At 39.3% G+C, this 144179-nt stretch overlaps 4 protein-coding genes and 1 long non-coding RNA gene across 6 annotated transcripts; 4 read left to right on the top strand and 1 right to left on the bottom strand.

The window, feature by feature from the left end:
- Positions 1 to 7260: 7260 nt before the first annotated feature.
- Positions 7261 to 14955, top strand: tescb (tescalcin b). Of its 2 annotated transcripts, none has more exons than XM_067406918.1 (8): positions 7261 to 7419; positions 8242 to 8311; positions 11245 to 11325; positions 11667 to 11806; positions 11901 to 11962; positions 12080 to 12175; positions 13571 to 13618; positions 13810 to 14955. In XM_067406918.1, exons 1-8 carry the CDS (start codon positions 7356 to 7358, stop codon positions 13885 to 13887), a joined length of 639 nt encoding a protein of 212 aa, XP_067263019.1. In that variant the 5' UTR covers positions 7261 to 7355; the 3' UTR covers positions 13888 to 14955. The 2 variants fall into 2 exon arrangements, with proteins under 2 accessions (XP_067263019.1, XP_067263017.1); XM_067406916.1 differs by having other exon boundaries at positions 7264 to 7419; positions 12080 to 12187.
- Positions 14956 to 16855: 1900 nt separating this feature from the next.
- On the bottom strand, positions 16856 to 19259 carry m17 (IL-6 subfamily cytokine M17). Its single transcript, XM_067406915.1, has 3 exons — positions 19144 to 19259; positions 18736 to 18887; positions 16856 to 18123 (listed from the first exon to the last, which is right to left on the bottom strand). The coding sequence occupies exons 1-3, from the start codon at positions 19199 to 19201 to the stop codon at positions 17662 to 17664; spliced, it is 672 nt and encodes a 223-aa protein (XP_067263016.1). The 5' UTR covers positions 19202 to 19259; the 3' UTR covers positions 16856 to 17661.
- Positions 19260 to 22354: 3095 nt separating this feature from the next.
- On the top strand, positions 22355 to 46022 carry taok3b (TAO kinase 3b). Its single transcript, XM_067406911.1, has 8 exons — positions 22355 to 22526; positions 23732 to 23968; positions 24756 to 24884; positions 27559 to 27762; positions 28526 to 28765; positions 29012 to 29224; positions 45407 to 45589; positions 45730 to 46022. The coding sequence occupies exons 2-8, from the start codon at positions 23783 to 23785 to the stop codon at positions 45889 to 45891; spliced, it is 1317 nt and encodes a 438-aa protein (XP_067263012.1). The 5' UTR covers positions 22355 to 22526; positions 23732 to 23782; the 3' UTR covers positions 45892 to 46022.
- A 6446-nt stretch (positions 46023 to 52468) lies between these two features.
- On the top strand, positions 52469 to 79504 carry LOC137034830 (uncharacterized). Its single transcript, XR_010896993.1, has 3 exons — positions 52469 to 52592; positions 61237 to 61697; positions 79268 to 79504. It is a non-coding gene; the product is annotated as an uncharacterized lncRNA (long non-coding RNA).
- A 12209-nt stretch (positions 79505 to 91713) lies between these two features.
- On the top strand, positions 91714 to 107310 carry LOC137035084 (myosin heavy chain, fast skeletal muscle-like). Its single transcript, XM_067408352.1, has 41 exons — positions 91714 to 91832; positions 91975 to 92010; positions 94132 to 94350; positions 94444 to 94587; positions 94672 to 94828; positions 94935 to 94962; positions 95140 to 95245; positions 95421 to 95513; positions 95633 to 95696; positions 95786 to 95884; positions 95965 to 96068; positions 96149 to 96287; positions 96551 to 96669; positions 96758 to 96907; positions 96993 to 97163; positions 97253 to 97553; positions 97640 to 97704; positions 97796 to 97883; positions 98360 to 98477; positions 98562 to 98685; positions 98789 to 98925; positions 99019 to 99274; positions 99365 to 99607; positions 99709 to 99885; positions 101687 to 101832; positions 101945 to 102035; positions 102118 to 102507; positions 103505 to 103631; positions 103885 to 104003; positions 104090 to 104286; positions 104370 to 104553; positions 104654 to 104819; positions 104949 to 105073; positions 105179 to 105487; positions 105608 to 105811; positions 105894 to 106019; positions 106109 to 106279; positions 106378 to 106482; positions 106609 to 106704; positions 106846 to 106977; positions 107184 to 107310. Exons 3-41 carry the CDS (start codon positions 94144 to 94146, stop codon positions 107196 to 107198), a joined length of 5793 nt encoding a protein of 1930 aa, XP_067264453.1. The 5' UTR covers positions 91714 to 91832; positions 91975 to 92010; positions 94132 to 94143; the 3' UTR covers positions 107199 to 107310.
- The last annotated feature ends 36869 nt before the right edge of the window (positions 107311 to 144179 follow it).

Raw genomic sequence — 144179 nt, 5'->3', positions numbered from 1 at the left:
ATTAGATGGCGATAAAACACTATAGAGTGAACAAGTAATACGCATGTGCAAGACAGATTCACGTTTTTGTTGTTTACACAGAGACCGTTTTCAAAACCTTCCACTTTGAAACCCCTTTTTAAAAGTTTGCATTTTCAGGCACGCAAAACACCATTGTCATGAAAATGAACAGCCAAAATGCATAAAAAGTTTTCCGTTTTTAGTTAAAAATGGTGTCGTGTAAACAGCCCCTCAGACAATATTGGACAAAAGAACAGAATGAAACTCAGGGGCTGTTTACACGACACCATTGTGTGTTGAATTAGTGTCATATACCAAAGTTTGCATTATGAGATGTCCTGCTCGCTCTAATGCAGGGCTGTCCAGTCCCGCTCCTGGAGGGCCACTGTCCTGCAAAGTTTAGCTCCAACCCCAATTAAACACATCTGAACCAACTAATTAAGGTCTTACTTGTCATACTAGAAAGTTCCAGGCAAAGTGTGTTGAGGCAAGCTAGAGCTAAATCCCTCTAGGATTGAGTTTGGACACCCCTCTTATGCATATACACAGAGGCTTATGCGACTGCTTAAAGTTTCTGGACAGGGCCAGCACTGTAAATAGTCTTACAAGAGAAGTGAACACATAATGTATCCAGTATCAGTATTTTCCACCTATAGCCAGAGAATCTTGTTTATTTTTAAATTGTTTTTTTTTTTTTTCTACACTTGTGCTTATGAAATGAGAAAAAAAGGTGTTTTAATCCCCTTTGAATGCATTATCTTTGTAGAAGGCCAAGACTCAAATATGATGGAATACGTAGGCCGATCAGTAAGACCCTCTCATGAGCTTTGAAACATTATGCTGTTAACCGAAGGAGTAGGCTGTCTGCTCGGAGGTGTAATGAATTTCTTTTCTTTGGACTGCAGCTTTGCTATAAAGCTCAAGGACATGATGTCCACTCCTATCCGGTAAAAGTTGACATAACTGACAATGAAAGAAGGCAGCTCTCTGCTTCCCGAATGATAACAAAGCTTCGAATGAAAACAATTCCAATTTTTAGATGTCGCATTCCTAATATGGGCTGACAGATCAAACAGCGGGTGGCATCGCACAATTCCATGCCTTCAGTGCACTTTTATGATGATTTAATTGAAGATATTTGCTTTTAATGAAACCACTATCTTGAGAACGTGAGGACACACTGGCTGTTTGGCATGCAGAGGAGGGGCTCTAAGAGGAGAGTCTGACAGAGTGTCAGAGAGCTGCCTCTAGCTCTCAGACAACAGCTGCTCTGAATGAGAGGGCGTCCTGGGGGTACTGAGACACAGACAGTGACTCTCTCGGCTGGTGGGGGCGGCCGAAGCGTGAGGAGCATCAGAAGTTGGCCGAGAGCCAGAGCCAGGATTTGCACTGGAATTATTCCCTTTGTTTTCTAAACTAATATTAATGTTTGTCCTTTAAAGCTGTGCTACTTGTTTGGAACGTACAGTGTATGACCGCATGTGAATTCTGTTATTGGTAGTGAGTTTGTTAGTTAATATAATAATATTATGCAAAATATTATGCAGGTAAACATTTATGGTTTAATTGTGAAAAGTTTTTCATGGTACACACTCAAAACCTTCCTATTTTGGTATACAGTTTCATATCAAGGTTTTCAGGAGTCTTCTGTAGAGCTGTATGGAAGTAAATTAATGCCAAATGTTTTTGAAATAAAAAGCTTGTTGAATTGCTCTAACTGAAAAAAAAAATGCATTACATTAGCTGTACTTGCATTTAGATGCACTGTATTTTTAAGGCTTGCATTTTTATGGGATGAAATTCAACACAGTCGTATATTTAAGCTGTGAATATTTCAATTAAAAATATTTCACACACATTTTCATTATCAAAAATTAAATAATTCATATTCACATTTCAAATTTCACTTCCAAGATATTTATTCTGTTTAAAAATACAACCTATAAAATTCGACTAGCAATTTTCAGTCCATTTTATTTCACTTTACAAATTCGCTTCCACAAATTCAGTGGCTCAAATTCGGCAGAAAATTCAACATTTCACATCCGGGAACTGCAGGAAGAGCAGTAGAGTGCCGATGCATCATCTCTATCTGCTGTTAGTCTTCTTCACCAGCAGGTGTCGCTAGCGGCTGTTTAGGAAGACCAAAGCAACGCTAGTAAATCATTCATTCATAAAAACGGATTTACAGAATTAGAGCAAGCGGTAAGTGAATGTGTGATGATTATCAGTGCCAGTATAAATGCAGAAAAGCTGATAAAGACACAAAAGCTGCATTTATGTTTAATTCAGTGTCTTTACGCTTACTTTCCCTGTGTAGCTACAGTTTTCTCTACAGTGAACAAGATAACGTTATTGCCCGATGCTGGTGTATAGATCAAACGTTAAATCTGAGATAGACATATATTTCTCTCTGTTGTTTAGTTTCCTTAACTTTGTATCGCAGCGCTGTGTTGTAATACTAGGGCTTCCCTCATCCGTCATAGCTGCCATCAGGACATATAAACTCTTAACACAGCTTAATGGACTCGTACAGTGATATAAAAGACCAAACTCGCACCTCATTTGTGATGTAGGTTAGACTATATAGGCTCCAAGAAAGCAGATACTGGCATTAAGTTGATTTGACGCTGAACGTTTGATTATGATATTCGCAAATTTAGGGACCGTCTCTAAAGTTACGACATTCTGTATTCACGTTTCTACCTTCTACCAAACTCTTGTAGACACTCATGCACATATACATATTCAAACACACCCCACTCAAAGTACATGCATATATTCTATTTCTTTTTTTTTTTTACACGTTCATCACACAATTGTTTTTTTACTTTGTTCATTTTTTATTTTACCTGATCATAGATTATCCTGCTTATACAAATTTTAAATTAAATTTAGAAATAAAATTAACTAAGTAGAACTAATTGTGTGATGAATGTGTAAAAAAAAGAAAAAGTATATGTGCATGTACTTTGAGTTGAGTGTGTTTGAATATGTGTGTGTGTGTGTGTGTGTGTGTGTGTGTGTGAGAGAGAGAGAGAGAGAGAAGGGTGCATCACTCTTCGACCTGGCACCTATAGATGAACACTTCACAGGTAGTTTTGGTGATTGTAAATCATTCTCATCAAATGCTATTGAGCTTTAAATTATGGCATTTTTTTGTATGATCCAATACAGTAGTGAAATACATAGCAATCTTTACATATTACTTGACAGTTTATTTGGAAACACTTTACAGTAAGGTTCATAATGTATTAACTAATGTGAACTATCCATGAGCAACACATTTGTTGTTGTATTTGTTAATCTTTGTTAACGTTAATAAAAATACAGCAGTTCATTGTTCATGTTACTTCACTGTGCATTAACTAAAGTTGACAAATACAACTCTTGATTTTAATAATGTATTAGTAAATGCTGGAATTAACTTTAACAAAGATTAGTAAGTGCTGTAGAAGTGCAGTTCATTGTTCGTTCATATCAACTATTTAATATAAAGTGTTACCTTTTATTTTAATAAACATCAAAAATCTAAAAGGTTTGCATTATACCTGACACCTAGATGAACAATTTACAGTTGGTTTTGTGACTAAGTCATTCTCTTTAAATGCTATTGAAGGTAGAAACGTGAATACATAATGTTGTAACTTTAGAGACAGTCCCTAAATTTGCGAATATCATAATCAAACGTTCAGCGTCAAATCAACTTAATGCCAGTATCTGCTTTCTTGGAGCCTATATAGTCTAACCTACATCACAAATGAGGTGCGAGTTTGGTCTTTTATATCACTGTACGAGTCCATTAAGCTGTGTTAAGAGTTTATATGTCCTGATGGCAGCTATGACGGATGAGGGAAGCCCTAGTATTACAACACAGCGCTGCGATACAAAGTTAAGGAAACTAAACAACAGAGAGAAATATATGTCTATCTCAGATTTAACGTTTGATCTGTACACCAGCATCGGGCAATAACGTTATCTTGTTCACTGGAGAGAAAGCTGTAGCTACACTGGGAAAGTAAGCGTAAATACACTGAATTAAACATAAATGCAGCTTTTGTGTCTTTATCAGCTTTTCTGCATTTATACTGGCCCTGATAATCATCACACATTCACTTACCGCTTGCTCTAATTCTGTAAATCTGTTTTTATGAATGAATGATGACTTACTAGCCGTGATCTCGTCCTAAACAGCCACTAGCGACACCTGCTGGTGAAGAAGACCAACAGCAGATAGAGATGATGCATCGGCACTCTACTGCTCTTCCTGCAGTTCCCGGATGTGAAATGTTGAATTTTCTGCCGAATTTGAGCCACTGAATTTGTGGAAGCGAATTTGTAAAGCGAAAAGACTGAAAATTGCTAGTTGAATTTTATAGGTTGTATTTTTAAACATGAATGAATATTTTGGAAGTGAAATCTAAAAGGTGAATATGAATTATTGAATTTTTAATAATGAAAATGTGTGTGAAATATTTTTAATTGAAATATTCACAGCCTAAATATACGACCATGTTGAATTTCAGCCCATAAAAATGCAAGCCTTAAAAATACAGTGCATCTAAATGCAAGTACAGCTAATGTAATGCATATTTTTTTCAAATAGTGCAATTCAACAAGCTTTTTATTTCAAAAACATTTGGCATTATTTTACTTCCATAGAGCTGCTTTACAGCAGAAGTTGAATTTTATCTCCAATTTGATGAAGTTTGAATCATTGTTATTTTCTTGTTTGTTACTCTGAAGATGCTTTGAAACAACCCGTATTGTATATGAATAAAGGTGACTTGACTTGACTTGACCTAATGCATGACTAAATAGTTTCTTGTGATTTTAAAGCAATGAGATTCAAATCTACCAAGGTGTTCACATTATTTTTAATGTAAGAGCAGGTGCAGCCATTTGTAACTTGAATCAGAATATGATTCTCTTTATTATTTTGCATCACCATTTATACTGAAATAAATTGCCTTGACTAATCTTTCAAATAAAATTGAATTAATGTTTCCTTGTTGCATTTAGATTAATACTTTATGAATTATTATGCTGGAAATGTTTAGCACACTAATGTACTAGTGTGCACACAATTGTATTTATACTTTCCTCTTAATGGCGTTTGAGGTGTTTCAATGTAGCTAAATGAAATGTATAGTACAAATGTAATGGGTTGTTCAAGCAAGGTGTTTTTCTTCATGAACATGCCTGAAAGCAAAATAACTGAACTCATATGAACTTGTTCATATCAGTTAATCTATCAAGATTTGCATTTTTAAATGCAGCACTGAAGTATAAAGAGAAGTATTTCTCTGTCGGATGTCACTGTGGGAAAGTCACAGAAATTTCTACCAGCACTAATCGACAAAAAAAGATGATAAATTCTAGACTTGCCAGGTCATGTAGGTGTTATGTGAAAAAATTTAGTTTTTCTGCAGAAATATTAAGCATTTCAGTGACAAGGTTTCTGCAGGGAATGCGACTCTGGTGGAGACCTTTGGTCAGCTGCATTCAAAATGCAAAATTCCTTGGGTTTATCGAGAAATTGAAAACTGGAAAAATCTATTTAAGGCCCAATAATTTTTTATTTTTTGGCTGTTTGTGTGTTCTCTCTCAAGTGAACATAATTGTACAGCTGTTCTAAACTAGGTCAAGGCAAGTGGTCCTCTGCTGAATTGAAGTTTTGTCAAAGTTTTTAAAATTAATTAATTTATTTATTTTTAACCAGCACATCGGATCTGAATTAGGTCAGGCTGTAAGCGTTATTTTAAAGTGTTTTCTTAAAGTCTTCATTGTGTAAGATCAAGGCTCAGTTGGATACAAATCAGGTTGCATGTATTTATCAGCAAATTTATTGGATAATTTATCAGCCACTTATAGTTACTAAAAACCTGTGTCACTTATTTTATAAACAATTATGAAAAAATAATGACTTTACTTGCATAAAATTGACATTCATTTTTTGGGTATATTCCTGGGAGACTTGTGCAACAATGAAAATAAATTACCTACAATATCTAAAAATAGATAATTTAATAGAAAAAGTGTCTTTACAATTAGTTGATCCAAGAAAACTTAAATGCATGCAGTATGCCTACATTAAATTATTCTTGTAATATTGTTTGTCTACACTTAAAAGTAACAGAAAAAAAAACAAAAAAAAAAAAAACATTTGAATAATCACAAATCTTTTTCTTTTCTATAGCCTAGGTTTGACAAAGCAAAATCCGTCTTTCCAAGTAGCTTTTGACAGTAAGTAGTCTACGCCATTTTTGAAATCGCGTATTATTGGTTTATTCAAAGTCATATCTTCATTATTACCAATTGTATTGTTATTTTATTATAAATCCTGTGCTTGCAAAATGAGGAAGGTGGTCTAGCTACCGAGCAACATGGGTTATTTGTCATCTGATTGATTTTTACTGCCATCGTGTGGTGGATTAATACATTACAAAATGAAATAGATTGAGCACTGCACCTGTGTACTGCTTTTCAGCTATGCATGAAAGTCAGTGTCAGTGATATGGCTTGAAGAAGATAAAAAGATAAGTATTGTAGTCACAGCTTAAAAAAAAATAAAAGAACTATTCAAGCTATGTTATGTAGCTAGTTTCCACCCAGTAGGGTTAGAAAGCAGACTTCCTTACCTCAGTTTAGCCTGGGAATAAATTAGGAAATGACCTCTAAATAATGCTTCTCCTTTTTTAAAAAACTTTTTTTTTTTTTTTTTTTTTTTGTAGTCTAGTCTAGTTTTATGGGTTAGTTTTGTGCTCTTCCATAAATAAAAATAAATAGTAATTGGTTTGCACGATTTTGTATTTGTTTTCCATGAAAGGCTGCCGCTGATATAAACCGCTTTTAGGGAAATAATTTATAATGGTTGCAGCGACAAAATAAATGGATCTCTCTTTCTGTTATCTTGCCAATTTGTTGAAAGTTGCTTTTCTTTGGCCTTCTCAGAAAGTGTTTCATTTCTCTTTTCCAGAAATGTGCAGCACGGCTGCTGCTGCTGTCACGGTTACATGCATTATGAATGAATGTGGCAGAGATGGCTTCGTTCAATTCAGTCTTCATTGTGTATATATTTGACTAGCCTATATTTTAATGTCTGTTTGGGTGTGATACACGTTTACAAACTGGATTAGCAAAGTAGGCTTGAATTCTTAGAACAGCATTTCCTGCAGATGATGTTTATGCGGCTTTAGGACCCTGGGGACATGTTCTCATTCTCACAAGGCACAATGCAATTTGCATGCGTTTGTTCTGCAAGGCAAACACGGCTGTATGAGTGAAACCCAAACCACCGGAAGATCGAGGAACAGACTCGCGTACACGCTTATTGGTGAAGGATCTCTATCGTGATGGGAAGCTTTCAGTCTTTTCCGGATGACCATCAATATCGAACCCTGTCAGAGAAGACAGGCTGTGAGTATAACTATTACGAAGGGTTTAATGTCATTAATATCCAATTAGTTATAATGTAATGTTTGACAAACGCAGCACCATTGACTCAGGAAACGTAAAGTAATAATTTAGTGACATATCGGAAATGTCCTTTTTCACAGCTTACACAATGATGTGGTGTAATTAACTGCTTAACTGCTACTGTACTGCGTAGCCTATGTACGTCTTGAAATATTTATTTCATTTATTTATTTTTTGGAAACTATGAAGTAGCCTACCTAGTATGGATTTTTGTGAATTAGCATTCTCAATTACACTAAAGGATGACAAAATTGTATAGCAAATTGTGCTGAGATCTGGTTAAACAAGTGGTTATGAATGCTTGGCTTGATACCTCTGTCCTACATACCCACAATAGGGAAAGAAAAATAAAGAATACAGTGTTTATCCTAAAAATGTGATGATTCACCCCCATCATTGTTTACACATTCATGTTGTTCCAAACCCATATGACAGATGTTTGTCAGAATGAAAGCCTCAATCACCACTCATTTTGTTTCAAGTAAGTGAGACTAATCAGTCTCTAACATCACCTTCACCAGAAATTAAGTCATATGAGTTTGGAGCCACATGATGGTGAGTAAATTATGACAGAATTTTGTATATTTGGTTGACCGATCCCTTTTAAGGTTTCTGTATGACTCATGATCATTCATAATTCAGTTAGAAGAGGCATTTTAGATTTAGTTTTAGCAATTATGTTTCACTTCACACATTGTGCATTGTGCCAGTCACTGAGTCATTTGTTTGTTGAACACCTTCATTCTTTGCATTCTCTTTCAGTTTCACTGAAGCAGATTGGAATCCTCCACAATCGTTTTAAGCAGCTCAGCCAAAATGAGGAAACATTACGGTAATCTGCAAGTGTTCTGTTTTGGAGAGGGTTCTGCAGAACTGTTCCAGCATGAGTGTTGCAACAGAATGAATTTCAAGAAACTAAAAGACTTTCAAATCACATGAGCCAATATTTTATTCACAATAGAACATAGATAACATAACAAATGTTTAAACTGAGAAATTTTACAATTCTATGCACAAAATGAGCTCATTTTAAATTTGATGCCTGCTACAGGTCTCAAAACAGTTGGGACGGGGGAATGTTTACCATGGTGTAGCATCTCCTCTTCTTTTCAAAACAGACGTCTGGGCATCGAGGTTATGATTTTTTGGAATTTGGTCTCATTCTTGTCTGATATAGGTTTCCAGCTACTGAAGAGTTTGTGGTCGTCTTTGACGTATTTTTCGTTTAATGATGTGCCAAATGTTGTAGGTGAGAGATCTGGACTGCACGTAGGCCAATTCAGCACCCGGACTCTTCTACGATGAAACCTTACTGTTGTAATAGCTGCAGTATGTGGTTTTGCATTGTCCTGCTGAAATACACAAGGCCTTCCCTGAAATAGACGTCTGGAGGGGAGCATATGTTGCTCTAAAACCTTTCAGCATTCATAGTGCTTTCTAAAACATGCAAGCTGCCCATACCGTATGCACTTATGCACCCCCATACCATCAGAGATGCTGGCTTTTGAACTGAACGCGGATAACACGCTAGAAGGTCTCTCTCCTCTTTAGCCCGAAGGACACGGCGTCCGTGATTTCCAACAAGAATGTCAAATTTGGACTCGTCTGACCATAGAACACTTTTCCACTTTAAAACAGTCGATATTAAATGAGCCTTGACCCACAGGACACGATGGTGCTTCTAGACCATGTTCACATATGGCTTCCTTTTTGCATAGAGCTTTAGTTGGCATCTGCAGATGGCACGGCGGATTGTGTTTACCGACAGTGGTTTCTGGAAGTATTCCTGGGACCATTTAGTAATGTCATTGACACAGTCATGCAGATGAGTGACGCAGTGTCGAGGGCCCGAAGACCATGGGCATCCAATAAAAGTCTTCGGCCTTGTCCCTTAAGCGCAGAGATTTCTCCAGTTTCTCTGAATCTTTTGATGAAATTATGCACTGTACATGATGAAAAATGTCAAAGCCTTTGCAATTTGACATTGAGGAACATTGTTTTTAAAGTATTCCACAATCTTTTTACACACTCTTTCACAGATTGCCCATCTTTACTTCTGAGAGACTCTGCCTCTCTAAGACATCCCTCTTATAGCTAATCATGTTACAGACCTGATATCAATTAACTTAATTAGTTAAGATGTTCTCCCAGCTGAATCTTTTTTTTTTTTTAATTTCTTGCTTTTTCAGCCATTTGTTGCCCCTGTTCCAACTTTTTTGAGACCTGTAGCAGGCATCAAATTTGAAATGAGCTCATTTAGTGGATAAAAGTGTAAAATGTCTCCCTTTAAACATTTGTTATGTTATCTATGTTCTATTGTGAATAAAATATTGGCTCATATGATTTGAAAGTCTTTTAGTTTTCATTTTATTCAAATTTAAAAAACGTCCCAACATTTCCGGAATTCGGGTTGTATATCAAATGTAAATTTATGTCCCTTTTACACAATTTTCCTGGTTAAATAAACATTACATATAAAGAGAGATCTAATTTGTATTTTTACACGATGTAATGCATTTTTACATTTATTCTCAAATAATAGGCTAACTAAAGGCAGTAACAATTTAAACAATATTTGTGAAATAATGTTCATCTTTTCTTTTTAATAGTCAATTTATTTTCAGCAGTCATCAAGCTTGTACACACTGGTCACAGACATGAAGATGTACCTTTAATTTCCCCAAGCTGATTGCTCACTAAAAACCCAGCAGTCATCATGTTTTCTGCCATTTCAAGTTTGATGTGACATGATGCAGTAAGGGGGTGAATTGTTTAAATACTTTTTAATTAGTCTTCTCATTAACGGTATCGTTGTCTTCATTCTGGCCAATTCGACGAGAACGCACACCAAAACAAAAGGCGGGATTTATCGCACGAACCAATCATATCCAATCATAACGATCATATCCAATCATAGCACGATGGAGGCACTGCCTCCTCTCACGTTACTTTCCCCCTTTCATTCTCAATTACCCCCTACTAAACCCACCGCACGCTTTAGGGGTTCTGCTTTACCTCTATGAAGCTCAAGGGAGGCACAAGAGACTCGGGCTCCCTGCTGTAACTTCACCTGCGGGTGTCACTGTTGGACAGTGTTTCTCTTAAACAGTGTCACTTTTAAACTTTTTAATATCAAATTTTGTAATATTTGCATTGTTTTATTTTTGTAATATCGATTATTTTCTCATCCAGTTTTTTTGAGGAGGAAACGCCACTGGCTGGTACTTACTATTAGAAAAAATACAAAGTTATGTCATAAAAGACTAGATGGTGCAGACTAATAGGTCCTTAACTCAGTTTGCTTGCAGTCACATCATTCTGTAAAGAGCACACAGCTGATTGTTTCCTGCTGTATCAGTAGCCAATGAGCTCACTGCTCAACCTTCAAATACTTGGTTAGCATTTCCTGAAGCAGTTTCGTTAGCTTTCAGAAACCCTCCTCCTTCCCCAGCTCCACCTGTATAGATCTGCTACGGGTAATTCATGTATGCTATATTGCTCACAGCAGCGTGTTGTGTATGTATAGGCTCTGCAGCAGCAGCAGCAGCAATAACAGCAGACGCAGCACCATAACAGATCTATTCTGCCAAGAGCAAACATATCTACATTGTCATATACATTACCATGCCAAACACTGTTGTCATGACAGAATTACTATTATGCTTCAGTAATGGGTCTGCTTGGGTGGTTTAATTTGGTTATACAGCAAACCATAATGCCTGCCTTTAAATGTCAAACTTAATTGTTTTGTGTTCTCATTTAAAGGAGAGATGACTTTAAAACAATCCAAGATTTGGAAAGCAACCCAATTCGGTCCCAGATTATTGAGGCTTTTTTTGATAGAAGGTTTGTAATTGTTTATATACTACTGTATATGTTTGATATTAATAGTGACAATAGTTATGTGAGGCTTGAAATGATCCCCTACAGCATCACAAATTTGATAATGCATTTGAATACTAGTTCACATTTTTAAAGCTTAAATTTTTTTTTCAACATCACACATGGTAAAAAAGTCTTTTTTCATAAGGGATGTGAAACTACACCTTTATAGTAAAGGGAAGTCTTCTTGCACTGTGTGGTTGTTTCTTCCCTATATATGGCTAGCATCACTTGGGAATGTGGCTTTTGTGGCTTAAGAATTTTTTTTCCAATTCATGCCTACTATTCTTGCTTGTCCTTAACAGAAATTTTAAGAAAGATGGTGTGGGATCTGTGGAAGAAATTGGTTTTGAGGAGTTCCTTACCGTAATGTCGTACTTCAGAGCACCGACCCATCATATCACAGAGGAGCAGAGAGAAGAAATGAGGAGAGCTAAACTGCGCTGTAAGAACATTGAACATTCTTGGAGATAAATACCAGTGAACTAAGCCATGAATTCACAATACTAGTGATACAATATACTTTCTTCCTACTGTAGTTCTGTTCAACATGCATGACACAGACAATGATGGAACAATAACACTGGATGAATACAGACATGTAAGAAATTGCTTAGTGTAATTCAATCCATCTGAGTAAAGCATTTATGAAATATATGTTGTGTGTAGTTCATGATCATCTTTAAAGATTATCAGCAGTGTTGTGGTCTTTCTATAGGTAGTCGAGGAGTTGTTGTCCCGTAGTGGAGCTGTTGGAAGGGAGACAGCTAAGGGCATTGCAGATGCTGCAATGCTGGAGGTTGCCAATATCTCAGTAGGTCCCATGGTATGTTATCTAGAGTATACCAGACAATATCAGTATTATATTAATGCAAGTTGTAACCTTAATTTGTAAGAATTTGTTCCTGCTTGTACTGTGGTGGTGCACTCTAGGATTCATTCATTCATTTATTCATTATTTTTATGTTCTTGGATTTTTATGTTCTTGGATGGAACATTTAGCTCACTTCTGGGCACAAAATATTTCACTATTTTAGTGAGAACATCTCATAGACTTCTGATTAATGATGTTTTTATATGTCCCAACTTGACCCCTACCCCTAAACATAACCCTCACAGAAACATGTGCAAAGCACTAGATTTAAACACAGACATGATTTGGGTTCATTTATAAGCCTTTTTACGTAGTAAAATGTCCTCACTTGTTGGTTATGACATTTCATTATGTGAAGTGAGGGCATTTTTCACTCACGGGTATAGTTAAACAAGTACAAGTGTTTCATAGACATACATTTTTATGCTGTACAAACTATATATTATATCCCCCAACCCTACTCTTAAATCTACCCATCACAGAAATCTTTCTGCTATTTTAGATTTTCAAAAAAATCATCATTCTGTATGATTTATAAGCTTGTTTCCTCATGGGGACCCCAAAAAATTTACTGGTATTAATAATCATTTGGGAGACATTTGATCCTCATAATGTAGGGAATACCAGAACCACACATGCATAATGGTTTTTATACTGTACAATCTGTACATTATATCCCCCTACACTACCCCTACCCCTAAATTTACCCATCACAGAAAACATTCTGTATTTTTTACATTTTTAATAAAAATTTTGTTTAGTATGTTTTTAAAGCTATTTTAAATATGAGGACTCATATTTCATGTTTACGTCATAATACCAGTGTAATACCCATGTCATTATATAAATTTGTGTCCTCATAAATCACAAAAACGCACATACACACACACACACACACACACACACACACACGTTTGTTTTTGTGAATTGTGGGGACTTTCCATAGGCCGTAATGCATTTTATACTGTACAAACCGTACTTTCTATCCCCCTACCCTACCCCTAAACCTAACCATCACAGGAAACACCTTTATTTTCTCACAAAAACATAATTTAGTATTTTTATTAATTAATTTACATTGTGGGGACCGGTGGCTGGTCAAATGTCCCCACGATGTAATATAAACCTGAGTTCACCTACATCGTGGGGACATTTGGTCCCTACAATGTAATATAAACAAAAGCACACACACACACACACACACACACACACACACACACACACACACACACACACACACACACACACACACACACACACACACACACACACACACACACACACACACACACACACACAATCTCTTGCTAATTTGCTTGTTTGTTTTTCTTCCAGGCACCTGATGAGTTCTATGAAGGAATAACATTTGAGCAATTTTTGAAGGTTTGTAAATATATATTTTTATGCACAACCCAGATGGTCTAATTTAGCATTAGGCTATTTTCTTTTAGGCAAATTCACTACTTTGTATTTGCATTAAACATCATCACATACAATATGCGTAAACATAAGACAGCATGGTCTGAACTTTTATAACCCGCCTTCACTCTTTCTTTTGTTTTCCTGCTCAACAGATTCTTAAAGGAGTTGAAATCGAGACGAGTATGCACATTCGCTTCTTAAACATGGACACAACTGCATTGTGCAAGTAACATCTTGTCTAAATACTGCAGGTTAAATGTATACTTTTCAGTAAAATAAGCACTTTATTACATGAGCCCGTTTTAGAATAGTTTGGATTGATCTGTAGTTCTATGAACTAATGGTAGGAAGCCTAGAGTGTGCATTTTACAAATGTTAAAAAGCAATAAGAAAAAAGTCTCATGATATCTAAAACTCCTGGCTTTGCATGCCGATATTACTTAATTATGGTACAATATAATTAATACTATGCAGACATTATTTTTTTATTTTACTTGTTTTATGTAATTAGTTCCTCTTTATTCTAAAATTATATATGTGTAATATTTATATACATACACACAGTGTATGTTTATATCCAAATGAAATCATAATATTTTCACTTGAATGTATTAATACTGAATGGAACAAGCATTATTAACATTGTGATATAGAAATAGCAATATTTTGTGTGCTCTTTTTATGTGTGATCTGAACATAATACTAAAAAAAAAAAACAATTTAAATAAATGGTCAGAAATAAAGAACTGCAGTTACTCTTATCAACCAGCAGATATTGCTAATGTCACAGCTTTGTTTGTGTCAGTGAATATAGAAAAACTCAGGTACTTGTACAACTGATTAGCATGTTTCAGCCTGTTCATGCAAGGGCAACTAGAAGTGTATCAACAAAAAATACATTATAAACAATACAACATATTCTAAAACAATGAATGACACCATGACAATGATGATCTGTAAGTGCTAGTGGACACCAAAGACTTTTAATCAATATTAGCAGCCACGTATATTTCAATAATAACAGACTTTGAGACATAGAGCTCAAGTTGTGCTGTGTTAGCAGTTGTGCATGGATCATACAGATGTAGTTTTAAAGGTAGGAATGTTTTGCATAAAGCATTTTTGCAAAAATGAAACTAGAATTTACTCTGTGAAAGGGCAAAAAATGTGTCAGAATCAAGAAATGAATTAATGTTTCTCCTGTTAACCTTAAAAAGGAAAAAAAAGACTGTACATGCACTCACTCTGAATTGAATCTGCAACTTGCATTTACCACAATAAAACGACATCTTGCAACACTTTTTGTAATGCACTGTTTTTTCCCCCTGAAAAAATTCAAAGCATTTCTCAGATCTCTTCAGTATTTGACGGTAAAAAGGCGATGATCACTTTCATATTTCATGTGAAAGTGTCAAGTGAGGTTGCCAACACAAGACAGGAAAGAAGTTTTCACATGAGCACCTGTTTTGATTGTATGTTATTTGATTAGGGGGTCTTCCCCACCACAAACTACCTGTGAAAGACTCACTTTCAGAAACAATGGTACAAAAGCTGTCACCCTTTAAAAAGGTTCTAATATGTACCATTTAGGTACTAATATGTACACTTTTGGTACCAGTATGTCACCCTTTAAAAAGGTTCTAATATGTACCATTTAGGTACTAATATGCACTCTTTAGGAACAAAGGTGTACATTTTAAAAAGGTACTGCCCCAGTGACAGCTTTTGTACCTTTTTTTTTTCTGAGAGTGTATGACCCACTATACCCTCTTTTTTTTCCTGTTTCATGAAAAGATGTGCCACTCCCTTTGCTAGTAAGCATTGCACCGTTACAAAACCCCCATCTGTGTTTCTACAGAAATCAGCTTTTTAGACATCAGGAAGTTTGAGGCAAAGTCTCATAACAAATATCACTGGGACTGTTTTAACTGTTTTGTATTAACAAAATGCAGCTCTTGTTTTGCACAACTTCAGGACTGAAGTTTCCAGGACTGTTCAGCTTCTAGAGATCATTATGCACAATGTCAAGTGTTCATTAGAAAGTTTTAAAACCTCCTGCCAATTTGAACTAGGGGAAGATGCTTTCTAGATTATCTTGCAGTACGCTGGTAGAGTTTGGTGGATCCCCGGATAATTTTACCTGCATAAACATGTATTTCATTTAAAAGAGATGGGGAATTTTTTTTGATTGGAAGACTTGCATTTCTCATTTATAAAAGTTATTTAGCAGCAATTACAGGATCTAAAGCATTAGAAATTTACTTTTTTAGGCATTCTTCATCATAAATGTACCCTGCCAAATTAGATGAGAGCAAGGATGAACAGCAATTTTTGGCCATTTTACCATCTGGCAGTTTCATGAATATCCATAATTACTGCATGAATATCATGACCCTGCAGCACTTTTTGCATTGTTAACCTTCTGACATGTAGTATTGTGTTGGGAAGGGCCTCGCCTGATTCAGCACGATTATGCCTCTAAGGCCCGGTTTCACAGACAGGGCTTAGATTAAGCCAGGATTAGGCCTTAGTTCAATTAGGGCATTTAAGTAGCTTTTATAAACTTGCCTTAAAAACATTACTGGTGTGCATCTTGAGACAAAACAATGGCACTGACATATTTTAAGATATGTTAGTGCAAGTTGCTTTCAGTTAAAACAGCTCAAACATGCATTTTAGTCTGGGACTAGGCTTAAGCCTTGTCTGTGAATCCAGGGCTATATGTTTCACTGAGATGAGTGTAAAAATACATTTTTCATATAATAAAACATGTTTAACAAAATGGAGGGAAAATGCTGATAAAGCTCCCCCCTGTTTTTCCTTAAAAACATTGCCATGCAGAACTTGACCTATAATAAATCTTCCTACTTCCATTTCCACAGAAGCATGTGACTAGGGCAAAGTGCCTGAAAGGCTTTTTTTTTTTTTTTTTTTTTACTGCCATCACTTACATCATATAATAAATCAGATGAAACATTTAACATATTAATTACTGGTACTGTGTATCCTTAGTGGTAATGTTCTTTTGCATGTTGTTTGGTATGATATGGCACTATGATGAAACTATTATGATATTAATATTAGTGTTCATGCTTTGATTATGCTGTCATTCAAAGTGTCAGCAATATACTAAATGAAGAAGTAGTTCTGAATGTCCATGTGTGCAATTTTTACACAGTGCAAGTACAAGAACAGAAGTTTCTTTTTGACGAGTTTATTTTGAAAATATGAATGCATAAGTTATTTACACCGTGACATACTGTAAATTTTTCATATAAATAAGTATCAAAATTACATTCATAATTTATTAACAATGAAAATTATAAAAAGTGTTCATAGCTGTGCTGAGTGAAACATACTAACCAAAGTATGTTAACAAGAAAATGGCTTGAGATTCACTCACATGGACACAAACACACACTTATACCTTGTGACAGGGGAGACGGCTAGTCAGTTTTTTCCCCTTTCTGATGTGGTGAAATGAATGCGTCATTATGGGCTGATATCAGTCTCTTGCACTTCCTGACTTCTAAAATGGTCTCAACTCAAGGCTATGTCTCAAAAAGTACATATACATTTACTAGGTTATTCAGGTCATGCTACGTTAGCACAAACCACAAAAGCCAATATGGCTAACATGTGACATCACAGTTTAACACTGCAAATTTATGTGTAATCAAAACAATTGCCTCCAATGACATACATAACCTCATAGAGCGTATGGAGCTGTCATGGACCCATGGCAGTCCATGGCAGCCAAATAAGATTATCCATTCTGGTCCAAATGGAAGTAAAAAAAGAAAAAAAAAAAGGAGATCAATTTGATGAACATTTTTGTTTACATATATGGATAAAGCATTTAGAACGTTGATAAATAAATTATATCAATAAATATAACAAAACAAATACTCTACTGTACATCTCTTCAGCAGTTATAGATTTACAAAAATAAATATTAATAATATAACATCAACATCATTTTATGACACAGAACACATTTAAGTTCAAAAAGAACCATTTTTTGTCCTTTTTCTGCACATTTTCCCTTTAATAGACTTCTGTTCTTGAATGGCTTTTCTAAGAAGCTCCTGAAGCCGAGACAGGACAATACATCCATAGGCCTTCTGCTGGAAAATATTTTGTGCAGGGGGAATTCCTGTTGGCCTTTCAGCTGGCTCAGGAATGGGTATATTTGGCTGCAGGATTTGTAAGAGACAGTTCACCCTCATAGCAGTGCGGTGAACTTGTGTAATCATCTTGCTAAGCCCCTCTGCCACAGGGTTGGTTGGAGGATTGAGGTCTTTCTGCTGCTCCATAACTGTCTTCATGTGCGGCAGGAACTCTTTCAGGCGGGTGTAAATACTCAAGATGCGCTCTGATATGGTCTGGCCAGAGATTGTTGATTCTGGAACATTGTCCATTTGCATATCACAGATCAGGTCTGCATAGTCTCCTTGACTGGCTTTCTGAATGAGAGAAGAGATGAGTCGATAATAACTATGTTTTGAATCAAGAAGTTATATTGTCCCTTATATTATATTCCAATATTGTCTTATATAATAGCTTTTGGGTAAATGAGTGAACACAGTTACCGCTATAGAAGAAAGCTTCCTATTGTGACAACCTATTGTGACAAAATTCCAAGGCCCCCCACTGTCAATGTCATACAGGATTAAGGACAAGAATTACAAAAATTTTTTTTTTCACTCATAATTTCTCTGGCAACTAGCCCCATTCAGTGTCTTGCAATTTTGAATATATAATATGACCATAAATAAATGTAGATATTCTGTTGAAAGACTAATTTCCACATTATATACTGTTAAATAGCTATATTTATACTTCCCACATACCCGCAGACTCCCACCCACTCTCAAAACAAGCCAATTTTATCAATGGAAGGAATCACCTCATTGGATGTGGAATCCACTCAAGCAAATTTTGACCATATTAGGCATGTATTGTCAGAGCATCTCTTCTTTCTTGTACCAATCACAACTGAACTAGGATTACTGACGTAAACGTCATTTGCAAGGTTAATTATTGTAAGAAAGTAACTATAGAAAGTGAGTACTTACATATGTTTCTAAGAGCTCTGCCGTCTTTTTGTTCGTAATCTTAGTGAGCCTCAGAGTATGGCGAAGATGCTGGCTGCAGTTTTGATTCTTGCATGACATTGTTGGTTGCACTAACGCAACAGCAATCAAGATGAGGAGAGGGAGGATTATTCCTGAATAAAATAAAATGTAATTAAAGTCACATTCAACAAACCAACTAAACTCAAGTCAAAACAAATTTATATTTTATGGTGCACCCTTTCACAGATAGATGTCTTTAGTTTCACATGAATTGGGGTCAGAATGACCAGATGATGATCTTATTAGTGCACATATTGAATCACAGCATTAATAATATTCCATGTTTGACCATTGTTAAGCATGACTGTAAGTATATTGTTATGTATGCAGTGTGGCAGTAATACTTACTGAATTTGGCTTGTGATCTCTGAGATAGGCAGACCATGTTCCTAACATGACAATTCATTCTCCGTTCACAGACAAAGTTTCAAACTGGTCATGATCATAACTCTGAAAAAGTTTTTAAAGACTGAAACCACACATGTCATTGGAAGGAAATGACGCAGCCGGCTTTCTGAGGCAACAAGAGTTCCCAGAATTTTTCTTTTTTTCTTTTTGCGTCTTCATTATCACATGTACTATGTGTAATGCTCCCTCCTTCTTTAGCTCCCACCCAGTTTTTGTATAGATGCATCTCCTTATGTGATGCAGAGTCTGCATAGGTTGAGCAATCATGTCTGTTTACGCAACTGTAATTACGTCAAATGAGCTTATAAGTAAAAATGTCATTTTACTGTTTCCTCTATCTGAAATCTTGAAGAGATTTTTATGTTGCGCAAAGCCACACGACAACAACGTCTCTATGTTAATTACATCATCTACATTAAGATTTGTTTTTTATGCAAATATTTATATGCAAGTATACCCTCGCATTATGAGAACACACTTTTTGAACATTTTTACATTGTTTATCATCATGTTCAGTTGATAACATTGCTTTAAGTTTGACAATGCCATGCTAAAAGCAACAAAAATTAGAAAAGTAACCACAGTCCAGCACAGCACTCTTCCACCCGTGCTCTGAACTCTGTGCCTGTTGGTTCAACAGGAAGTGGTCTTGTAATAGGACGGTTGTTTCTCAACTCTAGATTTTCACTGATACCTTTCGATCTTTTGACGCAAAAGCACAAAGTTAGGAATTTCAGCCACCTATCAGCTTCAGACAGAGAAGGAAGATGACAGAGACTTTGCTGTGCTTTGATTTGCTGTACTTTTATTCAACTTGTGTGATGCAATTGCACATTTATTGCATGCAGAATGCCTGAAGTGGACAGAAAAACACATCTGATGTTAACTGAGCTAAGCTTTATATTTACCCCTTATGACTCAGGCTTACAGTGGAAATCCCAGAGCCACCCAGTTAAAGTCTGATCTCACAGCCACATATGCAAAAATAAATTTATATGCTTAGACAAATACATGTCATTTCTTTGGTTAGAAGTCTGTCTGTTCAAGCATAAGTGTGGCACTGATGTGGTAAGTTGTGTCACAGGGGAAATCAGTGTCTTCTCAGCAAAACACAGGTAGTCCTAATAGTAGTTCAGTACCTGGTACTTTCCACAATTCTTACCAAAGAGCATGCACAAATAGAGTGTGGAGGGAACGAGGATACGCTGGAAGTGTTGTATGCTGCCTGTGGTCACTTTTATCTTGTTGTTTTAACATTCTGGGTTTTGCATGTGCATCGGTATGGCAGCAAAGTCTCAGTGTAACTCCTCTACCCAGGTCCTACTCGCCCCACTCAGCGCGGGCCTTGAACCTGGGTCTCCGGTGTGGGAGTTGGATGCTCTAACAAGGAGGCTAAAGACTGCAACTCTTGAGATCAGAGAAGTGAGGTTTACTCGCACAGCAACTACTAGCTGGCCTCTGCTACACTCACTCCCCTAAACCTCACTCACATCTGGGTCACGGCACCAATGTAACCGCTCACCCAGGTCCTACTCGCCCCGCTCTACGTGGGCCTCGAACCTGTGGCCAGTTGCATAAACTGCAGACTAGTCTTAAAACTAAAGTCATCTAATTTTTTCTTCAAAACTGGTACTAACTTTGTAAAGTCAGTTACATAAAAAGGTAGATCAGCCTAATTTGAATCAGAAAAGTAAGACTGATTAGCCCTACCTAAGTGCTAGATCTTAAATCACAGTCTTAACATAGAGGCTAAGTTTATGCAACCGGCCACTGGTCTCCGGCGTGGGAGTCTAACAAGGAGGCTAAAGGCTGCAACCTCTAGTGTCAGTTGCTAGAGCATCTCTTTGAGATCAGGGGAGTGAGGTTTACACGCACAGCTCTTACTAGCCTACGTCTGTTACATCAGCATGGGGGCACCTTCTGCCCCCTTCAAATGTTTATTAACTTCAGCCAACTCTTTGGAATGTTGACTGTGTTAATTCAGCAGTATTCATGCTTTTGAGTGTTAGTCTGCTTTTAAATGTGGGGCAAAAAGATCAAAGATAATTTCTCTTAACCTCTAAACCACACAGGAAATGCTTTACTTGAGAGTCTGAGGAAATCCCCCATTCTCCTTTATGTATTTCTCATAATTACCTATTATACACTCACCTCAATTTTTTTTTTTTTACGTAGAATCCAACTCTGTTGCACCAGAGATAAGAATCGTAATTGCATCAGAAGCATAGCTCTATCATAATTGACGATGGAATCTTGATATTGTGTAAGAACACATAAACATATATGACAAACAGTTGACGTTATTGAATTGTGTGTTTAAAAGTGCACGCAAAAGATTTTCACTATGTTTAATTAAGCTATAGTTCTTATTGTGTGTTGGAGGCATTTTGCTATGACGCCATGATGCACCTTTGTTCGCGGCATTTTCCCTCAGATGTTGCAAGTCATTGTTTTTGGTTTAATTTCTTTAGGCATATATAATTATTACATTTTATATTATTATGATTAGTAACTCCGTCGATTACATGAAACAGCCTCAACATGTAGGGACATGTAGCCCTATAGTAGAATACTGAAATTACACTCTTTGTAAGTGTAGGCTATTTAATTTTAATCACATTTCTCAAAAGTGCTATTGCTTTCTTTACGTGTACAACGTTTTTAATTAGCAAAAAAAATAAATAAATAAATTTAAAAAAATAAAATAAAATAATAATAATAAAAAAATCACTGAGTGCACCTTTAAGTGTAGAGTTGGAAACGATAAAAGTTTAAGACGCGTGCACGCGCGCACACTCTTTCCGCTGATTGCCCGTGGTAGGCATTGCGTAATTCACTCTATCCCACCGGATCTGTATGCTTCCTCCTCCTCCTCCTCCTCTTTCTTCTCAGGAAGTGCAGCCGCTAGTCTGAAGAGAGGCTCCGGACTCCCGCTCTCGCCGTACAGAGCGACTCGCGCGTCATCCATCGCGATGCTGTGCCTTTTGCAGGCACCTGTGAGCGACATACACCAGTAACAGATGAAGGGTGAAGAGGATGCGCTGGAAGCAGCAGGCTGTTTGCGGGCAGCAAGGAGACGCAGCGGCATCATCCTCATCCTCAGCATCAGCAGCAGGGCGCTCGGTTAGCGCCCACCCCCACTCACTTCGTCTTTTCCTCCCCCCCTGCAGAAGCATGCTTGCGTGAGGGATGAGGCTGGAGACAGGGACATCAGGCCAGAGCTGCGGCCTTCTTCTTTTCACAAGAGCCGGGCTCGCCATCATCGCAGCAGCAGCAGCAGCAGCATCCGCCAACGCTTTGCCATCATCACACCAGCATATTTGGTAGGCAGCCTATCTCTCCTCTTCTGCTCGCCGTTTTTGCATAAGAAATGCAGGCCTGCCATGGTCATCCACTCAACCCCACATCAGTAGCCATGGCAACCACATCCTGTTAATAAGCGCTTTTCACCCCCCCCCCCCCCCATGTCTTTCTGTCTCCGGAGCGCAGGCTTATTTTCCGCTTCATTTTTTTTTTTTTTTTTTCGTAAAGATATTAATTTTGTTGTGATTTAGAGCTCTTTTCTGAAGCTGTACATAATGTACTGTGCTCCCCCCCCCCAACATATATAGATTCTTTTCCAGAATGAACACTTAGACAAACGTTTTATATATATACATATATACATATGTATATATGGAGAAATAAGAGAGTGTGATTATTAAAAAAACATATATTTTTATTATATTTTACTTAGACAAAGTGTGTTGAACCCATCAAGATAAATCTGATTAGCTCTGAAATCATATTTTTCTTCAGTGTAACATGAAATTAACCTAAAATACTAATAGCTTGGCGTGCTGAAATGTAACATGCATTTAAAATTATTTTATTTTATTTTATGCAGGCAGCACATTTGCATGCATACAGTTTTTATGATTAAATGACAAACTCCATGGCATATTTGTACTTTTAAAAATGTATTTGTCACACCACAAGACCATTTACAATGAACTAATTAATAATGTGATAAAAACAGTGAAACACCAAACAGTGAAATCCTACTTACTTTTCCTTATGCATGTATATTAATTTTAACCCAAAATTCTGATACTGATAAAACTATACTATATATGCATCAACTTTTCATGTATTCAGTAGCTTCTGCTGTCAGAAATGTATATACTGCATGGAGTTTTATAAGGGATTCACTCTATAACCATGCTAGTGGTGAACAAAAAGAAGAAAATTTAAAGGCTTAATAAATCAAACAATTAACTACACAGTTGCTCTGGTAGATCAAATAAACAGCATTAAACAAGATGATATAATCAGTTTTAATGGTTATACAATAATTTACATACATACTGTATGGTATATAAGGTTACATATTTTTTTCAATTTTTTCATTTTTTAATGAAGATAAAAGTAATTGCAAACTTAAATGGTAACAATGAACATCTTATAGATTTCTTAAAAGGTGCAAAGAGAAAATAATCTTGTTTGGCTTACCTGACCTTTGACCCCCCAACACACTGTGTGTTTGCAGGTCAGTGAGCAGATCCAGGAGCATGAGCAGGAAGCTGAGCGGCGCGAGCAGATGTCAGGGTATAAGCGCATGCGGCGGCAGCACCAGAAGCAGCTGATCGCCCTGGAGAACAGGCTAAAGGCTGAGATGGATGAGCACAAGCTCCGGCTGCAGAAGGAAGTGGAGACCCAGGCCAATAACACTTACATTGAACTGGAGCGGCTGGCCAAGAAGCAAGCTGCACAACTGGACAAGGAGGTGCGTGCTCCTACTGTACTTTACACATTTTGGAGAGGTTATGCAAAGGTTACAAGAAGTCACATTTTTGTTGCTACTGTATATATGGTGAAAATGCAGTGGGGTCCAAAAGTTGAAGACCACATTAGAAATTTGGAATGCAAAATCTTATTTGAATCTGGAAATAAACAGAAAGTTTTATAAATATGAAAAATGTAAAACAAATAAAGATTATGAATTAAAATTTATTGGAAATATTTAAGTTTTTCAGTATTATCAAATAAGCACATTTGTGACATTGATCACTTGAACTCCTTTGCACAGGCGGTCAGATGTTCTTGCTTCCATTGAAGCTCAAGAATCTCTTTGGATCATCTCTGATCATACTGGAGAAAATGATCATCAAGTTTTACACAAACTTGTGAAGTTCAAGCAGATTGAGTGGTGCTGTGATTAAAACAAAAGGTGAACATACTAAGAAATTCTGCAATTCAAAACATTTTTATCATTTGTATTTAAATTAAAATGTATTAAATTAAAGGATTGTCACTAGTGGTCTTAGACTTCTGGATGCCGCTATGTGTGGATTACATGGATTATCTTAAATTGATTTTAACGAAATGACTTAGTTCAGTATGTTTATTCAAACTAGCAAATCACCATGATGACAAAATATTGTCAGTTTACTAATGCACAGCTGACCACAGTGAACTTTTTGTGATACTTTGCCTCCCTTGGTCCTGCATGATTCATCTGTAAGTGATTAATGTTGCAAAACTAGATTTTTTTTCATTTTGTCTCTCCAAAGATGAAGGCCACGGCAGCTGAGGAGAAGAGGATCCAGCAACAGATCTTGGTCCAGCAGAAGAAGGAACTGACCACCTTCTTGGACACACAGAAAAAGCAGTACAGACTATGCAGAGAAAGAATGAAAGAGGTGAGATCAGGACGGTCAATAAATTCACAGGACAAACCCAGGACAACTTTTATCTATGGGCCCCACTAGTATATCATAGACCAATGGTTCCCAATCTGGGTTACGCATACTCCTGGGGTTTTGTGAGGTGACAGAGGGGGTACGTGAACAAAATGCTGAGTTTTGCTGAGTTTAAATAACATTAAAATGGAGCATGTATTTCTAAAAGGCAAAATGCCATAAATACATGACATCCAATCAAATTACCTCATCTTTTGAGGTCAAAACTGACTGCATCCACACAAGCAGCGCGCATATGATAGGTTGCATGCTGAGTATGCTGCCTTAGCAAATTGTGCTAAATGACTGCTATTCTCAACAAAGTAGCTTTGTACAAGTGGGGATTTAGCACTTGCTAGCATGAAGAGCAAATATAAACACAGACTGTGCAAACAGATCGTTTTAAGACTCAAACTCGATACAAAAACATACCCTGTGTGAGTTCTTGATTTTAATGTTGATAATATTATATTATATGAGCAAGAATGGAATTTTTCCAATTCAACAAAAAAAGGGTAATATTAAAGTGCCCCTATTACGGAATTTTAAAGGTTCCTATTTTTGATTTGGGAGTCCCCGACAACAGGTTTACAAGCATGCAAAGTAAAAAAAAAAACACTTTCATTGTCTTATAATATGCATTTATTTGTACCTTATTGCTCAACGACTTACTTTACAAACCCCTCGTTTGCGTGATGCTAATCTGCGGTGATTGGTCAGATGACTTCTGCTGGTTAACACAGAGTACAGTATACAGTGCTTGCATCACTTCCATTGTATTATAATAATGATGGTGCTTTGTTCTAAAAATAAGAGTCAGAGAGGAAATAAGTTGTTTTGTGTTTATGTTAGCGAACCTAGCTCAGTGGTAAACACACAAGGTATATGCGTTAGCCCAATGCAGAAACGTATTGATAAAGCACTGTAGTTGTACACCAAAGTATTGCTCTATTCTTTAACTCCAAATTATAACAACAACAAACATTTGAAACATTTCTAGACAACTGCGAACGAACACATATTAGCTGGTTAGCCGAAGACCTACAAGCTGCATGGAGCGTAAACAACACACACAACTAAATACGTATTGTGCATGCTACAGAGAACATAACAGCAACAATTATTAATCATACTTACAGATTGTAATTCGGAGGAGGAAGAAGCTGGTCCAAATAAACTGGGTACTGAGTGACCCATCCTTCAATAACAACTGGCTTTACAGAGAATGCGTGTCAACATTACATTTAAGTTGAAGAGGCAGTCGTCAGTAAAATGACGGGAACACAGCAGAAGGTTCGGGCTATACTGCTGTGATATCGTTGTAAAGATGAACTTATTGGCAGTTTTGAGCAGTTTCAAGTTTTCCCTGGTGTCTGCGCTTGCAATAAGTGGGCGGGCAGTATGCTAAAGTTTCGTTTTGACGTCACAACGAAACGGCTTGGGATTCGTTTTACAAACGACTCGTTTAATTGACTTGTCGACTTACTTTTGAGAGACAATAACTTTATATACGGTGCACTTTCAGAAATAAACTTTGCATGATGTTTTCATACACTTAGAGCTATGTTACACAGTACATGAAAGGTAATTTTCAAAAATCCATAATAGGGACACTTAAAGTGATATACATTTTAAACACAGTATTATCAGTATCATTTACACTATTTTGCAACGAAATAATTTCAGCGAAAGGCACAGCAGAACTGCAGAACACAGCGGTGTTTTGTGAACGATCTGTGGCTTTGAACAAATGGTGAAAGTCAATGATTCAATGACTTCTTCATAAATATAGTCACTTGCCTTATTAGTGAATAAATGAATGAATGAATGAATCTGTGACTCACTAATTAAGACAATGACTTACCGCCACCTACTGGTGGTTTTAGTTAAAAGTATCAAAAGTATCACTTCATTTTTTATCATCATTGCATATTTCTCTATTAAACACGTTTTTTTTTTCATTTAAAACATTATTTATTTTATAAAGATATTTATAAAGGTAAAAAAAATGCACTGCAAAATCAATTTAAGGGAGCAAATAAAATTGTCCATTAATGATGTTTTATTATAAAGTTTGGGAGGACCACATTCAAGTGATCTAGACAAATCTCTATATGTCTATGTATATATATATATATATATATATATATACATAGCTGACTCACCTATGTACCTCAACAGATTTCTGCATCTCACCCCGACTTCTCATTATTGGTTGGTTCCTATCCCAGCCAGGGATACGGGGGGTACTTTGGGTTTGGGCCAAATTCTGAGCTCGGAGCTCTCCCCTTGGATAGCATGCCAAATACACATACTCTCTTACTCTATCTGATTATTTGTAAACTTGTGAAATGGAAAAGGTGTGAAATACAGTACAGTCTTAAGTGGAAGAGATGTTAAATGCCTCAAGGGGTATGCCACTCTAAAAAGTTTAGGAACCACTGCCATAGACCAGGTTAGTGGGCCCCCTTTGTTACAGGGCCCTGAACAATGTCAGACTAATTGTTTCATATTACCTGTAATAGATGTAAGCATATACAGTGTAATGCCATTGCCCCTTATGCCATTTATATTCTATTAACATGATTTTGCAGTAAAATATTGCAGTAAAAATATTTTTTTCTGTGTACATTAGGAAATGAATGAAGACTCTGACACACCAAAAGAGGAGAAACAGGAGCGCTTGTCACGGCATAAGGAAACAATGCAGCGCTCGCAGGCTGAGGAGGAGGCCCAGCTGTTGAACCAGCAAAGACTGGTTTATGAAAGGAGCTGCCGTGCTTTAAAAAGAAGAAGCCTTATCAAGAAGCATGAGTTTGAACAAGAGCAAATGCGGGAGGCAAGAAATAATATGAGTCACCACAATGAATGTCTTAAGCACCATCTTTTGTTCTTGTGAATTTTGAGGTTTCATTTAGACATGAAGTCAGAGTAATTTCCTTTTTTTTAAATAAAGTTTAAGGTTGTTTAAGTTTTTTTGTAATTGTTTTTTTATTGTAGTCACTTCACCAAGATGGTATTAATTTGAAAATAATACAATAAAATATATACAAATTCTATTTTAGTATATTTTAAAATGTTATTTATTCCTGAGATGGCAAAGCTGAATGAGCAGTCGTTACTCCAGTTCTTCAGTGTCACATGATCCTTCAGAAAGCATTCTAATATGATGATTTGATGCTTAAGTTACATTTCTTATTATTACCAATGTTGAAAACAATCGTGTTGCTCAATATGTTTGTGGAAACCATAATACATTTTTTCAGGATTCTTTGATAAATAGAACAGAAATCTTTTGTAACAATGTAAAAGTCTTTACTGTCACTTTTAAATGTCTTTACATTCCATTTAATCCATCCTTTCTGAATAAAAGTATTAATTTCTTTAAAGAAATCTTACTGACCCCAAACTTTTGAAAGGTAGCATGTGTTTATATATTTTATATAGTGATATGTAGTGTTGATCAGAGCCATTTCAAATCAGAAATCTTTTCCAAAAGCACAAAAAACCCAACACTTTTTACTTTTTACACTTTCTTTTTTGTTGATGTCACATACACTAATGCAATATTATTCATACATGACTTGCTGTTTTTGTTAAAGGAGCTTAACAAGAAGAAGACACAAAAAGAAATGGAGCATGCACTGATGATCAGGCAGGATGAGTCCACACAGGAGCTGGAACAGCGGCATCTACATACCTTACAAAGGCTACGCTTTGAGCTGATGCGCCACCAGCATCAAACTGAGTTGGAGAACCAGGAGGAGTACAACAGTCGCCGGCAGAGGGAATTACACAGGAAGCATGCACTGGAACGCCGACAGCAACCCAGGAACCTTAAGGTAAACAGCTTGTGGGTAGAACCAACTTAAAATATGAAGTAAAAGGAAAAAGACAACAATAGAATATGTAGCAGCATTGGATGAACAAGTCACTAATTTAAATTTAAATTGATTCAAATGTCTTTAAATGTTAATGTTAAATGTTTTCTCTCAGAAACAGTGAAAGTACACACAATAACACAGGATGAAAACGTGTTGTATGATTCATTATAAAAATTATACCTAATTAATCTCATCTCATTATAGACATTGGAGATGCAGATCAAAAAGCAATTCCAAGATACCTGTAAGGTGCAAAACAAGCAGTACAAAGCTCTGAGGAACCATCAGCTGGAGGTCTCCCCTAAGAGTGACCACAAAGCCATCCTGAAGTCGCTGAAGGAGGAGCAGACCCGCAAGCTTGCACAGCTGGCAGAACAATATGAGCAAAGCATTAATGAGATGATGGCCTCTCAATCGGTAAGGTACACAAGCACCAGAGGAAAATGACCCTTTAGTAGTCAAACCACACTATTATTTTTAACAAGGTCTGTTTATTTAAAATTGTATAATATGCAAGAAAAAACAAAAGACCCAACACAACCCATCTCTCTACCCATCAGACATAAAGTATCAATTACATACAGAGAGAAGAAAAAAAACAACAACATGAATTATACATATTTGGGACTGTATTCCCTACTTGAGTTTTTCAACAAATAACAGAAAGTGTTGCCAGATTGCATAGAATCTCTGGGTAGACCCTTGAAGTAAGTATCTTATTTTTTCTAGTTTAAGATATGCATGACGTCCTTAATCCAGTGGAAAAAAAGTGGGGGAAGAGGATCTTTCCATTTAAACAATATTAATCTTCTGGCAAGCAGTGGTATAATGTAGCGAAGTAATAATACTTTGTTACAGTACTTAAGTATTTTTTGGGAGAATCTGTACTTTGCTTGAGTTTTTATATTTCTGTCAACTTCTACTTTTACTCCACTACATTTCCAAAATAGAATGTATACTTTTACTCTGATACATTTTCCCAAAGCATTTTTGTTACTTACTACAAAATAAAGTCAGAAGAACACAGACTGCAAGCAAGCATGTGTAAACAAGTGCTCGCACAACCGCGGTTGATTTCATTTTCCGGGTTGCGTCCGTTGCTGGAGTGGCTGAGAAGAGTGCGCTGTCATTGTACAGTACGAGAGTGGCCTCTAGAGGCGAAATAAAAACTATCACTGATGCCTCGTAGAGTTTGTTTTAACACGTGACGTGAGGCTACACGCTGTACAGAGCGGGACACTTCAAAAACGGATTAAAAACGGACAACGAAATGGTATGTTATACAGTGTACACTTCAGTACGTTTTCATATCATTATAAAGTAGCCTAATTAGTTTGAGCAGATGCTGCATTAGTGGAGAACAGCAGTATGTTTGTCGTCGAGGCTGAGAGGATGCTAACATTAGTAGTACCTCAAGTGGTTAAAACAATGTCACAAAAACACCAACTGTTTAATGTCACGAATCACGATTGTTACCATTCATTTGCATTAGTTTATATCCATTTGTTCGCTGCTATGCATTCATTATCCAGCGAAGTTGCATATTTAAACTGTATCATCATCATGCAGCGACAGAAACAAAACAAATCAGAAATGAATTCGATTTCAGTTCTTTTTTTATTGGCACTGTAACACATATTTTGATTAGATAATCAAGTGCTAAAACAGAGGCAAATAATGTGTGAAAGTGTACATATGCTATGCCTTTGTGTAAAGATGGCAATTTTTAAGCATGACTGTTTGGATTTATATGAAATGGTAACACTTTACAATAAAAGCCCATTTGTAACATTAAATAAGGTTAATAAAAGTAATGTCCATTTTTAATTTCAGCATTAACATTTTAACATTTTAAAGTCGTCTCTTACATTAGTTATAATGCACTGAATTAACATGAACGATTAATGTATAATTAATATATTAGTATTTTTTATATTTAAAAATTACAAAGAACATTTAGCCATTTTTTTAATTCAATGAAACAAAATGTAAGAGAGTTAAAACTGAACACAATCTTGCTTCTACCAAAGTCATTTTCTGGTAAGATATCTATACTTTTACTCAAGTATGGTTCCCTTTTGTGGGAACTATCGATGCTACGTCAAATGACGTGATGGGAACCCTCTGCATTTTGTGTTCGTGAAGCACCTCTGTATCCAACCAATGAGGAAACGTGACGTCAGAGGCGGTGACGTCGCGGACCAGGAAACTATAAAGCAGGGGTACTCAACAGGCGGCCCGCCTCAAAAAAAATTAGCGTGAATATTACTTCGTTTTTTTACACGTACAGGGTAGGCGTACAGTGCACGTGACGCTGTAATCATCAGCAGAGATCGCGTATAGTGTACGCGCACAGCACAGTTTTTCTAACCGCAAAGAACAATATAAACTGAAGGCACTTTGCACGCGCGCATTGAATAGTTTTTGCACTAATTTAGTTTGTCCACAAGGTGTCAGCACTGAAACGGGCTGTTGTTTCAGTCTGAAAAGAAACAGAGAAGACAGAACAAGATTAACAACAAACACCTACCGTGTTGAAGAGCGCTCGTTTGAGGGGATTAAAAGATACCAGCAACTCTAATTTTAAACAAGTACAAAGAGATTTTATTGTATATATTTGAGCGAAAAAGACTAGACAAGCATTAATCTCTCTAGTGCGCATGTGTCGAGCACTTGTGTTCGTGAACGCCACCAAAGGCTCGAGACTGTGCGCGCAAGTAAAAAACAAAGTAACCTTATTTTTCCATGATGAAATGCAGTTGACATTCCTCAAACTTTGCAGTGTGTAAGTTGCCGAGCAGCATGAAAAACAAACCTTTTATTCTTAATGTTATAAACAGAAAGCAAGCAGCGCTCCCATTACAGATCTGTCATCACATCATTGAGCTCACTGAGAATATCTGATTTATCATGTTTACAACGTTGGTTATAGTTAGATAATTCATAAAATTGTGATTGAACATTAAAAAATATATATATATATATATATATATTTGGATTCTGACCAAATTAAAAGGTAGGTAATAATAGTACAAATAATAAAACATTTATTCTCTGAGTATAAATAGGTGCTATAAAAAGTGTTAAAAGGTGCAATGGATTATAAAAAGACTATAAAAAAGTGCAATGTTTTCGTCTTACGGACAAACTCTCATCAGCCAGTGAACAACAGCCAGGCCCTAAAAACTGCACTTTTAGTAAATAAACAGTAAAACTACAAATATTGTCTTAAGTAGGCCTAAATAAAAGTCTTACGATCCAAGTTATAATTTGTGGCCCTTCGCGTTTCATTTGGTTAAAATGCGGCCCTCTTGGCCTCTGCAACTTGAGTACCCCTGCTATAAAGCATACCCAGAACAAAGAACGCTAGCTTCTGTTGTCTTCAGCAAGCGCTCTCTGTATCTTGTGTGTTTTATTTGGTGTTGTTTGTCTTATCACATATAAATAATCACGATCTCTTTGTCTGAGGACAAGAGTATCTTACACCAATCCATATATTTATATATAAAAAAGACACGTATTATGGCGAGAAACAGCAGTGAAATGGGAGTGAGTATGCCCAGGCAGCTCTCGAGGGAGCCGTCTGTGTGCACTGTAAAAACTCACTCTCAGGACACTGTGCTCCAGTGTTCCCTGCGGATCGGGTCCCGCTCCTGCTGAGGCAGGGCGGAGGCTCCGTTCATGGGGTTCACAAATGGATCTGACAGAGGGGCTAGAGACGGGTGCCGCCCTTTCTCTGCCTTCACCTGCCAGGTTCAGTGCCGTCTCCCAGGTGGAAGCACGCTCTGCGTTTTCTTCCCCCGGGTTGAGGCACCGATATTCACATGTCCAGCTCTGTGTATGTATATATATGTATATATATATTTATATATTAAGGGATCTGAGCAGATGGGAGTTCCCTTTCTCTCTTTCCCTAAAATACCTTGCGAATTATTATGAGCTATAATTCTTTTTTGTATTCTAAATATATTCAGTCTGTTCAAAAATATATATTTATATAAGAACTGGCTGCATTAATTTGAGGATGAAATGAAATATTGAATACATTAAATTCTGAGGAATCTAAAAGAAAATAAAGGAGACCATTCTGCCAACCCTGCCACCTCGTGTGCTTCAGGGCGCAGTGGTTTCCAGTCTTCCTCCAAGAAAGAGGAGGATTGTAGAGTGGTCAGTTCAGATGTTCCCTGCCGGTTCGCCGTTTCAGGTTACCGGTCTGACCGTTCATCCAAAACAATTGTCGCAGCCTTGGTCCCCCGCAGAAAGCTTGGGGACAGGGACAGGCGACATAGCCGAAGTCTTTGTGGGGTAACACAGATCTGCGGACTGTAATTATCACCAAGAAGGCTTCGAAGAGGTCCTGATGCCAGTGGTGCGGGACATTGGAGGGCAGCCCCCTACAGAGAGGGTTGGGTATTAAAATACTTGGTACCCATCCCTCTTTGGCGCTCTCAGGGGGCCGTTCTGTTAACCCTTCCACCCAGTGTGCTTCAGGGCGCAGTGGTCTCCACCGATCCTCTGAGGAGGGCCGGTCATCACTTGATTTGGCTGTTCCTTGCCGGTTCGCTGCTTCAGGGCATCGAGTCAAGTGCTCAAAAAACACCAGAGGCCAGTCTTGAGAGACTGGTTTCCTTTGTAAATAAGGCAGAATGGAAACTTCTCCCAAATATTTCAAAATGGATGCTGCTCACAATAGAAAAGGGTTACAAATTCGGGTCTCGCCCACCCCAGTTTAATGGGGTCCTTCCCACATTGGTGGCCCCCGAGCAGTCTCTGGTAATGGAACAGGAGGTTATGACGCTCTTGCAAAAAGGAGCTATAGAAGGGGTTCTCCTTCCAGCAAGCTGTCAGGGTTTTACAACCTATACTTCATTGTTCCAAAGAAGGAGGGTGGGTTATCCCACAGATTAGGTCCGAGGACTGGTTTGTTGTGATAGACCTGAAAGATGCTTACTTTCATGTATCCATCCATCCTTCTCGCAGGAAGTTCCTCAGGATTGCTTTTGGGGACAAAGCTTACCAATACAGGGTTATTCCTTTCGGCCTATCATTATCACCCCGCACGTTCACGAAGTGCGTGGATGCAGCGCTGGCTCCATTGAGACTCCAGGGCATCCACGTGCTGAACTATATCGATGATTGGTTGATATAAGCTGAAACAGAACAGTTGGCAGTTCAACATCGAGATGTTGTTCTGTCGCACATGAAAAAGCTTGGGCTGAGGCTCAATGCCAAAAAGAGTGTGCTGGTTCCGAGTCAGATTGCAAACTATCTAGGAGTAATCTGGGATTCTACCACGATGCAGGCGCGGCTGTCTCCTGCTCATGTGAATTCCATTCTATGTGTCATGAATGGGCTGAAGTTAGGCCAGTCACTCACTGTAAAACAGTTTCAGAGACTGTTGGGTCTGATGGCAGCTGCGTCCAACGTGATTACTATTGGCCTTCTGCACATGAGACCCTTACAGTGGTGGCTCAGGACAAAGGGGTTTTCCCTGAGGGGAAATCCTTTTCGCATGATCAAAGTCACGCGGCGATGCCTTCGTGCTCTGGTCATGTGGAGAAAGCCTTGGTTCCTGTCCCAGGGACCCGTGCTGGGAACTCCTCGTCGCGTAAAGTTTACGACAGATGCTTCCCTCACGAGCTGGGGGGGGCGATCATGAGTGGTCGCTCGGCTCAGGGTCTATGGGAGGACCATCAGCTTACTGGCACATAAATCGGCTGGTGATGATGGCGGTGTTTCTAGCACTGAAACACTTCCTCCCAGACCTGAGGGGCCAGTCACGCGGCGATGCCTTCGTGCTCTGGTCATGTGGAAAAAGCCTTGGTTCCTGTCCCAGAACACGTGTTAGGGACTTCTCATCGTCGCGTAATGCTTATGACGGATGCTTCCCTCACGGGCTGGGGGGTGATCATGAGAGGACCATAAGTTGCTGGCACTTACATTGGCTGGAAATTATGGCGGTATTTCTTGCAGTAAAATACTTCCTCCCAGACCTGAGGGCATTAAAATGTGGGAGAAGACGCCCTGTCGAGGCAGGGGCCGAGGCCCGGGGAATGGAGTCTCCACACTGAGGTGTGGAGCTCACTTTGGAAAACTTTGGTCGAGCTGAAATCGACCTATTTGCTTCAGGGGAATCAACCCAGTGTCCACTGTGGTTCTCCCGATCTCATTCCGAGGCTGGCCGAGGCTGCGTCTGTATGCATTTCCTCGTTCGTTCTTCTCCCAGGAGTTCTGGAGAAAGTACGCCAGGAAGGGGTCAGTCTAATATTGATAGCCCTGTACTGGCCAACCAAAATATGGTTCTCAGACCTAGTGTCACTTCTAGATGGCTCCCTGATGGAGCTTCCTCTCAGGCAGGACCTCCTGTCTCAAGCGGGCGGCATGATAATTCATTCACACCCAGAACTATGGAGACTGTGGGCCTGGCCTCTGAGGGGGCCAGGCTCATAGATGCTGCTCTCCCAACTGAGGTTGTGGAGACCATACTCCACTCCAGAGGTCCCTCCACGAGGAAGTGTATGCGGCCATTTTGGCCATACTCCTCTGGGGGATTCGGTAGGTCGAGACCCCCTTTTTTATATGCTTCCTCCGTGGTACTCTGAGGCTGAGGCCTTCAGTACGTACAAGGACTCCGGCCTGGGACTTGGCCGTGGTATTAGAAGGGTTAAGGGTATTAGTGGTATTAAAAGGGTAACCATGTAGGGTCTGCACAGTCTCAAAGATGAGCAGGTCCCACCATAAACTGTGTTTAGGTAGGTCGAGACCCCCTTTTTTATATGCTTCCTCCGTGGTACTCTGAGGCTGAGGCCTTCAGTACGTACAAGGACTCCGGCCTGGGACTTGGCCGTGGTATTAGAAGGGTTAAGGGTATTAGTGGTATTAAAAGGGTAACCATGTAGGGTCTGCACAGTCTCAAAGATGAGCAGGTCCCACCATAAACTGTGTTTAAGTCTCAATTCACGAACTTTTGTTTGTAAATCTTACATTGATTCCGGCCCGGCAGACACTAATGGATCACGAGACTCTTTTTATGACTATTTCAATAAGTCCCGAACCTCTCCTCTGCAAATTCAAAGGAGATTCAAACACCACGGATCAGGTTTCTAGGAGAGAGGCCCGCATTCAAAACGGTCATAAAAGGAAAATACACGCACACACCCACATGTTTTGTGAATTGTGGGGACTTTCCATAGGCCGCAATGCATTTTATACTGTACAAACTGTACTTTCTATCCCCCCTACCCCTAACCCTAAACCTAACCATCACAGGAAACTGTGCACACCTTTATTTTCTCACAAAAACATCAGTTAGTATTTTTATTAATTAATTTACCTTGCGGGGGCCGGTGGCTGGTCCCCACGATGTAGGTGAACTCAGGTTTTATATTACATCGTGGGGACATTTGGTCCCCACAATATAATATAAACAAACCCACACACACACACACACACAAACACACACAAAGACCTACATAAAGACTGTATGCACAAATATTATACCTGCAAATATGTATCTGCCATTGTAGTGCTTGTTGCATGTATGTGTTACTAGTGTAGAATCATAGAACTGACTGTAGTAGGTTAGTTTTCATGTTAAACGATAGTAGTAGAGTATAAAGTGTATCTTCTTTATATGATGAGCGACACCTGTCGAGTTTGATCTCTCCGTAAAGCTGTGAGTCCGATTTGACATACCATAAATTAATCCGGGAGATAGGACAAAGGAATGTGGAAAACCGCCAAATTGCAATGCTATCATTGGAGGACGTTATCAAGAAGGCGTTCTGGTCTGTTGTCTTTAAAACACCACGACACGCGTCTTTTGGTTGTACGCGTTTCTTGCACAAGTTCCTGCTGTGGAGACGGACTCTCTTCTTTATCTTCCGGTCATCTTACTTCCAGTTAAGCCTTCATTTGAAACTTTGCTGAAAATCACCTCCTGAAGGACAGTAAGCTTAGAGTTTTGGAGCGCTCAGTGTGGTGGTTGCACACTGAGCGCTCCAAAACTCTAAGCACCACAACGAACCTACATGCAAGTATTTGTTAAGATTTTAAATACTGGTTTTCCTTGCTGGCTCTTCAAGGTTTACTGTTGGAATTGGCCATTCTTTGATCGTCTCTCTTTCTGCCTTTTTCTTTCACTCTGTATGTATCTGTATCTACTTGTGTACATTTATCCGTATAACCTTTGTATTACCCCTTCCGTATATTAAACACATCATATCCATGCTTTTTGTTCACTTGCTCATTCAACAACAACCAAGTCACTTTAACATTCTGATTCTAATATCCTTGCTTTACGTTTGGATACTATCATAGGAATTTATCCTCGTGGCCAGAGGATAACATTTCTGTCGTAATAGTCTGTGGATAACTTACCGGTTTGCTGAACGGACCGATAGTTTTCTACATAATTATTAAACCAGAACTAATCATATATGTGATTGATTATAATTCGTTGTAATTAATTAATATATATGGTTAATTCCCCCTTGGGTCAGTATGTGCATAATAATTATTCATAAAACTTTATGAATTATTGTATTTATATTCCACCCATAAATTGATTAATAGCTACAACCACTAGAGGAAGTTTCAGAGAAATTCATCACCCTTAAAGACCATATTTCTACTGGCTATTTCATCTCTTAAAAGAATAGGAGAGCACTTTCAGTTGCTTCTTTGTGTTTGGAATTCGCACCTGGAATGGTCAAAGCGTTCCTGCACACTAGACAAGGCTATATGCCTAAGGTCCCCACCAACGTCCCAGGTTCCATCGTACTTCAGGCCTTCCATCTTCCTCCTTTTACAACTTCGGATCAGGAGAAACTCAATCTGCTCTGCCCAGTGAGGGCTTTAGATGCATATGTCCACAGAGCTGCCCTGTGGGGCGAAACAGATCAATTGTTTGTGTGTTTTATGGGTCTCATTAGAAAGGAGGTCCAGCATCTAAGCAGAGAATGAGCAAGTGGGTGGTCGAGGCTATCTCACTTGCTTATGAGGCGGCCGGACAGCCATCTCAATTAGCTGTCCGTGTTCACTCGACTAGGGGTATGGTGGCCTCAAAGGCCTTAATGTCAGGAGTATCCATTAATGACATATGTGGTTCTGCTGGATGGTCATTCCAGCACACATTTATTGGTTTTACAACCTGGACGTAGGCTCCTCTCCGGGGTCCTCAGTTCTGTCTACAATATAACAGACAGGTACTTGGTGATACGGCGTAGTTGGGATAGCGTTCACATCACGTCATTCGACGTAGCGCTGATAGTTCCCACGAAAGGGAACATCTTGGGTTACAGATGTAACCCCTGTTCCCTGAGTAAGGGAACGAGACGCTACGTCACGTTGCCGTACCCCCGGCATACCTGTGAGCGTCTTGCTTCAGACATTTTCCAGAAGCTAGCGTTCTTTGTTCTGGGTATGCTTTATAGTTTCCTGGTCCGTGACGTCACCCGCCTCTGACGTCACGTTTCCTCATTGGTTGGATACAGAGGTGCTTCATGAACACAAAATGCAGAGGGTTCCCATCACGTCATTCGGCGTAGCCTCTCGTTCCCTAACTCAGGGAACAGGGGTTACATCTGTAACCCGAGACATTTTCGAGTACTTTATACACCACTGCTGGCAAGAAAGGTGGAAAAGGCCAACATTTTACAATTATAGCTACTTAGGTGCATGTTCTGTGCTGTGACACCAAATATATCAATAAAAGGAGATGGGTCTATTGCCAATTCTGTTATTTCTGAAAATGCATCAAAAATCGATTTCCAAAAGTTATACAAAGTTGGGCATGTCCAGAACATATATAAAAGGCTCACAGGAGCCTGTCTACACCTATCACAAATAGGATCTAGCTCTGGTCTGAATTTAGATAACCTAACCTTTGACCAATGTAGTCGGTGTACCACTTTGAATTGTACAACCACTTGGCGTTGACATATAGGTGATGAGTAAATATGTTTAATAATTTTCTGCCAAGTTGTTTCCAAACTCTGTTCATTCAAATCTTTCTCCCATTAATTTTAATTTAATTTTTTTTTTAAATGATCTAAATCTTTGCCTATGATTGATCTAGATCTTTGCCTATGATTGGTTTTAAGTCTTCTCCTACCTTAAAAATAGAGTCTAATATAGATGTAGGAGGATATGAAGGAAAACAATCAGTATGTGAAAACAAAAAAATTTGTACTTGCAGATATCTAAAGAAATGGGAACTGGGAATCTTAAATCTATTAACCAGTTTGTCAAAAGATGCAAAAGTGATATTTATATAAAGATCTTGAAATGTATAAACCCCACTGTAGTAAGATCAAAGTTCGCCTGGAAGGAAGAGGGCGGAGTCGGCGATTGACTGCTGATTGAGCTTTATTCAACAACTCAAAACTGTTCAACAGAAAGACTGTGCATTGCACAACAACAAAATAAATAATCCACAAAGGGCTTCACTCCAGTCTTGGTATACACAATTCCCAACGGGCTTCACTCCAGTATCGCTGTCGTGACCAGCGTCTCAGTCAGCAGTTCCCCTCTCTCTCACACACTCCTGCTTCTCGCTGCGTTTTATCCTGTCCCTGCACCAATTACTGGAATGAGAAACAGGTGTTCGTGATTTACATTTAACCCACTCACTTACCAAGCCTCTCCTGATGCTTTCTCCTGCTGTAGACCTCGCTGAACCACGCCCCCCTCGCCACATACCCCCACTGCTCGACTCAGGCCGGGGAGCCATTCGTACACGTTGCTTTACTTAGCTTCTCTCTTAGAGAGCTTACGGCTAATGTACAGCACCGGCCTTTCCTCCCCCTCTATCTCCTGGGACAGGACAGCACCCAGCCCCCTGTCCGACGCGTCAGTCTGCAACACAAAGGGGAGAGAAATCAGGGGAGAGAAAAATCAGGAGAGTGAAGCAATGGCCCGCCACATAGAGCAGCCTTCACCTGGGTAAAGGCCTGCTGGCACAGCTCCGTCCACTGGACCGTATCTGGTGCATCCTTTTTAGTTAGATCAGTCAACGAGCTGGTGAGGTCAGAATAATTAGGAACAAACCTTCTATAATATCCCACCAGCCCGAGGAACTGTTTAGCTTCCTTTTTGGTCTTCGGGCGCGGACAGGTCGCAATCGCTGCTGTCTTATCAATTTGAGGACGCACCTGCCCATGTCCCAAGTGGAAGCCCAGATAACTTACTTCCACGTGCCCAATCGCACACTTCTTCGGGTTGGCCGTGAGCCCGGCCCCTCTCAGCGATCTCAGGACGGCCCTCAAATGCTGCATATGCTGCTGCCAATCATTACTGAAGAGAATTTCATCCAGATAAGAAATAAGATAATAAATATCATCCATATAGGCACCAGCATATGCACCATGGGGCCGCAAAAAGGTAGCTGGTGCCCCGAACAGCCCGAACGGAAGTGTAAAGAATTGGTGTAATCTGAACGGCGTCATGAAAGCTGTCTTTTCTTTGGATAATGGCGACAAGGGGATCTGCCAATATCCCTTTGTTAAGTCCAGTGTCGAATAAAATCGAGCCGTACCAAGCCGGTCAAGCAATTCGTCCACCCGCGGCATTGGATACGCATCGAATTTCGACACTGCGTTTACCTTGCGATAGTCCACACAGAACCGAACTGAGCCGTCCGTTTTAGGGACCAAAACTATCGGGCTCGCCCAGTTACTGCTGGACTCTATTACTCTCATTTAAAGCATTGCCCCTAATTCTGCCTGAACTACCTTTTTCTTGTGTTCAGGCAACCTATACGGCCAGCTGCGAATCACCACGCCCGGCTCCGTCTCAATGTGATGCTGAATGAGGTCTGTATGACCCGGTAGGGGAGAAAACACATCAGCAAATTCTGCTTGTAACTTAGTCAAATCAGTGAGCTGGGAGGGTGAGAGGTGGTCTCCTCCTGGTGCCAGAGCGAGGGATTGTTTTTTTGTATTCGCCTCTGGTCCAAGATCATCCTCTCCGCTAATCACCGTCGCCAGCATAACTGATTCTGCCTCATTCCATTTTTTAAGGAGATTGGGGTGGTAAATTTGACGTGCTCCTCTCCTATCGGAATGTATCACCTCATAATGGAGCTTGCCAACTTGCCGTGTAACCTCAAACGTTCCTTGCCACTTTGCAAGTAATTTCGAACTTGAAGTGGGGAGCAATACAAGCACTTTATCTCCCAGTGAAAATTTGCGTAAATTAGTCCCCGTCATACAGCTGGCTCTGTCTGTGGTGGGCTTGCAACAAATTCTCCATAGATAGCCGGCCCAAAGTGTGGAGTTTTGTTCTCAAGTCCAGCACATACTAAATTTCGTTTTTGGCCTGAGATGGTCCGTCCTCCCAAGTCTCCCTTAGGACGTCCAGTACCCCGCGGGGCTGGCGTCCGAAGAGAAGCTTGAAAGGGGAAAACCCCGTGGAGGCTTGCGGGACCTCTCGCACTGCAAATAACAGGGGTTCCAACCACCTATCCCAATTTTTGGCGTCCTCTTGAACGAATTTACGAATCATGGATTTAAGCATGCGATCAAAACGTTCGACCAGCCCGTCCGTTTGTGGGTGAAAGACGCTGGCAGAACCGATTTAATGCCCAATAATTCGTAAAGTTTGCGTAACGTGCGTGACATAAACGTCGTGCCTTCATCGGTGAGGATTTCTTTCGGAATCCCCACTCGGGAGATTAAACTAAACAGCGCGTCCGCAACACTCTTAGTGGAAATGTTGCGGAGAGCCACTGCTTCGGGATATCGCGTTGCATAATCTACAATGACTAATGCAAAGCGATGCCCTCTTACTGATCGCTCTAATGGCCCGATGAGGTCCATACCAATTCTTTCAAAGGGGACCTGCATTAATGGGAGAGGGCGCAAAGGCGCTTTTGGGGTAGCTGGTGGGTTTACCAACTGACATTCACAAGACTCACACCACCTGCCCACATTCTCGTGAATGCCCGGCCAAAAAAATCGGGTCATGAGGCGATGTGTTGCCGTTTGCCCTAAATGCCCAGCCATTGGATTAGAATGAGCCGCTTGGAAAAGCATTTCCCTGCGGCTCTTCGGAACTAAAAATTGGGTTGTATCTTTCTTTGTCTGAGTGTCTTGGGTCACTCAATACAACCTATCTTTTATGATCGCAAAATATGGATAAGAGAGCGGTTGTCCAGGGTGGAGAGGCTGACCATCGATGGTACTGACCTTTTCAAACGCATGTTTTAGCGTCTCATCGTGAGACTGCTCCAGGGGAAAATCATCGCGATCCGAAAGAATAAGTCTTTCAATCTCGCTCTGTTCCCCTGAAGCTGAACTCCTGTCTGCACTCGCACTGAATCTCCCACCTGCACTCGCACATCCCTATCCAGCAATTTTTCTCCCCAAGAGGCATCCGAACATAAACACCCTAATAATTCATTAAACACGGGCCAATTCGTTCCCAAAATTATCGGATGCTGGAGGTGCGGATTAACTGCCAACTCAACACTATGCTTTTGACCCCTGAATTGAATAATGACGGGCACTATCAGATATTTCACCACATCCCCGTGCACACACCACACCCTAACCACGCGGCCTGATAGGTACCCCCTTGATACTCACAGGTATTTGGTACCCGCCAGCTTGACCAGGGGCAGCCTGGGGGACGTCCGGGACCCGGATCATTGTCCCGACCTCCATAACCGGACACCTATCCACAAAATGCTCCGGGTCCCCACAACGCCAACATGCCGGCCCAGACCTGCCTGCCGCTCTTGTGGCAGAGAGCGGGTTAAATGGTTGGCGCGGAGAGAGGGGAGAAGCAGGAGCGGGATCTGGCCTGGCAGCAGGGAGACCCGCCCGCCTGGGCAGGGCTCTAGGTCCGTAGAGCTGTCCCTGTTCAGTTCCACCCCGCCCCCAGGGCTGAACACGAGGCAGGCCGGGCGGACGAGACCTGGGGAGAGGGACAGGCCTGGAGAGAGAGGGGGAAAAAAGAGGGGGAGAGAGAGAGGTAGATGGTAGGGGTTCGCGACCCCTTGGCATGCCACCATGTGGTCCTCCACAAGCTGGATAGCTGAGTCTAGTGACGTGGGGCAGTGGCACTGGACCCACTCAGCGGTTTTCTTTGGGAGCGGCGTGATGAACTGCTCCAGAACCACACGATCAATAACCTGGTCCACGTCACTACCCTCCCCCAGCAGCCATTTGCGGCACGAGTCCCGGAGCTGTTGGGCCATCACAAAGGGCCGGCCCAATTCACCCACCTCCAGGGAGCAGAAGCGCTGTCTGTGCTGTTCTGGGATCCGACCGACACGCTGGATGATGGCCCGCCGAAGGTCGTCGAAGACCAGCAGGTTCTGTATTGGCAGCTGCTGTGCTGCCACCTGTGATTCGCCCGAGAGCAGCGGGACCAATCTCATCGACCACTGGTCCCGCGGCCAACCACTCACCTCAGCGTAACGTTCAAACAGGTCGAGGAAGATTTCGGGGTCGTCCAATGGACCCATTTTATTCAGGGGTAGGTGGGTGGGCACAGCTGGCTGCCCAACGGTCTCCGTGTGCTCCTCCTGGTGTTGTTCTTGATGTAAGACCGCGAGGGAAGCGATGATGTCCGCAAACGGGGTGGGAGACGAGGATTACATTTTAGCGGCTACCAGTCTTCCTTCCCGGGTATCGGCACCAGTGTAGTAAGATCAAAGTCCGTCTGGAAGGAAGAGGACGGAGTCTGCGATTGACTGCTGACTGAGCTTTATTCAACAACTCAAAACTGTTCAACAGAAAGACTGTGCATCGCACAACAACAAAATAAATAATCCACAAAGGGCTTCACTCCAGTCTTGGTATACACAATTCCCAACGGGCTTCACTCCAGTATCGCTGTTGTGACCAGCGTCTCAGTCAGCAGTTCCCCTCTCTCTCACACACTCCTGCTTCTCGCTGCGTTTTATCCTTTCTCCACGCCAATTACTGGAATGAGAAACAGGTGTTCGTGATTTACATTTAACCCGCTCACTTACCAAGCCTCTCCTGACGCTTTCTCCTGCTGTGGACCTCGCTGAACCACGCCCCCCTCGCCACACCCACTCTTAGCCCAAACATCAAAGGCTTTATCTAAAGGAGTAAACATATGGTTTTTACTTAATGGGGCACATAAAGAGAGGCTACGAAGAGCAAATGACTTTCTAAATTGATTCTAAATTTTTAGGGATTGTGTCACCATAGGATTAGAGGAATAGTGAGAGGCAGGTTCAAGCACTGGAAGTTCAGAGCACATTAAAGAAGATAGGGAAACAGTTTTGCAGGAGATTTTCTCCAAACTGAGCCATTTAGGAGTGTCAGGGCTACCACTGTCCCTCATCCAGTAAGTCAGTCCTCTCATATTAGCCACCCAGTAATAAAGCATAAAATTGGGAAGTGCCATACCGCCTAGGGCGCGGGGCTTTTGTAATACACTTTTTTCAAATCTGAGGATTTTTGTTGTTCCAGATAAATGCTGATATATGTTTCTCTATGGAGTTGAAGAAATATTTGGTAAAAAAATAGGAAGATTTTTAAACAAATATAGGAACTTAGGCAATACATTCATCTTAATAGTATTAATTCTTCCACTTAAAGAGAGGGGCAGCAGATCCCAGCGTTTGATTTCCTGTTTCAGACCTTCTAACAAGGGCAGGAAGTTAGCTTTTTTTAGGTCTTTGTAATTGCCTGTAGCCCAGATTCCCAAATATTTAATCTTTTTTTATGGTAACTTTAAAAGGAATTGAATTGAAAGAAATATGTGTAGCAGCTGCATTGATTGATATAATAACTCACTTTTTTGAAAGTTTATTTGTAGCTGGATATCCTGCTAAAGCTTTCCAATGTGTTCCAAACCACACAATTTGTCCTTAGAATGTCCTTAGATTGTTAGAATGTGGGGTGAGTTTGTAGTCTAGGTTATAAATTTGAATTTTAGGCTTGTCACCGATAAATGTATTGAAACATACACTGCCAAAAAAGGAGTGCCAAAAACATTACTTACTAATGTAACACATTGAACATTTTGAAGTAGAAAGACTGAAATAGAATTTTCTTGTTATGTACTCCAATAATCTTTGCAACTTTGAAATTTACAGTGTAAAAGTAGCCTACTCACTGAGTGTATACGTAGTGTAGGGTGAATTCAGGGTGATTGGGACACATTTTGCCATTGAGATGACTGGGGAAAAGTATCCAAATCAACCGGAATTCACCAAAAATAATTTTGGTAATAATAAATAATAAAATTGTCTCTTTGGAATTTGAGAGAACCTGTTAAAATAGAGATGGAGTGTTTAATTTTCATAAACAGTCAGAAGGTCCCTTTTAATATTTCCCTTACAAGCTAGAAACATATCAAAGTGTAATGGCTAAAACCGTTTGAGAGGTTTCCCTCTAGTGGTTCTGCTAGGAACTGCTAAATGAGGATTTACAAATTGAATATCCACAACCAAGACAAAAGTTTCTGCTTACACCAACAGTCCAAAGGAACACTGATTGTTAAGTGTAATATTGCTGCTTGTATATGCAATATTGTTTTTATTCAGTAGGGACTAGTATAGAAAATGAGGCATTACTGAGTGTTTTAGATAATAATTGCAGCATATAACTCTCTCAGTTACGTTTAGATGAAGAGCAGGAGGCTGAATGTCAGGCTTTAAGGCAGCAGCTACATCAGGAGATGGAGCTCCTCGATGCCTACCAGAACAAAACCAAGGCACAGATGGAGGACCAACATGAGCGTGAGGTGCAGAAGTTGGAACAGAAGGCGTCTTTGCGCCGGGCTCACTTGGAACAGAAGGTGAGCTTTTTTTTTTTTTTTAATGAACCTCTGTAATTCATAAAGGATAGATTTGGCCATAACTGATCAAACTGTGAACTTGGTAGTAAAAAAAATGGAAGGAATCTTGTCTGAAATATTTCCCAAACCTCTGTTCACAGATTGAAGAAGAGCTGGCCTCACTTCATAAGGAACGGACTGAAAAAATCAAGCATTTATTTGAGCGTCAGGAGCGAGAACTGGAGATGTTTGATTCAGAGAGTGCACGGCTAGGATTCGGAAGCTTGGCCTCATTTGACTTTCCCAAGGATGAGGCCAGATGATCCAACAGAGGTGAAAGGGACTGTTCAACACTGATGTCTTTGGACACATTGTGCCTGCACTGTCCCTGATTGTTGGATTTACCAAGATCATCCAAACAGTGACCATGCTGGATCAATATCTTATAACTCATATCGGCTGTGAGAACTTCACTGATATTCTGAAAGGAGAAACTAAACAGCCACAAATACAAAAGTGGTTTGGTGGTGCATCACTGAGCTCATAAACCAAGAAGAAATATCTAGACAAACTGACCTTTTCTCCATGCCATTGTCCCACTTTTGGTATTAAATTAGTAATTCAGGATATTTTAGTACAAGTAAGCACTTTGATATGTTAAGTACGATCCCATCATGTTAGGTGGAAATGAAGTGTGAAATGCCTTTGGTGTCATCAAAGGACATTGCGACTGTAGAATGTGTCCTGCATCTTCACCGTGGCTATTAGCTGTTTTGTATGTATCACAGAGAATGTGACAACTGTTGATGAAAACTTTACACAGAAGCAGATTTTCAAGCAGTGTCTGATTTTAAAATATGGTGAATACATTAAGATCATTTAATTAATTTCATATTGTGGAACCCACGCTTTATTTCTTTTTACTTAGAAAAAGAAAAGAAAAAAAAACTAAAAATGTATTCATTGTTCAGTATCCTAAATTAATTGGCATTAGTTTTATCAGGATGTGAACTTATTACACTGAATCAGTTCTGTCAGAGTTACTGGTATTATTGCATGCACTTTAAAAGACAAATTCAGGTTGTGAAGTGGAGCATGAATCTGTCAGAGATTTTAGCCGTGTACAAATAAAAGTGGTCATAACAGTTTTGTTTTCATGGCTATTGATACTGAACATGAGCTTTATCTTTGATATAAATACCCGCCAAATTGCCAAATGCCTTTAAGTTATGTTGATGAATGTTTTTGTTTTCCTTATTTTGCACAGTTTGTTGAATTGTGATTCATTCAATGTGGACTTATCACTGCTCTTGTACAGGGAAAATGTTGCAATTTGTGTTGTAAAAATTTTATATAAATATTTGTATATGATAATCTAAATAGGGTTTACATATGTATTGATCAATCATTGCCAACAAAGATCTATGGAATTGTTCAGTGAAGGCAGAGGAACGCAAACTTATTTTTGTAAGTAAAACAGAAGTAACTTATATTCTCATGCATCATGTGACAGCCTTCATGTCTGGTGGAGCTATAATGTGAACACCTCTGTGTAACAGAGTTCATGGCTTGCTGTCATTTAAGAAAGACACCACTCCAGCAACTACTAGAAGGGGTTCAGTTGATTCTTAATTCACAAAAACATGTACTTTATAGGCAGATTTGTGGTGTGTAATAAAAGATTCTTTGGGCCTGACCAACTACTATCTTTTATAAACTCTGACCTTTCCCTTCATTATTCATGAGCGTCTCATAATGTTTTATTAGTGATCATTGAGGTGTTTTCTGCTACTGTCTTTTAGGGCTTCTCCAACAAAGCCATTGTTAAAACTGCCATTGCACAAATTAAGTGATGTTTTAACAAATAAACAATGAAGTTTTGATCGGCTAATAGCATGCTGGGAAATAACGATCCGTTTCTTAAAAGTAATAGATTGATGCCAAGGCTATTATATTAATTCATTCATTTATTTAGGTTGCTGATGTTAACACAACAAAAGTTTGCATTTCTGTGCATCTTAAAGTTTATACTGTTCGGTACTTGACCTCATTATGCCCTTTTGTAAGTGTAAATATGATTTAAAAAAAAAAAAAAACTAAATCTCCATCTCAGTTCTTGTATGACTTGGTCAGAAGACCACCAATAGTAACAATTTTACATCATAATAAATAACAATAATAATTAAATTTGCAAGCAGCATTTACAGGGCCAAGCACAAAAGCGGCACAACAAGTCAGCCAACACGGCTGTGAGCATCAGACCAACTGCAACAGAGCAATTAAAGACCTATTAAGATCATTTTAGGGCGAAGAGCTGAAAAATCAACAATACAGTCAATAATTAAGATTTACTGGTTTATCACTTTCCACCTTTAGGTGGCGCTGTGACCAAATTCATGCGGTATGGTCAGAGTGAGGTGACGATGACAATCGCAAAGTTTGGTGTCAATATGTCAAAGTGTTGCAGAGATACAGCCTCGAGTAATTTTGGCATCAAGCCTCTAATTCTTCGCTGTGGTATATGAATACGGTTACATCTATCAACACAAAATCGTTAACTTTTATTCGACATTGTCTGAAGATGATATGATTTGATTTTGGTGAAAATTGGACGAATGGTCTAAGAGCAGTTTGAAAATTTAGGTTTTAAAGAAAATCCAAATGGCGGACAGGAAGTTTGGCTGACTAAAATTGGCATCAATGTTCTCAGCATGACCCACGGAATCTAATAAGACCAGTCTCATTACAATAGGCCACATTTACATAAAGCTATTAGCATTTTTAATAATTGTTATTACAACATTTAAGCACAAGGTGGTGCTGTCTCGAAACCATTTGAGGACCTTCAAATCATTGTGCCGATGACACATACTGAGTTTTGTAATGGTACACCAATGCACATTTTATATCATAATACTGTATTGCACTTAATGACAATTTCATGTTTTGTTCAATTATAGCACAATCCCAGCAATTTTTTATGTGTCCTCAGGGTGACCCCATACATGTGTGTGTCAAATTTGGTGCAAATATCTCATTTTGTTTTGGAGTTATAGTAAATTAAATGTATGAGATCATAAAAAATGACTCCTGGACGACTTTGTTTTGATTTTTTTGTCACTTCCTATCAAAATTTTGACATTTGGACTGTGACATAGAGTTAACCAGCTTAGGTTCCGCGTTTCCTATGGTGGTTTCGTCTCGATCGGACTAGTTTCAAAGAAACTGTTCGCAATCGTTTTTTAAGCGCTAAATCACCACGCCACACAAAACCCAAGAGGTTCTATGGGCTGCCATAGACTTCCTGAGCGGAAGAAGAATAATCAAAAATAAAAAGAACGCTAACAGATACAATAGGTGCATACGCACCTTCTGTGCTTGGCCCTTAATAAAGCAGATTGCACAATATTTCATCCAATATAAAACAATTTGTGCATGCTCCGAATATAAAACAATACATTTTTTTGTAGTATTTTATTTTTGCTTTTGAACTGTAACATAAAACAATACAAGACAGTACAAAACACATTATACATGTCATGATACACAAGATGAGAAAAAAGGGAAAAGAAATGATAAATTACTTAAAATAAGCATAAAAACAAAATTTATAATAAGATGGGTGCAGGGTAATGTTATATACAGGGTATATTTAAATACAGGGTATTGTTATTAGTACAGTGTAAGACCTCAATCAAAAAGAGAGTCCATCTGTTCTATTGTATCTTCTATATAGCTGATAAAGGGTTGCCAAATTTGATAAAACACTTTACTTTTATTCCTTAACCAGTATGTTAGTTTTTCCAAGGGTATACAGACCTCAGAAAATGATGGGGATAGCAGTATCAGATTTCCACTTCATTGCAATGCACTTCTTGGCAATTATTAGCAGAATTTCTGTAAGGTTTATGGTGAAAACCTGTTGAAGTTTAGAATTGTTATAGTTACTCAATAGGCATACTTCTGGATACATTGGAAAATTTACTCCATGAATATCAGAGATAATGTTGCATACTTTTTGCCTAAATGAACTAATGGACAGGTCCACGTGGAAGGTAAAAATGTTCCACGTCTAAAACAGAGAGGTGACATTTTTTAATTAAACTTATGGAGTTTTGATGGTGTGATATAAAGTTGATGAAGGAGGTTAAATTGAATCATTCTATATCTAGAGTTCAAGTATGATGTAGCACCATCCCTGCATAGTTCACCCCATGTTACATCATCTATGTTAATGTCCAAATCTTGTTCCCATTTGACTTTAGATTTATCCAATTCTGTTAGCGGCTTATCATAAGGGAGTTATGTATTCTAGAGGTTATTTTGTATAAAGGTTGACTCGAATAGATAAATTGCTCCAGTTGTGTTAATCTAGGTCATTTCAGTTGGGTTTAAACTCTTAAAAAATCTCACAACTGCAGATATCCAAAGAACTCTTTATTGTCTAAGTTGCATTTGGATTTATGCTGCTCTAAAGACATCAGTATCTCATCCAAAAAACACTGTTCTAAGCGGGAAATTAATTTATCGGCCCATATTTTAAAATGTTTATCCTGGAAGCATTTTGGGAGCAGTCTATTATTCCATAATGGTGAAAACAATAAACTCTAATATGCAGTCTCTCCACTGACCACAAGATGGTGACATTCCTTACAGAAACACCGAACTCTGTACTTGGTAATATTCTTAGAAATATTCTAACCTTTTTCTAAAGAAAACATTAATGAAACTTATTATTAACAAATACATGTAAATGTAAGTATAAGGGTGTCGTATTTTTGCTCTACACTCACATCCAAATCGATATATTGATGTTAACTTGAACATTTGGGACAACTCCATTTGGAGAAAGTCTGTTCTTCCACTGGGGGACGCAATATTTAACGAATGGCAGTGTTTAACTCAAGGAGAGCTAAGCTTAGCGCAGAAGTTTAGCGGTCTAGAAATTGTTACATAGGAAGCAGGTACGATGGGTTAAAATTGTCCTTTTCACTTCATGGGTTATTGAAGTTCCTCAACGTAATTATTCTAGTGAATATTAACCTGTGGTTCAGCTGCAAACGGCGTGTGGTTGCTGCTTCTAAAGTTACATTTCTCATGGCTGGTCAGATTGGACTAATCAACATACTGTAATAATATGTCATGTGCCAGCCCTTAGGCTGGTTGCATTGTATAATAATTATTATAGGATTTAAAGTATTACAGTTTAGTGTAGTAATGTGACCAATGAGACAAACAACCTCCTGATAATTGGATCGAGTATGTGGCTATTTGAGCTCCCATTACTCCCCTTGGCAGAAGACAACTTTGTCTGTCATCCCAGTAGTTAGCGAGTATTCAGCCTTTTACACTTGTTGACCACACGAGGGAGCACGCTAATTTTTCCAACTAACAGAAGTTATATTTGATAATTCCTTTTTCCAGTTCCAGCTAAAGGTTCTGATACACTCGACTGAATGTTTCTAAAAAAAATACACTTAGTGTAAATAGACGCTTAAAGGCTTAAATGTACAAGAGTGAAGGAGAAGCATCCATAATGGATCCATTACTTTAAATAATCTAGTTTTGTGATTTTAAAACACTGCATATTAAAACTGCATATCTTTTTTGTCTTCACTTTTTTGTCTTCTAGAATGTGGTCTATAGTATCAGTCAACAGGATGGTAATCAGTTGGTGCTGAGTTAAGCTTGCAGCTGTTTGTTCAAACTCCTTATGGCTAGCAGTTGGCATGGTCAGAAATAAATGTAGCTTTGACAGCAGAAACTAGATAGGGAAAGGTGGGTGTCCAGTTCAGACACTTTTCATATGTCAGGACAGGAGCCATTCAATTGGGGTCACTGTACCCAAGTATCATAATTTAGGACCTTATATGGAACACGGTCAATAAATAACTCTGGATGTGTTGATAAAAAGGTGTTAAACACTTTTCCTTCAAACATGATAAACAAAATAATCAAACATTTAAGACTTAAAGAAAATGTAGTTCGAAAAGATTGATCTTTCTACTGAAACCTTATGCAGCTGAATTATTCAGTTGGTGAATGATAATTTAAAATGTAAACTTTGATTTAAAAAGTTAGAAATGATAATAAAGCAAAATGATATTTATTTATCTACTCAAAATGAGGGCGGTTCCATGAGTTCTATTATTTAAAATGTTAAAACATTTAATGTACTTTAAAATTTGTAAAATGTGTTTTTTTAGAACTCAAAACTGCTATTTGTAAATCATGTTCTGCTTTAGCTGTTAATGTCTGGGCTAAACACTATATCTCTTGAAGTGATGTGATGAAGTGATGTGATGTGAGTGATGAGAAGCTTGATAGTTGTTGGTTTGTAGCTATCAATTATTGCTGTAGAGAAGCCTTGATGAGCCGCTGAACTATTTACACAATGAGAGCTATTCCAAAACAGTAAAAACACAGCAGGTGTGAAGTTGTCAACCTCTCATCTTAATGCCTTTTAAATGTTAATAGTCTATGAAGCCAAGCTGCCTGACTGCATTCTTCTCCAATAAGTTTTGCCACGTTACTGACAGTTCATACACAGAGTTCATTACAGTGGACTGTGAACACACTCTGAGGGCATTGAAATTCATGCCTGAATGTACTACAGTGCATACACATTTATGAACAGGTCATTCACACTACTGTCCCTTACAAACATCTTGTCACTACCATACATTAGTCACTACATAATTATTAATTTTTAGCGGTTAATTTTTAAATGTATATTTTTCTAAGGGATTAATCACAATAATTGAACAAGGATTGACCCCACCCTCCAGATTTTTTTTGAGCACTTGCATCACACAGGCAAATATAACGTGTCCTACAAGTGTTATGGCCAAGAGAGCAAGTATATATTTAGTGCATGTTTCTGTAGACTGTTTGGCTCGGACAAGACTGAGCTGCAGGGCACAACAGGGCAGTCGTCATGGTTGACATTTGGCAACATTTGCAGGAACGTGCAAATAGGATGCCAAGCAAGTTTTGAAACATCAAGGAAATGGCTTTGAATGTGGTAAGGAGCTTGAAGCATAGTATATTTAATTTTTTCAATAACATCCAACTTTTGCATGGAATGACAAAAATAAATAGTTACTCAAAGCCAATTGGCATTTATTTCATTACGGAAAAAATATTAATAAAAAAATAATTTTTTGACTACTAACCAGGGCTTGAAATTAACTTTTTTGCTCACCAGCCACTGTGGCTAGTGGTTTTCCAAAGTTACTAGCCACTCAGCATTTTCACTGGCCACAATTTTGATGTTGGTAAATTACATTTTATATGATTAAAGTTGACTTTGTTATGCTTAAATTACTTTATTTCGAGTCATTTTACTTGATTTAGAGGATTTAAAACCCTTTCAAAGTTTTAAATGCAGATTGACCACCTAAATCAAGATTACATTGTATATCAGCTGGTATGTACAGGTGGGCAAGAGGTGGACAATATGAACATGGGCTAATATGAGAAATTGTATAAGTTATTTGTGTTAGGCTATATAAAAGAACAAAGAAGCTAATTACAATTAAAAATAATCTTTTTTTCAGATACACTAGGTTTATAGATACACATAGCCTACATTTATTTAACATCTTTTGTTGTTTGATTAACATTAATGACCTATTTAATTGGGCAGCTGAATGCATGGACGTAACTGACACATATTCAGTTATTACTCACCTGTTTACGTCCACTTAAGCCATAACCGACTGTATTCACGCGAGATACTCCACACTATGGACATTTAGACATCTGTGTGCACGTGTATTTGGCTACTCAGGCGCCAGGAGAACTGATCGCGCTCGCGACAGAGAGAGAGAGCGCACGCTAGAGAGCGCTTCTGTTGTGTGTCATTTAGCGCAATTCCGTCTATCCCTCCTTCACTAACTGCATGTAAATAACGAATTGTGTGATTGGATTGTAATGTTGTGCTACGACGATCCTTTGGCTGTAAACTGAAATTATATTCAACCCGCCAAATTGGCTAGTGGGAGTGGCTGTCTTTAGCCTGGTAATACCAGACTCTGCTACTTCACTTTGCTTCGTAGACAGAGTCTGGAATGGCATAATAGAGAAGTGTTTTCTCTCTCGCAAAGGGGGCGCTTGTCTGAAGTTTAAAATCATTGGTTATCCGTAAGCCAATCAGATACGTTTAGTTATGACGTATGTTATGCGCCTGTACAGCCGCATCGAAGCACAGACATCATGCATCGAACTCAAATCTATGATTGAACTTCCACTGTAAACCTGTTGTAAACACATGATAAAACAAATGTTTATCAAACACTCTTCTTGTTCTGGCTTCAGTCTGAAAAAGAGTTGAATGTTCTCCATAACAGAGCGAACTGCATCCCGTGTCTCGTTTCCCATTTCTGCGGTCGTTTCGGTTTTCCTACAATGTAAAACTCGGCGCTTAGCATCTACGTCACGGCTCTCAGCCCGCCCTCTGTTCGTTGATTGGCCCCTCTGTTTCCAGACCGGTGGCAAACAGAAAGCTCTGATGCTGTATCAGACTGAGTACAGAAGCGAAATGAAATTGAGCGGAAGTAGGAAGTCTGACGTAGTCAGGCTAGGCTGTCTTACCCGCCACAGCTGAAATCTACCCGCATTTGGCGGGTTGGCGGGTGTTAATTTCAGGCCCTGCTACTAACTGATAGTAAATGTTGAGCATTTATCTAACTGTACTTATATAAATATATATATATATATATATATATATATATATATATATATATATATATATATATATATATATATATGACTGTGGAAAGTCATATATATCAAAGTTTTTAACCCAGTGAATTATTTATTTATTTTTTATAGAAACATAAAATGTATTGAATACAAACATTTCCATCATTATTACCCAGGAATAAAGATACAGTTTGTTTAACACACAGTGACCATTTGTTATTAATGCCTTTAAGTATATGGGGAATGTTGACACAGGAAACATTTTTTAATGTATTTTATTTATTAAATGTTTTAGCAATAATTTAAAGGATTATTCCACTTTTAAATAAAATGTTCTTGATAATTTACTCACCCCCATGTCATCCAAGATGTTCATGTCTTTCTTTCTTCAGTCGAAAAGAAATGAAGGTTTTTGATGAAAACATTCCAGGATTATTCTCCTTATAGTGGACTTCAATGGCCTCCAAACGGTTGAAGGTCAAAATTACAGTTTCAGTGCAGCTTCAAAGGGCTTTAAACGATACCAGACGAGGAATAAGGGTCTTATCTAGTGAAACGATCGGTCATTTTAGAAAAAAAAAATACAACTGTATATGCTTTATATAAACAGATGATCGCCTTGCACGTGCTTCCGCTTTCCGTATTCTTCAAAAAGCTTCCGCTGTATGTCCTACGACTTCCCTATTCAACTTATGGAACGAATGCGGCGCCAGTTCCGTTTTTTCCGTCAGTAGAATAGGGAAGACATAGGACATACAGCGTAACATTTTGAAGAATACGGAAAGTGGAAGCATTTGTGTTATAAAGCATATACAGTAGTATTTTTTTTTTTTTTTCCGAAAATGACCAAACGTTCCGCTAGATAAGACCCTTATTCCTCGTCTGGTATTAAAGCCCTTTGAAGCTGCAATGAAACTGTAATTTTGACCTTAAACCATTTGGAGGCGAAAGGTTTTTCATCAAAAACCTTAATTTCTTTTTGACTGAAGAAAGAAAGACAAGAACATCTTGGATGACATGGGGGTGAGTTAATTAACAGGAAAATTTTATTTGAAAATGGACTAAGCCATAAAATCTCATGGAAATACATTTTGTAAACGCTCATAAATGGAAAAAGTAACATACAGCTAGAATTTCAGGAAGAACATGTTAGTGGTGCATATCCATACGAACCTCACTGCCACAATGCTAGATGTGACAACGTAAGAACAGTGTTCCAACTTTTCAGTTAAATGGTCAGTAATATAGTTGAGCTTTGCCTTAAGTTGCCTTGTTTATTCAATGGCTGATATATATATATATATATATATATATATATATATATATATATATATATATATATATATTATAAATAGCAAAGATATGTTTGAATGTGGCAAAAAGGTGTTTGAAGACAACATAGGTAATCATTGCTAGACAAAAGCTTTTATGCAGTACGTATCCTACGATCCGTGACTTATTTCTCAAATTATGGGAGTAACTTCCGTTAAACTGTAAACAATCAGCAAAAGCTTTGCTCTGTGAATGCAATAATAAGCATGACCAAAAACTGTGTACAATTAGAGATTACAGACATTATTCTACTCACCCTTCAACCATCAAACTTTAAAAGTAAATTTAAGATATCACTGTAGTAATGCACTGTATGTCTGTACTGTGTAACGTTACCTTAATCAAAAATGTTCATAAACTGGAACATTGAGTGATAGTATTTCAGTGATTTCCACCATTTTGACAGACAATAAATATTGCTTTAGAAACTTTCCAGTAAACACAGCTTATGATTTAAAACTATTTGTTTCAGTCTTTTTGAGTGGAACTTCTCCAAACTGGAAGTATTTAGATTTCATTACTTTTTATTATTACTTGTAATATTGTTATGACTGAAATTGCCAAACTCATTGTTTAGAAGAGGATAATATATGTATGTGGATGTATAAGTATATGGATACTTCTGGCCTAGTGTACATTTTCCAGGCATGAATGCAAAACATTTTTGACCTTGTTGTTTTGTGAATTGTTTTTCTGCTACAACATTGTAATTTTCCCACCCACAGAGATGAATAAAGGTGACTTACACTTACTTACACTTCCATAGAAAGTGTGCTTTAAATAATTTTCATTATGTGTAACTTCACCATTATAAAAGATGTAGATATATTCAAGCACTATTTATATACTGTACCTGACAGACAGACAGAAAGTTCACTGAAGAGGACCCAGTCAGATCGGAAAGGGGGCTGTGAAAAGAATGACTGTTTTAACCTGTTTGAAGATTCTGTTGTGTTTTATTTTAAATGTTCACAAAAATACATAACATAATAAACTGATTACAAATGATCATTGTGTAAATCAATGTAAATCATAAATAAACTTTTGCTAATTCATTCCTCCAGATCATGTTCACAGTGTATATCAATTGGTTGTATAAGCTGATTTTTCAACAATGTACATGAAATCTAAATGCTTTATTTTGCCTTATAAAACAACAGCTAAAAACAATGTATAAGAAAAGGAAACACCAACAAGAGTATATTACTGTATGTGTGTAATACAGTTAATACAACTTGCAAGCACATGATTTTTCCTGAGTGGTAGATGATGAAATAAAATCATTTTACCTTCCCTAGCATGTATCCCATAGATCATAAAACTGAAAAAATGTTTTCTGCTGGCTAAATAGGAATGAACTATAGACAAATCTATTTTCTTTTATGGCTAAAACTCTAAAATGCAATGTCTTGTTACCTACCGAGTCCTACTGATTACATTTTCTTTCACATTCATACAAGTCCAGACATGCACTCGCTGCTTCTTGATTTAGCTATCAAAATATTTAACCCATTAAATATTTACATGACCCTTGATATTGTAATTTATGATCAATAACTAATTGATATTAAAATACTTATTTTGTGTGGATACCATTTTATGTTAGTCTGGGCCTTGCAGTTCAGAGCAAACTAAGTGAAGGCATGTATGCAGAGTTACACCAGGGATTTACTAGCCTGGATGCCAGCCGAATTTAGCCCCGCCCACAACATTTTGAGGTCGGGGAGTTCGGTCTGGACTCGATCTATAGAGGAGTAATTATGCCTGAACAGAAACGGGCGATGATTGACAGATTATCACCAGAAACGTAATCAGCCACGTCACCAAAGAGCGCTTGGGTTGAATTAGTTTAGAACAATGATGGCTGTTGTTCAAGAACTGAGATGTGTAGATTCCGCCATCGCGTCCGTTATAGAAGATATCGACAGCGCATTAATTGGCAAGTACTCCGTGTATACTTTTTACAACACCAGCAAAGATTGTTTACGCTCATCTTCTACTAGTTCCAGCTTGTGTGCAGTTGAGTTCTGTTGACAACTATGCGTCGCTCAACATACATCACGTAAGGTGCGTCCCAATTCGCGTACTTGTGCACTATTCTATGACGTTTTTAAGTACAAATAGTGCAGTAGTGCGTTCACACTGAAAATTCCAAAAAGAAAAAGCTCACTTTAAATACCCGGATGATGCACTAAATGAACGGAAAAAACGAAGTGTGGAATGTTGGACACGCGTTTTTGTAGGCCAACCCGGAAGTTAGCGGTGCCCGGGTTCCCTCGATCGAAAGCCTTTTCCCCATAGACTTCTGGAAAATCGCAGAAAATAAGCTCTGTGTTTAACAAAGGGTTATGACACTTACACGTTTTTTCTATCAAGATAATCTTTACAAGTTAACACAACATTTATAGATTTTAAAACCTAAATAAAGTTGTCAGATATAAAAGGCTAACAGTAGGCTATAAACGGACTACAACACACCATGGTCGTGGATCAAGGTCACCACCACCAAGCTTCCTCAAACTGTATTTAAAAAACAACGTTATTTAAAAACATGCTCGCTGATTATGATCTGTGATGTTATGAATACTTTTCCACTTTTTCATGAGAAATGCTGTCCAAATGACCCGTTTTTGATGATGACGTCTAAAGTCCCCACCAAAGGAAGTAGTCCCTTTTAGCATTTTGTTAGCAACCGCCGATTTTAAGACACAGTAAAAGTTTAAAAACTCACAAGTTGGTTATAACTGGTGTGTTATGTCATGGATCAAAACGTGTCGTATTTAGAGGCTTTGTTAACTACAGACCTTATTTCAGGCCTTTATTTACACCATGCCTATTCCTTGATGTTTAAAATGGAGCTTTCAGGTTTTGTCTTTCTATTAATTTAGTGTATACTGGGTTTTACCGTATACATTGCAAGAGTACAGCACAAGATCTAGTGAATCCAAAATAATTCTACATTAGTGCTGATGCTTTTCACTGTGGTTCTGAAGCTTCCTTTTGAGTGTCAGGTGATTTCTGGCGTGTGTGCCACACCCAAAAGAAGTGAAACCTGTCTATGGACCAGATTGCTTAAAAACTCTGGTTGTTCATACTGATATATTTTGGTTCGCTATTGTATTCATTCAGTGTTTTGTGACTTCTTTTTTATATACATATTTTTATACATTACATTATTGTTATATCTCTGGTCATTGAGGATATCTAACGGCTGCATCCTAATCTTAGGCAGCTGACTTATTGCCTCGTTGCAAACAATAATTTTGCATGCAGTGTTTGAGCTTGGACACACCTGCTGATCATAATGGTTCAGTGATCTACAGCAGGGTAGAGAGAGCTTTGGTGACAAGCAAATATTTAATTACTAAAAAAATAATTTCTAGCTAGAAATGACAACAAATGGAAAAAGTTGGTCAAAATGTAGATATACACACAAACTGACGACCAACTGCAGCTTTCAGATGTCATCTTTATTTTTTAGCTCAGTTGTCACAGAATGGAACACACAGGATTGTGGGATATCAAAGGCAATCCGATCAATCAGATGAAAGTATGGCTGTGTCCGAAAACTGAAAAATTTGCTGCATTTTTAAAACGCCAGGAGCTTAATGAGGCACAGAGCTTCTACAGGTGCATCTCAATAAATTAGAATATCATGAAAAAGTTTTTTTTTTCTGTAAATATATTCTAGAGACAAAGTAAAATATTTCCAGACTTTTTTGTTTTCATTTTGATGATTACAGCTTGCTGCTCATCAAAATAAAAAATAAAAAATCAGCATCTCAAATTATTAGAATAGTTAAATATATAATATAGTGAAAGTGAAAGGAATGACCACAGGCTTGAGAAGATTGTCAGGCGAAGCCGATTTAAGAACTTAGGAGAACTTCAAAAGGAGTGGACTGAAGCTGGAGTCAGTGCATCAACAGCCACCGCACACAGATGTCTTTAGAAAATGGGCTACAACTGTCACATTCCACATACCAAGCCACTTCTGAACCAAAGACAACATCAGAAGTGTCTTACCTGGGCTAAGGAGAAAAAGAACTGGACTGTTGCACAGTGGTCCAAAGTCCTCTTTTCAGATGAAAATAAATTTTGCATTTTATTTGAAAATCAAGGTCTCAGAGTCTGGAGGAAGAGTGGAGAGGCACAGAAACCATGTTGCTTGAAGTCCAGTGTGAAGTTTCCACAGTCAACGATGATTTGGGCTGCCATGTCCTCTGCTGGTGTTGGTCCACTAGGTTTTCTGAAGTCAGGAAATTTTAGATCACTTCATGCTTCCTTCTGCTGACAAGCTTTATGGAGATGCTGATTTCATTTTCCAGCAGGATTTGGCACCTGCCCACACTGCCAAAGGTACCAAAAGCTGGTTCAGTGACCATGGTGTTACTGTGCTTGATTGGCCAGCAAACTCACCTGACCTGAACCCCATAGAGAATCTATGGGTATTGTCAAGAGGAAGATGAGAGACACCAGACCCAACAATGCAGATGACCTGAAGGCTGCTATCAAAGCAACCTGGGCTTTCATACCACCTCAGCAGTGCCACAGGCTGATTGCCTCCATGCCATGCCACATTGATGCAGTAATTTATGCAAAAGAAGGCCCAACCAAGTATTGTTTGCATAGAAATGAACATACAACAGACATTTCTGTTTAAAATATCCTTTTTTTAATTGATCTTATGAAGTATTCTAATTTATTGAGACAGTGAATTGATGGGTTTATGTTAAATGAGGTTAAAGTTACCATTGTTTCTTACTGTATTCACGGAGACGAGAGTCGTTGCCATTTTCATTTTTAAACACGTGCAGTCTGTATAATGCATAAACACAACTTTACATTCTTTATAAATCTCTCAAACATGTTAATGTTAGCTTTAGCCCGTTAGCCACAGAGCCTCAAACTAACACAGAATCAAACGTAACCATCTAAATAAATACTTTACTCATATAATTCGAAGCATGCACGCAGCATGCATGACGAACATCTTGTAAAGATCCATTAGAGGGTTATATTAGCTGTGTGAACTGTGTTTATGCGATGTATAGTCGACAGCTCGTGTGGCAGAGGAAGCGCATCTCTTAAAGGGGCCGTGCTGAAAAAATCAGTGCATAGTTAATGATGCCCCAAAATAGGCAGTTAAAAAAATGAATAAAAAAAAATCTATGGGGTATTTTGAGCTGAAACTTCACAGACACATTCAGGGGACACCTAGGACTTATATTACATCTTGTAAAAAAACAATCTAGGGCACCTTTAAATTACTTCAGTCTGTGTGTATTGAATTTATTTAATACACAAGTTCCACAATTTGAGTTGAATTACTGAAATAAATGAACTTTTCCACGACATTCTAATTTATTGAGATGCACCTGTTTTTCCCATTTATTAAAAATAAATTACCTGAAACTGAGTTACACCACTTCTCATCTCGAGTCTGGTAAATCCTGACAGAATGCCAGAACTCTTACAACAAGAAACTTGTAGGAACAGTTATGACTCCAATCCGTCCAGCTGACCTGGTATTCTCCCTCTCCCAAAATGGCCACCTGATAGAGGAGTATGCATTGGAAGTCTTGTATTTTATGATGTGGCATTAATGGCTCTTTTCCTTGTTTTCACAGATGCCCTGGGAGACAAACAACTGCACACTGGATCAGTATATCCTCTATGACCTCCTGCTAAATGGATCCTACTCCACCTCACGCCTGCCCCTGAGTCTACAGAGACTGCTCCAGCCCCAGAGTTCATCCCAGAGTCCTCTTCATCCTCCAGTCTGGACACCAAAATGACACCAGTCTGGACTGACCATGAAGTCAGTCCATGCATCTATAAAAATGTTTCTGGTGGTCCCAGAGCTCCCAAGTCAGGTGGTCCCAAAACTCCCCAGTCCAGTGATCCCAGAGCTCTCAAAACCGTTGGTCCCAAGTCCACTGGTCCCAGCGCTTCTGAGTCCAGTGGTCACAGAGGTACTTCCACCGTCAGCTGAGCTTCCTGTGATGGCAACTGCCTTTTGTGTGTTTGGGCTGCATACACTTCTCTTGCTTCTTCCAAAGTGGCAGCGACCGCTACTTCTCCTCGCAAGGTGGCTATCAACTCTCAGAAAAATAACTCTTTCTTACTGGGTACAATACTACTCAGAGCATGTAGCCTTGATCGCATTGTTAAAGAAACGTTGTTTTGCAAGCAGTGATCACAGAATCAATACAAATGTGAATGTTCACAACATTTTTATTTAGCTAAATCATGAACATATAACTAGTCTAAACAAACACATACACACAATCACATATATATATGGGTAAAATGGTGAAAGTGAACAAATGAAACAGAAACAGGGGAATGAGGCCATGGAAATGTAAGTGTCGGTTAACCACCTGAAAAACAAACAAACAAACACCAACAGTTTCTTAATTTAAAGCACTCTGGTAGCAAGGGGTCTACAGCTTGGACTAAACCTCTGATTCATTAGTTAAATGTGCAATACTTGCAATGCCTTAGCCGTTGAATGAGCATCCAGATGCAGTCTTGGAGGAAAGTCTTGATGGTTCCATGGTTCGATGGTGATGAAGATGTCAGCAGAGACCTCTCCCATGTGGAAAGTTACAACGTAGCTTGATGTGTTGAGGCCCTGCCGTGAGGAGTCCTGCAGCATTGCGGAGTCCCAAAGTGAGGTCTCACGGTGTTGTAGTTGGACCGGATATCTACACTCTTTTCCCACACGAACAGCAACAAGAAGAGTGGGAAGGTCACTGAGATAATGGAATCCGCTATATCTGAAATCTGCTCCTTAACCCCCTCCTGTACTTTCCAAGTGTTGTGTTGCCATGGTTACTAATCACCTGCACCTGGTCCTCATCACCACACCAATCAGTTCCCCTTCAAAAGGCACACACATTCACTCACTAGTTCTGGCCACATCAAGGTCATCAAGGTCCCTTACCTGCAAACTTGTCTTGTGGATTTATCACCTGTATATGTTCTCCAGTGATCTGCTTGGGACCTAGTAAGACATTCCAAGTTATTCATCTGCATATCACACTGAACGTAAATTGTTACATGTTTCACCTGTCACCTGTTTTTGATACATGTTTCACCTGTTTCTGGGTTCTGTTAACCCAGTGTGGCTGTTGCTTTCTTTATTTCTGTTTTATTACATGATAGAACGCCTAAGGCCTTCTCAAGCCGTTTGGGAAACCCATCTAATCTGCTGCCTATCCCAGCCAACATACCATGGTGGAGCCCAGATGGGTGTCACCTGGGCAGCCTAACTGGGGCCCAGACATTTTTGTCCACGGTTTCCATGGAGGCCCCACATGGGTAAACCCAGATGATCTGAACACTGCTCAGTGTGCACACTACAGGCTGTTAAATGTAACACCGAAACATGCTGGAGTTAATGACATAATTAGATGATAATGAGCAGAATCACTGAAGGACAGAGAAACAACAAGAACTACAACTTCAGCCACAGCCTTCGATGAAATCAACTGAAGATAAAAGACAATAGAGACATAAAAGACATAAAAGATCTGATTAAACATCTCCACAAACAGCATTACCAGCTTCACTTATTACTAACCAGACTGACTTTATTTCTGACATTCATCTACAGAAGCTCTTATTGAGAATTACCAGAGGTTTAGATGTTGATGATTTGTTGAAAATACATTTGGTTTGATGTCACCGTGATCGAGGTCAGCGCTTACTTCAAGTTAGGCAGTTTGACTCTTGACTGTTTTAGTAATAATGTTTTTTTTTGGCTGATCTTGTTGGTTGTTATGGCAAGAAATGCAAGAGACATGTTATGGCTTTGTTCACTGATCTAATGACTGAGCTTTATATGAAAAAAAATTTGTGGTGTTGGATCTTTTCCAGAACAACTAAAAAAAAAGTTAGAAAAATCAGATCAGAATAATAAATCTGAAAAATACAATGCACATTAAATCCTTTAAAACACCTTCAAGATTTATTCACACACAGACATCAAGAATCAGCATATGATTCTCAACAATGGTGACATGCTTCATGCTGCAATGCATTCTGGGTGCCTCATACAAAACTCATCCATGGCTCCCAGAATGCATTGCAGCATGAAGCATGTCACCATTGTTGAGAATTATACGCTGATTCTTGATATCTGTGTAAGTGAATCTTGCATGAGGTTTGAAGTGTTTAGTGAACAATGTGTTTTTCAAATTTTCTGATTAAAACATTTTTAGTGTTGAAATTCAAGAAAAGGTCCAGCACAAAGCTAATAAAAGCTCATAAAAAGATCAGTCATTAAATCAGTGAATTAAGCCACTAAATGATGAATATATTTTTATCATTTAACAGTTGATCACATTGTCTCTTGTTTTCTTGCCATAATGAACAGCAAGAGCAATCAAATAAACACTAAAACAGCCAAGAGTCAAACTGCCTAACTTGAAGTAAGCGCTGACCTCGATCACGGTGACATCAAACCAAACGTATTTTCAACAAATCATCAACATCTAAACCTCTGGTAATTCTCAATAAGAGCTTCTGTAGATGAATGTCAGAAAGAAAGTCAGTCTGGTTAGTAATAAGTGAAGCTGGTAATGCTGTTTGTGGAGATGTTTAATCAGATCTTCAGAGATTTAATGTCTTTTATCTTCAGTTGATTTCATCGAAGGCTGTGGCTGAAGTCGTAGTTCTTGTTGTTTCTCTGTCCTTCAGTGATTCTGCTCGTTATCACCTAATTATCTCATTAACTCCAGCATGTGTCTGTGTTTCATTTAAAAGCCTGTAGTGTGCACACTGAGCAGTGTTCAGTTCATCTGGGCTAACCCATGTGGGGCCTCCATGGAAACCGTGGACAAAAATGTCTGGGCCCCAGTTAGGCTGCCCAGGTGACACCCATCTGGGCCCCACCATGCCTATGTTGGCTGGGTATTACACATCAAACTAAGATTACTGTGGAGACAGAAAGTAAGACTGTTAGCACTTTTAAACATCCGCTCACTTAAAAATAAATCACTTCAAGTCAATGACTTAACGACAAAAAACCTAAATTTTATGCTCTAAATGAAACATGTCTAGAAGACCGCTTCAGTTCAACAGTCCTCAATGAAACAGCCCCCCCCCCCCCCCCCCGACTTTACTTTTATGAGTGTCTGTAGAGAGAAGTGGAGGTGAAGCTGCTCTATTTAAAGATGTCTATCAATGCAAGCAAATGTCATTTGGTGATTACTTGTCTTTCAAATATCTGGGTATTGTGTTAAAAGGTGCTCCATGTACTTATAGTTATTTACAGGCCTCCAAAATACTCTCCAGCCTTTGCTGAGGACTTTACAGAACTGTTATCAACAATTGCCATTATTGGGGACTTTAATATCCACATAGATAATGCAGAATTCAGTATGGCAAAAGGAAAAAACAGTTTTGAACACTTTTGATCTGACTCAGCTTGTACATGAACCCACACACAATCGTGGACACACTCTAGATTTACTTATTAGTAAGGGTCTAAACATTGCGCTATCTGATCATTTCTGTATTTTCTTTGATATGCTGATCTATCCTACTGTTGAAGCTAGATCTATTTCTGTCAAAAAGTGATGCTTAAATGAGAACATTGTGCTGTTCTCCTTGATTCTTTTACTCAAAAGTCAAGAATATTATTGATATTGCTCCTGTGAACTAGGCAAAGCTTGACAGACCTTTTTCTCAAATATTATAAACAGCAACTTAAACAACACCTGCACTCTTTTTGCAATTGTAGAGAGCCTAACAAACCCCCCAAGTCAGATTTCCAGTGAAATGCTCTCAGACAGCAAATGCTGTGAGTTTGCTTCCTCCTTCCCTGAGAAAATCAATAATATCAGAAAGGCGATCAGCACATCCTTGAGCTGCACTGGGGTAAAACATATCCGATCACAACCTCAGAAAGTAGCTATTATGTGTCTTTTCGAAGCAGTTGATGGTACAATTTTGGAAGAAACCATACAGCACCTTAAAACATCAACCTGCGCCCTTGACACACTTCCCACATCTTTTTTCAAAAGTGTGTTTAACTGTTTACCACTTCTAGTTGATCTGCTTTTAAACACCTCAGTTCTTTCTGGGACCTTTCATAAAGATAATAAATGATATTCGCCTAAACACCGATACAGGTAAAATATCAGTGCTGGTACTACTTGACCTCAGTGCTGCGTTTGACACTGTCGATCACAACATACTTCTTGACAGGCTGGAAAACTGTCGGGCTTTCTGGAATGGTCCTTAAATGCTTCAGGTCATACTTAGAAGGGAGAGTTTCTTATCTGAGTATCGGTAACCATACGTCTAGGTGGACATCCATGACATGCGGTGGCTCAAGGCTCAATAATTGCCCTCAAGGCTCAATAATTGCACCGCTCCTGTTCAACCTATTTATGCTGCCACTGAGCCAAATAATGAGAAATAACCAAATTGCATATCAAAGCTATGCAGATGACACCCAGATTTACCTTGCCCTATCACCTACAATTACAGAATTGGATGTGCCAAAACTTCCTACAGTTAAACAAAGACAAAACTGAAGTCATTGCATGTGGAAACAATGGTAAAGTGAACGCATATCTTCATTCTAGGGGTCAAACAACTAGAAATCAAGTCAGGAATCTTGGAGTGACTTTAGAGTTACACCTGCGTTTCAGTAGTCCTGTAAAAGCAATAACTAAATCCGCATACTATCATCTCAAATATATTGCAAGAATTAGATGCTTTGTCTCCAGGCAAGACTTAGACAAACTTGTTCAGGCTTTCATCACCAGCAGGGTGGATTATTGTAATGGATTCCTCACTGGCCTTCCCAAAAAACAGCTGCAGATCGTAGAACGCTGCTGCCAGGATTCTGAGCAGAACCAGAAAATATGAACATATCACACCAGACCTCGGGTCCTTACACTGGCTTCCAGTTACATTTAGAATTGATTTTAGAGTGTATTTTGTGTAAATGTGTGTCCTTGTCTTATGTTGAAACAGCGCTGACTTTATATACAACACTAACGTGCAAATCAGGAGAAACATTGAGCCGATCCAGTTAGAATACTGTTCAACCAACAATTCACCAACATTTATCATGGATTTACTGTGGTAACACTAACTGTAACCGTGGTATATTGTCAGAAATGTAGGTTAGTATTTTATTTAATTTTTAATGTAGACTTGTATTGAATGCCAATAAGGCCACATTACAGACTATTTTTGTCATAAACTTTAAGTTTTGTGCATTTGTATTTATATTAAATGTGTTTGTAGACTAAAACCATTCTAGATATAGAAACAATATTTTTTTCTTTTTACCATGTAGTGAAGTGCCATGTGTGGTTTACCTGCGGTGATCTAATTAGAGTACTTTTAATTTGAATAAGAATAGAGTTCTAACTCAGTAATATTTAAATTTCACCCTTTAAAAATAGTTACGTTTTATAGATATTTTTTGAGTATTAAATTTGAATCTGTGTCCTATCTCAAACCGCTCTACTGTCAGCTCAAGCTTTTGTCAAATAGGTTATGTTTTCAAGCAACAAAACATGTAGGCCTAATATAAATTATATATATAATATATATATAATATATAAAATAGAAAAGAAAAGGAACCGAACAGAACGGAATAATAGAAAAGGAACTAGCCCCCAGATGTGTCCCCTGGCCTAGGACCTAAATACATTGTAGATATGCTCATAGAATATAAACCTTAAAGCTCACTAAGATCATCAGGATCCAGAGATGGGCACTCGAGTTAGTGACTCGGACTCGAGTCGCACTCGAGTCGCATTTTAACAGACTTCAGATTCTGACTCGGACTCAACGTGAAATGACTTCAGATTTGTCTCGACTCGGCACAAAAGACTCGGAATATTTTAAAAAAGTCTTTTATAAAATAAAGAATTTGTGTTGTTTAAATAGTTTTATAATATCTGCATCTTATATATATCCTTACATGTCGTGGTAGATTGGACTCCTGTCATACACTTTAATTACATATGTCCGTGCGCAGGGATGGACAGTATTTATGATACATTTGTATTTGATAGGGTTGATGAAAATGGCTTTGTATTTTGTATCAAAATACTTTAGTGTTTTGTATTTTTGTATTTTTAAAATACTGTAAAATACTTTAAGAAGTCTACATGATGACAACATAAAATTGCGGCCTCTGATTGGTGCTTACTCAGTAGTTTGCAGAGACTTGTTGCAATCAGAATAGAAAACTGATCCATATGGAAGAAGGTGGTCAAGAAACGTGCAGGCTGCCAGCTTTCCATCAATTTTTAGCATAAATTGCTATAATTTTTAACAGTTCATGTTAAGTTTTGGTGTTCATTTTGGTAGCCTAGGCTAAATAGTTTACCAATTTGCATAACGAGCAGCAACCCCCTATATTTATGATTAACAATCAAATGATAAATTGGTTAAAAACTAGTTGCCATGAATACAGGTGCTGTCAGTTGTCTTCTTATAAATGAGTTGTTGTCATTGAGTCAGTGTTGCTGACGCAAAATAGGCCCTTCATTACCAAACATCAAGTAACTAAATTAGGATACAATTATGAGTCATTCACAAACATTAAACTGTTGGTTACTTTAAAACTAACCTTCATCTGGGAGATCACAGGGATATGTGAATATTTGATGCCACAATATGTAAATTTTCGCCTCTAAAGATCGCTAATTCAAAACAAAGGCGTAGCTCGATGACACCTTGATTTCACGGAATCATGGGATATATTGTCTTCACGTCTACAGTCGGTGGAAAAGAATCGGGACAGGACTCAGGCAGAAATCGTGTTCATGGAGAGATTATTAACGCAGTAATAAGAGCAGTAATGAGCCCACTGGAGCGATTACTAATGAGAGACGAGTGCGACACACAGCTCTCAAACCCTCTTTTGGCAATAAAAAAATACTGTTGGGATTTACTAAAGACACGCAGTATAAAATTAGCGCTAAAAATGTGTGGACTGAGTTGTGTTTGTGGCTGACCTTATTGCATATGCATTTGTAAGAGTTTCCCTTTCAGAGGCAAAATTTATGGGAGGAGAGTATTTAAATGAATCACACAATGCGATTTACTAATGCTTGCGCTTGTCAATTTACTGGTATTTACACCATCATTTAACGCCCTAAAAAAGCATGTCTGAACCCAATTTGTGACATGGCTGCAATTGTTGCTGTTATAGGAGGAGACACCGCAGAGAACAGAGAGCACGTGGTAGGATTATTAATTTCTTTGAAATGACAGAGTAAGACCTTATCCGAACATATCGTTTGCACTTCTGACCATGTCTGTGTTCTTTAATTTGCATGTCAGCAGATCACGTGCAAAACTTGCCACTCCCATCAACGCATTTGTGGAATTGCGCTCACACTAATTTGCCCCATTTAGTAATTCTGGCCCATAATGTGTAAAGCGATATAACATGATGAGATTTCTGTCGATGAATGTATCCAAACAGTTGCTTCCCTGTCTAATAAAACTCATAATATACAGTACTAAAGTGTCTTTGATGTTTCCATGGTTTTTCAACAAAATAGAATGAGAATTCGAGGGTAATGATGTCATTGATAGGTGACACACGGACACGGTGTGTGTCATGGTTAAAATTGCTTATTTCTCTGGATTTAGAATTTCTTGGAAACATTTGGGATAATGTAAGTATACAAGTCAACAAACATATAACATTGTTTTAGTGGTTTAGTGGTATTTTAATCTAAAAATCCTACATATTTGTGCCTTTAACTGGTTGCATATGTCAGATTTATTTCATGATTCGGGCAAAGAAAAGCTGTTGCTATCAAACATTGTTTACTTAATTAAGTCAGTGTAATGGTGAAGGGATCGATCAAATGGGCCAAATGATGGAAGGTTTGCAAAGAAACTTCATGCTTCCTTGTAAAAGTATTTTGTAGTATTTTCAAAATACAAAAATACAGTAGAATATTTTGATACATTGTGTGGCTGCTGTATTTTGTAGTTTATTTTGATACATTTAAAATTGAGTATTTATTTATTTTTAAATACATTTTGATGTATTTTTGCCCATCCCTGTCTGTGCGCTTAAACTCCGAAATGTCAGAAGAGTCCCATGAAACATGTACGGGAGCCACTGTGCCATATGTTCTGTCGTTTGAGTTTATTATCACGTCAGATCGGCTAGATGCACAGAATGTGGGAAAAAAATAAAAGACACCGGAACAACAGCATCAAATTATATGAGACATCGCATCCACAAACGTTAGTCACATTAACTCACGCAGCTAGCTATTATACTGTGGTGTAGCTGTATGCCTCTTCTGAATTGCCAAAAGTAAACAAAACAAAAATCTAGACTTTAAACCTAGCACTACGTTTTATCAGTATTTTCGTATTATATGCAGCTTTTCTATTTCTTAATGTGTCCATAAGGGAGATAGAGATGTTAATCCTTTTATTACTTAAAGCTCATATTTTAACGTATCTCAGTCAACATGTGGAGTTTTCAATCGACATTCTTAAGCATTCCGAAGTTTGATTATTTTCTGATAATGACTGTTGTCACTAACAACAAAGCTGTATAACAAACTGCTGTATAACAAACCGTGACTCACTGGCGCCATCTTGCGTCCACTTAGCGACTGTATTGAAAATTACTACCCGTGTTGCCAGGACGACTGTTTTGTACATTGTAATGGATTATAAAGTAATGAGCTGGATGTAAATTATGTACAAATGACCCTTGCATTTCAAATAAAACAGATGATAGAAAGACCATATTATTTTGTCTATATAATACAACTAGCATACAAAAATAGGATTTGATTGTGACAATTCTTTTTTTAATGACTCGAGACTCCACTTGGACTTGTGACAAGACTCCAGACTTGACTCAGACTCCAGTGATAAAGACTTCAGACTTGACTCGGACTCTAGCTTAAAGACTTCAGACTTGACTCAGGGTGCGTTCACACTTGTAGTTCGGTTCGTTTGATTCATTTGGTCCGGACCAAAGAAGAAAAAAAAAAAAACATTTAGTCCTGGTCCGGTTAGCGTTCAGATTGGCAATTTTATCACCAAACCAAAAGATACCGAACCTTAAGGCATAGGGATACATTCACAATGTGATTGGTCGGATTTTATGACGTATTGCCTATTTTGAGACGGAACTTACCGAACATCCAAAACAATGCTGTTTTCTGAGGTAAATGCGCTCGTTGTGTGTGCATAGCGGTGCGTAGCCTGCATGTGATGGTATTTTGGCCAGCTGGGAACTCGTGAAGAGCTTATAAAACGTGTAAAGTAGTCAAAACCCCGGCGGGAATCCATCCGTCACACACACAAACGATCTGCTGCGTGGAGACGCGTGTCTGAGGCCTGTGATGGGCAAACTCACATCTATGATGAGAAAAACGGACATGCGTGAGGATTCTGTCCTTTTTAGGGTCTCGTCTTCCTGTTTTTGGTTCGGTTGCATGTGTTTGGTCCGTGCACCAGAGTTCGTCTGGAAGCAGACCGAGACCCATCTTTTCAGCAGTCTCGGTCCGCTTCTTTGGTGCGCACCAGGGTTTGGATGGCAGCGTTCACTTATGTTCAAATGAACCGCACTAACCGAGCAACTGCACCAGGGTTCGTTTTAATCGAACCAAACATGACAAGTGTGAACGCACCCTCAGACTCCAGCTAAAAGACTCGTGAACATCTCTGTCAGGATCAAGTCACTTAGAAATACCAAGGGTTCACTCAAAGCAAGGAGAGTCTGCTTTTAGCTGTTCCGCCAGCCGCAGCTGGAACCAGCTTCCTGAAGAGATAACATGTGCTCCAACAGTAGTCACATTCAAATCCAGACTCAAAGCACATCTATTTAGCTATGCATTTACTGATTGAGCACTGCGCTATGTCAGAACTGATTGCATCATCTTTTTTATTTCTGACTGTTTTAATGCAATTTAAATCTTGCTGTCTGGTTGAAAGAGCTGGGAGAATTAGGAAGTAAGCATTTGGACAGAGTCAGTCCAGGAAGATTTGTCTGTAAGGGTACTGTTTATACACACAGCTACCAGACAAATATAAATATTTTTAAAGTTATCCCTCCGGTGCAAGGAAGATCCATTTAGATCCGCTCTGATGAATAGATCCATTTAGATCCGCTTTGATGGACAACAAAGTTGAGTACAGTTATCCCTCCACGTGAGGAAGATCCATTTAGATCCGCTCTGATGGATAGATACGTTTAGATCCGCTCTGATTGAAAACAAAGTTTAGTTAGCCCTGGTGGCTACAAAAATTCTGACTGAAACTCCCTGACTCTTCCATCCAGATGTATTCTGTTTTTACTGTTATTTTTATTTCTTATGCATTCCATTTGTATTCTTATATATTTGTTTCCTCTTTATGTAAAGCACTTTGAATTACCATTGTGTATGAAATACATAAATATATAAATAAAATTGCCTTGCTTTGCCTTGCCTGTTTCTGCACATACTGTTCAATAAATTACTTGAAACTGATTTACACCTTCTCATCTCTTGGGTCTGGTAAATCCTGACAATGTCTAAGGAGACACGAAGTGAGCAAATATTGGAATCAGACGTGGCTTGATGCCTTCCTACCTTGGAATGCAACTTCTGAAGGGAGCATTTTTAAGATTTCATATGCAGCCACTGACTCTGCACCTGTCTTTTAGATTAGGCCGGTGAAAGGCTTTTTTCACATCCTAAATGAAATTTCTCATAACAGCTGACTATATTCTGAAAGTCTGCTCCGTACTTATTCAACAGGTTTTACTCTCACTAGATAGATGTATAGTTTTGTATTGATTAATGTAATGTAGGGCTGCTTGATTATGGCAAAAATCATAATCACGATTATTTTTGGTCAATATTGAAATCACAATTATTTAACACAATATGATTAAATTCATATTTCACGGTATGAGTAATTTTAAATATCTGTGAAATTTCACAATTATCTATACTTCAGCAAAAACTAATACCAGGTTAAGTAAACAGCAATACAATAAGAACAAAGAAACTAATTACAAACAAAATAGACAAAGAAATAAAACTGAATGAAAATACAAATTAAATAAAGTGTTTTAAGTTCTTTCAGGAAGACGTACTAATGGTGGTATTCAGATAAGTAATAGCCTACAACAAAACATGTAATAATCAAATGTAAAATAACATTGCATATAACACTGCATAGTCTTACTGTACACAATGAATATTAATCCTTATTAAAGCTACTTAAGTTATTCATTCAAGATAAGTGAGTGATTTTCCTTTGTCATTTGTTGTTTGATTATCATTAAAGTGGTCATGAACTGTGTTGTTTTATAATGTTTCCTGGGGTGTACTTGTAAGTGTATGTATGCTTTTTACATCCAAAATTGTCATTTTTTTTAAATAAAAGGCATTTTTTCAACCAGCATCAGGGAGAAGTTGGAGCGTGAGGAGTTATTAAAAGTTCCCAATCCTTCGGGAAAAGCTGCATTTTGGAAGTGTTTTGATTTGATTACAACGACAAACAATGAGCCAATTGGTCATGTGCAGTGCGGAATCTGCAAACATATCCTTGCATATGACAGCAAAAAAACAGGAACCTCTCATCTGCAACGGCATATCGATCGCGGCTGCACTACAGCTAACTCTGCTAGCACAAGCAGACAGTTATCAATGTCCGAGTTCTTCTTGAAGCCAGTGCCACCTAATGCCCGATCCCAAGTCACAGAGAAGTGTGTGGATTTCTGTTGCGAAGACATACAGCCATTCCAAACGGTGGCTGGAGGAGGATTTATAAAGTTAGCCCAGGAACTAATAAACATCGGAGCAGCCTATGGTCGCCTGTCTGCTGAAAAGTTGCTGCCTGACCCCACGACTATTTCCTGCAGATGCCAGGAAAAGGCAACAATGAAAAGCGAAGCGATTGTTGCTGTGATAAAAGAGGTGATGCGTTCAATTAATGTTGGGATGACCACAGACATGTGGACTGATGACTACCGCAAGGTCAGTTACATGGCGATCACATATCACTTCATAACATCAGATTTCAAGTTAAAGAGTAATGTACTGACCACTGCCATGTTCCCTCACGATGAGGCCAAAACAGCTGAAAATATTCGCAAGGAATTGCAGAAGCAACTTGTGTCAGTTCTCAAGTTTGAGCCCTCTGTAATGAGCAAGGTGGTGTGGGTAACAGATCAAAGTTCGAATATCGTTGCTGCATTACGACCATACCGGCGCTTAGACTGTCAGGACCACATCTACAACACGGTCCTCCAACATGCTTTGGACATCACCGATCATGAAAGTAGTCCGGTTCGTGAAACAAAGTTGTCTGGCAAGCCAGTTATCCAAGACCGTTCTGCAGATGGGAGAAACACGTTACAGCACTGTATTTCTCACACTCAAGTCTGTCAAGGACGTGTATGCTGAACTACGTGAAAAGCTGGAGAGTCGTGAAGAGGCCCAAAGAATGGCTGATGTGTCCCCAGATGTTCTGGTTCACGGTTTTCTCCACCCCTTCTACGAAGCCCAGCGGCAGTTGGAAGGTGATCAATATCCAACCTTGAACCTTGTTGTGTTGTGGCACGAGAGGCTGAAGTGTCATTGCCAGCCAGTAAGCATTGACATGCCTTACCAAGCCACCATCCGCCAGCGCCACTTGGAATGGATTGGTAAAAAGATCCAGATTCAGCCACTCCATAAACTGGCAATATTCCTGTGGCCAAAATTCAACCAGTTGCGAATGTTTTGTGAAACTGAGAGAGATGCCATACTGCTAGATGCAAAGAGTTGGATTGAAAGTTATCAAGCAACAGGTGGAACTGCGACTGAGAAGCCAGCTAACGAGGTTACGTCAGATACTCCGCCACCGGCAGCAAAGGAGAGAGCCTTGTCAGACTTTGAATTGGAGTGGGAGAATCAAGTCGGCCAGGGTGATGACACAGCTTTAGATGAGATCCACATATACCTCAACCTTACCCCCAGCAAGGAATATGACGATCGAGATTTGCCGGGTTGGTGGAGTCGACATGAGAAGACCATTCCTTTGTTGTCAAGACTCGCCCGTCAGGTGTTGAGCATACCTGCAAGCAGCAGTATCAGCGAATGCGTTTTCAGCACAGCAGGGAGGACGCTTGAGGAGAGGAGGACATCTCTGAAGCCTTCAACAGTGGATGCTATTATTTTTCTTCACAGTGCACGCGAATAAACAGTGAATGATGACCACCTTACATGCTCACATGCTTACAGTTCAACGGATTTGTTTATTAATTTATTTTTTATCATTTAACGTTAGCCAGTTGGCAAAGAGTTCTTTGAAACAAATGTCTTCAGTTACTTAACATCAAAGAAAGGTAGGCCATAAATCTTTATTCTTTTAATCTTTATTTATTATATATTGCTGCTGGATCACAAAGCTTAGCTTTATTCTCTACTGCATATGCTTCTCTGTAATGGACAGTCAGTATTAATATTTTTGGGCATGATTGTCGACGGTGGTAGTTATGTTTGAGGCATATAATAAAAGTTTACCTCTTAATAACTCGTGTGTGTGTGTGTGTGTGTGTGTGTGTTTGTGTATAGTAGAGACAGCGCGCAACAGAGAGTGCGCTTCAGAAAGAGCTTAAAGTGGTATTGATGTTGGTCTTGGGTCAGGTCGGGGTTGGGCTCGGGCTGAAAAACTGCAGTCGTTGTCGGGCTGGGGCCGGGTTAGGGCTTGAACACCACGGGCCTGGGCCGGGATAGGGCTGGAATTTTTGGCCCGTGCAGGGCTCTACTTCAGAGCCAATCACAGTAGTGGGCATTTACAAACGAATTTCCATTTGAAATAGCCAAGTATTACTCTCTCTTTAAGCGCATTTTTACTATTACAGCAAGGTTAACTAATTGTGAAAAGTGTTGCATTACATTCAGATCTATTATATTTAGATCGTGGCATGAAAGTCATCTTCACTAACAGTGCAAACATGATGTAACTAAGAGATTCGTTGAATAAAACGGGAGTTTTGCGCGTCAGTCACTGATAAACTTGCGCTGTTTGATGGAGCAGCGCATGCTGAAGCTGTCAAACGATTGCAAAGGGAGCTTTCTTTGATTTTCAATGTCAATGTGAGCTTTATTTGTATAGCACTATTCAAACAACACATGTTGACCAATGTGCTTTACAACATCTAGATATAAAAAGAAATAAATACAATTTTAATAATAGCAATACACACATTAACAGTAATAATGTAACAGACACGCCAGGCTCCACCGTCAGCCAGTCACAGCGCACCCAATCACCAGAGTACTAATCACCGGCACCTGTACCCCATCAGCACTCATCAGTCACAGTATAAAGGACTCGCACTCACTGTCCGGTCTCATTCTCATACTTACCTGAATGCTTACCTTAAGGACTCCAGATGATCTACTTACCTGTCTCCAGCGTCTCCTGTATTCCCCGTGTGCTTCTCCATCTGTGTGTGAGTGTTCCCTGTCTCCTGCATCCAGTTTCTCCAGCGTTGTTCAAGATCCTCATTCCTACAATAGCAAGAAGGACAGTATTATCATTCTGCTCTATTCCTGTCATCGAGATCGAGATTTGCTGGGTTGGTGGAGTCAACATGAAAAGACCATTCCTTTGTTGTCAAGACTCGCCCGTCAGGTGTTGAGCATACCTGCAAGTAGCAGTAGCAGCGACCGCGTTTTCAGCACAGCAGGGAGGAGAGGAGAGGAGGACATCATTGAGTGCTATCATTCCCTCCATTAAGAAGATGAAACCACTCACTACTGTTGTAAACCTTACTGCTGCTGATGTATCGGTTCCAGTGGTGGCGCTCCTCGATTCAGGGTCAGCAGGAAATTTCATCTGCACCTCCCTCTGCAGACAGCTCCATCTCAAAACCACGCCTTCTCCAACCATCTACCAAGTCCACTCCATCACGGGCAAACCCCTGAGCCGAAGAAAGATCAGTCTGTGCGTGGGTCCTCTTCAGTTGCGTGTGGGAATATTACATGTGGAAAAAATACACCTGCTGGTTCTGGAGGAATCCACCTCTGATGTGATTTTGGGGCATCCGTGGCTAGAGCAGCATAATCCAACCATCTCCTGCCCCCTTCAGTGACGTCTTCTGCCCACAAAGAGCCTCCAAGCTGCCTCCACACCGGCCATGGGACTGTGCCATCGATCTGTTACCGGGTGAGCCAGTGCCCAGGGGAAGGATTTACCCCCTGTCAGTACCGGAGGAGAAGGCCATGGAGGAATACATCAAAGAGGCACTTAATCAAGGTTACATCCGCCCGTCTACTTCCCCTGCTACTTCAAGTTTTTTCTTTGTGGCAAAAAAGGACAGAGGCTTGCGGCCCTGTATTGATTATCGTGCACTGAACAAGATCACAGTTAAGTTCCGGTATCCCCTTCCTCTCATCCCAGCTGCCCTAGAACATCTCCGTGGTGCCACTGTTCACCAAGCTGGACCTCCGCAGCGCGTATAATCTCATCCGGATATGCGAGGGGGACGAGTGGAAGACCACCTTCGTCACGCCCACCGGCCATTATGAATATCTCGTTATGCTGTATGGCCTGGTCAACGCCCCCTCCGTATTCCAGGATTTCATACATGATGTGCTCCGGGAGTTTCTCCATTGATTTGTCCTGGTCTACATAGATGACATACTCATCTACTCCTGGATCATGGCCGAACATCGCCACCACGTTGCGGAGGTCCTCCAACGCCTATGACCATTCCATCTCTTCCTGAAAGCTGAAAAATGTTCATTCCACCAACCCTCAGTTCACTTCCTCGGTTACATCATTGATCACAGTGGCATCCGGATGGACGAGGGGAAGGTGGAAGCTATCAAGTCCTGGCTCACTCCATCCACAATCAAAGAACTCCAGCGCTTTCTTGGCTTTGCTAACTTCTACCGCCGCTTCATAAAAAATTACAGCTCCATTGTTCATCCACTCACCAATCTACTACGCAACAAGCCCAAGTCTCTGTCCTGGACTCAAGAAGCCACCAACGCATTCGAAGCCCTCAAGAAAGCCTTCACCACTGCTCCTCTCCTCGTCCACCCAAATCCAGATCTGCCCTTCGTCGTAGAGGTGGACGCTTCCACCACAGGAGTGGGAGCGGTGCTATCTCAGCAGCAGGGGAACGCAAGTATACTCCATGCGCCTTCTTCTCCCGCAAGCTTAACCCGGCAGAGGTCAACTACAACCTTGGTGACCGCGAGCGCCTGGCCGTCAAGCTTGCCTTGGAAGTGTGGAGGCATTGGTTGGAGGGAGCAAAGCACTCCTTCCTGGTTTTAACGGACCATAAGAACTTGGAATACCGGAGAGCTGCAAAAAGACTTAATCCCTGTTAAGCACGTTGGGCCATGTTTTTCTCCCGATTCGACTTCTCGATTTCCTATCGTCCTGGCTCCAAAAATGTAAAGGCAGACGCCTTGTCCCGTCTCCATGCTCCAGAGGAAAAGAATTATTGAACCTGAAACAATTTCCCCGAGTCCATCTTTGTGAGCCCCATCTCCTGGTCAAAAGAGACCTTACCCTCCTCCAATGCCTCCACCAACGCTCCGCCGGGTCGTCCCCAAGGCTTGCAATACGTCACAACGACATGACGCACTCCACTTATTCACTCTGCCCACACGTCACTTGGCACTGGCCACCCGGGGGTCAATGTAACTCTCTCGCTGCTTAAGGAGCGCTTCTGGTGGCCCAACATGGCCAACGACATCAGAAGGTACGTGCAGGGCTGCAGGGAGTGCGCCATCTCTAAGAACCCTCGTCATCTCCCAGCCGGCAAGCTCAGTCCTCTGCCCGTTCCTGAGCGACTTTGTCACACCTGAGAGTAGACTTCATTACGGATCTCCCAGCTTCTGATGGCACATGCATCCTGGTGGTAGTAGTAGACCGCTTTTCCAAATCCTGTCGTCTGATTCCCCTGAGAGGCCTACCTACCGCCATGGAAACTGCAGAACTCATGTTTAATCACGTATTCCGATACTATGGTCCCGAAAACATTGTCTCAGACAGGGGACCCCAATTCATCTCTCGTGTATGGAAGGCGTTTCTATCCCTCCTGGGTGTGACCGTGGACCTTCGGCGTTCCCACGCTCCCTCCTATCAACCAGGACAGAAGGTCTGGCTGTCAACCTGGGACATCAGACTGCGTCTGCCCTGCAAAAAGCTGAGTCCCAGAATCATTGGCCCATTCATCTTCATCATCATCATCAGACAGATCAACCCGGTCACTTACCAACTTCAACTCCCTCCACAATACAGAATTCACCCCACATTCCATCAGGGATGGACTGGGACCAAAAATTGGCCCTGGCATACTTATCCAACAAGCTATGGTAAACAAGCTAGGTAACATTATAATCGCTAAAATAGCGGACTAATCGGAAATAGCGGAAAAAAATCATCAGTTATCATCGTTGTTGTTGTTGTTACTAATTACTCAGCACCTTCAGCGTTAAAGAGAAAATAATAACTTCATCTGATGTTTTTGAATAAAATAGCCTTGACTTACTGGAACTCATCTGTCTGTAGAACTGTTCTCTCCCGCCGGCGCCGCAAGACTTCTAAAGTGCCCGGTATGCCAGATGGCCAGTCCGCCCGTGCATTCCATGTGTCTCTATTAACCTCACCACCCCTCTGTTCCTCTCTCCACAGAGCCTGACGGTGCAGCCTACGAGGTTCGTGAGATTGGATTCCTGGCGCTGTGGTGGTCAACTAGTATACCTAGTGGACTGGGAGGGCTATGGCCCCGAGGAGCGCTGTTGGGTCCCCAGAAATGACATCCTCAATCCCGATCTTCTTCTAAACATTCCACACCAGCCACCCTGACAGACCAGGACAGTATTATCATTCTGCTCTATTCCTGTCATCCATTCTTCACGTTATACTCACCTGCACAACTGTTTAACTCTGCTGGTATCAATAAACATCTTTGTTTGTTTTACTCCTGCCTCCGACCCTTCTGTGTTGTAACAAATAATAAAAAATATTTCAATGAGGGATATGCCATGGAAAACAAGTATGTCTTAAGTTGTATTTTAAAAACGTGTATGGAATCAGCATCCCTGATGTACATGGGTAAGCTATTCCAAAGTCTAGGTGCTACTGCCGCAAATGCACGATCCCCCTTTTCATCCTACTAAGAGAAACAATTCAAGTTGACGTTGAGTCACGGGTTTGATTTACTGACACACAAAGAACATCTGACTGTACATGAATCACTACCTATCAGATCAGACATTAGAATTAACACATGTTGCATTATTGTCGAGTCCAGGCACTGCACAATATTTTGTAATCCTCAACGGCATGTTTATTGCTTGGTAGCTCGATCTAGTTTAGCACCACGTAGGCCTATGTTACTTAGGCTACCTATTCTATTGCATGTCATGAGTGAATCGGTGGGCGGGACTAAACGTTCAGGCAGTTATGAAGTAGGCGTTGATCTTCTGCGGCGGTGGTGCTTGCTGCCCTTTGACGTCATAGATCCCCACTTTTTGTCGTTTGCTGGGTCAGATGTCAATAAAAGCTTTTATTGGACTAACAAGGAAGTTTTCAGCTCTAAAACTTACAGGATAGTCTCAACAACCTTCCCCTAGCTAGCTTACTACTTGTTTAATAGGTTGTCTTGATGACAACCAGATCAGTACAATTATCCCTCTTCTTTGCTCATACATACTTTCCGTAAACACAGTTACACAACATTGAACTTCAGATTAAATGATGAGATTTAGGGGTAAAAATAAATAACCTACAGTATATATGGCACACATGTATGGGGAAAACAGCTGATAACACGTTAAATCAGAGATAATCCCTCTTGAATTTTTGATAGGCTAGAGGGCATACCGTGGCTTAAAGCAGCCCAAAAAAAACATGATTGTGGCTGGAATAGAAATAGGATATTCCAGCATTTAAACTCATGGTGCCATTTAAGAAAATGCTAATAGATAATAATTAAAAAGATATTATCATCAGATATGAATCTTGAGATATGGAAAAGCATATTGAGGAGGCTGAAATTACAACTTGACTAACTGAAAGGTCAGGCTAAGGGGAATGTCTCTGAGTATTTATATGAGGTAAGCTTGCCAGCAGGATCAGAAGGAGGTAGCTGCAGAAAACGGCAGTTTAAATCAGTCCATCAAATGAAAACAAGCTTAAGTGATTGGAAAATCTGGTAACACTTTATTTAACAGTGTTATTGTTACACTCGTAGTACAGAGAGTGGTGCAGGTATGACATCAGAACCTAGAAGTCTAATTCAACGCTGGTTCCTTTTGAGATTTTCCTATGGGGTTTTATAATTGGGTTTTTCAATTAATGTGTAAAATAAAGCCTGTGGTAAACATATCTTGACTATACTTTGATGTTTTGTTAGACAACGTAAATTACACACACCTATAGCAAAAACACAAATTTGAAAACAGTTATGTTGATTTTTGAAAACATACATTTTTTTTATAAGTGTAGTAAGGTTAGTTGATATGGGAAGAAGGAGGCGGGAACCGGTGAACGTTCACAAACTTTAATATATAAAATAAACAAATACAAAATAAAAGTAAATGCTGGCAGACCTTCACAGACATCTGCCGGCCACACAAACATAATAAAACATAACATAAAATCCAGGCCTGGTCCTCTCTCGTCCTTCACTGTCATCTCTCCTCCTTTTATGCTTCAGGAGCTCCTCCGTGAGAGATACGAGACTGGTGCAACATGCAACTAGCGATTTCCCCCGTTCCCTGCTCCTCCCCTTCATGGCGGACGGCAGCAGGCTCCGGCCCACGGCGAACGGCGGCAACTCCTCTGCTCCCTCTCGGACGGCAGCCACCTCATCTCGACCCAGGAGCATGGCAGCGAATTATCTGTCCCATCTGTTGATCAAACGCTCCAGCACCACCGCCTTGGGCAGCAACATGCGGTCTTCACACACTCGCACTGCCCGACCTCCTCAGCACCTCGATCCCCCTCAGCAACAAGGGCTTTCCGACAGCATGTCTCTCCTTCCTCCTGGCCTTCGGCACCAATGTAGTAAGGTTAGTTGATACAGGAAGAAGGAGGCGGGAACCGGCGAACGTTCACAAACTTTAATATATAAAATAAACATTATATAAAATCCAGGCCTGGTCCTCTCTCGTCCATTACTGTCATCGCTCCTCCTTTAATGCTTCTAGAGCTGAGTGTGTGCAGTTTACGTTGTAGAACAAAACATCAATGTATCGTCAAATTAGTGACGTTTACCACAGGCTTTGTTTTACTCATAAATTGAAAAACCCCATAGGAAAATCTCGAAGGAACCAGCAGCGAATTAGTCTTCCGGGTTCTGACATCATACCTGCACCACTCTATTGAGCAGGCCTGAGGTTCCCTTTCGTGGGAACTGTCGACGCTGCGTGGTAACGCATTGGGAACCTTCTGCGTGATGTCGTCACTGAAGCACTCATGTATCTAGCCATTCGCGAAGCGAGACATCAGAAACGGGTGACGTCATGGACCAGGAAACTATAAAGCATACTCGGATGCAGAGCACGCCAGCTTCTGTGTCTTCAGCAAGCGCTCTGTTATCTTGTGTGTCTTATTTGGTGTTGTTTGTCCCGCTTCATTTGCAAAACATTATCTCTTCGTCTGAGGACAAGAGCTTTGCAGTACGCCATACATATATATATATAACGCACCCGCGTTACATCTCTCTTCCTCCGAGGAGGTTGATGTGATGAGCGTGGGGGAAGAGGAACCGCCATCCTCTTCCCCAGCACATGAGGAGCTCCTGGAGGTAGTGACCAGGGCTGTGGCCAAATTAAAAATCGACTGGCCAGCAGAGCGCTTTCTGCCCGCTCGGTCACTACCCCAGCGTCGGGGTTTGCCTTTCTTTCCTGACCTCCACACCGAGGTCTCGAGGTCATGGAAAAAGCCGGCATCTTATCGCGTGTTCAGCCTCCAAACCTCAATGTATAGTAACATTGTGGGGCTGAAACAGCAAGGCTATGCGGCGATGCCTCGGGTGGAAGAGACGCTTGCGGGCTATCTCTCCCCTGAGTCTGCATCGTCGCTGAAAACCCCGACGTTGCCCACCAAGCTACTAAAGACCACATCAAGCTTGGTGGGCAAGGCTTACATGGCAGCAGGTCAGGCGGCGCCATGCTTACACACCATGTCACTCCTACAAGCATATCAAGCTGACCTGCTGGGGGAAGTGGAGAATAGTGGGGAGGCCACATATGAGTGCATCCAGGAAATCAGGATGGCAACTGACCTGGCTCTCCTTGCCACCAAAGAGACGGCAAAAGAAATCGGCCGCTCTATGGCAGCCCGGAAGGCTTCGAAGCGGTCCTGATGTCTGTGGGTCAGGAACCGATGAGAGCGGCCCCCTCCGAAGGGAGCCGGCGAAAAATACATCTAACAGCCGTTCCCCTTCGGCGCCCTCAGGAGATCGTTATGCCAACCCTGCCACCCAGTGTGCGTCAGGGCGCAGCGGTCTCCACCGACCCTCCGAGGAGGGCCGGCCACTTGATTCGATTGTTCTCTGCCGGTGCGCCGCTTCAGAGCGACGAGTCAGGTGCTCAAAAAACACCAGAGGCCAGTCTCGAGAGACTGGTTCCCTTAGTAAATTTTCTGGTAGAATGGAAACTTCTCCCGAATATATCAAAATGGGTGCTGCTCACTATAAAAGAGGGTTACAAGATCCAGTTTGGGTCTCGCCTGCCCAGATTCAACGGGTTTTTCCCACAGTGGTAACCCCCGAGCAGTCTCTGGTTATGGAACAAGAAGTTGCGACACTTTTGCGAAAAGGAGCTATAGAAAAGGGTTCCTCCTCCCAGCAATCAATCAGGGTTCTACAGCCGTTATTTCATTGTTCCAAAGAAGGATGGAGGTCTACGACCTATCATAGATTTACATGTGCTAAATCGCTCAATACAAAAGCTCAAGTTCAAGATGCTGACACTCAAACAGATTATACCACAGATCAGGTCCGAGGACTGGTTTGTGGCAATAGACCTGAAAGATGCGTACTTTCATGTGTCCATCCATCCTTCTCACAGGAAGTTCGTCAGGTTTGCTTTCGGGGGCGAAGCTTACCAGTACAGGGTTCTTCCATTTGGCCTATCATTATCACCCCGCACATTCACGAAATGCGTGGACGCAGCTCTGGCTCCGCTGAGGATCCAGGGCATTCGCATACTGAATTATATCAACGATTGGTTGATTCTAGCTCAGTCAGAGCAACTAGCAGTTCAGCATCGAGATGCTGTTCTCTCCCATATGAAGAGGCTTGGGCTGAGGCTCAATGCCAAAAAGAGTGTGCTAGTTCTAGCTCAATCCACCAACTATCTGGGTGTAGTTTGGGACTCCACCACGATGCGGGCACATTTGTCTCTCGCTCGGGTGAGTGCCATTCTTATGGCTATGAAAGGGATGAAGTTAGGCCAGTCACTCACAGTAAAACAGTTCCAGAAACTGCTGGGTCTGATGGCAGCTGCGTCCAACGTAATACCTTTTGGCCTTCTGCACATGAGACCCCTACAGTGGTGGCTCAGGACCAGGGGGTTCTCCCTGAGGGGAAATCCCTTCCGCATGATCAAAGTCTCAAAACGATGTCTTCGTTCTCTGACCATGTGGAAAGACCCCCGGTTCCTGTCCCAGGGACCCGTGTTAGGGGCCACCGTTCTTCGAGTAATGCTTACGACAGATGCCTTTCTCACGAGCTGGGGAGCGATCATGAGTGGTCGCTCAGCTCAGGGTCTTTGGGAAGACCATCAGCTCTCTTGGCACATATATCGGCTAGAGATGATGGCAGAGTTCCTAGCTCTGAAACACTTTCTCCCAGACCTGAGAGGTTACCATGTGTTGGTTCGTACGGACAACACTGCAGTGGTTGCATATATAAATCATCAGGGGGGTCTGCGGTCTCGCCGACTATATTACTTGGCCCTTCAGATCCTCCTGTGTTCTCAAGGGAAGCTGCTCTCGCTGAGGGCAGCTTACATCCCGGGATGTCAAAATGTGGGAGCAGATGCCCTGTCGAGGCAGGGGCCAAAGCCCGGGGAGTGGAGACTCCACCCAGAAGTAGTGGATCTCCTATGGAGAAATTTTGGTCGAGCGGAAGTCGACCTGTTTGCTTCGGGAGAGTCAACCCAGTGTCCGCTCTGGTACTCCCTAACACATCCAGCACCTTTGGGTCTGGATGCTATGGTACAGACGTGGCTGAGGCGTTGCCTATACGCATTTCCCCCGATCGCCCTGCTCCCGGGAGTTCTGGAAAAAGTACGCCGAGAAGGGGCCAGTGTAATACTGGTAGCCCCATTCTGGCCAACAAGGATATGGTTCTTAGACCTAGTGTCACTACTCAATGGCTCCCCCATGGAGCATCCTCTCAGACAGGACCTCCTGTCTCAAGCGGGCGGCATGATTATACATCCCCGCCCAGAACGACTGATACTATGGGCTTGGCCTCTGAGGGGCCCAGACTCGAGATGCTGGTCGAGAATTCCAGAGCTCCCGCCACGAGGAAGTTGTATGCCTACAAATGGAATTTGTTTTCTACCTGGTGTAGACACAATAATACGGACCCAGTCCTTTCTTCTATTAGCTTTGTGCTAAAATTCCTCCAGAAAAAATTCTCGGAGGGCCTATCTCACTCAACCTTAAAGGTTTATGTTGCAGCAATTTCAGCATATCATGCTCCTCTTGAGGGGAATATCTCGGTAGGTCGAGACCCCCTCGTCACACGCTTCCTCCGTGGCACACTGAGGTTGAGGCCTCCAGTGCGCACAAGGCTTCCGACCTGGGACTTGGCGTTGGTCTTACAGGGGTTAGCTGCGGCTCTCTTTGAATCACTAGAGGAGGTTCCCTAGAGGTTCCTCACTCTCAAAACGATTCTTTTATTTGCTATCACTTCTCTGAAGCGGATAGTAGACTTACAAGCACTTTCTGTTGCTCCTTCTTTTCTTGAATTTGCTCCAGGAATGGTGAAAGCATTCCTGTATCCTAGACCGGGTTATGTCCCGAAGGTCCCTACCAATGTCCTAGGCCCCATTGTGCTTCAGTCCTTTTATCCTCCTCCATTTGAATCTGCGGATCAGGAAAAATTGAATCTGTTGTGCCCAGTAAGGGCTTTGGATGCTTATGTCCACAAAGCTGCCCTGTGGCGTAATTGTTTGTCTGTTATGGGTCTCCTAAAAAAGGGGGCCCAGCATCAAAACAAAGAATGAGCAAGTGGGTGGTCGAGGCCATCTCACTTGCATATGAAGCGGCCGGACAGCCCTCTCCTCTGAATGTTCATGCCCATTCGACTAGGGGTATGGCGGCATCAAAAGCTTTGATGTCAGGAGTCTCCATGAACGATATATGTGATGCAGCTGGATGGTCATGCCAGCACACATTTATTAAATATAACAACCTTGATATCGCCTCCACTCCGGGGTCTTCTGTCCTGCCAAGATAACTTTGACAAGTGTTTTGAGCTACGGCTCAGTTGGGATTGCGTTCCCAATGCATTACCACGCAGCGTCGACAGTTCCCACGAAAGGGAACGTCTCAGGTTACAGATGTAACCCTGGTTCCCTTGAGTAGAGAACGAGACACTGCGTCTCTTGCCGTTCCCTTGCACACTTGCACACTTCTTCAGACTTACTTAGAAGCTGGCGTGCTCTGCATCCGAGTGTGCTTTTATAGTTTCCTGGTCCGTGACGTCACCCATCTCTGACGTCTCGCTTCTCGATTGGCTAGATACATGAGTGCTTCAGTGACGACATCACGCAGAAGGTTCCCAATGTGTTACCACGCAGCATCTCGTTCCCTTCTCAGTGAACCAGGGTTACATCTGTAACCTGAGACGATTTGCTTTTGTTTCTTTCTTCTGTGGTGAAATGGGAAAGTTGATTGCTAAACAGTAGATTACCTACTACTGTTCTGTTAATTCTGCTGTATCATATTTGCAACACAAACTTCTAAGGCCTTTAAATTATCGACATGATCAAAATGTTGCTGAAAAACCTTTGTACACAATCTACTACATGCCTTCTGTTGTCTGATTGATAGTTCATATTGTGCCCGTTACTCTGCTTGTGTACTTGTGCTCATTAAAATGCTGCACTGACAAGCACTGTACTGTACATGCTGCGTGGTATTGATTTTTGGTATCAGAGCATTTTATTCTGGGTGGTTTCAAGGGCATTGCTACATAGTTGCGAAGGTGATCAGTGTGGTTTCAAGGGCATATGTACACAGTTGCTAGGGTGATCCCTGTGGATGCTAGGGTTTTGCTATGCTGTTGCTTGGGTGTTCTGGGTGGTCATTAGGGTGTTGCTATGTGGTTGCTAGGGTACTCTGGATGGTTCCAAGGGTGTTGCTATGTGGTTGTTAGGAAACTCTGGATGGTTGCTAGGGTTTTGCTATACCATTGCTAGGGTACTCTGGGTTGTTTCAAGGGCGTTGCTACATGGTTGCGAAGGTGATCAGTGTGGTTTCAAGGGCATATGTACACAGTTGCTAGGGTGATCCCTGTGGATGCTAAGGTTTTGCTATGCTGTTGCCTGGGTGTTCTGGGTGGTTGCTAGGGTGTTGCTATGTGGTTGCTAGGGTACTCTGGATGGTTACAAGGGTGTTGCTATGTGGTTGTTAGGGTACTCTGGATGGTTGCTAGGGGTTTTGCTATACGGTTGTTAGGGTACTCTGGGTTGTTTCAAGGGCGTTGCTACATGGTTGCGAAGGTGATCAGTGTGGTTTCAAGGGCATATGTACACAGTTGCTAGGGTGTTCCCTGTGGATGCTAGTGTTTTGCTATGCTGTTGTTTGGGTGTTCTGGATGGTTGCTAGGGTGTTGCTATGCGGTTGATAGGGTACTCTGGTCAGTTGCTAGAGTGTTGCTACACAGTGGCTAGGGTACTCAGAGTGGTTGTTAAGGTGTTTTGGGTGGTTGCTAGGGTGTTGCTATGCAGTTGCTAGCATATTCTGGGTGGTTGCAAGGGTGTTTCCATGTGGTTGCTAGGGTACTCAGTGTGGATGCTAGAGTGTTGCTATAGGGTTTCAGGACCAGGGGGTTCTCCCTGAGGGGAAATCCCTTCCGCATGATCAAAGTCTCAAAACGATGTCTTCATTCTCTGACCATGTGGAAAGACCCCCGGTTCCTGTCCCAGGGACCCGTGTTAGGGGCCACCGTTCGTCGAGTAATGCTTACAACAGACGCCTTTCTCACGGGCTGGGGAGCGATCATGAGTGGTCGCTCAGCTCAGGGTCTTTGGGAAGACCATCAGCTCTCGGCACATATATCGGCTGGAGATGATGGCAGTGTTCCTAGCTCTGAAACACTTTCTCCCAGACCTGAGAGGTTACCATGTGTTGGTTTGTACGGACAACACTGCAGTGGTTGCATATATAAATCATCAGGGGGGTCTGCGGTCTCGCCGACTATATTACTTGGCCCTTCAGATCCTCCTGTGGTCTCAAGGGAAGCTGCTCTCGCTGAGGGCAGCTTACATCCCGGGACGTCAAAATGTGGGAGCAGATGCCCTGTCGAGGCAGGGGCCAAAGCCCGGGAGTGGAGACTCCACCCAGAAGTAGTGGATCTCCTATGGAAAAATTTCGGTCGAGCGGAAGTCGACCTGTTTGCTTCGGGAGAGTCAACCCAGTGTCCGCTCTGGTACTCCCTAACACATCCAGCACCTTTGGGTCTGGATGCTATGGTACAGACGTGGCCGAGGCGTTGCCTGTACGCATTTCCCCCGATCGCCCTGCTCCCGGGAGTTCTGGAAAAAGTACGCCGAGAAGGGGCCAGTGTATTACTGGTAGCCCCATTCTGGCCAACAAGGATATGGTTCTTAGACCTAGTGTCACTACTCAATGGCTCCCCCATGGAGCATCCTCTCAGACAGGACCTCCTGTCTCAAGCGGGCGGCATGATTATACATCCCCGCCCAGAACGACTGAAACTATGGGCTTGGCTTCTGAGGGGGCCAGACTCGTAGATGCTGGTCTCCCAAACGAGGTTGTGGAGACCATTCTTAATTCCAGAGCTCCCGCCACAAGGAAGTTGTATGCCTACAAATGGAATTTGTTAGGTTGTTAGGGTGTTCTTTATGGTTTCAAGGGCTTTGCTACATGGTTGCTAAGGTGTTCTGGGTGGTTGCTAGGATGTTGCTATGTGGTTGTAAGGGTACTCAGGGTGGTTGCTAGGGTGTTACTGTGCAGTTGCTAGGGGGTTCAGTGTGGTTTCAAGGGCGTTGCTATACTGTTACTAGGGTGTTTGGGGTGGTTCCTAGGGTGTTGCTATGCAGTTGTTAGGGTACTCTGGGTGGTTTCAAGTGTGTTGCTACATGATTGATAAGGTGATCAGTGTGGTTTCAAGGGCGTTGCTACACGGTTGCTAGGGTGTTGCTATGCGGTTGCTAGGGTACTCTGGGAGGTTGCTAGGGTTTTGCTATACGGTTGCTAGGGTACTCTGGGTGGTTTCAAGGGCATTGCTACACAGTTGCGAAGGTGATCAGTGTGGTTTCAAGGGCATATGTACACAGTTGCTAGGGTGATCCCTGTGGATGCTAGGGTTTTGCTATGCTGTTGCTTGGGTGTTCTGGGTGGTTTCAAGGGCATTGCTACACGGTTGTACGGTTGCTAGGTTACTCTGGGTGGTTTCAAGGGTGTTGCTATGTGGTTGCTAGGGTACTCTGGGTGGTTGCTAGGGTTTTGCTATACGGTTGCAAGGGTACTCTGGGTGGTTTCAAGGGCATTGCTACACAGTTGCGAAGGTGATCAGTGTGGTTTCAAGGGCATATGTACACAGTTGCTAGGGTGATCCCTGTGGATGCTAGGGTTTTGCTATGCTGTTGCTTGGGTGTTCTGGGTGGTCATTAGGGTGTTGCTATGTGGTTGCTAGGGTACTCTGGATGGTTCCAAGGGTGTTGCTATGTGGTTGTTAGGAAACTCTGGATGGTTGCTAGGGTTTTGCTATACCGTTGCTAGGGTACTCTGGGTTGTTTCAAGGGCGTTGCTACATGGTTGCGAAGGTGATCAGTGTGGTTTCAAGGGCATATGTACACAGCTGCTAGGGTGTTCCCTGTGGATGCTAGGTTTTTGCTATGCTGTTGCTTGGGTGTTCTGGGTGGTTGCTAGGGTTTTGCTATACGGTTGCTAGGGTACTCTGGGTTGTTTCTAGGGCGTTGCTACATGGTTTCGAAGGTGATCAGTGTGGTTTCAAGGGCATATGTACACAGTTGCTAGGGTGATCCCTGTGGATGCTAAGGTTTTGCTATGCTGTTGCCTGGGTGTTCTGGGTGGTTGCTAAGGTGTTGCTATGTGGTTGCTAGGGTACTCTGGATGGTTCCAAGGGTGTTGCTATGTGGTTGTTAGGGTACCCTGGATGGTTGCTAGGGTTTTGCTATACGGTTGTTAGGGTACTCTGGGTTGTTTCAAGGGCGTTGCTACATCGTTGCGAAGGTGATCAGTGTGGTTTCAAGGGCATATGTACACAATTGCTAGGGTGTTCCCTGTGGATGCTAGGGTTTTGCTATGCTGTTGTTTGGGTGTTCTGGATGGTTGCTAGGGTGTTGCTATGCGGTTGATAGGGTACTCTGGTCAGTTGCTAGAGTGTTGCTATGTGGTTGCTAGGGTGTTGCTATGCAGTTGCTAGCATATTCTGGGTGGTTGCAAGGGTGTTGCCATGTGGTTGCTAGGGTACGCAGTGTGGATGCTAGAGTGTTGCTATAGGGTTTCAAGGGTGTTGCTACACAGGTGCTAGGGTGTTCTGGGTCATTGCTAGGGTGTTGCTATATGGTTTTTAGGGTACTCAGGGTGGTTGCTAAGGTGTTGCTATGCTGTTGTTAGGGTGTTCATTATGGTTTCAAGGGCATTGCTACATGGTTGCTAAGGTGTTCTGGTTGATTGCTAGGGTGTTTCTATGCAGTTGCTTTGATCAGTGTGGTTTCAATGGCATATGTACACAGTTGGTAGGATGTTCTCTGTGGATACTAGGGTTTTGCTATGCTGTTGCTTGGGTGTTCTGGGTGGTTGCTAGGGTATTGCTATGCACTTGCTAGGTTTCGCTGGGTGGTTCCAGGGAGATTTCTATGTGGTTGCAAGGGTGTTGCTATGCGGTTGCTAGGGTACTCTGGGTGGTTGCTAGAGTGTTGCTATGTGGTTGCTAGGATACTCAGGGTTGTTGCTAGGGTGTTGCTATGCAGTTGCTAGGGTACTCTGGGTGGTTGCTAGGTTGTTGCTATGCGGTTGCTAGGGTACTCTGTGTGGTTGATAGGGTGTTGCTACACAGTTGCTAGGGTTTTCTGGGTGGTTGCTAGGGTGTTGCCATGCGAATATCAAACCCCATGTGGCTGAGGCTTAGACTGTGGCTGTTGAAGACGAAGACATGTAACCTTTGAACATTTGCAGAAATAGTAACAAAGGGATTTTTGCAGGATGGGAATGTGCCATTTTTAGCACCACTGGCTTTCTTTTACAAAGAAAAACTGCCATTTATTATCTGTTTTCACTGTATTAGACATACTTTCCAGTATTTTTCTATATTCTTGTACATTCTTAAACTATATATGCTGACACAATAGCCTGCTACAAGAATTGTCATGGGTGAAAAGGTGAAATGTTTTCTCATTCAAAAAAAGAAATGAAGAAACAAATGCTGTTCAAAAATGCTTTTTCGTTTTGAATATTTTTTGAATATTTATCACCACCGTTTTTAATCAATAGTGAGAAAATTACACTACAGTTCTTGCTTTACCTCCATGGAACTAACTTTATTGCGGTGTGGTTGTATTTAGCACTTTTAAAAAAAACAACAAAAAAACAAGATGTGCCTGACTGCCAAGAAAATGCTAAGGGTCATTCATGTACTAACTCTCATGAGTTCCGAATGTACCCTCTTCCCAAAAAAGGATTTATTTACTTCAGTGTGTCATATGTTATTAATAGACTAAAAATAAATAATAACACATGAACTTTAAGATAGAAGCTGTGACCTTAGCTGTGCAGTAGTCAAATAAATATTTAAGCAATAAAGCAATAAAGGTTTGACTTATGACTGATTTCATCAGACAGGATGTCTGTGAGTCTGTCCATAAATTTCTAAAAAAAAAAAAATGGGTCAAGAAAGCTCATCATAAATCAGAATATATGCCCATGTATAGATTCTGCTTGGTGTGCATGAACAACTGCTATAAAAGCCAAGAGGATAGACCAGAAGAGATGCAGAAGACCTCAGAAGTTTCATCCAGTGGTAAGAGCCTGTGCTGACTGTGACTGAATGGCATTTTATCATCATCACTTATGCATTTGTGCTTAAATTAATTGTATTTTTATTTACATTTAATACATTTTAATTAATTGATTTTTTTTTTTTTTTTTTTTTTCAATTCAAGGGTAGTGAAAATTTTATCTGGTCTCAAGGACAAAAGGCAAGTGAGTTTGATTCTATGTGTAGATTAGGGTAGAGGAAAACAGTTGTTATAGTCTGTATCATAGATGAAAACTGGTAAAGCATGCTGCTTTAAAAACTTGTGTAATTTATTTATAAAGAAATATGTTTAAATGTATTAGTAAGATGAATTTAAGGACTTGGTCCCATTGATCCTATATTTACTGTATTTTTAGGGGCCAAGCATAGGCATCGCGTTATTATATTCTGTTTTTCTTCTTCCACTTTTGAGTCTATAAGAGCCTATAGAACCGCTTGTGGGAAAGTTATACAAATTTGGCACAAACATAGAGGACAGTCTGAACATGAAACACTGCAAATGTGGAGACTTGCAATCATTCAAATAACTTTAAAACTGTAAGAAACAACAAAACTCAGACTGAATCGACTGCTCCCTATGACCTAAATTTTCTGTCATGATATACTGTATATATGTATGTCAACTATTAATGTGCATATAAATATAAGTGGCCATAACTCTTAAATTGAATGAAATATTTTGACCAAAGTTGACACATTTCTTTTGAAACAGAAAAAGAAGCAGGAAAGGGCCAACTGATGATGGTATAATAGAGCAAAACATGAAATTGGCTCTAACTACAGAACTGTTGATCTGATTAAATTAAATTAAATTAAATTAAATTAAATTAAATTAAATTAAAATAGTTATGCAGTGTTGTTATCATAATCCATGATGGCATTTGCATAAATATAGAAAGGTCTAAATTTCATCATAAAATATTAAAATATTATGATAAAAAAATCTTTGACAGTAATTTCTTAATTTTTGTCAGTAAATCTTATGCATCCACTGAGAAAAAAAACAAAAACAAAAAAACTCTAGTACACTTATCTACAGTGGAGAAAAACTTCTCTCTTTAGAGAGAGGTATTATTTTAACTCTTTTTACCCAAAATAGGATATTGTGAGCATTAGTGAGTACACACATGTAATTTCTCGTAGCCGGAGGATGAGCGCAAAACACGGACAACCTTACGTGTGACATGAACAAGACTTTATTAACTAGACTAAACACTTAAACTACTCTAACATTCACACACATACATGCATACAGTTTACCAAGAGAGAGAGAGAAAGCAGAGTACAGGAAGCAAGAGGTTACAGCATTGTTGGATATTCAGCAGATCAACAGCCTTGAGCAAACCATCAGTTTAGTTTTAACAGGCCCTTCTTTAAAAGGGGTAAGGATACTCAATGTATCCGATAATGAGACTAAGTTTGATGCTTGTCTCTTCAAGTTGAATTAAAACTGTCCTGATGCAATTTGTGGAGGCTTCCGCTGAATCTTTGCTGATATTGTCTTGACGAAACGGAACCAGCTGGATTCAGAGGATCTTTGGTGAATGGAAGGTCTAGGCCGAGGCCTGGCACAAGCTTGGGGTTCCTTAGAAGCTTTTAGCTTCTTGAAGCATCATCTTGACGTCAGCATTTGTCAGTAAAAGAGAAGAAGAGGAGGAAGAGCAGGAAGAGAAGGGGGTTTGATCTTGTGATCAGTGAATATAAGGGGTGAAGATGTCACACCCTCTTGAGGTGTCTGAGCCAATAAGGAGTTGCCCCCTGGGAGGGAAGTTTTACGAGTCTTTGTTCTGTAGCAAGATATTAGCATAAGACACTGGATTGGATGAATGAGAAAAGAACCCTCTAGATTCTTATAATACTAATGTGTCACAGAGTTAGTAACATGTAACATAAATTACCAAATAGGAAATGAAAGTTGGAGTCCATAGATACCAAACATGCTGCCAATGTGATCTCAGTCAACTATACATTTGCAACTATGGAACATTAATACCAAAATAGTTCAAAAGAGAGAATTAATACATAGAATAAAGCCTTCACCAGGAAGACATATTCAATCGAAATTTTTGCCTTTAATGGGCTCCTAACCTTCTTCTTGCTTGCTATCTAAATGTTTATCTAATATTGTTTTATGTGTCTGTATTCATGTGCAAGCCTAAACTTAGGAATATGTCTCTTTCCTAACACAATTCATGTGTTTCATTTCATGAGTCTTGCCTTTATTGTTACATGGAATATTTATGAAATTTTTAAAAGATAATTTTATCTTTTCTCTCTTTAGTAAGCTGCCACCATGAGTACGGACGCGGAGATGGCCGCGTATGGCAAGGCTGCCATTTACCTTCGTAAGCCTGAGAGGGAGAGAATCGAGGCTCAGAGCAAACCATTTGATGCCAAGACTGCCTGCTATGTGGCTGATGTCAAAGAGTTGTACCTCAAGGGAACAATTAAGAGCAAAGATGGTGGCAAAGTCACAGTTGTTTTGCTTGACACTACGGAGGTGAGTTTTAATTTCCATTTCATATAGATGCTCATTAAATTATTATTACATTGTTTTCTTTTATATCTAATATCCAATTTATCAAATTTATAGGAGAGAGTTGCTAAGGAAGAAGATGTCTATCCAATGAATCCTCCCAAGTATGATAAGATTGAGGACATGGCCATGATGACCCATCTCAATGAAGCCTCTGTGCTGTATAACCTCAAAGAGCGTTATGCTGCATGGATGATCTACGTAGGTTCTGAAACAACATAAAACAGGATTTAAGTTCATTTTGTCTGTGTTGTTGCAATCTGACCACTTCTCTACTCATTTCAGACCTACTCTGGGCTCTTCTGCGCAACTGTGAACCCCTACAAGATGCTCCCAGTGTATGATCCAGAAGTGGTGACTGCTTACAGAGGCAAAAAGCGTATGGAGGCCCCACCCCACATCTTCTCTGTCTCTGACAACGCCTATCAGTTTATGCAAACTGGTAAGACATTATGGAATTGATTTATATAGAATTCTTTAAGGTGAATTAGATGACGCTGTTAATTTAAGAAGTATTTACTGGATATTTTACAAATTACAATCAACAGATAGAGAAAACCAGTCTGTCCTGATTACGTAAGTATTTTCATTTAATCTCAGACCATGACAAAAAATAAAAATTGAAAGTACAATGTAGATGGCAAATCTTTATGGAGATATTTACAAAATAGAATTTAGAAATGAACTTCTGAATATACTTTGAAAAGTCTACATGTCTTTTAATCTTCTGTTTTCTAATCTCTCATAAACCAGTGGAGAATCCGGTGCTGGAAAGACTGTGAACACCAAGCGTGTCATCCAGTACTTTGCCACAGTTGCAGTATCAGGTGGTGAAAAGAAGAAAGAGGGTAAAATAAAGGTACTGTATAAGATACAAAACTATGTCATAGATATTATTTTGAAAGATGTTGATTTACACAAACTATATTTGATATATTTGATATTTGATATTTGATATGTGAATTTGTGAAATGCCTGCAAACAGTCTTTAGACATGAAATATTAAATAACTGAAAACCCTTCAAACATCACAGGGCTCTCTTGAGGACCAGATCATTGCTGCCAACCCTCTGCTTGAGGCTTATGGTAATGCCAAGACTGTGAGAAATGACAACTCCTCTCGTTTTGTAAGTTAAACACTTTTTATTTACAGTACAGATGGTCAGTTGTGTTAATTTTTTCTATACAGAGTTTTCTATAAAGAGATTATTATTATTTATATATTTTGCTATTTTGTTTTAAACAGGGTAAATTTATCAGAATTCACTTCGGTACAACTGGAAAACTGGCTAGTGCTGACATTGAAACATGTAGGTGGACACGATTTCATTGATCCATCCTGCACATTTGTCTTTGTCACTCTTCAGATGATTGTGACTCAAGTACATTCTCTTAACAGATCTGCTGGAGAAGTCTAGAGTGTCATTCCAGCTTCCAGATGAGAGAGGCTACCACATCTTCTACCAGATGATGACCAACCATAAGCCTGAGCTGATTGGTAGGTGCACATATTTCATTCAATGTTTCAATGCCAGATAATATTGTAAGATACTCTTTTAAAATCTGTGTATTTTACAGAAATGACGCTCCTCACCACCAACCCCTATGACTTCCCCATGTGCAGTCAGGGTCAGATCACAGTGGCCAGCATTGATGATAAAGAGGAGCTGGATGCTACTGATGTGAGTCATTGCTGTTTGAATATTGAATTATTCTATATAAATATGGCATCATAAATCTCATTCTTCTCTGTAATTTACAGGATGCCATTGACATTCTGGGTTTCACTAACGAGGAGAAAATGGCCATTTACAAGTTCACTGGAGCTGTGCTTCATCATGGTAACATGAAGTTTAAACAGAAGCAGCGTGAGGAGCAGGCTGAGCCTGATGGCAATGAGGGTGAGACTTGTGTGCTTTTTGCAATATATCTTGAGACCAGTCTTAGTGCTTCTGTTTTATCCTGGACTTTAAAATAGTAACAGCTGCATCGACTGTGCGTAAAATGTTTAGTGTAAATATAAATTAGAAGAGTGCTTTGCTGTGCATATCAATAAATCTAAAAATAAAAGTAAAAGTACCTGGTGCCTGAATTATTATAATTTTACACATACACAAAAGACTCTGTAAAGCTAAGACAATTTATTTTAAAATGTATTTAACAGAGGCTGACAAAATCGCCTACCTTCTGGGTTTGAACTCTGCTGAAATGCTAAAGGGTTTGTGCTACCCCAGAGTCAAGGTCGGAAATGAGTTTGTGACCAAAGGTCAGACGGTGCAACAGGTATAGTAACATTTCCAGCATGTCCATGTGTTCAATCAAACATTCTGGCTAATTATTGCAGAAGCAGAATTAAATATCTATTCTTCAGGTGTACAACTCTGTCAGCGCCTTGGGCAAATCTATCTATGAGAGGATGTTCTTGTGGATGGTCATTCGTATCAACCAGATGTTGGACACAAAACAACAAAGAAATTTCTACATTGGCGTGCTGGATATTGCTGGCTTTGAGATCTTTGATGTAAGAATGATTATTTTATTTATTTTTATGTCACATTGAATCATATTCAGAAGTCAGTAAATGTTTCTGTTATTTTTTCCTCCAGTACAACAGCATGGAGCAGCTGTGCATCAACTTCACCAATGAGAAACTGCAACAGTTTTTCAACCATCACATGTTTGTGCTGGAACAAGAGGAGTACAAGAAGGAGGGCATTATCTGGGAGTTCATTGACTTCGGCATGGACTTGGCTTCTTGCATTGAGCTCATTGAGAAGGTTTTTAATGGTTTATGAATTTATTCATTTCCATTGTCTATTCTCAAAATGTCATATTTTTGTAATAAACAACATTCTTTTATAAACAGCCCATGGGTATCTTCTCCATCCTTGAAGAGGAGTGCATGTTCCCCAAGGCTTCAGACACTTCCTTCAAGAACAAGCTGTATGATCAGCATCTTGGCAAAAGCAATGCTTTCCAGAAACCAAAGCCTGTCAAAGGCAAGGCCGAAGCCCACTTCTCCCTGGTTCACTACGCTGGAACTGTGGACTACAACATCACTGGCTGGTTGGACAAGAACAAGGATCCATTGAATGAATCTGTTCTGCAGCTGTACCAGAAGTCTTCTAACAAACTGCTGGCTTCTCTCTACCCAGCTGTTGTTGAAGGTAAAGAAAAAAACAACAACAATTTAACCAAACTTTTTTCTTGTTTTTGCATTCATACATGTTGCTTTATATTTGCATATCAATAGATACTACTAAAAAGGGTGGCAAGAAGAAGGGTGGATCCATGCAGACTGTGTCCTCCCAATTCAGGGTATGTATAAAGATGACATCACAACAATATGGCTGTACTTGAGGAAAAAAATGAAATACAAAGCATACCAACCCTTTTCTATTCTCCACAGGAGAACTTGGGCAAACTCATGACCAACTTGAGGAGCACTCACCCTCACTTTGTGCGCTGTCTGATTCCTAATGAGTCCAAGACTCCAGGTAAAGTATTAAAGACTTAAGATATACAAAGTTCTGCCATGAAACTCTAGATGGCACAGGCTAATAGGTCCTTTAAATCAACCTGCTTGTAATCACATCATTATCTATAGGGCACAGCTGATTGGTTCCTACTGTATCAGTAGCCAATGAGCTTGCATGCTCAACCTTCAAAATATTTTGGTAGCATTGCCTAGCAGCGCTTCAGAAACCCTCCACCTTCCCCAGCTCTCCCTGTATAGATCTGCTGGGGATAATTCATGTACGCTATATTGTACAGCAGCAGCATCTCTTACTTGCTCACAGCAGTGTGCCATGTTTGTATGGGCAGTAGCAAGTCACGTACTTTCTCTGCAGCAGCAATAACCAACAGCAACAGCAGCAATAAACACTCAGAGTTATCGTGACAGAAATTCTGGCACTCAATATATATGATGAAGTTAATTTACCAAGTTCATGGTGTAAACTGTTCGTTATAGGTCTCATGGAGAACTTCCTGGTTATCCACCAGCTGAGGTGTAACGGTGTACTGGAGGGTATCAGAATCTGCAGAAAGGGCTTCCCCAGCAGAATCCAATATGGTGACTTTAAGCAGAGGTAAATTAGACCACATGAAAATACCATTTCCTGTAGGAGTCTCCTAATTAAAAGACATGAAGTATTTTGATAAATTTTCCACAGATACAAGGTGCTGAATGCCGGTGTTATCCCTGAAGGACAGTTTATGGATAACAAGAAGGCCAGTGAGAAACTCCTGGGATCCATCGACGTTCCTCATGACGAGTACAGATTTGGACACACAAAGGTTCATATTAAGCAGTGAACTTTCAAACATGCACTGATTATGATCATTTAGCCTATACAGGTTAAATCAATATCTTTTGATTTATTGTTTTACATAAATTTAGGTGTTCTTCAAAGCTGGTCTTCTGGGTACTCTTGAGGAGATGCGTGATGAGAAACTGGCTACTCTGGTCACAATGACTCAGGCTCTCTGCCGTGGCTATGTGATGAGGACGGAGTTTGTGAAAATGATGGAGAGGAGGTGAGTATTGTCATGAGTAAAGGTGACATCAATGATAACTGTGTAAACAGTAAATAATGATAATTATGCCATTTAATGATGAATTATTCACAGGGAGTCCATTTACACTATTCAATACAACGTCCGCTCATTCATGAATGTCAAACACTGGCCATGGATGAAGGTTTATTACAAGATTAAGCCTCTGCTGAAGAGTGCCGAGACTGAGAAGGAGCTGTCAAGCATGAAAGAGGACTTTACAAAATGCAAAGAGTCTTTGGCTAAGTCTGAAGCCAAAAAGAAAGAGCTTGAAGAGAAGATGGTATCACTGCTGCAAGAGAAAAATGATCTGCAGCTGCAAGTAGCATCTGTGAGTATTTTTACTTGAATTAACTGATTTTGGCTCCATTAAAATTAGCAATGTGGTTTCCAATCAAATAGCAATCTATTTTACTGACAGGAAACTGAGAATCTGTCAGATGCTGAGGAGAGGTGTGAAGGTCTGATCAAGAGCAAAATCCAGCTTGAAGCTAAACTCAAAGAGACAACTGAGAGGCTGGAGGATGAGGAAGAAATCAATGCTGAACTGACAGCCAAGAAGAGGAAACTGGAGGATGAGTGCTCTGAGCTGAAGAAAGACATTGATGACCTGGAGCTTACCTTGGCTAAAGTGGAGAAGGAGAAACATGCCACTGAGAATAAGGTTGGAGTTGGTTTAAGATTAGATTTAATCTCTGTCTTATATATTGATATAGAATATAAATTGTAAATTATAACCTCACTTGAAACAAAAAAATCACACAGGTCAAGAACTTGACTGAGGAAATGACATCTCAGGATGAGAGCCTTGCCAAGCTTACGAAGGAAAAGAAAGCCCTCCAAGAGGCACATCAGCAGACACTGGATGATCTCCAGGCAGAGGAGGACAAAGTCAACACCCTGACCAAATCCAAGACAAAGCTTGAGCAGCAAGTTGATGATGTGAGTTGATTATGTAAATTATATTAAATTATGTATTATTAACAAAGTTTGGGAAAAGCACGTTGCCTAATTAACCCGAGAGGAGCGCATTCAGTTGATCAACTCAATAACGATAAGAGGTATATGTGACCCGTCACGGAAACCAGGGACACAAGTCGGCAGCACAACTATTGAGCAAACTGAGAAAGAAGCGTTTTTTTTTTTTTTCAAAATTGGTGATTTTTGTTTTTTGCAGAATCTGTTAGTTGAGATCATGAAGAAGCATCTCCGTGTGGCGGAGCCATTGTCTGTTTGTATTTCCATACTGGAATCGGATACGCCGGCTTTTGTTTCTTTTGTTATTGTCGCCACCCTCCAAGGGAAGCGTGGCTACTTATTTATGCAGCGCTCTGGCCGGCTCTAGCTGATATCAAAATTTAATGAAGATGGACACCGCAAAGAATATTGCAGACGAGCTGAACCGTGGCCGTTACACCAAAAATGTTTTGAAGTACAACATACGGTTGGATTCTTTAGCTGCGGAAAAAAGAGTGGCAGGACATGCAAATTATTGGACATTTAGAGGCAAACAGACGCATAGTAGTGCAAACTTCGGAAATGGTTACATCCACAAAGAAGACCCCGACAAAGAAAAAGTGTGCCCGAACAATTTATTTCATTGGAGACAACGAGATCTTTTCTGTTTCTTATGGGGTGAGTTTCCATAAACATCAAAGTTTGTCGTTTTGTGTTTATTCTAAGAACACGTAGGCTACACGTTATCTCATGTGTCTTTTGCTATTAGCTAGCTCAGGACTTTCATTTTAATTGTAATCGTTAGCATCGTATCACGTGCCAAAAACCCCCATTACTACAATGGGCTTTTAGATGGTAATGTTAGCATCTGCTTTTAATTTGAATAACGCTTCAATTGCTTGAATTGACTGGTGTGAATGACTTAGCTCATGTAAACCTTACTATTCTTGAATTGAATGTGACGCTAATAATTTTAGCCAGTTACTACTTAATATTCTTAACAAGGATTTACTAATGTAATAGTAAATGTATCAGATTAAATTCCTACGTAAGTAAAAGTATGAAGTATTCGTAGCCGTAAAATGTGCGTTATAAGTCAAAAGTAAAAGTATTTATTGAAGAGTTTAATGTACAGGATTTTTTTAATCCTTTGACTCAAACCAGGTCTAACCACTAACTGAGGTCTAAACCAGGACTATACGGTTATCACAGAATCCTGTTCAAAAAGTCCTAATGTCAAAAAAGATAAAATATTGATATTTACAAAGCACATTATCCTTTATTATTAGTAGTATGCGGTTTTTCCCGTTGCGTCTGTCGTTGCTATGCAACCATGCAGCTTTACAGGGGTTATGGCTTATCTAAATGAGATGTAAATGAGCCCTTTTATCACTCCCAGCAGGTGAGAACAGGCTAGAACTGCAAAATTAGAGGTCATTTTCTGCCCTTTGAGCTTTTTTGAGTGCCTACCTTCAACTGGCCACAACTTCTCCAAATATTAGCAGATTTCCATGTGTTACACATCGTTGGAAAGCTTGGAGACTACACTTACAGAATAAACAATAATGCCCCAAAACCAACTTGTGTCCCTACTTTCCGTGACTGGTCACATATATATACAGCACACTTACCTATGTTCATTAACAGTTTATCAGTATCCCTCCACCACCCCATCTCCTCACTTCTAATTCTAACCATTCCTAGGAGAACCGGGGGGAGTTCTCTAGGTTCGGGCCAAACTCCAAGCTCAGAGCCCTCTCATATTTTATATATCATTTTCCTGTAGCTTGAGGGTTCCCTTGAACAAGAGAAGAAGCTCCGCATGGACCTGGAGAGAGCCAAGAGAAAGCTTGAAGGAGACCTGAAATTATCACAAGAGTCCGTCATGGACCTGGAGAATGACAAGCAGCAATCTGATGAGAAAATAAAAAAGTAGTTAAAGCATAAAGTCTTTGAAAACATTGAAAACTTTTATTGTTGTGTTATCGTTTTTTTTTTTTTTTTTTTTTTTTTTAACAAACTACTTATTATTGAACACCCACAGGAAAGACTTTGAAACAAGCCAGCTGCTTAGCAAGATAGAAGATGAACAGTCTCTGGGTGCTCAACTCCAAAAGAAGATCAAGGAGCTTCAGGTATTTTGAGATTTCAAACATTATGATCATTATGATCAAATATATTATCACCCAAAATTTAATGAACTATTTTCCACCACAGGCTCGGATTGAGGAACTGGAGGAAGAGATCGAGGCTGAGCGTGCTGCTCGTGCCAAGGTTGAGAAGCAGAGAGCTGATCTCTCCAGGGAACTTGAGGAGATCAGTGAGAGGCTTGAGGAGGCTGGAGGAGCCAATTCTGCTCAGATCGAGATGAATAAGAAGCGTGAAGCTGAATTCCAGAAGCTGCGTCGTGATCTTGAAGAGTCCACCCTCCAGCATGAAGCTACAGCTGCTGCCCTACGCAAGAAGCAGGCAGACAGTGTGGCTGAGCTGGGAGAGCAAATCGACAACCTGCAGCGTGTCAAGCAGAAGCTTGAGAAGGAGAAGAGTGAATACAAAATGGAGATTGATGATCTTTCCAGCAACATGGAAGCTGTTGCCAAAGCAAAGGTTGGGAAATATTCTGAAGAATATATGTGACCCGTGTCACGAGCTACAGGCAAAACAAGTGAAAAATTACGATTTTGGTTGAATTTGAGGTTTTTACAAAAATTAGTTTATGAAGCCCTCATCTAGTGATCCCAATGCTCCAAATAGTAATTAAACATCTAAAATGATCTTTTATTTGTACGTTTTCTGAGAGGTGTACCTTCCTAAATCTTTCCTTTGTTTTAATAATCATGAAAAATTGCAGTTTTTCTCTGCTGGCTTCTTGACGACTGGTACTTCCCCTCAGCACAAGTTTGTTATCGTTGTAAAGTGAAGCATACTCATGCAAAATGATCTTACTTGCACTGACTGACATATCCAAAGCCTGAGCACAAAGACTCCCGTATTCACGCAAACATTATCTCTTATGTCTTAAGTGAACGTTTGGTTAACTGTTGGGGAAAAACATCTGATGTGAAACATTATATTAGATCAGTGTTAAGACAGTAGATCTTAATATATAGGCTGTTTGTCTCATTAATGTTAATTAAACAATTGTGGTATCATGGAAAAAAATAGATGTGGGTTTTGACTTAGTGTGTGCAAAATTTGGTGGTATTAACAGGGATTTTAAGGTATGCTTGCTAGGTGATTTTGTTTTGGAACCTTCAGACAAACTAGAAAACGTTAACTAGATTTTTCTCAAAATTGACTTTGCTAACTCTATCAACTTCAAATAGGTGTAGCTAAGTCCTTTTTTTCTGTTTCCAACAAATTATATTACATCATTTTGAAGGTTTTTCTAACAATAACTCATTTTTAAAAATGTGCTCATTATGACTCATTTTGCCAGCACGGGTCACATATAACAACAATATAACAAGAAGGTTTTTTCAAATATCTAATCTTTCCAACAAATCATACATCATACATTTTTGAAAATGTGCTCATTATGACAGCAGCATGGGTCACATATAACAAGTTTTTTTCAAATATCTAATGACTTTTGTATTTACAGGGCAATCTTGAGAAGATGTGCCGCACACTTGAGGACCAATTTAGTGAAATGAAGTCCAAGAATGACGAGAACAGTCGCCAGATAAATGATCTCAGTGCTCAAAGAGCAAGATTTCAAACTGAAAATGGTAACTAATGACAAATTGTGACCAATAATGAACAAATCAATATTATATCAAAAGTAATTAATGTCAATAATTAATAATAAAAAAATCAACAATAATAGTGTATTATGGTTCACCAGTGAATTTTTGACTGTAACAAAGTCTTATTAGACTATATTTTTTTAATGTTGACTGATAAAATCTTACATCCATTTATTTTGAAATGAACCGATAGAGACGTAGCACAATCTGACAAGGTGAATCTGAAACTATACAGGTGAATTTGGCCGTCAGCTGGAGGAGAAGGAAGCTCTAGTTTCTCAGCTCACCAGAGGCAAACAAGCTTTCACTCAGCAAATTGAGGAGCTTAAGAGGCATATTGAAGAGGAGGTTAAGGTAATACAGCATAATCAATACATACATATACTTGTACATTACTATAATGCAGAGACAAGCTAATATTATGTGACTTTGTCTCCTAGGCTAAGAATGCACTGGCCCATGCTGTACAATCAGCCCGTCATGATTGTGACTTGCTCCGTGAGCAGTTTGAGGAAGAGCAGGAGGCAAAGGCTGAGCTGCAGCGGGGAATGTCAAAGGCCAACAGCGAGGTTGCTCAATGGAGAACCAAATATGAAACTGATGCCATTCAGCGCACTGAGGAGCTTGAAGAGTCTAAGTATGTATATTATTGCATAATATTCCCAAAACTCACAGCTATTTTATAGATTAGAATTTAGAATCATGTGTATTACTTAACAGGAAGAAGCTGGCTCAGCGTCTGCAAGAGGCAGAGGAACAAGTTGAGGCAGTGAACTCCAAATGTGCGTCTCTGGAGAAGACCAAACAGAGACTCCAGGCTGAGGTGGAGGACCTCATGATTGATGTGGAGAGAGCCAATGGTTTGGCTGCTAACCTTGACAAGAAGCAGAGGAACTTTGACAAGGTAAACAATTTTAGTCATATGATATTCTCTTTGTAAAATATTGCTGGAATGGGCTGTGTTCATAATTTTTTTAAACAAACCTGAAATATCTCCACTAAAGGTCTTGGCAGAATGGAAGCAGAAATATGAGGAAGGTCAGGCAGAGCTGGAAGGTGCCCAGAAAGAGGCTCGTTCACTCAGCACTGAACTGTTCAAGATGAAGAACTCCTATGAAGAAAGTCTGGATCAACTGGAGACCCTCAAGAGAGAGAACAAGAATCTGCAGCGTAAGAATGAAACCATTCAATTAGAGAGAGAGAAAAAAATAATGTTCTAATTCTCAGTGAGCATTAAAAAGTAAGCACATATGATTAATGTTTATTATGATAAAGATTACATACTTTTTCTTTCTAAAGAGGAGATTTCAGATCTGACAGAGCAGTTAAGTGAGACTGGTAAGAGCATCCATGAGTTGGAAAAAGCCAAGAAGACAGTGGAGACTGAGAAGGCAGAGATTCAGACCGCCCTGGAGGAGGCTGAAGTAAGTATCTGAAGATCAATATGGAATTCTTGCTAGAACCATTATACTATGTTGTTAATATATATTTTCATTTTGATATTTAAATGCAGTTTTCATATTTCATAGGGTACCCTGGAGCATGAGGAGTCCAAGATTCTTCGTGTCCAGCTTGAGCTAAACCAGGTCAAAAATGAGATTGACAGGAAGCTTGCAGAGAAGGATGAGGAGATGGAACAGATCAAGAGGAACAGCCAGAGAGTCATTGAATCCATGCAGAGCACTCTGGACTCTGAAGTTAGGAGCAGGAATGATGCTCTGAGAATCAAGAAGAAGATGGAGGGAGACCTTAATGAGATGGAGGTTCAGCTGAGCCATGCCAATCGCCAAGCTGCTGAGGCCCAGAAACAGCTCAGGAACGTTCAGGGACAACTCAAGGTATGTGACTTCTTTTTGACTTTGGCATGTATTAATATTTTTTTATAATCTAACATGTGTTATGTAAAGCCCAACAGAAAGCACATCAAAAACTCATTGTAAAGCTTTTGTTGTGTTCAGGATGCCCAACTGCACCTTGATGATGCCCAGAGAGGACAGGAAGACATGAAGGAGCAGGTGGCCATGGTGGAGCGCAGAAACGCTCTGATGCAGTCTGAGATTGAGGAGCTGAGAGCTGCTCTAGAGCAGACAGAGAGAGGACGCAAAGTGGCTGAACAAGAGCTGGTGGATATCAGTGAGCGTGTTGGGCTGCTGCACTCTCAGGTAAGTGCATATTGTTTCCCTGAAATTAAGGAAATTGAGAGCATCATTCAAAATGTTCATACTGTTGCCTATCATTTTGTAGAATACAAGTCTCCTGAACACCAAGAAGAAGCTTGAGGCTGACCTTATTCATGTCCAGAGTGAAGTTGATGACACAGTACAGGAAGCCAGAAACGCAGAGGAGAAGGCCAAGAAGGCCATCACTGATGTGAGTAACAGTAGCAGCCAAATCCCTCACCAAGACACGTGTGTACTTAAAAAATGTGGAACTAATGAATTTCTGCATTCACACAAAAGGCTGCATTGATGGCAGAAGAGCTCAAGAAAGAGCAGGACACCAGTTCTCACCTTGAGAGGATGAAGAAGAATCTGGAGGTCACAGTGAAGGACCTGCAGCACCGTCTGGATGAGGCTGAGAGTCTGGCCATGAAGGGAGGAAAGAAACAACTCCAGAAACTGGAGTCCAGAGTAAGCCTCTTTATAGTTATGATGTGGGCAATGTGAAGTATGTTATATTATGATAAATTATGAATGAATTGTTTGATTAAAAATAATCTCTACTATAGGTTCGTGAGCTTGAGACTGAAGTTGAAGCAGAGCAGAGACGTGGAGCTGATGCTGTTAAGGGTGTCCGCAAATATGAGAGGAGAGTGAAAGAGCTCACTTATCAGGTATGACTATATTCCTCATAAGTTTGTTCAGACAAAAGAGTCCGTATAATATTGTATGTACTGACAAGAACTATTTTTTAGTAAAGGATCAAGACTTAATCTAGTAAATATGTGTATTTTTTTAAGACTGACGAGGACAAGAAGAACGTCGCCAGACTCCAGGATCTGGTTGACAAACTGCAGCTGAAGGTCAAAGCCTACAAGAGGCAGTCTGAAGAGGCGGTATGTAAAACCTAATAGAACATTTTGACACTGTAATTATTTATATTTGAATGCTAACTTGATGATACATGAGCCATATATATATATATATATATATTTTTTTTTATATATATATATTATTTATTAAAAAAAAAACTTTAGGAGGAGCAAGCCAATGGTTACCTGTCCAAGTTGAGGAAGGTGCAGCATGAGCTGGAAGAGGCTGAGGAGCGTGCTGACATTTCTGAGTCTCAGGTCAACAAGCTCAGAGTTAAGAGCCGTGATGCTGGAAAGGTAAGACTGGGTAGATGAGTTATTTCTTTATTAAAATTGTTTATCCAAATAAATAAACTACCTCTTAGCAGAAGAATAGTGGAACTATGATAATTTTGCTGATGTTACATGTCCTGTATGACATTTGCACATCTGTATTATCTTCATTATGTAAAGTGGAGCACATTTTTGTTAATAAGGCTGCTTGCCTCTTCCTTCTTTCCCAGGTCAAAGAAGAATGAATGAAGAAGAATCTTTAAAACTTGAAAGGAGCATATACTGAAGTCATATAATATGAATGTTTAGTGTAAATGTACCTTTCTTAATAAACCTTTATATTTCAGCAAATAATAAGACTTTGTGTGATTTTTTTTTTTTTTTCAGCAAAATACACTTATTATTCATATCATAAGAGTGCTGATTATCAAGAGTGTCTTGACTCTATCAAATTTGAACTCTTAAAGTTTCCATAAAAGTTAAAAAGGGTCCATAAAATGTAATACTCATCTTCACTGAATGCATTCACACAAACATTTCTGTTCAAAGCTTCCACACTGGATTGATGTTATCTTCCTCAAACAATTTTAGAATATACTCTACTCAACATTGCAGTGTAAAATAGTATACTGAGCCTTAAACAGTTAAACCTCAATGCTATTGCCCTTGTGAAAAAAAAAGTGTACTTTAGTATACTTTTATAAAGTGTACTTATTGCAGAAATAATATACTTTAAAAGAACACACTTAAGTGTGAATTAAATGTAATGTTTTCATCGCTTAAGTGCATTATATCTGTACTTAATTTCAAATATATCACATATTAAGTTCATATTAAATGCAATAAGTTGAACTTAAGAGTGATTTTTTTGAACAACTTAAGTGGTACTTTAATACAACTTTATTACAACCTTCGTAATTGCTTCTAGTACCTTTAAAATATACTTAAAGTGCACTGTCCAATGTACTGACAAGCAATTAATGTGAAATAAAATATATTTTAATATCAGTTATCAATACACTTAAGTGTGAATTAAATGTAATGTTTTCAGCCGCTTAAGTGCATTCTATTTGTAATTAATTTCAAATATATCACAGATTAAGTTCATATTAAATGCAATAAGTTGAACTTCTGAGTGATTTTTTTTAAAGCACTTAAGTAGGACTTTAATACAATTTTTTATGTACTTCAAAATATGGTAAAAGTATACTTCCGAATGTACTGACACGCAATTAATGCGAACTTAAATATACTTTAATGTAATTTACATGTACACTATTATATAATTTAATACATTTGTAATTACATTTTTTGTACATATAATAATGAAGTTACAATTTAGTATATTTCAAAATATTACAATCAACACAAATGCAAATTGAAACCCTCTACATTTACTGACAAAATAATCTCTAAAACAAATGCACAAAAACCTTTTTGTTGATGCACAAGAAAAACCCAAGAAACACTATACACAATCACAAACAATTACAACACTTTAACTCTCATTTAGAAAGAGTCTGGAGGACAGTGAGGCTTATATGCACTATAATTTTCTCCATCACATACAAAGGTACCTAAACCTACCATCACAATCTTTCTGCATTTTTACATTTTCAGATAAAATCATTCTGTATAAGATGATAAATAAGACAACACCCATGAATTAATACAAACAAAATGTAAAGAAAAGAAAAGATTCAAAACTTTGGGTAACACTGTACAATAATTTTCTATTAGTTAACTACTTTAGTTAACATGAACTATGAATGAAAAATACTTTAAGCATTTATAAATCCTAGTTAATATTACGTATGCATTATTAAAATCAAAAGTTGCATATGTTAATAGATAATGCAATGTAAACTAACATGAACAATAACTATACATTTTATTAACTTGAAAAAAAAAATTATTGCCTAATGTTAACAAATATTGATAAATACTGTAAAAAAAAAAAAAAGTCAATGCACTTAGTTAGATAATGTTGTCTAATATATTAATTGATGTTAACAAGCGAGACCTTTTGTAAAGTATTACCTTTTGTAAACCTTGTTACTTATAAGCTCTGCAACCCTTACTAGCACAAACATTAAACAGGACAAAAAGGTTTCTTCTAAAATCTTACTCCAGCATTACAGTGAATGTAATTTTGAAAAAAAAAAAAAAAACAAAAAAAAAAACAATGAATTCCATAGGCACAAAAACAAGAAAACCAAAATTGTCTGTCACCACCTTTTTTTAAGTTGTATGAAAAAGTGCTGTTTATGTCAATGTCCCAGAAGCTCTTCATCGGCAGAAAACCTTAAATGTCCATGAAGCTGCACACCATCTCTAAACAGCATGCATAAATGAACATGTTCCAAAGAGGCAAGAAAGTAAAAAAAAAAAAATACCTGGAGGAAAAAAAAAAAAAAAAAGAAGTAAGAGTCAGTCCATTATTATAATTGGTTCAATCAAATGAAATCAATAGATATAGATATATATACAGAACTCCAAAGTTTATATCCACCTTTGTAGGTTTGCAAATAATAAAAACCCATTTGGTATTCCCTAAAGGCAAAGAGTTGCTGATAGTGATTGAAGCCTGTGGCCAAGATGTTTACTGTGTACTGATAATTTCCTCCACTTTAATACCAGTTACAGTGTGAAATAAATATGAATGAACATCTGAAGGTATGTTACAAGATACAGTACAACTGATCCATAACATGTCACATTTAATCGCTCAATCAGTGTTTCAACGCGTGGAAAGACGTCAGTGAAACAGCTTGTAAACAATGTCACGTAACATCACATTTACTTCAGAAAAATCATATTCAGCATAAACTCATTAGTCAGCTATAGAGAGGAGCATTCTGCTAATTATATGCACCACATTACATATTCATTATAATTTTATTTTAAATATTTTTTTTATAATTAATTTATGTATTTAATGTTTGAATACATAATTTATGACAGCTACAATTTAAATGTTTATATTTCAAAAAACAATTTAGAGTAGAAATATGATTATGTAATTCTAAAGTTTACATAATCATAACTTTATTATAAAACAAACAAATCATACAAATTAGCATTGTATTTGTTTCTTTATTTAGTACTTCCCTGATGAAGCAGTTTATTCTGCAAGGTGTAAGTAAACTTTTGACCGCAACTGCATCACCCAAGATGAATTACCTCAGTCATCAGGAAAACACTGTTGTAGAATCCTGGGAGAAGCTCCTTCACATTTCCCACAAACACCAGGATTCCAGTGACCACACCATCTTCACTGACACTGGCCTTTCAAAATAGAGAACATTTTTATAAACATTTTTATTCACAAGGAATTAAACATAACTTTATCAATTACACAAATATATATAAATAACCCAAGGCCCAAGCAAATTGAGGGGTTTTGCTTTGAAAATAATTATATAATATCATTATATATAAACATAAATATATAATGATTAGATGGGGATTTGTAAGTGCACAGGGGAGAATTTATTACTTGCAAACAGAAAAGATTCAAAGCATTTAAAAGCTATAAGGACAGTTGATGGCAGTGTTTTAGCTTGTAGTGTGTGATCAGGGTGGCTGAATTAATGGAAAAACATGGAACATCACCTCATCAATACAGGTCTTTGATTCCACACAGCTTGCACTGTATCTCCAATAACAAATCTGTACTGATCCTACAAAATTAATATATAAAACAACAGATAAGCACAAAAATATTACATATTACAAACACAAACAGTAATTGAACAACTTCAAATGCAAAAAGAAAAATAGATTATAAGCATTACTGGTGGTTATAATAGCGATTAAATGTATATAATTGTCTTTAAATGTTACAAGATCAGATCTTTGAATATAGTTCTGCAAATTTAACTTAAAGTCATTTAAAATGATTTAAAAAGTCAGAGTTCAATTAAAATGTATTTTCAGCAGCCAAATTCTTTGAACACGCCCACACACGCGACCACGTTCATATTATATAAGAAATTATTATAATGCAATCATAAATAAATTACAGGAAACATGATTAATTCACCTCCATATTGCGATTAAACTAAATAAGTTACACTCATAAGAACTGCTATGTTCCGGTGAAAAAATAAAAATTAAGAGAGCATATATCAAGATACTTACTTGCTTCTTTATTTGTAATACATAATGTCTCATTTGTAGTCATCCAAACGTGCGCTCCTTTGTTTTCTTCTTTGATCACTGAAAGATGGCTGAAGGTGCATTTTTCAAACTCTGGTGAAGTAATGCGCCGTCATGACGTAGTATTGTGGCGCATGCGCATGATTAAATTTGTACAAGTTTTTCTAATTCAGTGTTGTAGTTAGACTGTAAGTTTACAGAACTTGACTCATTCACCTAACTGAAATTCAATTATTTTATAGTTTAGTCTGATTAAAATTAAATGTATTTTAACTGAATATGAATTCAAATTATTTTTTAGATCTGTTAAACTTTTGCTTGCAATTAAATAGGTTTAATCAACTTAGAACAACAATGATATTATAAGTATTATACAGATATGTAAAGTACAGCACTGTTGCATTAAGTATCACAAATACAGCACTCCATAAAAAAAAAAAAAACAACAACAACAACAAAAACATTTTTTGTCAAATATTATGTAGAAAACTGACACTAGTCGAGTTTAGAGCAGGAGCTGGTGATAAAAATTTCAACAATAAGTTGTACAGGATTATACACTGTAAAAGCAAGTGTTTTGAAATTCAGAAAAATAAATTCCAAGTGTATTAATGGACATTTAAAATACATTAACAAATGTCATCTTGGACAACACAGTTAAGTTGAAATTAAAATAAATTATTTTTCATGTGCTTTAATATATAAGTCAATACATCAGAATAAGTTTACTTATTTAAAACACCATAAAGTCATAATTAGGTAAAAATTAAGTGCATTTTTAAAAAGTGCTCTTAAGCATGTTTAGAAATATTGTCATGAAAGTGTACTTTCTTCAAGTACAACTTAATAAGTCATTATTACAAAGTGCATTTTTAAAAAAGTGTTAATAAATATTGTCATTTAAGTGTACTTTCTTTAAGTACAGCTTAATTTGACATTATTACAAAGGGCATTTTTAAAAAGTGCACTCGAGCATATTAATAAATATTGTAATTTAAGTGTACTTTATTTAAGTACAACTTAATTTGACATTATTACAAAGTGCATTTTTAAAAAGTGCACTTAAGCATGATAATAAATATTGTCATTAAAGTGTACTTTCTTTAAGTACAACTTAATTTGACATTATTACAAAGGGCATTTTTAAAAAGTGCACTTAAGCATGATAATAAATATTGTCATTAAAGTATATTCTATTTAAGTACACTTAAGTGGCCTTTCATTTTAATTATATTGTATTATCTGCAAGTGCACTTTTTAAAAACTAAGTACACACAAAGTACACTTTCAATACAATTAAGTGCACTTCTTTTTCACAAGGGTGAAATTAACACAACACCATTATAAAAATCAGACCATACAGTACCTATGTATCAGGTACAGTATCTGAATATACTGTAAAGCTTAACTGGACGACTGCAATGTTCTATGAACCAGCCTTCCAGTTAGCACAATTGAGCCTCTACAGATGTACCATGCACCGTTCACATACCAAGCACTGAATAAGCCAGAGATGGCCACCAGACTGCTTATCTTGTAGGTTAATCCTATTAGTTGATGTAACAGGTAGACTACCAGAAAAATGATAAATTTGGCCACTGTGTTTATCTGGGAGGACATTTATACAGATTACAAAATACAAAAGAATGGGACTGACCAACAAATTATCTGTCTTAATACTGAGTTGTCAAGATACAGTATATACGTCTATGGGCAAACCCTCAAAAACTCACAAGGAATGCACCATCTGTACTACCATACCACAGACAAATATACAATTGGCTTTCACTTTTTAAAAATGGATAACGTCTTGGTTATGCATGGTAACCCTTGTTCCCTGATGGAGGGAACAGAGATGTGTGTTGAAACCAATATATAGGGTTTGCTCTTGGGAGCCCCAATCACCTCTGAGATAACCAGAAAAGCTCAATGAAATTGGCGTGCAGAATTTGCATGCTAGGCCAGCAGCATAGAAGCTGCATTCAGTTTTGTTCTGAGGAGCTGAGGTAGCATACCATATGTAACGGAGACGTTCCCTTTCTGTTGGTCACTTCGACATGTGTCGAAACCGACATATAGGGTCCCTATACTAAACGCCACAACAACTGTACCGTGTCACGAGAGTGGGGTGCAGATGTGGGCAGGTGTGTCAATGACAAGTGCAGCAGCACTCACACGTAACCTTCCAACACCCAAGGTAAATGACCTCAGGTCTCCTGCAAGGAGCACTACCCACCTCATCGTATGGGATGACCTTCAGGTCAACCACCACATACAGAGCACCAGCCAGATTACAAGGGCTCACCTGAAAAAGGGCAGCTCATGAGTAATGGGCCTGGAAGTGAGTTCTACCCGCAAGGGTGCTAGAATGATGTAGAGAGGTGGCCTAGGGTTCAGCATTCCTGGGGAACTTAACTAGACCTAAGAGTGCACGTTATCACCTCACTAATGCAAGCGCTACACCCAGCCAGTTTGTCAAGATTTACCTTATATTACCAAAAACTCAAGATGAAACTGGCTCCATACGGAGATTATAGTATCTCGCAAATGTGTTGGGTGTAACCCAGCCCGCAGCTCTAGATATGTCTGCTAGCGAAGCACCGTTTTCCAGAGCCCAAGTGGCAGTGACACCGCGAGTAGAGTGAGCTCTCACTCCAAGCGGGCATGGCACACCTTGTCAATTTATGTACGCCACAATTGCTGTGTTGTCCATCTGGAGCCCAGGAGCCTGAAACTGCATGCCCATTGCACACGGCACCCTAGACTGTCTTGGAGGTGGTGGTGTCCCCTAGATACTTGGCCTAGTGGAACTACTACCTTTAGAAACACAAGGTTCGACCAAGGTTCGACCTGGGACATATGCGGATACCATATGCCCCAGGAGCCTCTGAAAGTATTTCAGTGGAACCGCTGTTTTGACATTTTTGAGCAGCATCTTCGCCTCACACTGAGGTGAAGAGCACACAGAGGTGAAGAGCCTGCCCTGGCACCTGGCCAATTGAATCGCATAGCCGAGATGGATTGTTCTGACCAGTCAAGGTGACAGGTTGGGAAGCTTTAGCCTGAGAGCCCGCTGAGAGCCCACAGAAAGGCGGAGCAAGGCCTGTCACGTCGAGAGGCTTTGCGTCCCTGAGAACCCGTGACAAATGGTGTATCTGAAGATAAGCTTGCATGCTGCTGGCCTTATATATCTGTATGAATGGGCATGGCCTGGCATCCATATTCTGCACTCCAATTTCATTGTCCTTTTCTGATATTCTCAGCGGTGATTGGGGCTCCCAAAAGCGAACCCCATATGTTAGTTTTGACACATGTCGAAGTGACCGACAGAAAGGGAATGAGATATACACAGTTCAAATGTTAAAATATTTATATTTTATGTAGGGAATGCAATGCTCAAGTATATCAAAAGTATCAGAAACAAACACACATAAAATAAACTTAAAAGCTACAACAGTGTAAGTAACAACAGATTACAATGTTCACGCACTGATGGCATAATAACAGACCAGTAAGAGTAAACAGTAAGTAATTAGCACTAGTAAACCTGTAGGTGGTGCAGTAGCTCACTGCTCTGCCATCTTGTCAATGATGTAATCTTTATCAAGTTCCATAAGAATCTAGCTTGTCTGTTGCTGTAAAAAGGAATGCTTCAAGGTTCTCTTGACTGAGGGAGGTTCTCAGATAGTTCTTCACTAATGTCAGGGTGGAGAAGGTCCTCTTACAGGTAACCTGAATAATGGATAGTGTGGGGAGGAACTTATAACCCAAACCATCAAGAAAGCAGTAAGCAGATTGTATTGAGACAAGAGGAGATAGCAGCATATTAGACAGTTTTTGCATGGTGAACAACTTCTGCTCACAAACTCAACACTTTCATCAGGAACCTCAGAGCCCTCCCATGTTTCATCACTAGAAACAGCACCCCTAATGTTGTAGTTCTCCGTTAGTTATTGTTTCAGTCTTTCCAATTGCTGTGCAAGGCTGATCAGTTCAGCCTGCAAGGTCTCAACACTGACACGTTCATCAAATTGCAGTAGGCATTTGCTGAGCTCCTTCATGGTTATCTCTGGAAGGCCTTTTTCTCTGATTTCAGGGCTTTCACTGCATTGTCTGCATAATGGCTATGAATGTTTTCAATAACAGTGTCCAAGATCACATTGTGGATGTTGATTTTGTAATCAATGTCTGCTCAAAAATCCTGAAGAAAACCTCAGCTGTCAGTATGGTTTCATACTTTAGGAGGACATTCTTGTACCTTTGGGCCTTGTTTCAGGTGATATGTTTTTATGATCACATCTTTTTCAATTTTTTCCATAGTGATGACCAGATCTGTGTAAAGTGCATGGTCAGGTTTTCCAAACCTTCCAAATACTTTCCTTAAGGCCTCATCTTTGGCCCACCAGCATGTTTCTCCAATTACACCAAGCAGTCTGTGTCTCTTGTCCTCACTGGATTCCTCCCATAGCTTCATGCACTTGTAGGAATCACAACTGAATACTGCAATGTCATCCAGTAGTGAGAAAAGGGATTCACCACAACAACCCCAGGAGTGTCAGCTAGCACAATGTTAAGGACATGCGAGTAACACCATATGTAAGAATGGGTACCGAGAACCGGTATTTTTTTGGACCCGTGCGTAATTGGGTCAATACCAGACTAACAATAAGCTTCAGGACAAATTATACTGTTTTCAATACTTGTGTTGTTGCATCTCTGTATATTTCAGTGTTAATGGCGAATTAGAAGCTGCTGCTTGTCATTTATCAACAAAGGAGGCAACACTAGTAATATAATGAATCATTTACAAACAAAACACGCCTACCCCAGCGCTGTATTTACTATAGGTCTCCGTCGTCTCCCAGCTCCAACTCCCCTGCCTCAGGCGAAGATAACATACAAATATATATAAAATAAGTCTTTAATTAGTACTAGTTAGGGTTGGGAATTGAATAATTGAGATCAGGATTCGGATACTTGTTATAAAGTTAAAATTTAGATTCTCTCTGATATTAGTAGAAACTAACCATATTATGATTAGAATAAGTTAGATCAGAACTATGCACATTATTGTTGCTGCACAGGCATCACTGAATGTATACTAAATATTGGCATTTAGCCTTTACATCAAACAAAAACGTTGCGATAAAAAAATGCAACAAACATGTTGCAATGAAAATCACAATTCATTAGCTGTTTGTAATTGTTGTAAATTATTTTAATGGATTTGCAGAGTCATACATTATAATCTTACAATCAGATGGAGAATTTGGTACTGTTTTAAAGTTTCTTTTAGTCAGACAGGAGAGCTTGTTTACCTGCTTTACTAGTTTTGGCTACTTCCTGTAGCCTTCGTCAGAAGCCTCACGTGATGTTGCTGTGACATGACTTGTAGGCTGCTTATGTTGTTTTGCCAGACAGTAGGGAGAGCTTGCGACCCCTACTGTCTGACGCCTTCTCCAGGACCGTATCCCAGGTGTGGGATAAGGTGTAGGCTCCCTCGTCCTGGTTCATAGTCCTTGGTGTGCGTTTCCTAATCTCAATGGCCTCCCTGATCCAGCGATGATACTTGTTGCTTTCAGCATGAGTGACCCTGGCATTATCTCAGTCCATGATGTGATTTTCCCTCTTGCAGTGGTTCGATATGGCTGATTTGAGATTTATCTGTTCTAGTTTGTTCTTTTATTGCTCTTGTTTGTCTACTGGATGTTTCTTTTTCGCATTCTGTCTGATGTTTCTTTTTCCGTGTTCCAAATATTCTGCCTGTTTCACCTATGTATGCTTTGTTGCATGATAGACATGGTATTTCATATATGACGTCACATTTGTGTTCTTGTTTTATTCTGTCCTTGGGTTTTACTAGTAACTGTTCTGAGTTTTGTATGTGGTTTTACTGGTGTGTTTATGTTGTGTACTAGCCCTTTGTATGCGTTCTGTGACCCCCCGGATGTATGGTAATGTAACTATTGTGGGTGTGTTTGTGTTTTGTGTCCTCTTATTCCTTCTTGTTTCTTTGCCTATGTTTTGTGACTGTTTTCTTCCCTTTTCTATGGCCCAAGTAGGATACTGACATGTTTTAAGTGCAGTGTGTATTAGGGGTGTAAATCGGACAGTTCATCACGATTCGATACAATATCGATTCTCATAGCCAGCGATTCGATAATTTCCGATACCTCAAAAAGTTCTGCGATGCGATTACGATACGATTAATATTTCGATATTTTGAGCCTATTTTACACAACCAGTTACATTTTTATTAACTCACTGCAACCAAATTATATAACAAACATTTCAAAATTTCACATCCTGAACCCTGATTGGGTCATCCACAAATAAAAAAATTCACACAGTAATCTAATGACAGCTTATGACATGACAACAGTCAAGAAAGTATTTTAGTTCTGTGCTAAAATGTGTAATGTCAAAAAACTGATAAATAAGGAATACATAGGCTACACACACATAATTTAAATTTAAATACATTTAAAGACATTTAAATACATTTAAAGACATTTCTTTTAAATGTATAGCGCAGGTTTTTAATGAAGCAACAACATATTATAGGTAGGACAAAACAAGACAGGCTATTAATATTCTTTCATTGCGCAAATTTATTATAAAGGCTCCAATACAGAGCGGCACAAAGCACTTATGCGCACCCCTTGTGCAGAATGATGTGCTTGAAGCAACACAGAGTAACAGCGCGCGGCGCAGTTCATTGACCATAAAAGTTTTAATTTCAGTTACTGTGTGTGTGAAGAACGATTCATAGCACTCTGTTCTCCAGTGTTGTGATCTAACGGACACTGTTTGAGATGTGTGCGCCCTGCTTTTTGCAACGCTTTAAACACAAGCAAATTATAAACTTTCGTGAAGATTTAGCACCGGCCCGATCAGCCAGTCCATCAACTGTCCCGAGTGTCTTTCAAAAGTTCTGAAAGTTAGTTTAAACGAGAATGCACGCGTTGGCGATAATGCATAGACTGATATTGTGTGAAAAATGTGAAGAGTGTTAAAACAAAGATGCCTCTATAAATAGCCCACAGGTATCGATTTTTTACGCATTGCATCGATGCATCGGATCGTTAGACATTAGATCGATGTATCGATCTATATCGATGTATCGTTACACCCCTAGTGTGTATGTGTGCTTCTTCCTCCTCCTTGTCCTGTGTGTCTGTGATAATGTTTACGTCAGACAGTAGGGGGTGCAAACTCTCCCTACTGTCTGGCAAAACAACATAAGCAGCCTACAAGTCACATCACAGTAACCTCATGTGACGCTTCTGACGAAGGCTACAGGAAGTAGCCAAAACTAGTAAAGCAGGTAAACAAGCTCTCCTGTCTGACTAAAAGAAACTTTAAAACTGTACTTAATTTAAGAAGACAGTATGAATCTACCCAAAAGGAGAAGGAGAATTTGGACAATAAATATTTACCTGAACTTTAGCTGCAAGTTTATTAGAAATTCACATTTGGATTTTTCTGTGAGATGGACAATTAAACATTTACTTGAGCTTTAGCTTTAAATTTAGTAAAAGATCACATTTTAATTTTACTGATAGATGGACAATTAAAACTCAGATCACTGCGTATCGGAAATTAGTGCAGGTTCTCTAATAAAGTGCAGATGTAATGTGTAAGCAGCGGCTCCACCATAAGAATAATGTACAGTGGGACATTTAAGATTATTTACTAAGTCATTAAGTAATTACCTTCACAAATGCATGGAATGGAATTTAAAAATTATATTGATACAAATATTTTTTAGTATAATAGTCTGCATTTAAATTGTACGCATCAATTTAAACTAGGCCTGTGCACGGTTACTTCCTGGTTGTCGTTAAAGGGATAGTTCACCCAAAAATTATCTGGTTATCTGGTTACCCCCAGCGCATCCAAGATGTAGGTGACGTTTTTTCTTCAGTAGAACACAAATGATGACTTTTAACTCCCACCGTTGCCGTCTCATTGAAGTATAAGCACGAGACATCACTTCTGTTGTCAGAGCGCGATCAGACCTCACTAACTGAATGCTGAACGCATTTGGACATAGTGGTGTTTTAGGGGTAAAAAATTATATAAAAAAACGATCGTTTCGTGTCTTAGGATATCAATGTGTCATCACGAGCCACAGGGTTTAATTTGGATATGTCTGTGTGTGTTTATTTGACTCTTATCGATAGAGTTCCCATTGACACACATTATTTGACTGACAGACTGCAACGGTGGGAGTTAAAAATCATAATTTGTGTTCTACTGAAGAAAAAAAGTCATCTACAACTTGGATGCGCTGGGGGTAAGAAGATAAACATCAAATTTTCATTTTTGGGTGAACTATCCCTTTAAGCCAGCTCGGCATTTCCGGTGAACTGTTAGCAGTTCATTCTGTACTCACTGTACATCGACACAAAACCATCAATGGTTGACTTTTTAATGTTTTATTTATATTTTCATGCAAACCAGTTTTATTGATTGCAATAAAGACGAAGCTATTTGAACCGTTTAAAAACGCCTCGTCTGTAATTAGATACACACACGCATTTTTTCCCCAGCTCTTCAAAAGTTATTTTTAATGTGATGACCATAAACTTTACTTGTTCATCCTTCTGAGATTGTCTCCATTGTAAAAACGAACGTTTAAAAATGTAGGAAATTCAACATCTGTTAGAAAACACTTATTTAAAAATAAAAAAGATAATAATTACCACTTTAACCAGCAGGGGGCAGCAAAGTATCGTTAGCATTTATTTGCGCATATATCAGCTGTTTCCTCTAATCGTTTTTCATAGGGATGTCCCGATCACGTTTTTTTGCCCTTGAGTCTGAGTCATTTGATTTTGAGTATCTACCGATACCGAGTCCCGATCCGATACTTCTATAATACATAAAAAAGAATAAAGAAGAGCGAAAAAACGAGTAGGGGGAGGCTGCAGACCTGGGGTCTCATTTATAAAACTGTGCGTAGGATCCCTAAGTGTACGTACGTGCAAAAGCTAGATTCTGCGTACACACACAAAAAATCAGATTTATAAAACCATGCGTACGCCAGAACCGGCGCACAAATCCCTTTATAAATCCCAGTCAGCGGAAGATTGTGCATACGTGCATCTCCACTCTGTCTCCTCCCCGAAATCATCATATATGGAGCTTACGACGCCTAGTTTTACTATGCATAACCTCATCTGCATATCATTTCCATACACGTTCCCAACCACGTGACACCATGGTTAACACCGTCAAAGGTATAAGACATTGGAAAATATTAGATATGGACTATATGTCATTTGTGCCACACATTATATTGATAAAGATCATCCAATATCCTCTTTATGTTTTAGTATAAATATATCAAAATATCCATAAAAACAAAATTGTATAAAATACTTCAGATAAAGGTTTTAGGATAGAGTTGATTCATTCATTTGCACTGGCCAGATAGTATTTTAATAGTTTTAAACAATTCAAATCAAATTTATGCAGTTTTGCTGATGAGGTGAACATATCTTTTAGGAAGTTTATAGGCTATTTTTAGTGGAAACAGATCGGACTACTTATTTATTGCAGTGTAAACAACTGTCTGACTCGGCGCGTCACTGACAAAGTATTTTAAAAAGGAAACATGCAAATCTTACCGTTTTCCTCAAAATATATCCTTCAAATGGTAACTGTTTGAAGATCCTTCACACGACATCAACACCTCCTGCAGCTGTGGCTGTACAGTAAGATATGACCTATTCAAACTGGACAACGGACCGTTCGACCACCGAATCCAGCAGTGTTTTCCATAATATCGAAGTTAAGTGTGCATCACTGATCGTCATTCTCGAAAAAATATTTTGTCATAACATCTGCAGTTTAGTTTAAAGAGGAATTATTGTGCTCCCAGCGCTCCTCGCTGTCATAAAACAGCGTGTCACTGGAAAAGTGATCGAAAGTAGCACATCTACTATCTCAATTCATATCACTTTGTCTCCAGAATGTGCTTACGCACGGCTCAAAGTTTGCTTAAAGGTGCGCACATTCTCCCGTCAAGTTTGTTTTTATAGATCACAACCTTTGCGCGGGAACTGGCGTACGCACGCTTCCAGCCCCGTTTTGTGCGTACGCACGCTTTATAAATGAGACCGCTGGAGCCGGTAGATATAGGCCCCAAGCAGTTTTACGCCCCTGTTGTTCCTTAAGCGTCCAGTAGGGGGAGGCTGTATATTAGTATATGAGCCTAGTCATCAAAACAGCAGACCATATCTGTATGATAGATAGCAGCAGACATTTTTTTAAGCGATACGAATTGAGGTATGTAAATAAGTTATTGTTGTTGATTGTATTGTAATGATGCAACATTTATTATTTATAAACGATTGATGCGATATCAATTCAAAAGATGGGTCAATAATTTATTTCGAGAGGCAAAAGTACTTGATTGAGTCAGTCTGTCTGACTCAAACTTAGCTAACCACGTGTAGGTTAAGCTGCCCCTAGTCTTCTCTTTACCCGCTCTGTCTCACTTTTAAAATTAATTACATTTTTATTTTTATTTTGTTGTCTGTCTTTAGCTTGCGTGACATGGCTTCTTCTGGTAAGACCCTGTTTACTCCTTGCATTTAAACATACTCCACATGGTTTCTGGAGCACATTAGAGTGGATAATCACAAATGTGTGATTTTTTTTTTTTTTTGACAGTCTATGATGTGAACACACAAAATACACATTTATAATAGGCATGTATGCAAATCTCTAAGTCTCTGCACAAGTTGAACTGCACACTCACTCAAGTATTTTGTCAAATAATACAAACTTTAGGGCTGCACGATTAATCGCATGCTATTCTCACGCGCATTTCGTCAGTAAAGCCGGTTCCCTGATTATCGCTAAATCGCCATCACCTGCTTTCAAATGAAGCGGCATTTAATAGACAGAGCCGTAGATCACTGAAAAGCCACGCAATATCGCGTTCATATCGCAGATGAATCGCCTGCGATAATGAACGCGATATTGCGTGGCTTGTCTGTGAACTACGGCTCTGTCTATTAAAAGGCGCTCCGTTTAAAAACAGGTGATGGCGATTTAGCGGTAATCAGGGAACCGGCTTTACTGACGAAATGCGCGTGAGAATAGCATGCGATTAATCGTGCAGCCCTAATACAAACATATGTCATGCATGATAAAACCTACATTAAAAACTTTGGTCTCATATGGTTTAAATGTAGATTTTGATTTGAGTTGTTTCTTATAAATGAAATGATCTAATTCTCTAATGTATATCTTAATATACAGTTTTCTTAAAATAGCTTACTTATCTGGACAAATGTATGTGCACTTAATGTGTGTTTTATCATACTCTGTCTTTAGTTCTTTAACTTGTATCTCATAAAGGTGTGTGTTTGCTTTAGCTACTTAAGAAAATTAAAATCTCTCTTTCTAAACAAGTATAAACTAAAAACACCCATCTTTCTCTCTTCAGGGGAAGAAATAATATCTATACAGAGAGGTTGCAACTTACCTGCGCTTAACAGATGCACCTCCTGCTGTTCCCTATTTCACTGTCCTTTCTGTAATTCTAATTTTTTCAAGCCCTCAAAGAAAAGTAAAGTACAAACTCATCTTAAGCTTCACTTTTCTAGGGCAGTCGTCCATGAAGGTAGCAACATTTATGATTGCTTTTTATTTTATTTTTTTCTAAAAATGTAATGAATGTTAATGTTAAATGGATGCATGATTGATGTTTTAGTTTACTCATATTTACTAATGTCAGCATTGTCAGGGCACGTTGCATAAAAGTTTAACAAATAAGTTGTGCTGTGTCTTTCTCTGAAATGCAAGAAAAGGAGTGATTTTTGTTTTGTTTTTCTTTTTTCTTTCAGATTATACAATCCACCGGTGTGGTCTAGGTTGTGTGTCACAATTACACTACCATTGTGTATATTATTCCTCAATAAAAATCCGACGTGACAACTTTGTGGCCCACTTGAAAGGCTGTAAGACTGCTATAAATTAACCACCATTCCTGATGTGGCTCCCTTAACTGCCAGTATATCGACGACCATTCCTGATGTGGCTCCCCTGCCTTCCAGTACATCGACGACCATTCCTGATGTGGCTCCCCTGCCTTCAGTACATCGACGACCATTCCTGATGTGGCTCCCCTGCCTTCAGTACATCGACGACCATTCCTGATGTGGCTCCCCTGCCTTTCAGTACATTGACGACCCTTCCTGATGTGGCTCCCCTGCCTTCCAGTACATCGACGACCCTTCCTGATGTGGCTCCCCTGCCTTCCAGTACATCGACGACCATTCCTGATGTGGCTCCCCTGCCTTCCAGTACATCGACGACCATTCCTGACCTGCCTCCCTTAACTGCTAGTAGGTCCTTCATAAAATCACAACTACGAAACAGCATAGTTGTTAAAGCAAATTGCACTCATTGTCACATTACTATTCAAAAAAAAAAAAATGTAAGAAATCATCTGGAGAGGAAACACACAAAATCTAGGGATGACATTACTACAGCAAGCCATCACCTTTATTCTGATTGCATAGACCGAGCTAATGATGTCTATGCAGTCCAGAAACATTTTCTTTCTTTGAGTGTTCCAATCCATGTTGTGTACAAAATCTGGGGAGCGGAGCAGAATGTAAGATGTGAGTTTCCATCCTGTCAAGTGGAGATGGACTTAGCCAGGAGGAGTGGACTAAGCCACTACAAATGCCATCACCTCAGGTCACTAGACTATTGTGGGTCCTTTTTGCTGATGATCCTTCTCTTTCAGAAAGTACCCTGACAGAAATGGTCAGGCTAAAATGGTTTGGCAGTGAAAGAAAGAGAGATTGCCTACAGAGACAAAGCTTGGCCACCCAAGACAACAAACCCTTGTCTGTAGCGACAAAGGTGACAATGCCATCTTTAAAGAGGTGCATTTCAGTGTATGAGCCACATGCATCATATTATGCCCAACTTGGAAGAATAATGGTCAAATATGATGTAAAGCTGAACTCCTGGCATTGTCCTTGTGCCAGGTCAAGAAGATCCTGCCTCCATAAATATATTGCTAAATGGCACCTGTTCCAGACTGAACATCAGCTTTTCAGCACAGATCAGACCACTCCAGTTCATGAAAGTGTAGATGACGCAGGCCTACTGTACCCCCCGACAAAAGAGCTGGAATCTATGATTCGGTATGTCATGAACAACAAGACCATCCCTGCAGCTCTTCCTGAGCACCTGCGTCTGCCTTCATTTTCAAGCACATACCCAACTAGCCTCATTCCCGATGAGATGTTCTGCCACAGATGTGCTGGAAATGTACCTTTATCAGACCCTCTGCTCATCACATCAAAGGCCAAAATTCTTACAAATACAAGAATTATCCATGGTAAGTAATTTTGTTCCAATAGGATCTATAAAATACATAATGACATCAGTTCTGAATATGTCCTAAAAGGTATTGTAGTATGGCTTAATTTTTTAACATGGTATTTTTCAGACGTTGCCACCTACTCAAAATGTTGCCACCAGTGTGGAATCCACTACAGGTATCAAGAGTGGAAGGATGGCCTGCATAATTTTAATGACCGTATCATTCTTGACCTCCCTTTATGCCTACATCTTTGAAACATGCTACAGGTTAGGCTATCTTAAATAATTGACCATTATCTCTAGTAAAAGTAATGCTTTGCAAGGTTTGTCAAGAAGTGGATAGCAATTATTGTTTGTGTTATCTTAAATCATAGGTCCTCACTGCTGTCGGGAGAGTGGTTCAGTGTCTGGAGGTCACTATAGGGGAACAGTTTCCTCCAGCCAAAACAGTGCTCCATGCCTATCTCCATTTTGAGGCACTCACAGGTCACGAGTATGAATACTCTTGTGTGACATGTGGGGATCATCCACCCATTGTCATCATGGATCTCCACAGAAAAGGAGCATTCAACATGTCTGTCACATATCTGATGTTTCTGTTTCCCCTGTGACCCAGTTTTCCCCAGTCTGATTAGTTCACTTGTTCCACCTGTGTCTAGTTAATTACCTCATCACCTTGTTTAGTTCCCTTTGTTAGTCTCTTGTGTATATATACCTAGTGTTCTCCTTCACTCCTTGTCCGTTCTCGTTGATGTGTTAATGCTGTTCCCTTTGTAGTAATCTCCCGTGTATTATTAAAGTATCGCTATTATCGTTATCTTCGTCTCTGTCGTGTCTGGTTGTGCAGCAACCGTAACAGAAGAACGGACCAATACTGTTTATTTTTTGCGGTGTTTTCCTTTGTTTATTTTTTCCCCGTCTTTATGGAACCTGCTGTTTCCCTTTTATGCCTGGAGCAGAAGGACCGCTCCCTGGAGGAACACACCATGGACTTTTTGGAGTTGGCGTGCCTCACAAACTATCCTGACCGCTCGCTCTGTGTTTTCTACATCGCCAGCCTGAGCGAGCGGTCCCGTGCACGCCTCCCAGGGAGCGGTCCACAGAAAGATTTCGCCGCATGTGTGGAGTGGGTGCTGAAAAACAACAACTCGGCGTTCACCATCGGCCCAGCGGAGCCTATCAGCACCACTCCACCAAACCCAGCGCCCAGTCAGCTTACGCCCAGCCAGACGGAGCTGAAGCCTGATTCCACCACAGACACGGAGCCTGTGCCTGCCGCGGAGAAAGCGCCAGCGAGCCCAGCTGAGCCGTGCTTCACCCCGGAGCCAGAGCCCGTTATGATGTCTGACCAGGTGAGCGAGTCGGCAACAACGCCCGTCCCCGAGGGAGTTTTAGTGGAGCTTGAGGGCTCGGAAGGAAGCCCCGCCTACACTCCCACTGCTGAGTGCAAAAGCTATATGGACACTGGGAGACAAGTTAATTATTTAGAGGAGGATTTAATAGACTGGTTTTCTGAGGTCATTTCTGCAGACACCCCTGTATCTCCTGTTCTCAAAGTTTCTCCAGTGTTCCCTGTATCTCCTGTACCCTATGTATCTCCAGCGCCTCCTATGTCTGCAGATTACCCACCCAGCCTCCCTCTCCCACCTCCTCTATTTCACCGACCTACTTCTACTGCTGTGACTCCTCTGGTTCCTGTCCACCCCTCATCTCCTCCTCAGCCGCCTCTTCACGATGCTGCGGATTCGCTGCGGGGCTTCCAGTCTCCAGCATGGCCTTGGCGTAAGGATCCCCTGTCTTCACCTCCAGCCACAGAAACCCAGACTCCACCTGGATCCTTTGACCCGTTGGTTTCGCTTTGGCTCATCGCGCCCTCAGCTCCACTGTGGCACGTCATCCCACCTGCTCCTCCAGGCTTCCTCGTCTCACCGGCTGCGCTTTGGTCAGGCATCACCCTGGTTCCACCTCGGGATTTCTGGCTGCCGGTTGCACCTCTGCCCTCCATCCCGCCGGCTCCACCGGGCTCTGCCTTCCCTCCAGCTCCTCCGTTATCCTCGGTCGCACTGGCTCCACAGAGGTCTTCCTTTGCCCCATCTCCGCCTCAGTCCCATGAGCCGTCAGCTCCACCACGGCCCTCCGGATCTTCGGTGTCACCCAGGCTCCGTGTCTCTTCGGCTCCGTCTGGTTCTCCACCGTGGCTGGCAGCGCCGCAGGATGAAGTACCCCTGTCTCCTCCATGGCTCCTCCCTCCTGCACCACTGCCAAGGAACATCATGATGACTGTGGCCTGGGTCATCTTCTGGCTTCCTCTGCTCCAGGCTGTCCCCTGGATCCTCCCACCCTCCACTCCCCCTTGGACTGTTTTTGTGTTCTGTGGACTTGTTTTGCTCCTCCTCCAGAGCCCCCTCCCTCCCTCCTCTGTTGGACTCTGACGGCGCGAGGACTCGCCTATCCGGGAGGGGGCGAACTGTCACATATCTGATGTTTCTGTTTCCCCTGTGACCCAGTTTTCCCCAGTCTGATTAGTTCACTTGTTCCACCTGTGTCTAGTTAATTACCTCATCACCTTGTTTAGTTCCCTTTGTTAGTCTCTTGTGTATATATACCTAGTGTTCTCCTTCACTCCTTGTCCGTTCTCGTTGATGTGTTAATGCTGTTCCCTTTGTAGTAATCTCCCGTGTATTATTAAAGTATCGCTATTATCGTTATCTTCGTCTCTGTCGTGTCTGGTTGTGCAGCAACCGTAACAATGTCATGTAAGTGTGTTGGCATAGATCAATTTGAAATTGTGCTTTGAGCAAATAAATCATTCTGAGTGATGACACTGCTTGTGCATATTTAGCCACAGGAGGCTTGTACCTAATTTTCTCTATTATACAGGTTGTCTTATTAATATTTTTTCCTTTCTGTATGTTGTTAGTGAGTGACATCAAACCACCACCAAAGGATTTCAATGGACGCATGGATATGGATGACTTTTGGGATAAACTGGCCCTGCAAATGTTTGGTCGTGGCTTTGTAAAAAGTAATTCTCTTGCTTTTATGTGCCTCTTCTTGACATTTGGTATGCTATTTACAATCTATTTTTGAACATTTTGCTTTTTCTGTTATTTAAGAACAGAGCGACAATCCCTTCACTGCCCACCCCAATTACCACTGTTGGGCACCATGGATTGGAAGAAATACACGCAAGTCCAGTCAATGCCTTAACACAGAGTTCCAAAAAATCCACCAACCCAAAGAAGCTGAGCTTTGCGAAATAACTGTCTCTGAAGATAGACTTAAAAATGAGCTTTATAAGAAAAAGGTCAATATGATTTCATTTCTAATTTCTGCGACTAGTGTGAAGTGTTTCTTTGGCTAAGGAAAAGGAACAAGTATTTTTGTTGCAACTGTATTTTGATTGGTTTATCAGTGATAAGGAAACTGTGCAGGGAATGTGGTATTGATGCCATTGGCTCAAAAAGTGACCTTAGAGAGGCTTTCTTCTGAGATTAAATCTAGACAGACTTACGACAAAGTATTCAAAAAGATTTGGGGTGCCTCTGGTAAGAAAAAAGACTTGGGGTGCCTCTGGTATGTTTGTGACTGCCACTTTACCTTTGTAGGCCTTATACATTTATTACTGCTGCCTGACATAGATGTTTTTTTCCTAGGAGGATGGGCTGTGGTCATGTGCCCTTGTGGAATTGTGTAATGCATCAAATGCTGTTTGCGCGCAGAGAGTCCGAGGGACTTTGCGGATGTCCTCCTCTCATGGAAACACATACCCAACGTAGTCCTCTATGATTTCGCACGGGGACTGGCCACACACACCAATCTTCGCTATTCTGAGACGTTAATCTTCACGCCACATGAAGGTCGTCTAGCTGACCCAACAGATGGCAACATAAAGATGGCAAAGGAAGGAAAGCTGAAGATCTCCTTGCCATGGCTTAGTATAAAAAAACAAGTCCCAGACAGCCATGGCCACCCAATTACAGGCTCAGCAGAGCACTATGTCCTTAATGACAAATTTCATGAAGACAATTCAAAAGACGAACGGGATGTTCTCTGGAAGATTGGTCTTGTAGCCCAACTTGCTGGTAAAGTGAATAGCCAGGCTGCGGAGCAGTTCTTTTAGCAAATTAAAGAAAAATAATTACTTTCTAAATATGACCCTTCCATCAACCCACGTCTTCCTCATGAGAAGTATCATCCACCACCACAACAGCCAGAAGAACTTGAGAAGACTAGAGGCCTTCAAAAAGTAATTTGGGACAGAAGTGGTGCTGAACATCAACCACCAGGCTGTTCTTGGTAATGTTTGAATTACTGCAATATCACTTTAGAATTGGTTTTATATATTACTTGTACAGATGTTGTCATGTACCAATATTTTGTGTTATCTGAAACAGCTTAATTGGATAACACAAAATATTGGTACAACAGACATTTGCCAAGTGACCAGTAAGTAACACAGTAGAGAATCAAGCCACTTTATGGCACTTGTTTAGTCTGTTATTGCTAAGCATTGCGAAGTTCAATGTAATGTTTCCTTATTTGCATGTGGTCCGCTATTATATCATCTTTTAATATCAAACTCATCAATTAACCCTTTTATATCAACATCTGATATATACTGTACTTGATTTTGACGCCTGCATCTGTCATTTCATTGTTGTAATTATTCTATTGCATTTGGATTCTGTGTCATTAACTAATAATCTAATTTGCATGCCTTACAGACCTTAGTGGCTCAAAGGCAACAGTGGATTTGCCAGACTTTGATGCCCCTGTTACAGGCATGGGTATGGATAAAGTAATTGCACTAACTTACAGTAATTTTCCATTGCAGTTCATTATTCATGACCGAGATTGTTTAATTTTATTCTCATAGAAACCTCTGCAGATGTGAACATGGAGGAAGTGGATGAGGATATGATTGTGGAGGATGCAGATGAGTATTCAGCTCAACCTTGGATGAAGCCTCATAATCTTCTACAAGACAAATTGGTAGTTGTTCATGTCTTCACTATCAATGCTAAAACATACTGTCCACAGTAGCCTGTATTGTAACATCCACAATTTGTGTTAACTAAAACATCCATTTTAAAAAGACAAGTTGCCTATTTAAACAAAATATGAAGCATCTGTGACCCTGGACCACAAAACCAGTCTTAAGTTGCACAGGTATATTAGTTGCAATAGCCAACAATACACTGTATGGATCAAAATTATCGATTTTTCTTTTATGCCAAAAATCATTAGGATATTAAGTAAAGATCATGATCCATGAAAATATTTTGTACATTTCCTACCTTAAATGTATCAATTTTATTTTTGTAAGTGGTTGCAGCACAATCGCCAACAGAAATGGAAACTTTTAAAGGCGATTTTCTCAATATTTAGATTTTTTTGCACCCTCAGATTCACGATTTTCAAATAGTTTTATTTCGGCCAAATGTTATCCTATCCTAACAAACCATACATCAATAGAAAGCTTATTTATTCAGCTTTCAGGTGATGTATAAATCTCAATTTTAAAAAAATGTTGTGGTCCAGGGTCACATTTAGTCTTTCTTTTGTCCTTTGCAGCTCAGATACATCCTGGACACGGGGCGGCTGGCCGAAGAGGTCATTGTGAAGGAGGGAGTGATATGCCTCTTAAGAGAAGATTTTTGGACACTTGGTTTGAGAAGGGAAATGGAGTCTGATGTAAGTAGTAACGTTTTCATGTAGATATTTTTCATGGACCAAAATGCTCTTTGTTTTCTTTGTAGAAAGAACTTAGACTTTTGTGTATGTGCTAACTGATAATTTCTTGCAGATTGGAAATGCCTGCATGAAACTCATTTATGAAGATGCTCGAGCGCATGTATATATCTTTTTCACATGATTTTAAATCAGCTATTTGTAGTTTATACTTTTTTTTTTTTCTTTTTTTTTTTAGAATTTTTAAATTTCAAATATGAATGGCAAGTGGTAGTCTTCTTAACATTTCCATTTGCTCCCACAGGGCAAAGACATATATACTGCTGATATGTATGTTGTTACTACATGGAAAGACAGTGTAGATCCCTTAGATTACTTTCCAGTGAGTATTGAATGCATAAATCATACTATTTGACATCCAACGTAAGTCGGAAGTAAAATAATTTTTCATATTTGTTAATTGTGATTTTTAGGATGATGCTGACATGAAGGATGCACTTGTGTTCCCTCTATGGACAAAAGCTGCCGGCCCAGAACATTATCTGTTGTGTGTAAGATTTTACAAAAAACATTTGCATATTACGTTTTATACAGCTTTGACTACTTATTATTGACTATGATTATTATTTTATTTTGGTTTTACGGAGGGGTGTTTTTACCCTCTATATCATAAAGCAAAGTTAATTTAAATGTGAAATGGATTGTCATAACACTATCTGTACTCCCTAGCTACAACCATGATTATGCATCCCTATAGGTACTGAAGCCACTCTTTAGAGACTCCCTGTGTAGTAATCATGAGTCTGGTATTGGTCCACAGCTAAGATATAATTGCCATGTTTCCTATGACATGTAATGTAGACATATGGTTGCATTGTTCCAGTAGTCTTTTTTTTTTTTTTTTAAGCTATGAGAGTATGTATTATCATTAATTTACAGGTGCCACGTTCTTATGGCATGTAATGTAGGCATGCGGTTGCATTGTTCCAGCTGTTTTTTTTTTTACTGCTATGAGAGTATGTATTATCATTAATTTACAGTTGCCACGTTCTTATGGCACGTAATGTAGACATGTGGTTACATTGTTCTAAATGGAAACATCTTAATAGATTAAACCAGCAAAGCAAAAACAGGCCTCTTTGTGGATGAGGACGTCCATGTTCTGTGGGAGAAAATAGACTCAAATGGGTGTGAGCAGAGGAGTAAAATTGCTGGTTTAATATATGGCCATATGATATGCTGTTACATATGCTTTGTAACATAGGACTCTTCATGGCTTGTTGTTAAAATCTTAGGAGTACTGCACATCGTCTTGACCCTGGACAGTGGACAGAAGTCACAGGATTGGATATTGGGGTGACACACAACTACAATACTACTGTACATATTTTCACCTCTGTATGTTTTTATTTCAAACTCTAATACATTTGTTTCCTAAAGGTCTTTCCTCAACAGACCAACAGCATTGATTGTGGAGTTTTCATGCTCATGGTAAGCTATTAAAACAGGCTATTAATGCTAGTATTTTTTTTTTCTTTCTTTTTTTTCTGGAAATGAATCTTTACTCTTTTTCAGTATGCCCTTTACACTGTGCTGAACACTCCATTCAATTTTACTTCAGTGAGCTTTTCTATTTTCTTCCTTAGAAGGTTGCTATAAAGTTTATTGCTGGTCATTAAATTCTAACAATACAACTTAAATACTAATCCTGTGACATTACAATTTCTGTTAGCTTGACATGCCTGCAATCAGGGAGTGGTGGTGTCTATGTCTAATTGAGCGGTTTGAGACAGAGGGGTATGTGTATTAGTTTCTTAACATCTCAGTTTGGTGTTTCATTCTTTGTTCCTTTCTTGTCAGTAGAAATAATTGACCAAACTGAGGCATTACAGGTCACTAAATTATTTATACATTATACATTGGTTATATGTAATTATTAATTATACATTAAACTATCAATGCAGCCTGTTTATTGTCCACAACAAGAGGTGTCCTATTGGGGGCCAACAATGTAGATTTTTTTTTTTCTTTTTTAAAAGGCATGGGAAAAGGTTCGCCCACTGGACCGAGGAGGCAAGATGCCTGACTGAAGGGACATTACGACCACTTTACAGGAGTTTTCCAGGATTAACACGACTTGCCACAACATGTTGTTGCCGAGAGGAAGCGAAAGTTATCCAACCAGGCTCTGGTGGACTTCATTGTGGCAAGAGGAACCCATTTTTTTAACTGCATTCTAAACCAATAGCTTGTCTAGTAAATAAACAACTTACACATACATGGAAATGTTTTTAATGTCATTTTCAATTTTCTCTGCACAGTCCATCATCAATGGACAAAAAAAATCACACTGGCTTGACACTTTTTCCAAGTGTTCCATAAAGAAAGTGCCTGTGCCATTGTTCAATGGAGATCAGGAACAAATTGATATTATCTACACTCACCTGACTTCAATTCTGAACAGTACACCCACACACCCCCACAGTGACCATATCAGATTTATTATGGATGTCCTTTTTCCAGAGGTAGGACTAATGTGTTAGTTGTGCTATGCATGGTGTCATATTCACATTGTTTTTAATGTCAAATAGTTTATCCATAATGTTAGAACGTTGCGCTAAAATAATAGTTTTGTGCTTAATATAGAAAAGGCACTTTTGATTTTGTTGTAAAACAACAACAACAACAAAAAACTAAACATGCAAAATGATGCTTGGCTTATTTGGGCAGTGATAAATCTCAATTCTTTCTCTGGTAGTCCATCATCTGTGCTCTTGCTGTTGTGGAACATGTGTCCATCTTGGAGGCTGAGGAGAAATTCCTGCGAGGACCTGTCATTGACGCAAGGTACTGTAAGGATCCTATAAAGGAAATATTTATAATTAACCATTGTTTCTACCACTATGCAACTTTTGCTTTATTTATTTTTATCAGTGAGCGGGAGCACTTTGACAGCAGGATAAAAAAACAATTAAAGAAGAGTGGCAAGCCATAGGAGAATCTACAGGAGTCATGCAGAATATACAGGAGTCATGCAGTTAAGAAATAAAAGTCATGGTGTTAATAAATATTTTTGTGAACAACAATATTGTCTCTTTCTTTTAAATGACCCTTGGAATTTTAGAAAAGGGTTAAATTGTGTTTGTCTTCATAAAATGCTATGTAGGACATGTTTTGTAGCTGTATGACGCAAGTATAGGTCTCTGCGGAACAAAAGAGGGGCGTCTCCCAATTTTGGGGTGTTTTCTAACTGAAAGAGGTGTTTATAACGATCCAACCAAAAAAGTACGGAAGCCGGGATAGGCGTTTTTTTTTTTTAAAGTACGGAAGCTTGAAAGGCCATTCATTATTATTTTATTTGATTTTTTCTTGTTTTCTTATGAACACAACTACTTTTTTAATGTTTAGATCCCGAGAAACAATTATGTCGAGATAATGAAAAATAAATAAAATATTGCTGCATGCTTGACTTCCGTAACAGGGAAACTATGCGTTTTTCCCGAGTGCCTGCCTAGATATATGGAAACATTTTACTATAATACATTCATTTATTTTGAAGAGTATGAACTATTTTACAGGACCTGTAGCTTATAGCTCGAGAGGGCGAAATATGATTTATGCAAGTTTTATTAGCCTACTCCGTTTTTTTAGTGCTAGTTATTTATTTATTTTATTATTATTATTTTGCATAAACTAGCCTACGAATTATAATGACACGGGATGTAATTTTGTCACAATGGCTATATATTTTACATAGACAAGTAGTCATTTGTCTGAACTTATCTGATCGGCGTCATTTGTTGGACATGCATGGGGTGTAAAAATACTATAGTAATTGATAGTATATAGTGTTTTTGAACCAGTAAATTGTAGTATAGCCTACTGTATATTATAGTATTTACAACACTTTATTGTTAATGAATGCTACAGCAGCATAGGCTGTAGTACTTTAGTTTTTACTACAGTAAACTGCGTGTATTGTAATATATAGTTTAAAGAAAACTTAGCACAGTATTGGGTAACGTAATTTGTTTATATTACTATAGTTGTTATATTACCACAGCCATAGCCTATATAATTACCACAACAAATTAATTCAAGTATGGTTCAAAACACTATAGTATTTACTATAAATTACTACGGTATTTTTTCACCTCAAATAGTTTCTTAAGGCTAGATCGCCTTCTTGTGCTACTAGTCTTGTTTAATGATTGATGCTCTTCAATATGAATATAACGCAGAAGAACACAACCAGTTGCACGCGATCAACAGCCTATTTTATTTAATCTCTCGCATGCCAAATTTCACGTGCATAGTGTAAACCTTCGTCATAAAAGCTATAGTCTTATATATATAATATATAATATTATATATATAATATTATAATGATATAACATATATAATATATAATATTATATATATAATATTATAATGATATAACCACTGCACTATCAGACAAGCACAGAGAATACATAGGCTAGACAGTGCTTGTGATATAATTAACTTTAATTTTAAGTGTAGCCTAATTGTTTTTTATAGGCTATCAACCACACAGAAACACATGAGCGTATATTGTATGAGTATAAGCTTTATATGCATTCAAGACTACTTACTGACCTTGTGTAAACTTATAATCATTTTATTGACCACAGACACTGTAGCCACAACCTCGCAAAACTAAAACAAATCAAGTGACTAACAGATACATCAAATAGAATAGCGAATGTTAGCTAATAATAGTTATCGCTAGAAGTGAGTGGAAGATTGCTTGGAGCTTTTTACAACGAGCTAGCAAACATATTCACACAAAAGAAACGTTAAACAACTTAAATAATACACTTACATTCATATACAATACATATCTCTTATTGTTTTTCCGGAAATATCCCACTCGATTTGAGCAAATCAGGTAAAGAGGTTGAAAAACACCTATTCCCGTGTGACAACACCCCAGAGATGGGAACCGCCCCTTTCTGTTCCGCAGAGACCTCCTTCTCGTATGACGACCAATTGTGAATTGTACAGCAGATATTTCATTTAGGATCCAAATGATTACACAGTACTGTATGTCTAATGGCCTAAATATGGTTAATATCTAAATATAGCTTAATATAAATTCACAACATCATATATCAGTCAGTCTCCTGTATATAAAAACAGTTTATAAATAAATATAAATAATACATTTTACAGTAGGTCATAGGTCTGCTCTGCAGCCTCCCCATATAGTGTTATTCGCTGTATTTCCTTCTCCCCCTACTGGACGCATGAGGAACAACAGGGGCGTAAAACTGCTTGGGGCCTATATCTACCGGCTCCAGGTCTGCAGCCTCCCCATATAGGAGCCCGCGGGTAGAGGGGGCCCGTGATTGGCTGGAGGAAATGAAATTGACAAGTCATAGGTGGTTGATTTGTGTCTAATAAAATAACAAGAAAAAATGATTGGAAAAATTACTGATAAATCACCATCCAATCAAAATCACTTTACAATTCGCGCCATCGGGAAACGCCTCTTTGCGTTATGCTATCGCATAGACTAGAAAATGGGAAATTGGCCTTTATTGCTTGTTCAGCCTTGCTGGTGTTCAAAATGATAAACAAAAGTGATAGCGGTGCGCAAAAAAGGAAAAATAAGCTTGAAAGGGAGAAAAGGGATGTTAATCTTACAGCAAAAATTCCAAGACTAACTAACTACTTCGGTTCACATAAAACATCCGAGCCAGTGGAAGACCCCGCGTGCAGCGGCAGCTCACAATAGACCTTTTTCACACTTCCGGGTTTTTGGCTTCCGGAATGAGCCACGCAGTGTAAAAGATTTTCCGGTTACAGTGATAGATAGCCTCGATCAGAACCAGTTCGGGAATCAAAGTCGTTTTACGAATTAAATTTCTTGAAAATGTTTGAACGGCCTTGGTGAATTATTGGTGAGACTACAGAGCTCGCATTAAGAGCTAAATTTAATAAATAATTTGAAGTGATGGCGGTTAAACTGGTTATATTCTTCGTGTATGTTTGGCGCGGCTGTGCATTATCGCGCTCCATGTGCTGTAAAGACAGTGTCTGTGTCTAAACGTGCATACTATCCCAGCTAACACACGACGTAACAGTTACGTAATGTATTCGTACTTTTTGGTAATGTCATGACTTACTAACTGACAACGTAACTACGACGTCGCATGCCAGTAATTTCATTACCTTCAGATTACCATCTCACAACGTCGTCAGTACGTTCTCCTAACGTTATAAGATTACCCAGAACGTTCCAGATACGTCCTCTATTCGTAATATATTGGTAATTCCATGACTTACTAGTAACGTAACTACAACGTTGTATGCCCGTAATAATATTACCATCAAATTACCATATCACAACGTCGTCAGTACGTTCTCCAAACGTTACAAGATTACCAAGGACGTTCCAGATACGTCCTCTATTCGTAATATAATGGTCATTCCATGACTTACTGGCAACGTAGCAGCAACGCCATGTGCTCGTGATTTCATTACCATCATTTACACATTCTTTATATGTTATTATTACCAGAATTTGCAATATAAAACGTGTAATTAAATGTCAGACACAAGACTGAAATGTCCCCTTAAGAAAAAAAATGTTTCTTTTCACCAAATCAGAGTATGGATGACTGGTTTTTATATATAGTGACGTGACATACAGCGCGCGCCTCCACAAATGTAGTGCGCGCGTGCCCACAGTATGTTGATAAGAGTGTAAAGTTAATTTTTCTGAGAGAAGAATTTATTTTTCCGAGGTGACAACGAATAAATGGCTTTTATAAAAATGTATAAAGTTAACTTTGGAAAGACGCAAAACCTTTTTTTTATTGTTATGTTTACGTTAGTGCAGGTGGCCGTTAGAGTTGCCATGGCAACCGGGAAAACATTCAAGCTGCTGGAGAGGACAGCGTCGACGTTTCTCCGTGTTTCTCGTCAGTTTTATAGCAATAAAGTTCAACAACTGCGTCAGATTGGTTAAGTAACATCACCCACAGTCTACTTTAAGTACTTTTGTTAATATTACCTCTGTGATTATATGGTATCTTTCTTTGATCGTCTGGAATATATGTTAGCAAAATGTTATGCTAGCATAGCATAATATGTTTTAATAATACTGCGTTTAAACGTCTTGAATGCTTTATTTTATGTTTCGCTGTAGGCTATATGTTTTTATTTATAGTTTGGGTGTATTTTATTATTTTTATTTGGAGTTTTGTTCATGTTCTGTGTGTTTTTCAAAATAAATGAATTGAATTCATTTCGAGTCTGCATTCATCGTTCACAGCTGTTGGAATAGCCTTTACATTAGTTTGGGCAAATGAGGACATAAATTAGGTTAAACTACTGCATGTCCGCCCATAGAAAAATAAATAAATATAAGAATTACCAACTGATGACCAACACACAACTATTGATACACAACGTTGCCACGACGTCGCAGTTACTAACTGGCAACGTCACAAAGTTACGTTGTGGCGACGTATAGGCACCTTTCACTTTTCCGGTTGCCACGACGTAACTAGTTACGTCGCCACGACGAAAGTTTGGTCACCAAATTACGTTGCAGTTACGTAACAGTCACGTATTTTGGTTAGCTGGGATGTGACATTATTAATATTCAGTACTATTTAGGGTGGATAGTATGCACATAATGAGATGTATAGAGTGTTTTTAGCGACGTGCTGGGGAAATGATCGACTGGTAGATCCCTTATCACACAAGCCTGATCCTCTGATTCGTGAAGCAGGACTGCTCGCACCATGATATTTCTGGATATAAACACTTCAGTCATCTCTCACTCATTTTCCTGTCATCATCATCTTAAAGTGTGTATTATGCGCAGCATTGTTGTGCTATTGCAACATGCAAAGACTGATAGTTGTGTACAGTGTGGTTTTGGAAATTATGTCTTAGTTTAATCATTTTAATCGATCAGGATTAATGATAACATATGCTTGAATGTGGGATGTGATGCCATATGAGACATGCTATATATTTTTTAAAACGTAGCTATTAAACTCACGACAATATTATGTATCTCACGACTTTATATCCCACATTAAAGTATATATTGGGAGTTAATTTTTTTAATTAATAAATTATATAAATGTTCGTAGTACGTAATACGATCTGGGAAATTGCTGAATGCGTAGCTGCATAGCCTTTGCTGTATGACAGCTGGTGATATAAATCCATCTTCCGGTAAATTCGATCAACGGTCTGAGTGGCTGTATAAGCTACAAACAAGTAGAAAATAATTTATTTGTAGATTATACAAAAGCTATTTGGAAAACAGACAAAACAGAAAAGGTAAGAAGCGATATTTGAGAAAAGAGCATATCAATGTAATAGCCGTAGACGCATAGCGGAACTAACTTTACCCTGCGTCACGTGATTTCCGATTCTTGTGAAAAAGGTCTATTATCTTCACCCACCGACACCGTCGCCGATCTGCTTACACGTTGAAGAAGGTGAGATAGCAGCTGCAGCAAGTTATTATTCTTATCGAGTCGAGTCGATTGATTTTATTGCCGTTTGAATTCGGAATGTCAGTGTTTTTCTCTCACATCATCACCCGCGTAAAAATCCCGAATTAACTTTCCTACTATTTTTTTGACGAACACCAATGTCGTGTGATTTGTCTCCACTATCTGCCTTTGAAGCACATTCTATCAGTTGCAGTTCTGGTGCCTCCATCCGTACAACTCGACCTCGACACATTCACATCACACGTTAACACAGCGGTAGAGTTACTCACGGGACACTGAACTTATTCGCATTTCGCAATCACAAAAGTTCTTTATTTGCATGTGTTTTAAAGCCCTGCCAGTTAAACCAAGCGGCAACCTCCCCCTTTCTCTCGTGAAGCCAATACGGAAGTAACTTAAACTGCGATTCATCGACTGGCCGCTAGGGACAGGCTCCAAAAGAGAGAATCTCATAGAGTCCCATGTTAAATTGGACAAGTTTATAGCAGAAAAAAACATGTTTACAAGTTGGTTCAAATTGTAGTTTTGGTCTATACTGCTATTTTTGCCCTTCATGACAACTCTGAGGGGGGCGAATTTTTTTATAGCTTATCCGTTTAAATTATATTAAGCCTTAAAGTTCTGCATAATTAAGGGCGTGGCCACTTGAGTGACAGGTAGATTGCGCTGCTGTCTGTGAGGCGTCATGTTACCTCAGCTGCCGCTGAATTTGGCATCTCAGCTGTTTTTGTGCTTTTTTTCTCGATTATTTTATACAATTATAAAATATGGCTTCCTGCATAATATTCGAGATGTGTGTCGTAGATGTGCATGCATGGGGAAGAGACACAGAACACACGTTGTTGGATCATGGCATTGGCTGAAAGTTTTGATTGCGAGATTTAAGTTACTACAATGACAATGCCAGGAGGATATACAACTCTGACAGCACTGCTTGGATATTATAACTAAAACTGCTGCACTATTTTGAAAAAAATATACTTTGGACACAGGCTCATTTGTTTGTTAGATACGATCGCTGCTCAGATTGCATCCTTTCTTGAAGAACGATGACAGAGAGCAGATCATTCAGAAGAAATGTAAAATGTTTTTTTTTTGTTTTTTTTTTGCAATGGACATTTATATTTTACCCAAGTGCCACAGATTGGATTCATCTCGCGATCTCTATTATAAAGGTATGAAGTCCCATTTGATGTTCCATGTTGTTATTTGCACACCCAACACAAATTACTGGTGTTGGAGCATCTATATCTTAAAAAAACACCGTAAATTGACAGTAAACCTTTAGAACTTTCTGATGTTAAAACTTATCTTTATTAATAATTTAGATTAGTGTTGTCACGATACCAAAATTTTGACTTCGATACGATACCAAACTTCAGTATCACGATACCGATACTTAAACGATACTATGGCAAAAACCTAAAACAGTAGGAAAAGTAAATAAATAACATATGACAGAACTGTGGCTAGTGGTTTTCCAAAGTAACTAGTCACTCAGCATTTTTATTGGCCACAATTTTGATGTTGGTAAATTACATTTTATATGATTAAAGTTGACTTTGTTATGCTTAAATTACTTCGAGTCATTTTACTTGATTTAGAAGATTTAAAACACTTTCAAACTTTTAAATGCAGACTGACCACTCAAATCAAGATTACATTGTATATCAGCTGGTATGTACAGGTGGGAAAGAGGTGGACAATATCAGCATGAGCTAGTATGAGAACAAGTTATTTGTGTTAGGCTATATAAAAGAACAAAGAAGCAAATTACAAAAAACAATAGTAAATTAAAAATAATATATATTTTTTTTCAGATACACTAGGTTTATTTAACATATTTAACAGCTTTTGGGTGATTCTCCAACTATGGTACTTTTTCTGTCCTTGACAGATTTAAAAAAAAACTAAAAAAGTTACTACATGTGTAGGGGAACCTATATATAAGAAAAATCATTGTTCAATTCTGTTGTTTTATATAAAATAGGAGGCATTTTATATGTGTTTTTTACTATTTTGCCTCTGTCCCTAGGCCAGACTTTGGGTCTTCAACCTTATCTCACTTAAAATCTAATACTGATATAATTTTAAATTCAAACAGAAAGTATGCATTATAACCCAATTCATTCAAATCTAATATTGTTTTTTATATTTCTTTTCAATTTGACATATTTTAAACATGTTGAACACTTGTCCCTTGGGTTCACTGTCATTTCCACACCTCTGCATTAAATGCAATACCAGTCTCAGTGCTCTAGATTTGTATACTCAGTACCCATAGTTACTGACACTCCAGAAGAAACCACATGGCTGAATGAAAGAATGGTCCCAGCAGAGGTTAATAAATTGGAGATATATCAAGGTAAATATGAGAAATTCTGAGAGTATGTTTATTGTATGTCATTTCTGAACCGCTCATAATTCATTCCGACAGAAACATTTCTGGATTTTTACAATTTCATCAGGTGATATTTGAGATTATTTAATGCTAACTCTAAAACTAACACTAACAGGCTACTTAAACATGAGATATTAGAGGGAAAGTGGGAAAATGTCATTTCCACAACCGTCTTTTCCACATCTGTCTCCATGGAAGTGATAAAGACAGGTTGGCTTGGCAAGGACATTGTCTGTGCTTAAAAGCCAAGTAATTTGCCTACTAAAAATATAGTGTAAACACATAAACTTTACATATAATTTCATAGAGAATGTTTTAAATTGAGATATTTTATTGTTTACAACTAAATCTGACATAGTCTCTCTGTTGTTCATTAAGATGGCACCCAAAACATCAGCAGAGAAGTCCAGACTATTCAGGGAAAGACTGATCGGTAACACTTTACTTGAAGGGGTGTGCATAAGACTGACATGATACCTTCATAATCTTGACATGACAAATAAATATGAAGGAGGTTTTAGGAATGTTTATGACAACTGTCATTAAGTGTCATTCGCTCAATAATGTCATTTTTAATGCAAAGATGACATTGTTTGAGATGTCTTTGTTACGACAACTTGACATAAACCGACACATCATAACCTGTCATAAACATGACATAGCAGATTAATTATCAAACTTAAAAAACTACTTAGCTTTATGGCTTAACATTACATTACATTATTTTGGTAGCACTTCAGTATAGGGAACACATATACGATTAACTATGACTTTTCCCTCAATAAACTCTTAATTTACTGCTTATTATAGTTAATTGTTAGGTTTAGATATTGGGTAGGATTAAAGGATGTATTTGGTAAAGTATATGTATATGAGTTGAAAAATATCAGATTTGAAAATGTCAGAAATATGAATGAAAGGTTTCAGTGACTTAGTGTTCAGCCTTTTTTGGTGTTAACTTTGTAAAATCTTAACAGTTGCATTTCAGAGAAATAAATCAATTTACAATTTGGAAAGAGGCAAGTGTGATGTGTAACTAAATATATTTATAATTACAAATATTTTAACATTTTTGGTTGAAAACACATGTTTTTGTTCGGTTGTGGAAATGACTATATATTTTGCGATGTCTGGAAAAAATGTAAAAAAAATACATATTTCATAAAAATCAGCACAGCCAACTTCAGGGCAGGTATCTAGGCATACTGGGGAAACAAATTATGCCAGTAATATTTTAATTAAAAATGTTTCATTTTCTGAAAATGTCCAGGTCCAAAAAGTACCATAGTTGGCGAATCACCCTTTTGTTGTTTGATTAACATTAATGATGGACAGGCCTATTTAACTGGGCTGCTAAATGCATGCACATAACTGACGCATATCCAGTTATTACCCACCTGTTTACGTCCACTTAAGCCATAACCGACTGTATTCACGCGAGATACTCCACACAATGGACATTTTATGGAAGGCCATGAGGGCCAAATACACGTGAATTTTAACACGTCAACAACACGTTAAATACGTGTATTTGACGTGTATTTCACACGTAAAATACACGTTAAATACACGTATTTAACGCGTGAAATACGCGTGAAAAATCAACACGTTAAATACGTGTATTTGACGTGTACTTCACGCGTGAAGTACGCGTTAAATACGCGTTAAAAATCTGTTTGAACGGGTCATTGTCATTGGCTGCTGAGAACTTGGGTCAAACCATTTCTGTGAGCTTAAGGGGGTGTACCATTCATCTGCTAAGATGCCACCATTTAACATGCTAGATCAGCTTATTCTGCTCTTTTATTTGGTCATTTTGTATAATGTAATATATTTAAACTGTTGTTTAATGAAAAAATAGATTTAATTTTTCCACTTATGCTTTTTTTATTTTATTATTATTTTATTTATTTTACAACGCCCTTACGTTTACTGACAATAAAATGCAGCATTATAAGCTCACTGAATGCAAGTATGCTCTCTCTCATATGACCTGCAAAGTTTTTTCTCTGGTGTGTGTTGGGGTGGGACACTGAAGAAGATTGGTATATGACTTGAGTCGATAGACCTGCTGCAAAGTTTTGTTCTAAAGAAATAGTACAGTTTAGTCATACACAAATATAATTTTAAACTGATAATAATGTAGATGCTCCCTCTGTGTTTGTGTCAGAATATGGTGCGGAGCGCAAGCTCAAACCTTTGTGACATACTGTATCAAAACTATGTGAAATAAATTATTTCTAGTCGACTAGTAGTAGTTCATTTAAGCCATTAGTGACTAATCACATTTAAATTCATATAATTTCTTAAATACTAGAGAGAATAAGCCATATTAATGAGCGTTTACGCAATATCTATATGACTCTGTGAAGTCTTGGGTAGCCTACTATATAGATATAACCTTGCATTAAGAACCGGCAAAAGTAATGATTATAAAAGTGGCAAAAAAAAAAAAAAAACAGCAAGGAGACAATTTAATTGTTTATTAATAAACTATTGTTTTCTGAATCAGTGTCGGCTGCAAAGATGTTGACATTGCTGACTCTCATCATCTCCGCAGAGATGCACATTTCATTCGATTAGGCCTACATAATCAGAGAGTAGCCTATTGAATTATTTCGTTTAAAAGTAGACATTTCACGCTTTCTGTATATTTCTCATGTATGTGAGGCAAGTAGCCTATACGCTGAGTTTCGGTTCATTTAGCCTATAAGGCACGCTCCAGTTCACCGAGTGATCGCGCCCGCGCATCTATGTCAGGATTATATTTTCTGCTATATTTTGCTTCTTATTTATTAAATCCAGGCAATTGGTTGATGAAACATTGATTAAAGTTAAGATACAATTTTTACAAAACGAAATTCACTTAAGTTTTGTTTTGTAGAAAGCCTTTCTTTAAAGTGAATTTCGTTTTGTAAAAATTGTATTTTAATTTTAATCAATGTTTCATCAACCAATTGCCTGGATGTAATAAGTAAGAAGCAAATATAGTAGAAAATATAATCATGACATGTGCCAGCGCGATCACTGGCGCGTGAACTGGAATGCTTACAATAAATGAACCGAAACTCAGTGTATAGGCTGCTTGCCTCACATACATGGGGAAT

Source organism: Chanodichthys erythropterus, chromosome 13 (assembly GCF_024489055.1).
Source record: "Chanodichthys erythropterus isolate Z2021 chromosome 13, ASM2448905v1, whole genome shotgun sequence".
Taxonomy (NCBI): domain Eukaryota; kingdom Metazoa; phylum Chordata; class Actinopteri; order Cypriniformes; family Xenocyprididae; genus Chanodichthys; species Chanodichthys erythropterus.
Note: the sequence above shows the minus strand (reverse complement) of the source record. Positions and strands in the feature narration are given on the sequence as shown.

Bases quoted from the DNA above. Each gene is read 5' to 3' on its own strand.
- tescb (XM_067406916.1), top strand. From the start codon at position 7,356: ATGGGAAGCTTTCAGTCTTTTCCGGATGACCATCAATATCGAACCCTG. The intron at 11,326-11,666 runs GTTTGTAATTGT...TGTCCTTAACAG, and splicing joins GAGGCTTTTTTTGATAGAAG to AAATTTTAAGAAAGATGGTG. The intron at 11,807-11,900 runs GTAAGAACATTG...TTCCTACTGTAG, and splicing joins GAGGAGAGCTAAACTGCGCT to TTCTGTTCAACATGCATGAC.
- m17 (XM_067406915.1), bottom strand. From the start codon at position 19,201: ATGAATTGTCATGTTAGGAACATGGTCTGCCTATCTCAGAGATCACAA. The intron at 18,888-19,143 runs GTAAGTATTACT...TATTTTATTCAG, and splicing joins GAGATCACAAGCCAAATTCA to GAATAATCCTCCCTCTCCTC. The intron at 18,124-18,735 runs GTAAGTACTCAC...TCTCTCATTCAG, and splicing joins CAGAGCTCTTAGAAACATAT to AAAGCCAGTCAAGGAGACTA.
- taok3b (XM_067406911.1), top strand. From the start codon at position 23,783: ATGTCAGGGTATAAGCGCATGCGGCGGCAGCACCAGAAGCAGCTGATC. The intron at 27,763-28,525 runs GCAAGAAATAAT...TTTTTGTTAAAG, and splicing joins AACAAGAGCAAATGCGGGAG to GAGCTTAACAAGAAGAAGAC. The intron at 29,225-45,406 runs GTAAGGTACACA...TAACTCTCTCAG, and splicing joins AGATGATGGCCTCTCAATCG to TTACGTTTAGATGAAGAGCA.
- LOC137035084 (XM_067408352.1), top strand. From the start codon at position 94,144: ATGAGTACGGACGCGGAGATGGCCGCGTATGGCAAGGCTGCCATTTAC. The intron at 97,554-97,639 runs GTAAAGAAAAAA...GCATATCAATAG, and splicing joins CTACCCAGCTGTTGTTGAAG to ATACTACTAAAAAGGGTGGC. The intron at 99,608-99,708 runs GTTGGAGTTGGT...AAAATCACACAG, and splicing joins AACATGCCACTGAGAATAAG to GTCAAGAACTTGACTGAGGA.